At 43.9% G+C, this 102329-nt stretch overlaps 4 protein-coding genes across 19 annotated transcripts in view; 3 read left to right on the top strand and 1 right to left on the bottom strand.

The window, feature by feature from the left end:
• The first annotated feature begins 3234 nt into the window (after positions 1 to 3234).
• On the top strand, positions 3235 to 43470 carry TMEM150C (transmembrane protein 150C). Of its 12 annotated transcripts, none has more exons than XM_065596040.1 (10): positions 3235 to 3371; positions 4674 to 4772; positions 21519 to 21600; positions 23300 to 23353; positions 23475 to 23507; positions 23633 to 23700; positions 31547 to 31674; positions 38649 to 38907; positions 39907 to 40008; positions 40839 to 43470. In XM_065596040.1, the coding sequence occupies exons 3-10, from the start codon at positions 21521 to 21523 to the stop codon at positions 40856 to 40858; spliced, it is 744 nt and encodes a 247-aa protein (XP_065452112.1). In that variant the 5' UTR covers positions 3235 to 3371; positions 4674 to 4772; positions 21519 to 21520; the 3' UTR covers positions 40859 to 43470. The 12 variants fall into 12 exon arrangements, with proteins under 12 accessions (XP_065452112.1, XP_065452111.1, XP_005292135.1 ...); XM_065596039.1 differs by having other exon boundaries at positions 21516 to 21600; XM_005292078.4 differs by lacking the exon at positions 39907 to 40008 and having other exon boundaries at positions 38649 to 38826; positions 40976 to 43470.
• ENOPH1 (enolase-phosphatase 1) lies at positions 43460 to 67371 on the bottom strand. Its single transcript, XM_005292085.5, has 6 exons — positions 67140 to 67371; positions 56930 to 57031; positions 54770 to 54972; positions 49815 to 49947; positions 48989 to 49112; positions 43460 to 46684 (listed from the first exon to the last, which is right to left on the bottom strand). The coding sequence occupies exons 1-6, from the start codon at positions 67221 to 67223 to the stop codon at positions 46545 to 46547; spliced, it is 786 nt and encodes a 261-aa protein (XP_005292142.1). The 5' UTR covers positions 67224 to 67371; the 3' UTR covers positions 43460 to 46544.
• Positions 67372 to 68607: 1236 nt separating this feature from the next.
• On the top strand, positions 68608 to 74186 carry HNRNPDL (heterogeneous nuclear ribonucleoprotein D like). 2 transcript variants are annotated; one of them, XR_255648.4, is made up of 9 exons: positions 68608 to 69188; positions 70028 to 70196; positions 70280 to 70441; positions 70894 to 71025; positions 71177 to 71294; positions 72227 to 72394; positions 72641 to 72741; positions 73124 to 73228; positions 73918 to 74186. XR_255648.4 is itself a non-coding variant. In XM_005292086.4 (8 exons), the coding sequence occupies exons 1-7, from the start codon at positions 69100 to 69102 to the stop codon at positions 72709 to 72711; spliced, it is 909 nt and encodes a 302-aa protein (XP_005292143.1). In that variant the 5' UTR covers positions 68982 to 69099; the 3' UTR covers positions 72712 to 72741; positions 73918 to 74186. The 2 variants fall into 2 exon arrangements, 1 of the variants encoding a protein (XP_005292143.1); XM_005292086.4 differs by lacking the exon at positions 73124 to 73228 and having other exon boundaries at positions 68982 to 69188.
• A 4761-nt stretch (positions 74187 to 78947) lies between these two features.
• HNRNPD (heterogeneous nuclear ribonucleoprotein D) overlaps positions 78948 to 102329 on the top strand; it is a 26025-nt gene continuing 2643 nt past the window's right edge. For 2 of the 4 annotated variants that reach the window (XR_010601225.1, XM_005292087.5), the window contains exons 1-7: positions 78948 to 79306; positions 81924 to 81980; positions 93687 to 93855; positions 95758 to 95919; positions 96969 to 97100; positions 98326 to 98425; positions 98520 to 98666. Coding sequence is in view for 2 of the 4 variants with exons in the window: in XM_005292087.5 (XP_005292144.3) it covers positions 79089 to 79306; positions 81924 to 81980; positions 93687 to 93855; positions 95758 to 95919; positions 96969 to 97100; positions 98326 to 98425; positions 98520 to 98666 (985 nt within the window). In the remaining 2 variants the exon portion in view is untranslated. The remainder of the gene's footprint in view (positions 79307 to 81923; positions 81981 to 93686; positions 93856 to 95757; positions 95920 to 96968; positions 97101 to 98325; positions 98426 to 98519; positions 98667 to 102329) is intronic. The other 2 variants (XR_010601226.1, XM_065596042.1) reach the window with 1 other exon arrangement.

The following is a 102329-nucleotide window of genomic DNA, read 5'->3' as shown; positions in this document are numbered from 1 at the left end:
ATTGCGGCCATGTGCCAATGTCATCTATATCCCCTGCTAGTACAGTTTCAACTGTTGTAATTTCTTGTTTTGTGTCTGCATCCGTTTCAAATGATCCATGTTTTGTTGAGTTTCTTGAACTTCATCTGCATAAATTTTTTTCTTTGGCAGTTACTTCATGATCTTGAGCAACTTTGTTGTTTTCATGACATACAAACTTAAGTACAGAACCCTTCTGTGCTTATATAGCTAATTCTATTTCATCTTTTCATTTTCTTTTTTGTGACCCAGAAAGTTGTTTTCGATTCGACATAACTCATAAGGGTGATTTTTTTTTAAAGAAATAACTGTATAAATTATTGTCAGGTTATCAGAAATATTATTTAAAATAACTAACATAGGATAGCCGTGAGTCTGTCACCTTTGAGCTAGTGTAGACACCCCTCACAAGGCACTCCATCCTGACTGAGACACAAGAGAGCTGGAAACCCATATCATTTTTACAAAGTCACTTTTTAGTTTTAAATGTGTAGTGGGCGTCAGTCTTAATGTTAGTTACAATTCTTTATCAACCTTATACTGTAAATAGATCAATGGCATTATCCAGTTTAATAAGTTCGGTTGCCAAGCAGCGGGAAAATAGGACCCTAGTTTTATTCCTAGGTAAAGCACAAAGTGACCATAAAGAAGCAAGCACAGAATCATATAATCTAGATTAAGGTAGGACAGAAATGTTACAGAAGTCTTATCCACTAAAATTAGTGCAGCATGGGCAGAGACAAGCTAATTTCTTTTTCCAACCTAATGTGTCCTTGTTACAGAAGGGTCCTCTCCAGGTTTTGTCACTCATCCTTTCTGATAAACAAGGTCAATTATGACGCTGAACTTCCATCACCAGTTCATTTTACATAGACAACTGAGTAATCAGCGGATAACTTTTGATCACTTGCAATCTTGACTGCATAAGAACTGATTAATCTGCTTGCCTTACAATAATTTTTGCAGATGGCATTCTTCTTGTAATGCCAGGTTTGGCTAGCCATTACAATGACTGTCCAATGGTGAAGAAAGACTTCCTAGAAGTAGGGTTGGGGTTTTTTCCTTCTACTCTAGAGCTGTACATGAACCATCCATGAAATCCCACAAAGTCTCCAAAACTTCAACATCAGCATCCTTTTTCACAGACTTTTTTTCCTTCTGCACCAATATCTACTCTGCTCCTTGAAAACCCAGCTTATTAAACTGGATAATGCCATTGATCTATTTACAGCGGGGGCTCTCAACCTTTCCAGACTACTGTACCCCTCTCAGGAGTCTGATTTGTCTTGTATACCCCCAAGTTATCTGAGGGGGGATATTGAGGGGATATTGAGGGATGGGGGAGGGGAAAGCGGGGGCTCCACTGAAGGTAGCAGAGGATACTGAGCCGCCCAGCCTGCCTCATGGCAGCGGAGAGCCATAGTTCCCCGCAGAGACCCCCGTACACTCTCCCTCATGCAGAATGCGCTGTGCTGGCACGTTCGACTCTGTGAATATGGCCCCTGCCCAAGGAGACTGCAGCACATGCTGGGTGTGCGGGAGCCAGCCCGCTCTTACCTCCTGCCCCAGTGGTGCCCCACATTTTCAGGTGCCCTATGCAGACCGTCGTGTATGCTGCATATGCCTACGGACAGCCCTGCATCTCAGGAACCTCCTGCTGACACAACTGGCAGCTGGGTACGTAAAGCTTCATAGTCCATTAGTGAGAGGACCGGTTGCTTCTGCTAGAAGCTCAAGGTGGGGCTGCTTAAAAGAAGCTGCCGGAAACATCCTATTGGCTGCAAGCTGTCTGTGTTTCTGTTTGAACCCGGGTGAATATATTTTAGGTTGGGATTAAACTGTGCAGGTTTTCCCCAAGTTTAAGTAGTTGCCATGCTGGCCTGCCCCAGGAGCACAATATCTGGTGAACAAATGTGGTGGAACCCACACAGAGACTAATCAACACTGCCCAAAGGGCTTTCCTCTTCCAGGGGTATGCCTACATCACAAATTAAGGTGAAATTGTTGTGCAGGTATGGCTACACACGCTAACTTTAATCTAGCGAATGTGGGCAACGGTAGCAGTGAAGGTGTGATGTCCTGGACCCTGGCGCTGACTAGACGCCTGAGCAAATACCCCAGGGTTCCTCACAGAGCTGTACCGAGTTGGCTAGCTCACACTGATGCCTGTGTTGCTATGTCTTCACTGCTACTGTTACCTGTGCTAGCCAGATTAAAGCTAGCACAGGTATGCCTACCGGTGCTAGGATTACACCTTAATTTGTAGTGTAGGACCTTTCCATTCCAAAATGCTCTACACGAGTGAAATCCAGCCTACTCTCAGGGGGAAGGGGGCAACCAATTGTAGCAGTAACGATGTAGTGCATGTGATATCTTTCTCTAGACCTAGTGTATTTCCCGTCTAAACGATTATCTTTAGGTTAAAGGAATACAAAGAGCAATAACAAAGTCTCCTCCATGAGAGCGAAGAACATTCTTCCTCCTCTGGAACAGCTGACCTGAATGTAAAAGGGCAGTTAAACACCAGGGACTTGTAGAATTTTAAAAGCACCGCTCACACAGAAAACAGAACCATAAATTACACAACGGCGGCGAGGGAAATTTTATCTCAAGATAACGTGGGCAATTCCCTACGCATACAAAAGTACCGACTGCTTTTTTTTTTTTAATTAGCTGAAGAAAACAAGGCCCTTCTCTCAACTTCCTGTCCTTTCTCTTTGTCTGGCTGTGTGTAAGATACTAACTTTTACATTTCTCATTTGATCCAGTCCAACATTTCAGGGCCTGTTTCTGGAAGGAAGGGCCCAGCCCATGCTGCGCTGTGGCTGTTCTGCACCCACCAGGCAGCCCATAAAGGGCTGTCACAAGCCACTGCAGCCCTAGGTCCGAGGGCTCAGGAGTGGGCCGAGGGCAGGACAGAGAGGGAGCTGGGTGGATGCCCTGGTGTCCTTCCTGGCAGTACAGTGGAATGAGCTGGGTGTTGACCTGCTCTTTCTGCCATCTCTGCCCCAGGCAAACAAGCCTCATGGCAATCAGGGAAGTCAATGAGTGTGGTTAGCAGCCCCGTGGCACTAACTGCTCTCGAGAAAGAACCGCGCAGGCAAAGCCTGCTGCTGCTTGCAAAGGCACCCCGGGACGGCAGCGGGCGGGGGGCCGGCCGGGGTGAAGGCTCCCCCAGCCTGGCCGGGGGCGGGCTCCAGCTCGGCTGGGGGGGGGCTCCCTTTGTCTGGGGGCGGCCGAGGCAAACCCCGCCCCTTCCTGACAGAAACCCGCCCCCTGCTGCCCAGCCTCGCCCGCCGCTGCCACAGCCGCCTCCTGCAGGTGCTGGCGCCCGCGCCCGGAGCTGGCAGCAGGTAGGTGAGTGGCTGCTCCCCGGGCTCTGCAGCGCGGCTGTGCCCGGGAGGGGAGCCCGGCGGCCGGGCTGGTGCCACGGGCGGGCGGCCTCTTTGGGGGCTTAGAAGATGCTGCTCCCCTTCCCCCCCCCCCGCCCTGCCCTTCCTGCTGCTATTGTCTCGTGCACGCTGCACAGAGGCGGCACAGCCGCTGCCCCTCTGCCAGCCCCCGCTGGGATCTCGGTGTGTCCCCCCCCCCTCCCCTGTTACTGCCTCTGTGCTCCTCGTGTGCAGCCCAGCGCGCCCTCCTGCCCGCTGCCGCAGCGCCTGGCCAGCCATCAGCCATGTTCCCTCCTCTGATCCCTCTTCCCCCTCGCCGCCGCGGGTTTGGGGGCTGCCTGTGGCGGGGCGGGTCTCATGGCTGTGGGGAGAAGGAGATGGGTGTCTAGGGTGGGAACAGGGACATCTCCTTTCCCCCCTGCTTCTGGCAGAGCAGCTGCCAAAGCAAACACTGCAACGCTCCAAGCGACTAGGATTTCAGCCAGGGGCTTTCTCCTCCCATCCTTTAGCCCGTGGGTTTTACATTTAAAAAGGTGGGTTGTGTAAAATTGTTACTGACCAGGACATTGGCCAATGCCTGGAGAATGTGTCTTGTTCTGTTCCCACACTGTTACAGTGATAGGTCTTGGGGGATCAGTTGTAATAGCCCACCCTCATCCCTTGCATCCCCATCTCTTTAAAAGGTTAAATGGGAAATAGGCACTCTGGTGTGGCAATATCGACTCATCAAAGAGTCTTCCTTGCCCACCGGCTGGTTAAGCCTAGGGATCTTCATGAAACTGGGAGGGGAAACCATGGGGATGTAGATTTCCAGGGGAAACCATGGGGATGTAGATTTCCAGTGGACATTTGGTTGATTTTTATCACAGTAACATCTGAAGACTCTTAGTTTCATTGTGCTGTGCAAACACATACACAGCCCAAAAGCTTACAATGAAAACAAGGACAAGATGCAAGAGGAGAGGTGGCAGGGTGATTTGGCACACAAGTCTGCATGTGTTAGTAGCAGAACATACAGTTTGGAGGCTTCAGTGTCCAATTTTAGTTAAATTAGTGGAGAAGAGAGAGAGAGATGAGTCATCAAAGCCCCGATCCTGCAAGTTGTTCCATGTGAGACTCATGCAAAATCTTACTGAGGTTTTGTATGGGTGCTGAAACCTGCCTGTGGGGAACAGATTCCAGGATCAGAGTCTAGGAAACCACCTGCTTATGCCATTATCTTACCATATCTCATCTTGCATTAATTTGCTGTGATGTGCTTAGGTGTTGCAACTGATATATGGTCCTCTATCAAGGAGGCTGAGAGCAAGAGGTGATCCTACATACAGCACCATATATGCTGCAATATTTGTACACATCAAGGTGAGTTGACATTGCATTTCTTGGCCCTCTCTACATTAAGACAGATGCTAATTTGATTAATCCTGTTCTATCGTGCTGTTGGAGCTACCTGAAGATGTATGGCATTCAGTATAAAAAGTGGACCCAGAGTTTTCCCCAGGGATCTAGACGTTTATCTCCATATAATGAGAGATATACTCTCTATATTCTCTATTCTCTATAAAAAAGTGGAAGTGCAATTTCCAGGCCCCCACACTCGCTCCCCCTGTGGAAGCCTCTTTGCTAGGCTTTATTTGAAAGGAGTGGGAAGGGGAAAGATTTGGTGGGGCAGGGCTAGGAGCTCAGAAGTAGCTGTGCTTGGAGGTAATGTATTCAGTGAACTGCCTCCCGCTTTTCCCCCAAGATCTGGATGTGAATAAGTATCTAGATACATTGATGATTTTATCACTTCCTTCCAGATTTGGGGTGGAATGTCCTTTTCCCACAGGGATGTGGGGTTTGGATGCTTGACACTCACCCTTTCCCCTTGCAAACTATTATTTGTTTTTCTCTACCCCCATACTTTTGAGGGGACGGCTTTCAGAGAATTCCATGAGGTGAACCACATCGAGCAATCCCATTATCCCTTGAACCCACTCCTTTTGGTTTCTCAGGGCAGGGTGGGATCTGGCCTTGAAACTATAGAAAAGAGCCAGACTGATAAATTTACCTCAGTAGAGGTCACTGATGTGGATGACCTTATCATCCAAAGGTATGACATAACCTTTAGCTCTTGCTCATAGCCCAGAGTTTACATCTCATCATACATTCGGAATACTCAAGTTATCAGTGTTAAACAGTTCCTTCTGTTTGGTTTTGATTTTGATTAACAAAAGGTTCTATTGCAAGAGATTTGAAAGCATATCTAACTAGCATTTGTGCTATCATATTGTTACAACATTATAGGTATATAGGAAATTTTTAATAACTGCTTGTTTTTGGAGAAAATGTATATAAGAAGCTTAAAATGCATATTTATGAGAATGCCTATAACAATGTATTTAATGGGACGGTAGCAACTTATTTTTATACTGGTGTAACAGATTAGATAATGAGGCCTTATATTTTGTGAACAAATATTAGTTATGTTCTTGTTAACCTCTAGATTATTAGAAGCGAAAGAATTTTTGGAAGCTCGTTGTTTATATTCTGTGTTTATTTTTAGTGTTGCTCAGTTGGGACAGTGAAAATCAATGAAGTCAATTTCACTTTAAGGTCCTCTAGTGCTGCAGTTTTTGTTTCAGACACTGCATGGGAATGTGTACTTGTGGAAACACAACTGTTTTCAGTTGACTTGTTTTCCCCCCTTGGAAGAAACATATGTTATGACATAATCCCTTTCGGCATTAGGTTTCATAAGCAGCTTGACTTTTGTAGCAGTTAAAGTTTGGCCCAGATGTAAGTGAGCAGTGACTCCTTAAGGCCCAACTTCTGTAATCAGATTTGAACCAGGAGCCACCGCTAGGGGCCAGAGCTACTAATGGAACTAAAGCTGCCAACTCCTAGCAGAAGAGAAAAGACTGGAGAAAAAGGAACTGATGCAGTTAGATAGTAAGTCCAGGGGAGCAGGGGGAGAAGAAGATGAGGTGACTGAAAAGCATGGCTAGCAGGTGAGAAGGAAGGACAGGTTTATGGCTAAGGCTTGGATTGGGACTCGATGTGGGTTCAATTCCTCGCTCTGCCACAGCCTTCCTGAGTGAAGCTTGGGCAAATCACTTAATCTCTGTGCCTCAGTTCTATAAAATGGGGGTGATAATATTGCTTCTATTTAGACTGGAAATTTGCCGGTCGGGGCGGGGGGGCACATCTTGGATGCTACAAATGCTAATTAGAAGAGGACAACCTAGTAGCAGGGAAGAATGTGCAGCGGGAGAGTAGAAGGGAGAGAACAAGTGGAAGATGGAGAGAGAAGAACAGAATGAAATGAAGAGCAGAAGATTGCAATATAATTACCCCCCTCCCACTTATTTACAGTATTAAACACAGACAGAAGGCACTGAGGCCCCTACTATATCACCTTCCCATTGCTGTGGCTGCCACAGGGCTGATACAACTGCGGATGTGAGGGGAGTTGTCCATGATGAGACTCCCTCTCTATTAAGGAGCAGATCACCCTGGAAATGATTGGAGAGTCCTCGCAGACCCATTCCACTGACAGGCTGATCCAGTGTGTAAGCTGTGTTGTCTGCAGGCGTGGAGTTGTTTGGGAAGCAGGAATGCTTGTAAATGATGGTCGTCTCCTGGGCAGCACTGTTCCCTGTTCTGGGGACAGCATTACACCAGAGATAAGGCTGTAACACCTCCTCAATGCAACTATGATTGGAGAAATAGAGACAGACCTACTCCTTGGCCGGTACTGCTCTGAAATAATCAGATGGTCTGGCCTGTAGCAGGAGAGGTACTGTGAAAGGAGCAGAAGCATGGGAGACTCCTGCCCTTGCCACAACGATGGTGGAGAGGGGGTGTTGCTCCTGTCTCAGATTTCCTGAGCTGGTGATGGACCATTCTTGGAGGGAAGGGAATGTCTCCTCCCGGAAGGGAGCTGTCCACTGGATCTTCACTGTGGCTACATGGCCTTTTTAATGGGCTAGTTCTGTGAGGTGCTGAGTCCTTTTCAAGTCCTCTCTATGTTTATGGGAACTGAGAGGGCTTGCTTAAATCTACCTTAATGGAGACACATTTAGAGCCACGGGACTAAGTGTCATTTTACAGGGGGTTAAAAGCTATCAATTTGGCACTGGCTATTTAGCGACTTCTACTATATTCTATAAAAAAGTATGAAAGAAGACCTAAAGATGAAGTGCAGTGTGTACTGGTTTTATCTTACAGTAGTCCAAAGCTTTTAGGTACATTCCCCCTTTTTTCTGTGGCTTCTTCTGTATGTTGGGAGAATGGGAGATTCCACCGAACAGATCCAGATCACTACCGTACTAATTATTTTCTCTGCACCACATGGGTTAATTCTGATCAGCGTATCTGGGCAAGTTTCAGGGGCCTGATTCTCCTGTTGTGTTACACCTGAGTAACTCCTGATTTAGCATGAGTGAGGGGAGGACAGGCCCATTGGTTTTTGTAACACAAACGATGGGTGAGTTTAGAAGAGGAAACAATATTACTGAGTCAATGAGAAAATTTTGACCAAGCTTCTGGGAGATTCCAGATCCGGTGGCTCGCTGTGGGCCAATCTGTAGTGGAAACCATCATCTCTTTAATATGTTTTAAGGGAACAAATGCTCTAAGCTCTCTGGAAGTAGCTGAATGGGAAGGGTTACAGCAGGCCTTTGTTAATGAAAGGAGAGAGACAGTGTTCCATTCTCACAGCTGTTCTTGACACTTCGCCATTGATCTCAAGTGTGCTCTCATACAAGGCTGCTGATGCTGCATATAGTTGTCACACCTTCCATCTGAAGATCGGAAAGCACTATATAGACATTAATAAATTTAGCCTTACAGTACCCCTGTGAGGCTGATAAATACATCTAATCCCCATTAATAAGGCTAATACTATTGTGATGAGCACCACAGAAATGCTTACAAATAATGATTATTTAATGACAAAGAGGAGTTAAGTGACTGGCGTACGGTCACCCAGGAAGCCTGAGCGGAGCTAGGAACACTGGTCTTTTGACTCCTTTTCTCTTATCTTTATTCCCAGAAGTGTGTAAATGGTTAATTCTCACGGTATTTGCACTCCCTCATGTAAACATGCCATTCAGAATATATATGGCATATTGATATACTGAGGGTGAGGAAATGTAGGGCTTGATTTTTGGGTTGCATATGTCCAGTGAGCTCTGCAGATGCACTCCTGCATGTAATCCTGGGGTAAGTAAATTATGCCATCCTAATTTGCTAGTAGTTCTGCACTAGATGGTTATGGGTACAGATGGCTCCTCCATTACCCAAAGAAGCTCCCAAGAGGGATGGGCCTTTGTCAAGGCTGTATCCCCACTTTGAACTTTAGGGTACAATGTGGGGGCCTGCATGAAGACTTCTAAGCTTAACTACCAGCTTAGCTCTGGTCCGCTGCCACCATCTCAAAGCTAATTCCCTTCCCTGGGAAGCCTTGAGAAACCTTTCACCAATTCCCTGGTGAATACAGATCCAACCCCCTTGGATCTAAAACAAGGAGAAATTAACCATTCCCCTCCTTCCTCCCACCAACTCCTGGTGAATACAGATCCAACCCCCTTGGATCTAAAAACATGGAAAAATCAATCAGGTTCTTAAAAAGAAGGCTTTTAATTAAAGAAAAAGGTAAAAATCATCTCTGTAAAATCAGTATGGAAAATAACTTTACAGGATAATCAAGCTTAAAGAGCTCAGAGAACTCCCCTCTTGTCTTAGGTTCAAAGTACAGCAAACAAAGATAAACACTCTAGTAAAAGGTACATTTACAAGTTGAGAAAACAAAGTAAAACTAAGACGCCTTGCCTGGCTATTTACTTACAAGTTTGAAATAGGAGAGACTTGTTTAGAAAGATGTGGAGAACCTGGATTGATGTCTGGTCCCTCTCAGTCCCAAGAGTGAACGAACTCCCAAACAAAGAGCACAAACAAAAGCCTCCCCTTCCCTGCCCCCCCCCCCCAAGATTTGAAAGTATCTTGTCCCCTTATTGGTCCTTTGGGTCAGATGCCAGCCAGGTTACCTGAGCTTCTTAACCCTTTACAGGGAAAAGGATTTTGGAGTCTCTGGCCAGGAGGGATTTTATAGTACTGTACACAGGACAGCTGTTACACCCTTCCCATTCCCTCGGATTCATTCCCTAGTCTGCAGCAGTTGGATTGTGGTAATCCTTGAACTGGTCTCATCACTGCTGCTCTAGGAATTTGGAGAGTAGCACAGGGGTGAAGAAGATCTCAGTTGGCTGCACGTGGAAGGAAGCACAAGCCATTCCTGAGGAAAATGCTGAATAAATCTGCAGAGGAAAATTGTCCCTCTAAAAAAGCACTGCTTCTCATGCCACAGTGCCCCTAAATTTGCACTAGCCTGCAAAATGACATTTCCCCACTCCTGACTATGTGGTGTTTCTGCTTCTGCACACAGAGCCAGCCAGTTTAACTTCAATCTGCTTTGGAGATGAAGCAAATTACCTCCAAAGTGTAGAACGGGGGCAGTCGAGTAGTTGTGCGGTTTGATGCTCACCTTTATACAGGGGCAGAGGCAGTGGAGAATGGAGCCGACAGGATGTGCTTCCAACTAATGGACAAAGAAGGGCTGAAGCTAGAAATGGATGAGCTGGTGAACACAGGAGAACGTCATTATAGCATCTGCACAAAGGGTGTCTGCATCCATATGATGTTATAGTCCTGTTTAGGAGAAAAAAATCAGGAAATGATTATGCTTGAATCCTGTACTGTGTTGTGACATGATAACTGCTCCTCTGCATCGAATCCAACAGCATTCATGTGCCATATGATAGCTGATAGGAAAACAAGGTAACAAAGCAGTGAGCACACACACACACACACACCCAACTATATACTCCATGTAACATAAATATTTGGTTTAGGATACAGGTAAAAAATGTGTGCACACTAGGGTAATCTTTCTCACGAATCAAAGTCCATGCTTCCGGCCCAGTATCACTAGTTAAGGTCACGATACAGAGAAAAGGAAGTAGAGCTGGTCAGAAAAGGGTTTTTTCCCTGGCGGCAAATATCACTGAAAACAAACCAAAACCAATTTTTTTCTAAGTTTTTCCATGGAAAATTTCAATTATTTTTGGCTGATTACCAAAATATTTGTCTCTGGAAATGTTGCCGTGGTCCTTCAAGAGAGTTGTAGTTTGGGTGCTTTGTGCTCCCGTTCTCCTCTGTAGGCCGGGATTCTGGATCCAAAAAGAATTATATAGGTTCATGGAGGGTAGATCCATCAATGACTAGTAGCCAGGATGGTGAAGGATGCAACCCCATGCCTCTGATTGCCAGAATTTGGGACTGGATGATAGGGGATGGATCACTGAAAAATTGCCGTGTTCTGTTCATTCCTTCTGAAGCTTCCTTTGGCCCTGCGTGTTGCTGGAAGACAAGATACTGGGTAAGATGGACCATTGGTCTGAGCTACAGTGGTCATTCTTATGTGGAACTACATCTTCCATCATACACCATAGTCTACCCTCTTGGAGAGGGAGAGAGGAGGAGTGTATCATGGGAGCCCCTGGCCATGGTGTATGAAAGGTGATGAAGCCTGGCCCCTAGAGGGGAATGGGGAATTGAACTACAACTCCTCTGAGGCACTGCGGCAGTGTTTCTAAATAAAAATATCTTAGGTTTTGGCTACAATGTTTTGGGCATGTTTTTGATGAAAAATCAAAAAATTCCCTGGAAAGCAGACACTTATTTGGGGAAATTTTTGTTCTGCGAAAACCCAATTTTCCATTGAAAAACCAGTTTTGATAGAAATTTTTCTACTTGCCCTGCAAAGGAGGATTGGGGAGATAAAAGTAGTGTTTTGAAAGCAGTTAAGTGTTACATACTGGATCTACACTGTTGAAAAGAAAAATCCTGAACTGAAAAGAGCCAAATATTGTAGCTGGATTTTTTTTTTTAAAGGGTTGGTTACATTTATGACAAATAACACACACTGTAAAGTAAGATCAGGACAATGACCTTTCATCCTCTTTGCCTGACAAAAAATGTCTGAAGCTGAGGAGGAACTCAGTGCAGAGAACGGCAAACCTGCCACCTTAGTTGCGAAGCTGTCCCAATGGCACACAGCGCCTGACCCAAAGCCCAATGAACTCAGTGAAAGTCTTTGTTTTTCTCAATGGGCTTTAGGTGGGAGCCTTAGACATGCTTTCAGTGATTTCAGAACTTCCCTATGCCAGCACAGGCAGCATGGAGCTTTGCCCCTCAGTGGATGGTAAAAGCCAGGGAGGATGCAATACCTTGTCAGCTCTTGACAGAACTCCCCCTGATTTCACCCTTGAGGTCCAGGGACAGGATGTTATTAATGGCAGGCCTCAAGCGGTGCCGTTCCCCACCACTGCAGGTCCCAGGGTGAGCTTATGCCTTGTCACCTGCAGGGCGTGATGAAAGACTCTTCTCATTGTGTGCTTGTTCCCTCAGTAATGGAGGCTGCCCTCGAAGGCAAGCACCAGGGATGATGACCTTAGGAAAGTGGCACAAAGCTAGGAAGAGTTGGAACTGCAGTCCTTTCTTTGGAAGGATATGAGCTCTGAATTTTGCATCTGGCACCTAGCTAATAAAGTAATAAGTGAATTAGAAATGCACAAAGCTATGAAATTCAGATCTGAATCCTGACTTTGAACCCCGCTGAAGTTTGGGATGGTCACACCTGGGATTTTTATTTGAGCCCAGCTGTAGCTAATAATCTAACAGCTGCTTTGGCATTTACTTCATTTCACCCTGTTTGCCCGAGCCCCTTCTTGACCAGAGGTTCCAGCTGATGGAGATGAAGGAGGAAGAGGAGGAGGATTATTAAACTGGGAAGATTAAAAAGAGAAGCTGAATTTCCCGTACGGTCTTGTGGAGAGGGCACTAGATTAGGAGTCACAAGACCTGAGTTCTGTTTCTCGTTTTCCCACTGCTCTGCTGTGTGACCTTGGGTAGTTCACATCTTTTATCTGTGCCAGTCTCCCCTCTCACCCTTTGTCTGTCTTTGTTAGTTTGGAGTGGCCGAGGGAAAATAGGGAAAAAATGTCTCCAGAGGAGAGGAGGCACAAAAATGTAAATTGCCATGTAAATTATACAAATGTTTTATAATGACTGAGGCAGTGATTGACTGAGTACGTTGGCGGTGCTGACAGAAACCCGCTAGAAGATGGTGGCATGCGGGCATCTCATCAAAAGAAGAGATGGAAATAAGCAGTCTGAATGTAATACATTTTAAACACTTTCCCCCTCTCCTTCCTGAATATCAGTCAAAGTATCTTTCTGGGTGTCACGGTGATGTGGGTGAAGGAAACTTTTTTCCTTCCCACCTCCACTGTTTCATCTTTCCGATGCAAACTAACCCTGTGTGTGCGAGAGAGAGACAGACAGACAGTGTATGGTGCTGGTGGACAGCTCCAGAGGGCACAGTCCTCTGTCTAGGCACAGAATGGGAGCAACACAGACAGAAGCAGTACAGGCTTCTACACACTGCCCTGCAGTTGTGCCTCAAAGCCTGAGTCAGAGGGAGTGTCTCTATGGTTAGGATAGGGGGCTGTCTCCATCCGTAGTCAACCTTTAACTTTTCTGATGGGATGCCAGTTACGGTCACTCCTGGGGGAATTCTATGCCACTGCGCATGTGCAGAATTTATCCCTCCCTGCCCCCCGATTTCTTTGCTTCCCTGTAGAAAAATGACTTTCTGATGGGGAAGCAAAGGGAAGCCACAAGAGCGGTCATGTGACCCTCCCCAGCAGTTTTGGGTGCCCAAGGCAGCCAGCGCAGAGGTAAATCACTGTGGAGCATGGGGTGGGACTGGGGAAGACCCAGCTGTTGGCTCCTACCCTGGGCCGAGCTCAGCTGCTAGTCCCGGTTGGGCTGGGGAGGACGGGACTTCCTCTTCCCCTGCACGGCATCTGGGGCTGTATCAGACCCACCCCCAGATTTCTCCCCTGGTTGTAGGAAGCTCTGAAAATTCCCCCTTCCCCCTCCCCGCAACACACTTCCTGCACCATCGCTTTTCAGCTGCAGGAGGAGGGATCACTGTACAGGGAGCTGCTCCCCCATCCACCCAACCCTCGTGCATCCAGATCTCATACCCAGACCCTCACGCCGAGCCTCACCACCCCCCTCCCGCACCCAGAGCCCCTCAGACGAGCCCCACTGCCCTGGCACCTAGACCATCCCAATGAGCCACTTGGATCCCACCCTACTGAGCCCCAACCAGCTGCACTTGGATCCCCACCCCACTGAGCCCCACTCCTCCAGCATCGGGAACCCCCCACTGAGCCCCAACCACCTTCATCTGGACCCCCCTGCAGAGTCCCATTACCGTTGCACCCAGAACCCCCCCAACAAGCCCCTGTGCATCAAGATCCCCACGCACACACCCAGATCCCCTACTGAGTCACCTGCACCCAGATTGTCCAACACAGAACCCTCTCAGCCCACACCTGGATCCCCCCCCCCACTAAGTTCTTCCACACTTGGATCCTGCCTGGCTGAGCCTGCCTGCCCACACCTGGTGCATCTGGCATGGAGGGGCAGGGCCCTGGGGTGTTTGTGGGGCCGGACCGTCCTTGCGCTGTGTCAGGGTTGGGTGCAGCATCACTGCTGAATCCATGTCCTGGGGGAGGGGTGGGAGAGGAGAAGCTGCACAGTGATCTCCCCCCTCTATGCAGCCAGTGGCCTGTGCTCCCCAGTGCCATGCTGGAGCCTCCACATTTATTTGACAAATAAAATTTGCAGAATTTTAAAATATTGTGCACAGAATTTTTAATTTTTTGGTGCAGAATCCCCTCAGGAGTATATGGTGCTGGTGTCTGTTTTGGTATGGATACCTGTTTGCTGGAACTAGACTAAGACCGTTGAGATTTCACAGACCAGCCATCTGAGGGCAACAACCTTTGGGCACTTCTGCTGTAGCAACCTGGCGATAAAGGCTCTGCTGTTTGTTGTAATTTATTAATTATACAGGCTCCTAGATGTGCCTTGAAAAGTTTGTAGTCTAAGGGTCCGATCCTGCAAAAACGTGATACTGGGTGTAGTACTTAATAGAGTGAACAATTCTATTGAAGACAAGGCGGCTACTTCTGGCAATAAGTGGTACATTTAGTAGTGTTTGTAGGATCAAGCTGTAAGACAAGGCAGGAATAACAATATTTTAAGTGCATATAGAATTGGAGTCAAGGAATCAGATAGCTTAAGGCCAAGCAGAACTACCAGATCATGTAGTCTGACCTCCGGTATAACACGGGCCCCAAGCCCACCCGGCACCGCACACTAAACCCAACAACTGAAAAAATGCCCAAACTGTGTAGCCCTCAAAGAACATATGTTGGCTGCACGTTCATATTGTATCTGTGCTTCCCCTTTTGTCAGTTCCTGAGCCTCCCGTTATTCTTTGGCCTGATTTTCACAGGCGATGACTGACCTCCATTTCCATTGATATAAGTGGGAACTGCTTGTGCTCAGCTCCTCTGAAATTCAGGCCACTCCTAGAACCTCTCACACCTGTTTTACCAATTCAGATATATATTTACCCATTACCAGTCCCCTGAGCCACTCATTCCCCCCAAACTAGGTGTTTAGTATCAAAGGTAAGCACTAGAAATTCAGCAGCCGGGAGCAAATCATGCTTCCCAAGCAGCCTTGGGTCCCTCCACAAACAGGAACTGAGTGTTGTGCTGCCACTAATATTTTATTGGACCAAGGGCCAGATTTTCAAAAGCTCAGCACCCAGTTGTTCCCAGTGAGATGCTTGTGGCCAGGCTGTGTCGTTTTGTGTTAAAAATAAATCCAGCCCTTGACATACTGAGCTCTTTGAAAACCTGGCTTCAGGTGACTGTTCTGTCTAAGTAGTGCTGGTTTTCGTCAATACGAGTCTAATGGATGTTGTTAGAGGAATCCTGACATTGTTTACTCTCTTGATCTTTTCAGAAACTGAAAAATTATTTTATTTCTCAAAATCTGGCTTCCCCGTGGGATCCTCCCTTTCGATCTGATCTCTTTAGTTATGATGTCAAATGTCATTTTCTACTAACAACCAGTCAGAGCTGAACTCTGTACGGCATAGGGCAGGGGTCAGCAACCTTTCAGAAGTGGTGTGCTGAGTCTTCATTTATTCACTCTAATTTAAGGTTTTGCGTGCCAGTAATACATTTCAATGTTTTTAGAAGGTCTCTCTCTATAAGTCTATAACAGGGATTGGCAACCTTTGGCACACGGCTCAACAGGGTAAGCACCTTGGCAGGCTGGGCCGGTTTGTTTACTTGCCGCGTCTGCAGGTTCGGCCGATTGCGGCTCCCATTGGCCGCGGATTGCCGCTCTGGGCCAATGGGGGCTGAGGGAAGCGGCGCGGGCCGAGGGATGTGCTGGCCGCCACTTCCTGCAGGCCCCATGGCCTGGAGCAGCGAACTGCAGCCAGTGGGAGCTGCGATCGGCCAAACCTGCGGATGCAGCAGGTAAACAAACCAGCCTGGCCCGCTAGGGTGCTTACCCTGGCAAGCCGCGTGCCAAAGGTTGCTGATCCCTGGTCTATAATATATAACTAAACTATTGTTAAAAGAACAGGAGTACTTGTGGCACCTTGGAGACTAACAAATTTATTAGAGCATAAGCTTTCGTGGGCTACAGCCCACTTCTTCGGATGCATATAGAGTGGAACATATATTGAGGAGATATACATACACACATACAGAGAGCATGAACAGGTAGGAGTTGTCTTACCAACTCTGAGAGGCCAATTAAGTAAGAGAAAAAAACTTTTGAAGTGATAATCAAGATAGCCCAGTACAGACAGTTTGATAAGAAGTGTGAGAATATGTAAAGTAAATAAGATTTTTAAAATGTTTAAGAAGCTTCATTTAATATTAAATAAAAATGCAGAGCCCCCCGGACGGGTGGCCAGGACCCAGGCAGTGTGGGTGCCACTGAAAATCTGCTCACATGCCGCCTTTGGCACTCGTGCCCTAGGTTGCCTACCCCTGGCATAGGGAATGTTAAATTGAGCACTGTTTACTGAGGGCCTCTTCCAATGAAGACAAGGGAGGTTTTTCCACTGACTTTAGTGGACATTGGACCAGGCCTTTATTTGTCCCCAAAAAGGAAAAGATCCGCAGCAGGAGGCCATGTTCACCTTTTCAAATGTTCCTTCCAACTGCAGTGATGCAGAACTTCCTCGGGGAACATCATCTTTCTTCACTTCCCTGTGGTGTCTAGTGGGTGGAACAGGGGCTGAAGAACTTCAGCTCGTGACATGCTGCCTGACTTTGGGGAAATCACACGAACTTTTCTTTCCTTAGTTTCCTCATCTGTAGAATGTCTGAAGTCAAAATAGCTTGTAAAGTTCCGTTGTGTGAAAAGAACTGTAGAAATGCCAGAGGCTAAAAAAAGGTATTAATAATCAACAGTATTTTTATTATTAATTTATTGTATCAGTGGGGCCTCGCTCCTTTGCAGTATTGTTTCAGGGAGGAAAACACATGAGAAAACGCTGACGTCCTCTGTCATATAAGGGTTATATTCTCCTGGCTTAGTTACAAGGAACATTTGGAACAAACAGAGTAAAGAAATGTAAGCAGTAGTTACAGGAGACTTGGCAGTGATGGGTGTGTGGATAGGACATGGCATGTATCCACCTGCTTTCTAACCGCGAGGAAGGAATGAGGAAATCCATTGCCATGGTCTCGCAGCATTGAGCCAACCTTTGGTACACATTGATACATCAAACGCTGGCATGGACGGAGCTTTGTTGTAGGTGAGCCAGCAGCACAGTGGGACTGACTCTTGTCACTACGAGTGAGTGTGTCTAGATACTGGAGTGACAACTTCCACTAATGCTCCTGGATGTCGCCTTTTTCTTGTGGGCTGCAGAGGGGAAAAATGAGAGAACTGCGTCCCAGACAGATCTGCAGCTTGCTTCAGCAGAGGCTGTGAGCTAGAACTGCACTACAGAATTCTTCATGTGGTGTTTGTGGAAATGGAGCAATAAAAATTACAGATGGAAAAGTTCTATGTCTAGTCCATCCTCATGTACGTTTCCCAACTATACATTTACTAATGCTTTGTCCAGATAGTTTTGTGTTTCCTGAGACTGGGGTTTCCGTTGCTTCCTTAGGGACTCTCCTCAACTCCCTAGTAGATCTCTCTAGCAGCGAGATTTTTGTGATAAGTCACGCAGAAGTTTCCTTTTCTTAACTGTGTCAGATTACTTCCAGTTCCAAAGTAGTCCTAAATACTCTCTCTACTTGGTGTGCAAGGGGCTTGGGTATGCTATGAAACTGATTGCTTTTAAATACTGATGTTTAATGTCCTTGGCAGGGCCGGCTCCAGGCACCAGCCCACCAAGCTTGTGCTTGGGGCGGCACCTGGAGTGGGGCGGCGCGGCGCTCCAGCCCCCGGGGAGAGCGGGGCCACGGCCGGGCTCGCCGCCCTCCCCCCTGGCGCCCTCCCCCCGGCCGCCGGGGGGAGAGCGGCGAGCCCTGGCTGGGGCTCGCCGCCCTCTCGCCGCCCTGCCCCCTGCGCTCTGGCCGCTGAGGGGAGAGCGGGGCCCCGGCCGGGGCTCGCCGCCCTCCTCCCAGGGCTCCGGCCACCCTCCCCCCGGCCGCCGGGGGGAGAGCGGAGCCCCCACCGGGGCTCGCCGCCCTCCCCCCGGGACTCCGGCCGCTCTCCCCTTCCCCCCCCGCAGGGGGGGGCGGAGGCTGGTGGCTTTTTTGCCTGGGGCGGCAAAAAAGCCAGAGCCGGCCCTGGTCCTTGGGGACTAACCATGTTGTAACATGGTTCAGTGCTGCCTGTGTGGACGGCTATAACGCTGGGTGGTCACAATATGTGAAAGAGCATCTAGCCCTGGGCTAAAGCCTGGGTTGTTTGTGTTTTTAACTTTGTTGTTACAGGGCAGTTTGGTGTCATCCATGCAGACAGCACCAAACCCTGTTATAACATGTTGATCCCCCAACTATGCATAAACATGGTTAGTTTCATGGTACAGATGGGCCCAATGAATCTACAGGTGTTCTCATTTTGTTTTCTACCTTTGTGGGTCCTCTATGTCCTAGTCATGCCTGATACTGGCTGCTATCCACCTCCAGCCTTGAAGAGTGATGATGCAATCCCTATCCTTTTGCCCGTGGAGGAGTGTAATATTTTGTCCAGTCATCTGTCCACACTGCTCCTTAACCAGCTGGGGCTGGGGCGAAGTGGGGTAGAGTTATGTGAAATATTCACCCTGTTCCTCAGAGGTTGATTGATCCCCGCTTCTGCTGGGTTGGGGAGTGAAAGATGGGATACCGGATACCCATAGGGCAGAGCAGAGTATTGGGGGCTGAGCTTCAGCAGAGAGTGCGAAGCTGCCACACATCTTACAGTGCAGTGCCGCCCTTCCCATGGACTCTCCCTGTCTCTGCCTCACACACAACAGAACAGGAGCCAGCTGCGGAGAGCGGATAGAGAATGGAGCCAGGCTAGATCACAGCAGCAGCATCAATGCTGTCTTTACTTCGTTACTGCCTGTCATCAGCTATGGGCAGGACTGTGACACGGGGGTCACGGGATGCAAGCAGTCCCCTTACTGCCTTTGTAGGCTACCTGCATTGCAGGTCACAGTGCAACAGGGAGAGCAGCCTCCCACATGACACAGCTGAGGAGGAAGTAACTTGCTAGGGTTATGGGGTTATTTCCTCCCTGGAGCAAAGGGAACCCAGGAAGGAATCATGGTAATGTCTCCTGAGGCTAGTTCTGGAGCAGCGTGGCTACACATTGCCCCTTAGTCAAAGCAGACCGTAATATTACAATCTAGCCCTAACTGAGGGGGTTGCATACTTCATAGCTTAGGTAGGCTGAGATTATGGCATGCACCAGGGACTCTTTGCCTTCCACCCATCCCCCTCACAAGCAGCCTGTGTGCCACCTTCCCATCCTCTTCTGTTGAGAGCCTCCCTGCCAAGGGTTCTGTATGCCCCCAATTCCCGGGTCCTCTAGTCTCCCCCACATGGCAGGGGCTCTGTGTGCCCCCTTTCTTACCTTCCCTGCATCAGCATCTTTGACCCCCATTCCAGGGTCCCCCATTCTCTCTGCCATGCCCAGGGCTGTGTGTACACCCGCATTCCCTCCAAGCCTTCTTCCCCTCCCCACTGTTAGTCTGGGAGATAAGTCATTCAGGATGTCAACATAGTAAACTCTATTGGGAGGATAAGTAGAGATGAGCTGGGGTATTGTTATGCTGGAAGGCATTAATAGGTGCCATCAGCTAGTTGTCAGTTGTCTATCGATCAAACCTCTCTTGAAGCTGTGCCTCTGCTAATCGGATAGCAGGGGCTCCATGTGTCCCCCATTTTCCCCCTTTTGGTTTTCTGCTTTCCCCCCAAATCAAGATGGTTCTGGCCATTGATGCCTATGACATTCTCTGAGATTTTGGAATTGATTGGATTTGATGTTCAAAAGTTATCACATGACAGACAAAGAAATGCCATCAAGCTGATGGCAAACTCAGCCAATAAATCAGTGATCCTAAAACCTGCCTCAGATCATCACTGAGATACGGGGTGATCCTCAGTCTTCCAAAGAAATATCAATTCAACAACTGGTAGTGAGTGAGTGGTGGGAAGACAGGAGGGAGTGAAAGAGGTGCTGGTATCCTACTGAAAGGAAAGTTGATGTTTTAGCCTTATTTTTTCCAATTTGCATCTCTTAGTCTTTATTCAAGCTTGAAGGAAATGTGCATGTAATAGACAACTACACACACACACACAGAATGAGTATGTACATATTTCAAGAGCCTTGTGACATATATTAGCATTTCTAAATGACATACATTGGAGCAATAGCAAGCCCCCATTCCTGTCCTGTTATTTCAAGTCTTCATCTTGCATGTTTTCCTCCGGAGAGTGTTTCCCTGTGGAATTGAGCTGTTCTGCCCGTTTTAATTTATCAAGAATCTGCGCACTCACACATAGCTTCTTTAAATCTAAATGTCAAGAATTCAGTTTCTTAACAATTCCTAGTCTCAACGACATTCAGGATGGCAGCACTTGAACGCAGAACCTTTGAATTCAGCCGAGTGCTCAGATTAGTTGGTTGCTGCGCACAGTGTGTGAGCTGAGGATGAGAACTAGGGAGCGGGGGAGAAAGAGCACTCACTCACCAGGAATTATTTGGGGGAAGTTCTCTGACTTGGCAATCTTTATTTGAGCTGTGGGCATCACTAAGGCTTAGTCTACACTACCCCCCTAATTCGAACTAAGGTACGCAACTTCAGCTACGTGAATAATGTAGCTGAAGTCGAAGTACCTTAGTTTGAACTTACCTTGGTCCACACTCGGCAGGCAGGCTCCCCCGTCGACTCCGCGGTACTCCTCTCGCCGAGCTGGAGTACCGCAGTCGACGGCGAGCACTTCCGGGTTCGACTTATCGCGTCCAGACTAGACGCGATAAGTCGAACCCAGAAGTTCGATTGCCAGCCGCCGAACTAGCGGGTAAGTGTAGCCAAGGCCTAAGAAAGCACATGTGGGTTTTAGTAACAAGCATGTTTTGATGGGAAGCTAGGTTGCCATTTTTAAGGGAGAGTGTGGCCTGCTGGTTAGAGCAGAGAACTGGGAGCTAGTGCTGTTGGGCTCTATCCCAGCAGTGTATTCTTGGGCTGATCACTCAGGGAGAGGCTTTAAAAAATGCCTGCTACTAAATTCCTATTTGAAAATCTCCCTCCGATGTGATTTTTCTGTGCCTCAGTTTCTCCTTTTTGCAAAATGAAAATAATACCTACCCTATGGGGGTCTGGGGAAATGTAACTAATATTTTAACAAGGATTATAGACTGCTTTTCATTCCTGGGCTGACGGTCATCAGGGCCAGAGTCTGTGACCCTTCCATGCATTGAATAGTCCCTTACTGCACAAGTGCTCTCCCTGAATTGTAGGGGGGTTTCTCTTGGAGTACCAGGATCACTCTGCATGAGCCAGGAGCAATAGTGATCATTCTGCATTACCAGGTTCTCAGTTTCACATACCCTAGTCAGACTTGTTTTACGTGTTTGAGGGGGGGAAGGATGCGATGTCTCCAGTAGCTCTTACCTCTGTTGTCTTTGTTTTGCATTACACTTTATTGTCTTTGTTTCTAGCAGGCATGGATGGGAAGAAATGCAGCGTGTGGATGTTTTTACCTCTTGTGTTCACCCTGTTCACTTCAGCGGGGCTATGGATTGTGTAAGTGATCTTCTGCTTGGGTTTTGGGGTATGTGTGGGGGGGGGACTGAGGTAAATCAGGCATTCCCAAATGTTGCAATAGAACGGACCACATCTGAATAGAGAGAGTTGCTCACTGACCTCTCAGCGCCCACTGAGGCAACTCCAGCAACCGCTTTCATCGGGCTGGATTGGCAGCTGGTGATCTGCCTTCAGCAAGCGACAGGATGGAGCTGCCTTGCCCAGGAGCAGAGCAGTGACCAACCCATGACTAGCAGACACGTTTTGGTCCCTGCTTCCCTCTTGCTCCTTTTCCTGGCACGACTTCTTTCTTCCTCTGTGTTGGTAAGTTGCCACCCGCCCCATACCCTGGCCCATCCACTCCTCACTCATTGTGTGGGACTGGGAGCAGCAGCCCAGAGCGGCTTCTCTCCCCTCACGCAGTGTGGCCTGCAATGCAGGGGATGTACCCAGAGAAGTAAAGGGGCATTTTATGGCTCCAAACTCACCTGTACAGATTCGTGGGCCATCTCACACATAATAATAAAATAATATTAAGAGAGTCATTATGTACCTTAACTTCTTTTAAAAAATGTGATTTAGCAGCTGGAAATGAGGAGAAGCGACCAGCTCTCCACAGACCTGCAGGAATTCACTGTTGGCCACGGTTCGGGAACCATGCGTTAATCATATCCTGACTGACGAGTATGTACGTTGTGGTCGCAGTTGTAACAGTAACCGCTGGATCCTGACCTCTATCACGTGACAGGGAATTAACCTTTTTAATCCTGCCCCATGTCAGATGACTGGAGTCAGAAAATAAGGGCTCGTCTCTTATCAGCTCTTCCACATCTCGCACTTGTATTACTGCAGCATGTGGAAAACATCTGAGGTAGAATTCTCTCTCCATTAAAGTCAGTGACAACTCCCATTAACTTCAGTGGGGCCAGGATTTCACCCTGGATGTAAAAAAAGAGAGAAGAGCTACTTTGAAAGGTGGAAAGTGGCTTATACAGGATACAGTATATTGAGGGGATATCATTCAGTGGGGCAGGTGGTCATTATGAGAACTCTTGCCTTAAGGTGATCTTTAAATTACAAGCCATCAACACTATAGAAATAAAATAAGGCTAAATGGCAATTATCCTATAATTAGATGGACGGGAACCTTAGTTATCCAGTCACAGTACCCACAGTGGTACTGCCTGTTTGCATTTCAATTACATTATATGATCTATGGGACCAAAAGGTACAAAACCTATCCCCAAAGGTGTCCTCTAGACTGCTTTCATGCTTCCTCCCATTAATGGCTCTCTGCTGCGGAAGCAGAAGACAAAGACTGAACAGCATATTTTCTTGCTTGAGCATTGATATCAGTAGTGTCAGCTGGCAGCAAACAGTGTTGTAGTCTGTGGTAGAAAAGAATTGCTTTCAGGAAAACAAGGGGCTTTGATTATCATTACTAATCAAGGCCCAAATCCATAGAAGACTTCAGCACATGCTTAACGCTAAGTAAGTGTGACTGATTTCAATGCGATTTTAGCACATACTTAAAATGAAGCCCATGTTTGAATGCTTTCTTGAATATGAATGGATATTAGACACTTGTGCTTTCCTGAATTGGGTCCCAAATGAATTTCTAAATTAAAAAACATGGTTGTCTTGGTCTTATATTGGCATTGTTTGTGTTTTCTAAACTGCTTCTTTCCTCTTTTGACAGATATTTTATAGCTGTGGAAGATAACAAAATTATTCCATTAAACGTGCCAGATCGGTAAGAGGTGGTGGTGGTGGTTGTTGTTTTGTTTTTAAATCAGTAACTTCTAACAAATATTATTAGAGACACAAAACAGCAAAATCTTTAATTCTGGCTCCTGTGTTTTTATGTCATTTAGGAAACCTGGTTCCAAAAGTCCCCCTTACATAAGGTAACTGGATCTCCTCCCCCCCCTCCCATTCCCCACGTATCATTCTGATCGATGGGTGTTATTTCTTTCTTTCTCTCTTTAGCTGTCTTAGTAGAGTTACAATGATACACTTTATATTTTTGAAGTATTGCAGGTGATGCACCCCCTGCAAGCTGTGTATTTAGCCAAGTCATGAACATGGCAGCATTTCTAGGTAGGAACCGCATGGGGAATTTTTTTTTTTTTTTTTTGGTCTCTCTTAATTCACTTTAACAAGTCATTGGAACATGAGTAAAATCCAGTAGATGTTGCTGTTAAAGCTGATTATTTGAAACCTTTTAAAGAGGTGCTGCTAGTATGAAGCTAGTATTATTTTGTAACTATTTGTAAAAAGACAGAACAAAGCTGGATATGTTTGATCTTCATACTTTCCATTTTATTCTCTTCTTTTATCATCACACCTTAGCCTTAAGTCTGTATGACTGTGTTTTCGATGCATGGAATAATATTTTTTGTTTATTGCTACTATAAAATCCTGCATGGAAACATTGTGTAATCGGTCATTGCATTTGACAAAATGTTATTTCTGAGGGTTTTTTTTAAAAAATTCCATTAGTAAAAATATGGAAGTTCACAGCTTGCTTCTGACAGGGTGAAGCTTCTAACCAACGTAGTTGGGAGGAATACTTGATGGTTATAATGCTTGAAAAAATGTTTCATTGTTTTTGTCAATAAAACTTTTTGTTATGCCTGAGATACCGTAAGTATTTTCTCCTGAAGCTACGTCGACAAATGAATCAAAATGATAATACTGAGTTAGTGCTCCACTGTTGTTACTGAGTCTGTCTTTGCCAACGTGGCTGTGTATATTATGGAAGCACCACTCAGAGTTCCGTAGTCGAGCTGAGCTGAGTTTTGCACTTAAAGCAGGGAACCATTTGTTAAATATAAAAAGTACAACAAATCTTCCCCCAAACCCAGGAAAATCAGAGTTCAGGTGACACTTAAAAGATGTTAAGGATGGAAAGGTATAGTTAGGGCATCAAACAGCCTTAACTCTGCCCTGGAGTGACATTGTAAAAGTGGTGATAGGTGGAATCTAATGACTTTAAAAATAAGTTTAACCACAAACACTATAATGCCTTAATCATCATCATATGGTTATTTCATTGTATCATTCCAAGGCAGAGTTAAGGCTTGGGGGTAAATTGCAACACCCAGCTCTACCACGAGCCTGCTGTGTGTCCTTGGGCAAGTCACTTCACCTCCCTGTGCCACAGTAATGATACTCACCTCCTTTATTAAGAGAAATACTGATGAAAAGCGCTATATAACAGCTAAGTAGTATTATTACTAATGTACTGTACCCTGCATTACTAATACGTGTATTAAGATGGAGTGAAAGTTGAAAGTAGTAGGGGAATATCAACATCTATACACACTGATATTTATGGATATATATTGGACCAGAACCTCAGCTAGTATAAATCAGTCTGCCTCCACTGACTTGATGGAACTGCACTAGTTTACACTATCTGTGGTCCTTGGTCATAACCTGTGTACGTGCCTGACACACACAGAGAAAGCTAAATACAATTCTATACATGCAATTGCAGTCTCTGCCCTCAAAGCCAAATATAACAATATGTATGTAGGAAACTTCTTGTCAGATTCCAGTGTGTTTGACATGAGTAAATACACATCTCCCTGTTGAGGTACTGAAATTTAAAGCCCCACTCCTACAATCAGATCTGTAGACTTTGCACCCACACAAAACCCCATTAAAGTCCACGGGTTTCTGTGTGGGTGCAGGAGTCTGCCTGCGTGCAGCCGATTTCATGATTTGATCTTATGTGTATGAGAATGAGTGAAAGTTATTTATGCAGTTGTAATGAAAGATCGAACGAACAAGGTGTTGAGGCTAAAACCTGCTACATGTCGTCAGCATTTTCTCTTTGAACCTCACCCAGTATTGCAATGAAAACTATAGCTATGCAACCCCAAGGCTGGAAACCACCAACAACAAATGTATTATGATGTCTATGGGCATTACCCTATCGGGATAAAGCAGAGCTCGTTTGAGCAGGCTGAATGTCTGTTACATTGGATGCTTATGAGGGCTACTTCCAGCTTGTACCATTATTGACCTTAACCACACTGAAACTGAAAGTTCATTCTTTGAAAAGGCTGTTTTTTCAGTTAAAAATGTTGACCAGCTCTGTTACTGGTCACTTCAGAGATGGATGCAAGGATAAAAAGCTACACAACATTAGCAGCAGACTATTCCCCCTGAAACATATTGCCTTTGTCAGGCTGTGTCAGATGTCCACTTCAGCCACTGTTCAGGTGCTCAGATTACCTAGCCTTCAGCCTTGTTCCCTTCAACACCCCTCCACCCCCCATCCATGCAGTAATATCCCCCATAAAATATACTGCCTATCATGTCCTATTGCACCATTATTGCCAGAATTTTAGGGTAGGAGGGCCCTTCGTTCATTCTTGAGGGGAAATTAATGTAATGTTCAATTTTTTTTTAATCTGCCTGAGTAAAACATGGAGGATCTTGGGATACTCATTTCAATACATTCATGGAGTCCAGTCCCGGGAATTTTGCCGTTGACTTCAAATCCAGCACTATCTATAGTAATGTCATTACAGACTGACAGAATCGGCTGGAATATGTACATATAGGGCTTAGATTTTCTAAAGTGACTAGTGATTGTGGGCAACTTTTTGGGTGTTCTATTTGAGACATCTCAAAGGGGCCTGATTTTCAGCGGCTGAGTGCTCAACACTTTGATCCACAAAATGAGTTATATTTTCCAGCCTTCTTATAGCCCTATCTGAGCATTCCACGAGACAGCTATGCATGTTTGGTTCTAGAGGTGGGCAGGAAATGGTTTTCTCATGCTGTAAGCACTTCTGAGATATTGGGGGTGGGGGGGTGGGGGGAAATCTGCCCTGAATTGGGATGAAAAATCAAAATCTTGGTTTGGGTCAATTGAAACCATTTTGTTTCCATAATTTCATTGCGATTTCAACTATTTTTTAATTTTTACTACAAATATAATTATCTTACATTTCAAAGTGAAAAGTCAAAACAAAACTGGAATTTCTCATTTAAAATTTTGCAAACAAAATATTTCAAAAATTTGAAAACTTTTTTCAGTTTTGTTTTTCGTTGAAAAATCATCAAAACCAAGCCTTTCCTGCAAACTGTTTTGGTTTGGATGAATCAGCATTTTCTATTGAAAAAAGATTAAGAAGAAAATTCCTGACCAGCTCTACTTAGTTTTGAAGCTTATAGTTAATTACCAAAATAGTTTCCCTCTTTCAGATCACATCTAGCTCTTAATGCTAATCCTTTATCATCTATATCTCCCCTCCCCACTCTCTCCCATGATTCTAAGAAATAATTAATGAGATTGGGATTTACTAGTTTTAGCTCAGAGACACTACAAGGTTCAGTGCTGCTTTATGATCTTTCATCTGGGGTAGTACCATCTGGTACATGCAAAAATAATTAACATCAGTGCTCAGCAAAGGATACCATCAATGTGCATCTCTCCATTTTGATATGGAGAAGGAACATTTTTTGTTGTTGAGAACATTGCTGTTTTTCTCTTGGTCCCTTGCTGCCTTATTTTTGAATACTCTTAATCACTGATAAAAACATCAATTGCCGACATTTTCAAAAGTGACTAGTGATTTTGGGATTACTCACATTTTTGGGTATCTAGTTTGAGACGTGTTTTCAGAAAGTTCTGAGGGCCCATCTTTGAAAATCTGGCACCTTTAAGATGTCTCAACTGTCATCCAAAAACTGAGATACCCAAAATCACTAGTCACTTTTGAAAATGTCGGCCCAGTAGATCTTGTTAGTTTGTACCACGTAGTTGGATAGTGCCCTGTCATAACTATAAAGGGAAGGGTAACAGCTGTCCTGTGTACAGTACTATAAAATCCCTCCTGGCCAGAGACTCCAAAATCCTTTTCCCTGTAAAGGGTTAAGAAGCTCAGGTAACCTGGCTGGCATCTGACCCAAAGGACCAATAAGGGGACAAGATACTTTCAAATCTTGGTAGTGGGAAGGCTTTTGTTTGTGCTCTTTGTTTTGGGAAATTGTTCGCTCTTGGGACTGAGGGGGACCAGACATCAATCCAGGTTCTCCAAATCTTTCTGAACAAGTCTCTCATATTTCATACTTGTAAGTAAACAGCCAGGCAAGGCGTGTTAGTTTATCTTTGTTTTCTCAACTTGTAAATGTACCTTTTACTAGAGTGTTTATCTCTGTTTGCTGTACTTTGAACCTAAGGCTAGAGGGGGGTCCTCTGAGCTCTTTAAGTTTGATTACCCTGTAAAGTTATTTTTCCATCCTGATTTTACAGAGAGGATTTTTACCTTTTTCTTTAATTAAAAGCCTTCTTTTTAAGAACCTGATTGATTTTTCCTTGTTTTTAGATCCAAGGGGGTTGGATCTTGATCCACCAGGAGTTGGTGGGAGAAAGAAGGGGGGATGGTTAATTTCTCCTTGTTTTAAGATCCAAGGGGTTTGGATCTGTATTCACCAGGGAATTGGTGAAAGTCTCTCACGGCTACCCAGGGAAGGGAATTAGCTTTGGGATGGTGGCAGCAAACCAGACCTAAGCTGGTAGTTAAGCTTAGAAGTCTTCATGCAGGCCCCCACATTTGTACCCTAAAGTTCAAAGTGGGGAAGCAGCCTTGACATGCCCAATTTGTCTTCCATTGAAATCAGTGGCAAAATCCTAAGAACAGGATCAATGTGTGTATTGAAATTAACATTTTAAGATTCTTTATCTCTTAAACAGATTGATTCAAAACATAATTGAACATTTACATTCACATCACTTGTGAATGAGCTAGGATTCTCCCTCTCCCATATACTCTGACAATAATGAAGCACCAGCACGGAAAGGCAGTTCATTTCACCATATTACTGCCTTGGGGTGCATTGTGAAGATGAAGATTGTGTAATTTAAGCACCTATATAATGGCTGATGTAGTCCTCCAAAATAGACTGTCACGTTATGTTGGAGTTACAAAACAGAAAGTGTAAATAATTAAGATGAAAAAGTCATGCCTATGCGTTGACTGGAGGGCTGCTGATGTTGGCATTTTGTCCAGGGTGAAACTCATTAGAGCCCACTTTAAAGAAAACATTTTCTCTGCATCAAGTCAAACAGATATAATGGAACCCTTTTAGGATAATACCTGGTAAATGTAATGCTTGGGCAACATGCTGAACTGAAATCCATGGAAACTTTCATTTTATGCCTGATCCTGATCCCACTGAAGTCCATAACAAAACTCTTACTGATTTCAATGGCTTAGGACCAAATCCTGTATGCACGGACCAGGTCCAGTATGAACATCAGCAATGCCATCATCCCAACACTGCCCTACTCCTATGTCTCAGGCATGATCTGTAGGGGTGAGAGTGGAGCTTGTGCTGAACAGAAGTGAACAAATCATTCATTTTTCGGTTCAGCGGCTGAACTGAAAAATTGGTTCATTTTGAACCTTAACTTAATGTTTTTAGTTTTTCTCATCAAAATGAAAAAAATAAAAAAATTTTTTAGGGTCAATGAAATCAACATTTTTCTAAAAATTTTCCTCTCTCCCCCCGCCCCCCCAAAAACAAAACAAAACCAAATTCTTCATTTAAAAAAAAAATGTAGCTGGAACTATTTGCCAGTTTGGACTGAATTCATTAATAGATTCAGTAGCCCAGTTCTCATTCTGGATGTCTGCTTGATTCTTGGTCTCTCTACAGAGGCTGCTAGCAAAATTCCACCTGTAAAATGGACAGTGCTCCAGGAGAGCTGGACTGAGATCAGCAGTTCATTTTTACATGACTGTCCACCAAGTGGTTATTATTTTGTGTCCCTACTGATGTGGTTTAGTTTTCAACCTGTGACCTAGAGGTGCAGGACTCTATCTCCTGTCATCTGTCTTATATCAAAAAATCTGACCTATTATTTAAAAAAAAAAATACTAATGCTGAATGAATATATTTTAATGTACCGAACTAAATCAATGGAACCTACTTAGGAGAGAAATTCACCTTAGCACAGAGAGCATGAACAAGGTCTTATGCACCACATAAAACCTTAAAATAGGGCTTAAGAGGGACTATAAGGCAGATCCTGGGCCCTTTGTGCTGAGGTGAATTTCATTCTTGATGGATATCTGTTAAAACAGAAGATCTAGTCAAACCATGCAGTCGTACAACAGTGATAGGCAACCTATGGCACGAGTTGATTTTCAGTGGCACTCGCACTGCCTGGGTCCTGGCCACCGGTCCGGGAGGCTCTGATTTTAATTTAATTTTAAATGAAGCTTCTTAAACATTTTAAAAATCTTATTTACTTTACATACAACAATAGTTTAGTTATATATTATAGACCAGGGATTGGCAACCTTTGGCACGCAGCTCACCAGGGTAAGCACCCTGGCGGGCCAGGCCGGTTTGTTTGCCTGCCGCATCCGCAGGTTCGGCCGATCGCGGCTCCCACTGGCCGCGGTTCGCCGCTCCAGGCCAATGGGGGCTGTGGGAAGTGGCGGCCAGCACATCCCTCGGCCCGTGCCGCTTCCCGCAGCCCCCATTGGCCCAGAGTGGCGATCCGCGGCCAGTGGGAGCTGCGATCGGCCGAACCTGCGGACGCGGCAGGTACACAAACTGGCCTAGCCCGCCAAGATGCTTACTCTGGCGAGGCGGGTGCCAAAGGTTGCCGATCCCTGTTATAGACTTAGAGAGAGAGACCTTCTAAAAAAACATTAAAATGTATTACTGGCACGTGAAACCTTAAATTAGAGTGAATAAATGAAGACTCGGCACACCGCTTCTGAAAGGTTGCCGACCCCTGTTGTACAACAAGGTTGTATGTGCAGGAGGCTGAAGAACATTAAAGTGGATTTTCAAAAGAAACATAAGGGAAATGTTGTGTCCCACTCCCATTGGATTTCATTTGAATTTAGGCACCTCAGTCCCTTAGACTCCCATAATTCCTATTTGGGTTTGTCTAGATGTGTTAATTCTTCTTCCCCATGCCTTGCTGCCAGTCACCATTCCTAGTCCAGGAAGGAGATTCTGTGACTTCTTAAAGCTATCATGTCTCCTTTAGCTCCTTTCCCATTAGGAAACTGACTTCTCGCTTACAAGTGGCAGTTCCCTGCCTCGGTCTGCCTGGTGCTGATCTGGTTAGGAGTGTGCTGAGAATGACATTGATGATCTTGAGTCCTGTACGAAATGCAGCATTAGCTACCTAAAATGCCTTGTGCTATGGGCAAGGAGCATGGAAGACTTAGTCCATTTCCCAGCGGACAGGTTCCCACCTACTTGTCCTTGTTTTTCCCCTTGCTAGCAGTCTTAGTAGACAATTCTGCAAAGTGACCTGTACTCTCACCTCTAGAGGCTGATCCTTCTAGATCAGAATTGTGATAAGTTGGTAGGGCAGTGAGAAGAAGCTTTCTGTGCTGTCCCTGTTGTGTGCCCCACATTTGCAAGGACGCTTTTCAAATGTTCGTTTTATAAAACAATGTGAAGGGAGAGGGCCTGATCCAAGCTTCCGATCAGGTCCCTGCCGTGTGGTTCTGGAGGAGGTTGTATCATCAAATCGAACTCATCACAAATGTAGCTAATGGAATAAAAATTCACGCAAATCCTATTATCACCAGTGGTGTACATAATGTCCAAACTGTGTCAAATGCTTTACAGACCAATAATAAAGACACAGTCCTTGTCCAGTACAGTTTCTGTCTAGGTTTTAGACAAGATGCAATAAGTGACAGCAATAAATAATGGGGCATGGAGGGAAAAGAAGGAATTACCTAAGTTACTTACTGTGCTATTGCATCTTCTGCAATTAAATGCAAGGTGGAATGTTCAAAAGCACTTAGCACTGGCCTACCTCTGCTCCCATGGCATCTCATGCGAGTTTTACCAGGAGCAGGGTTAAGTGCTTTTAGAAATCCCACCCACTAGATTTGTGCTGTGTGGGTTTTTAACTGTGCGTCTGGCATTTTGTTTCCTTTTTCAGCACTTGTCGTTGCCGTTCTCCGCTTTATACAGCTGAAGCCAAAGGTGCTAAACCCCTGGCTGAATGTCATCGGACTGATTGCATTATGCTTGACCTCGTTTGGAATGACCTTACTTGGCAACTTTCAGGTACCCCACTCCCACTTCCCCCTCCCTCTAGCTTATTGGTAACTAACATGTCATTCTTTTCTGGATTTCCATGGGCATGTCATGAGAGTTGCATCCATTATCTATCAGCCCTACCTGCTGTGAGAAACAGATCTCTCTGCTCCTGGAGCTGCCCATGGCAGGAGTACAGCTGTTAGCATGGCTGTCCACGCTTTCGGCCTCCTCATACCCTCCTGCCCACTACCTGGGCCTGCTACTGCCTCTTAAATTGCTTCCCTGGTGGCAAAGGGAAGGTGGCAACTGCCATTAGTAGCACTGATGATTGATTATTCCTAATAACATTTAAAATTTGAATCTGTGACACCTGGTGTTCCATCTCCTGGCACCCAACAGCAGCTGGGAGCACGCCTTACCCCTGGGCAGGCACTGGGCTTGACAGACAAGTGCCTAGACGTGGGGACTACACTGGAGGGTGGCCAGCCCTGGGAGCTTGCACACACTTCTATGTTAACAGCAGGCAGGGCTGCCAACACAGGGCCTTGTCAACTGTCTGAAATGGGCCATCTTGATTATCACTACAAAAGTTTTTTTTCTCCTGCTGATAATAGCTCATCTTAATTAATTAGCCTCTTAGAGTTGGTGTGGCAACTTCCACCTTTTCATGTTCTCTGTATGAATATATATCTCCTCACTATATGTTCCATTCTATGCATCTGATGAAGTGGGCTGTAGCCCACGAAAGCTTATGCTCAAATAAATGTGTTAGTCTCTAAGGTGCCACAAGTACTCCTGTTCTTTTTGCGGATACAAACTAACACCGCTGCTACTCTGAAACCTATGATTAGAATGTATGTCGGTGTTTTACCTCCTGCCTATCCTTAGACTGGCCACAAGAGGGACTTTATATATAAACACTGAAGAGATTTCCTGCAGTGAGTCATTGCCCGGACTGTAGTTCTTTCAATTCTGAGTCTGTTCTGCCTGTGTTATTGTTACAAACAGGCTGTCAGCTGTCATTTTGAGACACCACAAGCTTGCTCTAGAGTGGGAATGTGTCCACTGTACTCATATGTCTGCTTGTCTCTTAAGTAAACATGAAATCTTAGGGGGAAGTTTTCAAAAGTATTTAAAGTCAATGGAGGTTGTGTTCCTAAATCCTCTTTGAAAATCTCCCCCTATGGGATTGCTAGCAATGTAGCTCTGACTGGTAACTGTTGCTCAAGTATGAGAAATGCTGGGCCAAATTCTCTGCAGGCACAGCTCTATAGAAGTCAGTGGTATCATGACAGCAGAGAATTTGGCCCATTAGTTTTATTGAAGTGGAAGAATATGTCGGTTTTCTTAAAAAAAAAAAAATTGAAACAAGCTCAGTGTGTGACCAGTTGGCAGTAATCATGTGTTGGCTTGTAACATGTTCCAGTCTGACTTTTTATTAAGGATGAGCCAATCAGATACTTTAGGCCAGATTCTCAGCTGGTGTTCACCAGTTCGATGTAGCTTCATTGACATCACCGCCCAATTCTCCTGTGTCTAGCAGCTTGCGGCCTTGGTTTTGCCTGTGAACCCCCAAGTTGTAAGAGGTAGCCCGATGCTTGTCCAGCTGTGTGAAGGGGAAGCTGCGAGAGGTGGGCTGGCTTTAGGAAACCAAATCTCAAAGGTCTCCTTCCTTCTTTCCAGTATTTTCCTCTCTAGCGAAGGCTGGTTCTTTAGAGCTGTTACAGTAAATCACTGTAGGCTATATATTCTGGTTTAATAAAGCCACACCTTGCTGGTTAACAGCGCCCTTCTTTGGTCTTGTGCCAAACCACTACCAAGGCGTGTCAATGTTACACCATAGTACATGCCCTTGCTTCCTTATTGCTTAGTGGGAACACCACAACATGGTTTGCATTAGTGTGACGTTGTGCAGACTATATGGTTTTATAAAAATATAAGTGAATATAATGTAATTGGGATATGCTTCATGCAAAAGGTCTCTTGTAAGGTATCATTACAAAGCTCATAATTTACTGAGCGTGATCATCCTATTTGTAGAAATGTACCACTCTTGTATCTAAAACTAGAAATATAAAACATAACTCTGAGGGCCTATTGTAATTATGTAAAGTGTGGGCCATTAAGGATGGTTTGGAATCTTAATGACTCCCATTGTCTGCAGATGGCTGTATTTACCTGTGAGTCTTCCTGTATATGTGTGTGCTGGCAAGTGAGTAATGAAGTCTTGCAGTGACATGTGATCATGTCACCTGAACTGGAATCCATCTTTAACCTGGTGCTTTTCCAGTGAGGGGGGGGGGGGTGGAAACCCAGAGGGACAAAGGGTTCCCGCCTTATGCAAAAGATATATAGAGGGGTGGAAGAGAACACAAAGGAGCAGAGATAGTTTTTGCACATCGGGTGGCAGCTCCCAAGGGGGTTTCTGTGATCCAACCCGTCACAGTGGCGTAGTCAGCAGGATCTGTGCACAGCTGATTGCTTTGAGATACTGGTAGTGATTTTAAGTGAGTTTTAAGTGTGGTGGCTGGAGAACAGACAAAGTGGTTACTGGTTTGTTATTTTCTGTTTGCTTATTTCGGGAAAGGGAAGTAAGGACAGAAAAGGAAGCAAAATAAGTAAGAATGAAGATCAAAAGAAGCTAAAACTACACAAGTTGCAGATTGCCCAGAAAGACTGAACAGTGGACACTGGGAATGTCTCTGTTAACTAAGAAGCCCCTGAGCTGAGTGCATCTCAGTTTCAGTGAACTGCAGATGGGTGTGGCCCAACCTCTGTCTGTGCTGAAGCTGACTGGAGTGTCTAACCTAGCAAGACAGGAGGGGACGGATGCCTGTTCTGGCAGGAGGGGGTTCTCTGTGGTATCCCAGCTTGTTGAGTGATGGTCTCGAGGGAAGACAAATGGAAATTGATGTACAATTTGCCCGGGAAAAGGCTGCCCACCAACCTGGACTTAAGAAACAAAGCAATTAAGATCCAGAAGCATGACCTGGCTGTAATGGAGTGGAAGAGGTGCACAGAGACATGTATCCTGGAGCTGGAAGTTGGGGTCCTGGTGACTGCTGCGGTGGGAACAAACCCCAAGGACTCTAGCTGGAAGCAAACCCAACCTGAGTGAAAGAGGGGGGATTTTGCTGGCCAGCGAAAGGTCTCTCATAGCTTGGAGCTGTGAGCCTACAGCTGGATCAGGGTCTCTTTCCCTTTTGGGGGACACAGGAGTGTCTGCCCCATAAGGGAGCCCAAAAACGAATTTTAGGTATACTGCCTCCGCCATGGTCAATGTCCAAGTCTCTGGCAGTAAGTTCAGGAGGAGGGTGTGACGTTGTGCAGTCTATATGGTTTTATAAAAATATAAGTGAATATAATGTAACTGGGATATGCTTCATTCAAAAGGTCTCTTGTAAGGTATCATTACAAAGCTCATAATCCACTGAGTGTGATCATCCTGTTTGTAGAAATGCACCACTCTTGTATCTAAAACTAGAAATATAAAACATAACTCTGAGGGCCTATTGTAATTATGTAAAGTGTGGGCCATTAAGGATGGTTTGGAATCTTAATGACTCTCATTGTCTGCAGATGGCTGTATTTACCTGTGAGTCTTCCTGTATATGTGTGTGCTGGCAAGTGAGTAATGAAGTCTTGCAGTGACATGTGATCATGTCACCTGAACTGGAATCCATCTTTAACCTGGTGCTTTTCCAGTGAGGGCGGGTGGAAACCCAGAGGGACAAAGGGTTCCCGCCTTATGCAAAAGATATATAGAGGGGTGGAAGAGAACACAAAGGAGCAGAGGTAGTTTTTGCACATCGGGTGGCAGCTCCCAAGAGGGTTTCCGTCACAGTTAGTGTCTCTGGACAAGATCTGTTCTCTGGGGGATGTTGAGAGAGAGCTTAACGCACTAAAAGCTACCACAGCAAAGGTAACGTGGTCCCTTGTTGGCTCACACCATCTATCTGTTTTCTATTTCCACCCATTACCATAGTATCTGTATGCCTTCCACATGATAGCAGTAGCCAGATCCTTAGTGGACTGCATAGAATCTCTGGCTCTTCTCCCTTTTGGGGGGTAAACACTTTTCTGGGGGTAGGCTTTTTATTATTTTAGATTTTATTAATTCCCCTCCTCCTTTTGTTTGTTTGTTTGTTTGTTTGTTTTGGTTGCTTAGTGTGTGTTGAGTAAAAGAGGGGTCAGTGTTAAGATTGTCATTATTATGGTGGAAAGGATTTCTCAAAGAGGAAGGTTTCACAGCTTTTCCTAGAGGTGGTCAGAATCAGGAATTGCCTGGCCGTCTCTGGAGGATTGTTCCATAGCCAGATCCATTTGACGGAGAGTGACTTGTCTCTCCCATGCTTCATCCTGGGCTTTATGATCTGGGTTGTCCCAGAGAAGCTCAGAGATGACGGTGGTTCACAGATGGAAATTCGGTCTCTAATGTAACTCTGGGGCTTGATCCATTAATTGCTTTGGAAATTAGGACCAAAGCCTTAAGCTGGCATGGGAAGCTGACTGGAGCCAGTGGAGGGACTTGAGCAGAGGGCTGATGTGCTCACAGTGGCTTGAGCCATGGAGAAGTTGGGCAGTTACATCCTGAACCAGCTGGAGCCTGGGCATTGTCTTCCCATCCAGCTCCAGGTCCAGTGAGTTACAGTGATCCAGGCTGGAGAGAACAAATGCATGGATCCCTGTGGCCAGGTCTCTGTCTGGCAGGAAGGGATGAGGTTTCCTTGCAAGCTGGAGGTGAAAACAGGCATTTCTAGAAACTGAGGCTACCTGGTAATCCAGGCTTATGGAGGAGTCAAACAGGACAATGGGGACTGTGTACCTTCAGTGGAAGGTGGAGACAATGTCTAGGCCAGCTCTTCTAAGCATTTCCCCTTTCAAACCGCTATCACTTCAGCTTGAGACAGGCGGTCTTCATCCAAGAGCTAATTTCTTGTTGATTTTTCTGACATTTTAGTAATGGCGGGGTTGTGTCAGCTGAGAATGAATATAGATATAGATAGAGGGAGGGAGGGGAGGAGGCTGTGCAGCCATGCAAAGGGACGTGTGTACTATGGAAATGGTCCCACATAATGTAGAAGGCAGTGCTGAGGGCAGGTAAGAGAGGTCTGAGGCCAGGCCATGGATTCACCATTGCACATGGATCTTGTACCACGTGCAACCAGTGCAGAGGGGCTGTTGCTGCTATTCCAGGTCATAGGCTGGTGTAACGACTCTCAGACTTTGAGGCCAGAAGGGACCATCATGATCATGTAGTCAGGCCTCCTGCACATCGCAGGCCACAGAACCTCACCCTCCCACGCCTGTAGTAGACCCCTAGCCTCTGGTTGAGTTACTGAAGTCCTCACATCATGATTTAAAGACTTCAAGTTACAGAGAATCCACCATTTATCATAGTTTAAACCTGCAAGTGACCCGTGCCCCACGCTGCAGAGGAAGGTGAAATCCTTCCATGGTCTCTGCCAATCTGACCTAGAGGGAAATTACTTCGCGATCCCAAATATGGCGATCAGTTAGACCCTGAGCACATGGGCAAGACCCACCAGCCAGACACCTGGGAAAGAATTCTCTGTAGTAACTCAAAGCCCTCCGCATCGCGTGTCCCATCTCCGGCCATTGGAAATATTTGTTACTAGCAGTTGCCATTGTAGGCAGTCTCATCATACCATCCCCTCTATACACTTAGCAAGCTCAGTCTTGAAACCAGTTAGGTTATTTTGCCCCTCGTCTTCCCTTGGAAGGCCATTCCAAAACTTCATTCCTTCATCTAATTTCAAGTCTAAACTCGTTGCTGGCTGAGTGGCAGCCCCACTCCCTGCCCCTGGGCTAGGGGTGGATGGATGGCTTTCAGCTCCCTGCACTCCACCTACATAGAGCCCTGTAATACTCAGGCGTTTTGTGAGTGGAGTGAATTTCACTAGCTGTGTCAAGGTCAAGCTGGAAAACTGAAAGACAAGACCAAGTGAATCTATTATTTATACCTGCTTCCAAAGTGTGCAAGGTGCTTAAACAAAGGGTCTGCCCCTGCCTTTTTGAACAAAAGCCACAATGCTGTATGTATCATTTGCCCTCAGAGTCTGAATCAGACAGGGCCATGGTCCCAAATCACTCCCGGTGAGCCTCCATTGACTTCACTGACAAAGGGTGCATTTGACTTGCTCTGATCATGGTGAAGTAGCAGCAGACACTCCCAACAAGGTTGCTTTTTTCTAGGTAAATTCTTATTTATAGATAAAATCTGAGATTTTCAAAGCTTCCCAGACAAATTGGACACACCTCTCCTTTTGATTGGAATGGGAATTGTGTGTCCAAATCCCTTAGGTGGCTTTGAGAATCTCACCCAAAAAGCTTCCCTTTGTCAGAGTCCAAGCCAGGCTTGTGATGCCCTTGTCTTGCTTGTTACTTCCCAGGTGACGGCCTCCCCTAAATTAAGTCACTGTGACTGGATAGCTAGTATGTAACTACAGTCCCAGTCCTGCAAGCTCAGACCAAGAGGATGCCTGTGTCCTAATGGAACTCCTTTGAAGTCAGTGGGGCTCCACCTGCACGGAGCTCATTCATTGCAGGACTATGAGCGTCAGTGTTCATGTCCACTGACCAAGGCCCAAAGAATTGTCCCAGCATGCACTGGCCACGGTGGAGAACCAGCAAAGGATTTTCTGCAGGAAAAATCCCTTGATGGTTTTTTCCGGCGGCCTTGCCAGAGAGCTGGCGGGGATGTTTGCAGGACATCACTTGGTCCACTGCTCTTTGGTCTGGGAGGAAATTCTGCTTGCAGCAGCAGCTAGGTTATAAACAGCTGGACCTCCCATATGCCTATGTTGTTTTATGTTGCAACTGGGGTAGGAAAGCAGCATTGGCTGTGTATTTTGCAACAGATGATTCTTCTTTAATATTACACCCCTTCTTCCCGAAAGTAGGATCACACTGAGGAATTGTATAGATGTTTTTTTCTTTGGGATGTATCAAAGCAATCACAAGTTCCTTTTTCTTTGTAGCTCTCCAGCGATGAAGAAATCCATAATGTCGGCACCTCCCTGACGTTCGGTTTTGGGACCCTGGCCTGCTGGATTCAGGCTGCCTTGACACTCAAAATAAACCTAAAGAATGAAGGAAGAAAAGCTGGGATTCCAAGAGTCGTCTTGTCAGCCACTATAACCCTGTGTGTGGTCCTTTGTATCCTTTTGCCTTGCTTGCTGGACCTGCAGGCACCTAGAATAACACGCCTGCTTATCATGGAAGGAGGGGATTTAAAAAGTAATGTACGGTATAAAACTGCTTTCCCCCTTTATAGCACTGTCTGTTCTAGGAGCTCAAAACATTTATGGCCACTAATTAATTTAGCCTCACGTTTACCCCCTGAGGTAGGTTAATATTGTTATCCCTGTTTTGCAGGCGAGGGTGGGATAGCTCAGTGGTTTGAGCATTGGCTTGCTAAACCCAGGGTTGTGAATTCAATCCTCAAGGGGGCCATTTAGGGAACTAGGGTAAAAAATCTGTATGGGGCTTGGTCCTGTTTTGAGCAGGGGGTTGGACTAGGTGACCTCCTGAGGTCCCTCCCAACCCTGCTATTCTATGACACGGAGAGATGGTAACCTGTCCTAGGTCATTTGTACAGGAGCACTATGTGGCAGGAGCAGATTCTAATGGCCTGTTTTGTGATAAATCCAATCCTGAGCATGAAGCTATGTGGGAGGCTGTTCGTTTTTTTAGCTATAAATGTGTGTGATCCTTTCTTCTCAGGGTGCAGGTTAAACAACAATCTTCTAGAAAAGGTAGGCGGATAAGTGGGTCCTGTAACAGAGTCAAAGGTCACATCTACACTGCGTTGAGGGACCCGGTTACAGCGTGGAGGTCCCCCAGTTTAGCCAGGTCTCGGACTGCAGGAAGGAGCTGAATCTTGTTTTAACCATGTTCCAGCCCTGTGAAGTCCAAGTGTTTTAACCATGTTAGGGAAGTTTGTGTTGGAATTGGGTCCCCAGCATGGTAGTTTTAATACCGTAGATAAGACAAAAGAGTAACAGTGGAGTGTGAGGTCAGTGTTTGTTAAATGCCAGCAGCGTGCTCGGCATAGGGTGACCAGACGATATTTAGGCGTTTGTCCCGCGTCCCGACCGATCTTTGGTCGGGACGCAATTTGTCCCAATATTTCGCTCTGCCGGCAGCACTGTTTTTTGTTTGTTTTTGCTCCGCCGGTGGACTCTCCCCTTCCCCCCCACCCATGTGTCTCGATATTTTCTTCCTCTCATCCTCTAGCTCGGCACAGCATGAGATCCAGACAAAGATGCAGTCCCTGTCCCACGGAGTTGAGTCCAAGTAGGCAGACAACGCAAAAAGCCTTAGGAGACTCGGAGGAAGGTTTGATCTCAGACTATGTTGTTTCTTCTTCAGTATAATGGGCAAGTGATGGTCTTTTTACTGGTGTAGGTCAGTGTTTCCAGGCTTCCCCAAAATGGTTGGTTTTGCAGAGGATCTGGAAAGGGTGGTAGGAGAAATAAGTGGGTTTAGTCTTAGCCCAGAATGGGACTGATCCTGTTCTTGTTGAGAGGCAGCATGGTCTGTGGCTAGGGTACTCAACTGGGACCCAAAAGTGGGTTCTGTTCCCAGCTCTGCCACTGAGTGGCTGTTTGGCCTTGAGCAAGTGATTTTACCTCTCTGCAGGGCCGACGAGGGGGGGGGAAGCTGGTACAAATTACCAGGCGGTCCGGAAGGGGGCCCAGGGCCCGACTATGTTGCATATATTTTTGTCTTTCTCGGTAGTATCATTATTTGTCTATTGTTTTCCGAGTATTTCCGACTCTATACGAACATTCGCTTCTGCGCTTTGACAGTATGACACTGCAGTCTCATGATGGGGTGGGGGGGCGAATTTTTTTTTCACCGGGGCCTGAACCCGCTCTCGGCGGCCCTGCCTCTCTGTGCCCTTTTCATCATTGGGATGATACTTCCCCTTCTTTGTCAAATGCTTTGAGATGTACAGGTGAACAGTACAGTGCAAGAGCTAAGCCCAGTTTTAGTGGAAATAGAAGCATGTTCATTATCCACATGAAAGTGTTGCCACATGTAACAGGCTTGCAAATGTCCCTGGTTCGTCCAGTTTCCTGCTGAACTAGATAGTTGACATTCACCCTGTCCCTGATTCTCTATTAAATACCTTTTTTAATTGCACATTGGTTGCCACTATCCAGTGGATTATATTTCAGTGTAAAAGGAAGGCAAGATTTTATCACCTCGCGCATTTGAAAAACAACCCAGAGCTGCTCTACCTGCTCTCATCCAGGACTAAGGCTGCTCCGACATGTTCTCCTTGACAGCTCTTCTCCAGACTTCATCCTGATGGCACAGGGGATCCATATGCATGCAGCCAGGATCCAGTGGGGCTTGGTGATGTGCTTCCTCTGCTACTTCGGCACCTTTGCCGTGGAGTTCAGACACTACAGATTTGAGATCATTTGCTCCGAGTACCAGGAAAACTTTCTGAGCTTTTCCGAAAGCCCGTCTGAAGCCTCCGAGTATCAAACAGATCAGGTGTAGCCCTGCCCTCGTTACATGGCAGGTGGGCTGGTGTGGTCACGAGATTTAACCCATGACCTCATTACATTTTTTTTGACAAGTTCATTTTCCATGTACAGTCACAGACGTATTGCCAAAGGGCTCTGAGGGCAGGTGTTTAAGAGCAGAGCAAAAACCAAGGACCTATCTGATCAAATCTGAAAACACCAATGTGTGTGTAAAGAAAGGCTGACTGCTAAGTTTGTACTAGAGAGGTCTCTCTCCTCAGCCCCTGTCCCATTCATCTTAGAAATATCCTAATCCTCACAAGGCCACTGTCAGGTAGGTTGTATTATCCCCATTATACAGCTGGGGAGACGACTTCTCCAGGGTGACAGGTCAGTCAGGGTTAGTACTCAGGCTCCTACTCCTGCAATCAGACCACTAGACTGCACTTGTCTCAGGTTTCAATTGGTTTTTATTGCCTTGTTGTTGGACCGGGGTAACTTGATTGTGAAGTGAGGAAGAATTACCAGCTGGTTTCATGGCAGCTGGACTTGGAATCAGTTAGTGGAAGAAGAGAGCACAAACATACTGGCCCTTCCTTACGGATAGGCACTTCTTCCCGTTTGGAAAGCAGGTGAAGGTGAGGCCTGGTTTGGGAAAAACTAGACAACTGAAAAGGCGGTGAAACAGACAGTGGTGGTCAGCAGATGCCCACCTTGTTGTGGTACTGAGGCCGCCCACCTGCACCAAAGCGAAAATAGAAAACGCATCCCAACGCAGCGTGGGTGGGGCTGGGCTACATCTCAGTGTGGTATGGTCTGAGCAGCTGTGACCACGGGAACAAACAGCACTGGGTTAAAATGTGAACGTTTCTTCTGCCCAACGGGGACCAAGAGGGTGTTTTTTTTATTTGTAGTGCTTCCATAAAATACTGTGTATAATATTTAGAAAGCTGCTTTTCTCACCGTTTCTCACTGACAAGGGGAACCTTGTCTCAACTTAGTCTGAGTGAAGACTCCGCTCATGTCTGATCGGAACATCATAAACTCAGGCAGATTTTACTGGCTGTAGGTTTATTTTACTGCTTATGCACTAACGGTGAAATTCACCCTCTGCAGAGGCCTTTGCCTCAGCTTACCTACCTATGTGCCCAATTCAGCAACGGACTCCGATTGGTTGGATCCCTGCAGAGCCCCGTTGAAGCCAATGGCAGCTGGAATCCACCTGTGCAGTCTTTGTTGAAGGATCAGGGTCATAGGGCTTAAGTGTGACTTAAATGGCGGACTGGCCTAGCTCTGGCCCTCTGCATGGGGCTGAATTCACCTTAAAAGTTCAGGATAGTAAAGAAATAGCTACAGGTAGAGATGGCTAGACAAAAACCCCAGCAGAACTCGGAGGAGCTTTCATTCCATTCCTAAAGGGGATGGAGCTAAACTACCGCTGATCTTGATTCAATGGCCAAAACTAGGAGACTTTTCATAATGTAAAATAAATACAGCTCAAATTATAGAGCAGGTTGAAAAAGCAGCATTTCCAAATCAAAACTGTTTGGCTTTGGGGAGTTTAGTTTTTTGAGGAAAAGTCTAGATTTTCTGCAGAAAGGACACGGTTGGCGAACAATTTCATTTTGACAAAAACCCAATTTTCCACTGAAATACAGTTTTGATGGAAAATTTTCAACCAGCCCTATGAAATTGATTACTTTGGGGCAGATTCTACACTTGATTACCCTGGTGTAACTCCAGAGTAACTCCACTGAATGGAGAGTTTACATCTGGCTGCAGAATTTGGGCCTTTAGTAATTATCTAAGAATAAGAAAAAGTTAGCAGGACACTTTCAGGGAAGGGAACGGGTGGGTGTGTTAGTCATTAAAATGAAATGGTGGTGGGTTTACCACCTGTTAGGGGGAAGACTCAAAGTAACAAAGCCAATCCACGTATCTTTTCCTTTTCTTCACTGCCAGGGGAAGGGGAGACTGGTAGGAACGCACATAAATGGAGAATCTCACACACATGTGCATATTGAGCAGAGAGTAGTAAGTTTTTGTTTAAAAAGTGTTTACTGTAAATAGTCCACTGAGACATTTTTTTAAAATCAAATAATGCTTTTGTTTTATCATTTTATATTTTGAAATTTTATCAAGAAAAAAATGAAGTTTGTGAATTTTTTCCACTGACAATATGCAATCCAAGCTGAATTTCAGGCTTTTGGTGATGTACTGTACATTTCTTAAAGTATTTCTAATAGCACATTTCAGTACAGCTGAACAATAACTAATATACACTGAAACATGACCACTAAATAAACTTCTTTTATGGAAAGAGTGAGTTTTATTCCCTCCCCCCATATACAGTTTCATTATGACAAATGGAACAAGGTGTGAGCGGATAGTCACTTTGCATCGTGATACAACGGTACACATCAACTTTACCTAAATCCAATGCCCAGTCAGTCATGCAGATATGGCTACAGCAGTAACCATTGTGAATCTGGTACATTTCTGCAGTGTGCTCAGATCACTTTAACTAAGCAGTGGGCCACAGCTGTGTTCAGATTAGCTGGGTCTCCCTCTCCGGACTGAGCAGCTACTTCCCTAAGGACCTGCCATCCCAGTTTAAAAGGGATGTGCTGTCAAGATGCATTTTATTTTTTGCAAAGACCATCTCTGTGTTACTAGCAACACGGACCTGCCACAGCATTTTACAAATGTTATTTGGGCATTTATAATGTTGATTGAATCTTGGCATTCTAGTTAAGGCCCAGTCCTGCTACTGGATCTATTTGTATAGGCTGGTGCAGAGCCTGTGGAAATCCTCTTACCTGGACATAATGGGCCCTACTTGCCCTACTGAGTGCAGGCTCGGGGCCCACGTTTGGGCAGTGGAACAGATGAGCCTGTTTTACTTTCTAGTTCTCAGGCACAGTATTGCCAAACCCACATATTCAAAAATCATGATTATTTTTAAATCTCATTTTTTAAATCTGGGGTTGGATTAGAAGGAGCATTGTAATCTGCACACAAACTCTTCCTAGAGTTACACATGGGAAATACTGGCATGAAAGCTGGGGAAATGCACCTTCTCATCCCAACATGCAACCCTAGGATCTTCATTTTCCCTCCTTCACCTACCTTCTCCTGGCTTCAGTGGCTGTAGTAACAGTCCGAGCAGGGGGATATGTTCACACTTCCCACCTCTGATCGTAACCTGACCCTACAAAGCTTCCCCTTGATCTCTTTGCTGATGAACGGATCTCACGGGGAAGGAAAGCTGTGTTCTACATGCACATGAATGCTTATAAGATGCCAGGAACTGACCCTTGTCTGGTACATTCTGGGGAAAGAGCAAGTCCACTCCACCTCCAGGTACCTAACCTATTCTTTCCAGGAGCTGCTTTGGCTCAGTGGGGCCCCCTGAGAGGCAGTAGAGAGTGTGTTGCTGCTTTCTGTACTTCTCTGGAATGGCAGGTCCTTAGGGCAGAACATGGCACCTTTTCCCTTCCCTGCAGGGGGCACGTCCTGGTAGAATCAAATGCCCCCACCACTGGGAAGTATCTAAACCTCCATTGCCATGGCTGATGGTATTAGAATTGTCACTTTCTCCCCTGCAGGGGGCAGCCCACACACAGGCTAGGTGGAGACCTGTTCTTTGATCCCAGACAGGCAGAAAGGATGCTGGCCAATGTGGAATGTGTGCGTTATACAGATTCGCTATGCAAAAATTCCTTCGTGCCTGTTCCGCTCATGAATTTGGATGCACGGGCTGGTAGGATGACACGGGCAGAAGTAAGGATTTCTGGCTCCTCTAAGCCTGCGTTTCTGTAGTTTTCTCATACAGTGTTTAAGTAGATAAAGTTGTAAAACTTGACATGTTTCAGATCATTAGCTAAAAAAAACTTAAGCAGTCCAGTTGTGCCGGTAAAATATGCACAGTGAGGGACAAAGACAAGCACATGCCCAAATATGCAGTAGCATCCATCGCTACCGTTTCTGCACAAGCAAGAGAGGCTGGGGTTTGGGTACATTTTACTGGGAATGCTTGATGTTCCTTGAGTTAAAGGATCCCCTGTAGGCCATTCTCCACTGCCTCGCACTTTAAGCTATTTTACACCCATTCTTCACAGCTGTAGACACTACCATTCTGATTGGATAGTGCTTTATACCCACAGGTGCAAGGGACTTATAACAAGTGAAAGGTAGTGATGAATTAGACCCTTAGGCACTGTGCGCCACCTGTGGTGATTGCTGTTAACAAGTAGCCTACTTGCTGCTCCTGCTCTATCCCATACAGAACTCCTACTGAAAGCAAAGGAAGGTTTTGAGTGTAACACACTAATTCCTCTCCAAGAGAAGGCTCACGTGGCCTGCAAGAAACAATGGGGAAGGGTGTAGCAGCAGTGAAGGAAAGAGCTAGAAGGTTACAGGTAAGAAAACCCTTCTACCAATGCTGGAGGCTGGCCACTGGTGGGATAATGCAAATGCCAGAATTTTAAGCAGAAAACAATTATACTATGTGGTAAATAACAGTACAAAGTGGCATAGGTTAAGTAGTGCTGTTACATGGTTTGTATTTTTGTAATCATTCATTGATATCAAATGCAGCAGGTAGTGCCAAAGCCATGAACTGTCTTTTATAATGTCTAGTTAATAGCTGAGCTGAGTTACAAGTTGATGAAACCTTTTCTTGGCTGCTTAAGGAAAATTTCAGGGATTATTGCTAAGAGTGCTACATTTCTGAAATAAATAGAAATCTGGCTTTAGCATGCAGCAGGTCCTGGAGCGCATAGCCCAATATCACAAGTAGGTTTACATTTAACTTAGCCTCCTCTGTGGCAGATCTAAGCTGCAGCATCCAAACTTCATGGTCCACATTTGACAATCATCTTTGGCTATCCCGAACATACTTATCCTAACCTCTTAAGAAATTAATTTTGCTTAATTTAACTTCCAGCATGAGAGCTACAGATCTTATTGGAAGGGGGGAAGTTCATATTTCCTTATAAGATTCAAGTCTGTGGGAGTGTGAGAAATTCTTTGTTCACAGAATATTTTGTTTTTAAGTGACAAATGTTGTCACATGGATTTTCATAACTAGATTACCTGGTGGTTGGTTGGCAGAACAGTCACCCTGTAGTAATAAATTCCCTGACAGGAAAGCTAATTGAACACAGGCTTCATGGATACTGCTTCTCGCACCACTCACAACTCCAACAGACTTTGACAGGCCTCAATTTCACTGCATTAAAGATCCCCTCCAAAATACTTAAATCAATTTCTGCAGCCGGTCATGGATCCTGTCATAGCTTTTAAAATTCTTATTACCAGTATAATTAAAGATTACACAAGGACAATTCCAGCGGGTGTAGTTTGGTCTATTGTGCAGGTGCACAAGTTCTCCTAAGTGGAGGAAGGCAGGAACAGTTCATTGAAAGACGTGATCAGACTGTAATACGACTTCTCATCGTCTGTTAGCCCTGCATTGCCTGGCCTCACGACCACAGCCACGTGCATGTCTGCTTCTTCTGCAGCATTTGCCTCTGTGGAAAGACCAGAGTTTAGGAAACAAGAAGGCTAACACAGTTAGTTTGGTGTTTCACGTTGGTGGGCAAGTCAACATGTGCCTCCTCCAACCTCTCTGCCTCCCCAGTTTTGGGAGGCATCTTAGAATGCATGAGGGGACTGGAGGTTGAGAATCAAACTGGGTCTCCATACAGCAATGCAATTTTATTTAAGTGTAGCACTAGCAGGGACCTCAAAGTCAAAATCTAACCCCCTCGGCTGAGGCAGGACCAAGTAAACCTAGACCCTCTCTGATAGGTTTGTTCTACCTGTTCCTAAAAACCTCCAATGGTGGGGCTTCCACAACCTCCCTTGGAAGCCTATCCCAGAGCTTAACTATCCTGCTAGTTAGAAAGTTTTCCTAATATCTCCCCTAAACCTCCCTTGCTGCAGATTAATCCCATTACTTTTTGTCCTACCTTTGCTGGACAAGGAGAACAATTGATCATAGTCCTCTTTGTAACAGTCCTTAACACATTCGAAGACTTATCAGGTCCCCCCTCAGTCTACTTTTCTCAAGACTAAATTGTGCCCAGTTTTCTTAACCTTTCCTCATAAGTCAGGTTTTCTAAATCTTTTATCATTTTTGTTGCTCTTTTCCGACTCTCTCCAATTTGTCCACTTCTCTCCTAAAGTGTGGCACCCAGACTTGGAAACATTACTCCATCTGAGCCTCCCCAGTGCTGAGTAAAGTGAGACAAATACCTCCCATGTCTGTCTTGAGGTAACCAGGATTTTCTCTTTTTAATAATTCTCTGTTGCCTTACTGTGAAAAGAGCAGAACACTAGGCTACTGTAGGAGGCCAGGGAACATTGTCATCAATATATTTGAATGCAGTGGTGTTCTCACATGGGGGGAAGTTTCTAAAGAAAAATGGGCTGAGAACACAGGCCAGTTTGGCCTCAGTCATAGCAGCAGGAAAGTAAATTCCTGGAGAGCATCCTAATCCCAGACTCCTCCATAATATTCTCGCCTGTGACAGTCTGGTAGAAAAATGAGGTGCGGGTTCAGTTTATTGACTCGAACCTGAATGCCTGGGAAATGGGGAGAGCAAAATCTGACAATTTAGTGTTAGGATTAAGTTTCCCTTTAGGATTTCTGTCTTGTACTTCACTGCTTGTGTTCCAGTATCAAGTTTCCATTTCTTTATTAAGGATTGTGGATATACTGACAAATATACTCCATTTGTTCCATAATGAATACACTGCTTAGAGGCCTAATCTGGGGCTACCTTTGAAGCATACTAAGGGGTATGTTCTGAACCAAGTTACTTGGGGGGTTATGCTGGTATAACATTAGAAACTATGCTATATTTATGTAAGGAAAAAGGTGACCAAAAAAAGCTCTCTGGACCTGACTTTCTACTGCAGGGATCGGCAACCTTTGGCACGCAGCCCATCAGGGAAATCCACTGGCGGGCCGGGATGGTTTGTTTACCTGCAGCATCAGCAGGTTCGTTGGATCGCAGCTCCCACTGGCCGCGGATCGCCGTTCCAGGCCAATGGGGGCCGCAGGAAGCGGTGTGGGATGTGCTGGCCAGTGGGAGCTGCGATCGGCCGAACCTGCGGACGCTGCAGGTAAACAAACAGTCCCGGTTCACCAGCCGCTTTCCCTGATGGGCTGCGTGCCAAAGGTTGCAGATCCCTATTCTACTGCCTCACGATGGGTGAGGTCACACCCACTTTGCACAGCTGTTAATGATTGCCTATGGTGTAGAGCAGAGAATCAGGTCCTCTGAAGAGGGCGCTTGTAACAGCAGCATAAAATACAGTAACCCTTATTCGTAGTTTTAGGCTGAGCTGGTGCACCTGTAGACACTCGTCAGTTGCACACAGACACAGATTTACTACTTTGCAGCCAGTTTTAGTGGCCTGTGCTAGGCTCCTGGTGATAGACCAGGTTTGTCTACCTGAACACCTAGGTTGTGGCAAGCTGGGGTGTAAACCTACTCCCTAGTAAGTGTCCACGTGGACCCTGCTGCTGCGCACCAAAAGTTTCCTAGCCTGCTTTGATCTACTCCCTTTGTACCCCAGCTTGCCACAAACCAAACATTCATGTAGCCCAGCCCCAGGTTAAATGCTTGCCCTATTTCCCTTGGCTTGACACCGTCTACACACCAAGTGAGGCTACCTGATGGGATGAAAGTTTAAGAAAGGAGCCGTGCAATGGACGTGCAGACATTCCAACCCTGGCGGTGGCAAGTGCTTAACGCTGTACAGCTAGAGAGCACATTCCACCTCTGCTGCAACGTGGGGAAAAGCAGGAAAGCCAGACCTCCTACCTCGAGTGACATCCGTCAGGAAGAGAACGTTGTTAGTTGAACACCCGATGCTTGAGGCAATCCTCCTGTAACTCTCACTCTCTACTTTGTGACCTATTTTGGTATCGAAGTGGCCATCGAAGAGCTGGAAGAGGGAAGAGAGCATGGCTTTTGGAGGAGGATACTAATTCTAGAACCCAGAGAATGAACTACAGAACCCTAATCAGTATCCCCTCTTCCTACCAATGCAGTGAGGGGAATTTAACAAACAAGGCTCTGATCACGGGCCAGCCAGAGAATCCACACCATTTTCAATGATACAACAAACAGAAAGAGCTTCCAGAGTAGGGGGCCCCCTTAGTTGCATAGTTTTCTCAGCGCCTTTCCTTAAAAATAGCTTTAAAAAATCATTTACAAGCTGTGGAGATAGGCTTTGCACAGTGCCTAAGGGTTGGCTTGCAGGGAGTGTATCCAGGCTCTTCTGGAGAGATGGCTTAATTAGGGGGGATTCTCTTTCTTTTTAAGAGGGGGGGCAGGGGAAAGCGAAATCTTTCTGTTGTGTTGACACTGTCACACTGGAAAGGCTCTTGCCGATATCAGTGCACAATATCAACTGAAAAAGCAAACACGAGAATGCAGCAGACATTGTAGCAGACATGAAAACTGCAGCTCAAGCCACTTTCTCTTTGCCCATCATACACTTCTAATTTTTACAGCATCAAAGAATATTAATGGCTAGCACATCGCCAGCACGAACCAGTGTATCCTCACCCCAGCTCCGGGAAGGTAGCTACCATCCCCGTTTTGCAGATGGAGAAGCTGTAAAGAAGGCTATAATCTTATCTACCTCTAGAATATCACCTTCTGTCGAGTATCCAAACAGAAGCTTCTGGGCCTCCACGCTCCCTGAAGAATAGATATACACTTTCATTCCTGCTTCCCTCCACTTCCTAATGGCTGGAACCACGTCCTGGAAGAATCTGCAGTGAAGGATAATTGAGGTATTAACAACTTGCAGACAAGCTGTGTGAGACAAACCTAGTACTGCCAGTTTCTATTACCGGATGGATTTTTTTTTGGTGGTGGTGGTTTTAAAAGCTGCTCAGCGCTTCTCCACTGGGGAAGTTATTTCCGTAACAAATAATATACTCTTAACTCTGACTGACTGAGCAATCTATTCTGATTACTGAACAGCAAGTAGCTACAAACATCTGTTTCAGACACTTGGCTGAGGTTTCTCCAGCTCATTACATGTTAAAGGAAAGAGATGTTCTGCACCCACCAGCCTGACGTTTGGAGGGATTAAGGAAGTTAACAGACCTCTCACAGTCTGAAGCCTGATTGTCCCATAAAATAGTTTTTCATTCCCATTCTAGAAGTAATTAGTAGGAGCAACCCCCTCTCATTCCCACCCATTAAAGAGCAGCTTAGTTTCCTGGTTCTGAACACTTTCAGCAGGCAAGGTTGGGGGGCAAAAGTGGAAATGAAATGAGAATGCAGCCCCCTAGGATCTGTTGATGCAGCTCCTATGAAATGTTCAGGGTTAAAGAACAAATCAGGGGGAAAAATGCAGATCGGACCTACTCCATTTATAGGGACTTGTTCTTTAGTTTTACAGTAATAATCATGGATCAATTTCATCCCTGGCTTAACTCCACTGAAAACCAAAGTTATATCAGGGATGAAATGACAGAAGATCTATTGATAGTTAAGCACCAAACCCCCTTCCCCCCCCCCCCCCCCCCAAAACTCCAGCTTTGCGGACGGTTGAAAAATGCCACAATGGTGTTTCCATCATCACAGCCACACCAACTGACGGCAACAGGAGAGTGGAGCCCATCTGACTAACCAGTAGGTGACACGGTACCCCCGTATCACACCTTTGTAACGGTGTTTATTCGACATCCGCTCTTATCCAAAGAGCAACACACAGCCGAGCTCCAAGCTTCGTTTTACAATCCGTTCCCTAGTCTGATGATCGGTAGGTGCTTTGTATCAGTTTGGTAAAAGAAAACAGAGAAATCAGTGCAGGTTTTGTTAAAGGGGGTAACTTAACAGTTAGTTTTCAGCCTTGTGTGATTGGATTTTTAGGTTGTTAACGGAATAATGAGTTTTAAGATTGACAGAAAAAAATCACTAATGATGCAGCTAGGACTTTGACAATAGCTTCTTTCTCCACTGCCTTACACCATTATAATTTATAGCAAGGTACAGGTTTGGGCCCCGTTGTGCTGGGTGCTGTACAAACACAGAACAAAAAGATGGACCCTGCCCCAGAAAACTTGCAATCAGAGTATAAGACAAGAGATGGAGACAACAAACTGACTCGGGGAGCAAAAGGTAACAGACTCTACTGGTCAGCATAAGCAGGGGTCTCGGCCCAGCAGCTGCCCAATAACTGCAGAGTTTTTCTTTGTAGGCATGGCAGCAGAAGAGAGTTTGAAGGAGGGTAATGAGGTGGCTTTGCAGATGTGGATGAGAGCTCGTTCTGTGTGGAAGGTGGCCAGTGAGAAAGCACGAAGTGCTTGTTGGAAAAACAAAGTGGATGAAGATGACTGGTGTTACTGGCAGAGTGGGGTCAACACCTTGATAGCGTATAGGAGATGATAGAGGGCAGGGATGGGCCAGGAAGGCCCTTAAAAATGAAGACAGGTTGTGTGTGTGTGTGTGTGTGTGTGTTTTGATGGGGTGAAGGAGACGAACCAGGGGAGGGACACACAGAGCAGTATGCTTTAGTGGAAGCAATGAGCGAGGAAAGTGATCTGTACAGCTGCATTTGGAGTGGGTTTATACTTGTGCAGTGGGGCTGTAAAGATGCCTCCGAGTCAGAATGGCAGCACTTGACAGTCACACAGTACAGGTGCAAACAACTGCCCAGCATGCGAGACAGGGCAATATCAGGCCCAGGAATGGGAGCTGGGCATCTGAAGAAATGGGGGATTTTGAGCTGACGGAAAGGAATACGCTTTCCTTCTGAACATTTGTTTACAGTACATTAACAATACTGTAACTCTCTCTTCCTCCCCTGTTCTTTGCTACCGTATGCTCAATACGCCACGTGACTTGAGGGGTTATACAAAACCTTTGCTGGTTATTTAGAAGACATTTCAGTACAACAACTTCAACTTTGGTACCAGTTAACCAAAAAAATTCAAACCGAGCAGATCTCTGATAGGAACTTGCCCCCTCTTATGCTTTTGTTTGCCAAGCTTAATTCCTGTGTCTCGGACTGTGATGTGCCAAGTCTGGTTAGAGGAAGAGGGGAAATTCCAGGGAACTGACCCAAGGCCCTACTTGCCAAGAAGAGACAAATTTTAAGATTCAGACAATAAGTCCTCTTCTTTCATATGGCCACTTGAAAAGCACCATTAAAGGTCCATGTCCAAGTTTGTCATCCACTCTATTAGCTTCCGGTGCCATGGAATGAATCAAGCTGTCCCTGTAGAAAAGGCTCTTAGAGGGCAGCGACTCACTAGATGTTTCATAGAATATCAGGGTTGGAAGGGACCTTAGGAGGTCATCTAGTCCAACCCCCTGCTCAAAGCAGGACTAATCTCCAGACAGATTTTTGTCCCAGATCCCTAAATGGCCCCCTCAATGGAACTCACAAACCTGGGTTTAGCAGGCCAATGCTCAAACCACTGAGCTATCCCTCCCCCTATGGTTTGGGTGTTTTCTCCACAATGGTGTATCAGGCTGTCCATTTTCCATTTGTGAAGAGGGTAATTGCATTGCCCGTGCGAGGGTTTGATGTGGTTCGCTGTGACCCGCATGGTGAACCCAGGTGATTGGTCTGTAGGATCTGTGATCAGGGTTTGTTTCTCTACCCACGCTGTTTTCCCACAGTCTCCGTCGCTTGTCGTTGGGCGACGGTCTCGAGGTTTTGAGAGCTCTGGCTGCTAAGCAGAAGGGATTCCTGGACTTCAGGCAGCATCTTGATCTTCACAGATGGGCAAGTCTGAGTTCATTATCGCACGATCCTATTCTTCTATTATTGCTGCTTTTCCTTGGAGGGGTGGTGGTAAGTGAGGTGCAAGGACTGGAGCCAGACTGTGGGTGTTTACTTCAGCGCTCCTGTGACAATTCTCGTAAGCATTCAATTGCACATTGACAAGTTTTGTATGTGTGCTACCTGCCCATACTGGCACTTCACTTCAGCTGCTAACGCAATGGGGGACAAGGTGGCTGTGTGCAAGGGGTGAGTGTCTGCTCCACAATGGCTCCTTTGTGGATTGTTGTTCCTAGCCTTTATCTTGGCAGACAATCAAAAGCCAGGTTTCAGCATGATCCTGAACGAAAGTGTTCATTAGCTGACTGTACCAAAACGAAGTCTGGTATGCTGTAGAATGCATAAACAGCTGAATGGGGTTTTTCCTTTGTTAACCATCCCAACACTTGCACTGTCTCTTCCTGCTTCCCATTCTCCTTTTTACTACAATACTTTTCCTTTGTCTTCTAGATTTCTACCTTTCCCCTGAGCTCTCTATTTCCCTTCTCTCTTCTCTGTGCAAGGAACACCCAAAACACCTGGAGACTGGTCATTCTCACTCCGCAGAACGTCACAAGTATTTTAAAAAAGAACAGGAGGACTTGTGGCACCTTAGAGACTAACAAATTTATTAGAGCATAAGCTTTCGTGGACTACAGCCCACTTCTTCGGAAGTTAGTCTCTACACTTTGTTAGTCTCTAAGGTGCCACAAGTCCTCCTGTTCTTCTTTTTGCGGATACAGACTAACACGGCTGCTACTCTGAAACAAGTATTTTAGCAACCTGTTTGCTGGGAAAAAACAGGTATCAGTGGAGATGGAGAGCTCGACTTGCCATTCCACTCTCAGCAACTGTGAGATGCCTAGATGAATATCCAAGAGAGCGAGAGGAATGAAAGTACCTGTCCCAAAGACCGATGGGAGTTAATCTCACTTTTTGTGCTTTCCCCCAACTCCTCCCCAGTTTCTTGTTTAGGTTTGTCTATCCACCTTCTCTATCCACCTTGTCCCAAAATGAATTGTAACTGTTGGATAAATGGTTTGAAATAAGGAGGGCTGTTCTCTAAACTGTGAGAATTACAAACTTGTGCTTTCAATTTCCCTTGCTAAATGAATGAGTCAGTTTTACCAGCTGAATAATAGGAGATATATATTGCAAACATAACAAGACAGCCCTCTTAATCACATGAGCAGAACTGTTTGCTCCAGTTTCCTCACGATGTGTAGTCTCACAAGTTTCTATTGCTCAGGTTCTGTATTTCCCATAGAGTCTGTGAGTTAGTGTTTGCCATCTTGCCTTGCTATCAGTTTACTGGTGACAATAACAGCAAAGAGCTCAAATGTGCAAGCATGTACCTGCTGAACATAGTGATCATTTTATACGGGGGGGGAGGAACACACTCCCTGGCCCCTCAAGTTTTCCCATTACTCATTGGGATGACTACTGTAAACTAAGCTGAATCCCAGGGTCTTACAATTTCCCGAAGTCATTTTACAATATTGCTCCCTAGATCCACGAGTAAAATCAACCACAAATCATGGTTAAGTTTTGCACTGTGCATTCGAGGTGAAAGGTGAGACTTGCTGAATTTGGTTCCATGATAGTGCTTAGGCTCAAGTCCCCATAGTAATCCATGCTTACTGTTCAGCTAAGAAGTAATCGGATTACATTTTTATACAGCACTACACTGCTCCGACCAGTCACCTTCCAGCCCTTATGTAACTACTTGGCTCCAAGGTACGTCCAAGAAACTTAGCTCAACAAAATATAAAAGATCTACTTCAAGGAAACTTTCAGGACCAGGAGTTACTTACTCTCCCTTCATGCGTCCAGTTGCATAGGCTGCCCTCCACATGTGACCCTGCAGCTGTTTCAATGCTGTGGTCTTCCTGTCCAGGGACATCTGCCAGTGCACATTGTCTACTACAGCTTGGATGACCTGTTCCACTTCATCTTCTCCATTTCCAGTTTCTAAAGGAATAGGCACAACGCCATCCAAGTTGGAATCCTCTTCAGCCTTGAAATTATGAACAAAAAAGGTGACCCAAGATTGCTAAATAGGGCCCTGATTCAGGAAAGCAGTTGAACATAAGTCAGTCCCTATTCAGGACAGCACTTGAACACGTCCTTAATTTTACACACGTGAAGTCAACTGGGCTTACACAGGTGCTTAATAGCTTTCCTGAATAGGGAATTTTACCGGAATTGGGGTCTAGAAGCATGCACTTTAATTGTAAATTGCACTAGCCTAATTTGAACACTGGTTACCCTACTACGTAAGGTTGGACATAAGTTAAGTTCAAACACTTAAATTTAATCTTACATTCTTCATTTTTTAAAATGTGAAATAAAGGCCCCAAGTATTTATAACTGACCCAAAACCATTCTGGACGTTAGTTAAACATCTTGGTCTTGCATTTAAATATGGAGCCTTTTTCCATCTATAAGATACTGTCCCAGCTGGACAAATTTCAATGTACACCAACAAAGAGCTAGAATAAAATGGTTTCACCTAAATCCTACATTAACCTGCTATGGAAAGTCAGATTTCCTGAATCTATTAAAAACATGGGTTCTCAAAAAAAGAACAATACTTACCATTTGAACAGCACATTAAATGCTTTCAACACTTCTTTAATCCTAAATATAAATTAGTATTACCACAATGATTTGTGGGAAATGTATAGTCCTCTCCAAGATTAATTTAATAAAAAAGGAATGCATAAAATGTGGCATAAAGACTGTGTATATTTAAACAGAAGTTTCATAGATAAAGCCTCAAACTAGATTTTAAAATAGTTACAGGGTAGTGGGGAATACATTCAGATTCTACATTTAACCACTACCATTTAAAAAAAAAAAAAAAACTAAAAAGTTATTATGTTGGCCCTGGACAAACAGATGTTAATATCATTCTATCTATGTGCTCCCTGTATCCTATTTGAGAAAGAAGTCTTGTCTAGTAGTCAAAGCACAGGACCCAGGAACTTCTGGGGTCAGATCTCAGCTCTGTTACTGATTTCCTCTGTGAGCTTAGATATAGAGGTAGGTTTTCTGACTCTATCATCATAACCAGCTACGAATAGAAGGTCGCAGGATCGAGCCCTAAATGCTGAGCACTCTGGTCGCCATTCAGCAAAACACTTAAACGCATGCTTAACTTTTAGCACACGAGAAGTCCCATCATGGGACTACTCCTATACTTAAATTTTACTGGATCAGAGCCAGTGAGCCCAGCACCCTTCAGAATAAGTCCTTAAATTTATCTGCTTAGATCAGGTGCTAAATATACAGCCAGATCTCCACAAAGAGCTTTCAGAAAGAACGTTCTCAGCGAGAACAGATTCACAGCACCCAGCCTCCGATTAGAATTGTGCTGGCCTTCCTGTTCTGCTCCAGTACAGCTTAATTTCAGAGGTGAAGACTGCATCTCCACCAGTGAACTGTTGTGACAGAGATCAGCTAACAGCCCTTGAATTTAAACATCTGGGAGCCTGAGGCAGGTGGTTCTACCTAGGTAGGTTTTTATACTGTACCCATCACAGTACTATGAGAGTACTATCCCTGACTCTCAGTGGATGACTCTAGGCTCTGGACCTTACTCCTGTGTTGGCCCAACAGAGCCAGTGTGGCATTTTAAGGAATGGGGATGGAAAACGTGTGTTTAGTTTGTGTTCACATTACTGTACCCTGGAAGTGGGGATTTGAATCTATTTATGGCTGGCATCGGTCAACAGATGTGTCCTTCAGGTAAATACATCCATGGAATGTCTGAGGGACAGACACACTCTGTAAGTTCAAAAACAAATAAGCTCAGAAAGAAGGAAAGTGCTCCTCAAAGTCAAGTGATAACTCTTCCTCCTACTTCACAAATATATGATGCGATTAGTAAAAACAGCCACAGCTCTGAGTGACCTGAAGTCCTTGACAAGCAGTAAACCCTTGCAAGACATAACATGGTTCCAATCACTCACCTGTTTCCTCAAAAGGCTGATGTCCTGCTGGCACTCCTCCTCTTCCCAGTGCGCACGTAGGTACTCTTTAACATTATCTTTGATGTACGGAAATAGTGTGTCCTGGTAACAAAAACACACAGGACTCATTTAAACTTGTGCTCTTACAGTCACGTAAGTTTCCCTTACAGGGATACTGCACATCTGATTTAAAAAATTCGTCACTTTGTGTACCGTAGGCATTAGTGACCAGTTAAAACTCTCTGAAATGGATAGAAATGCTCAGTAACTATTGTTAACGATGACTAAAACAAACCCCAACCCGAATGGCACAGAGGAACCCAACAGAACCACAAAGTGCTGTGTGGCTCAAGGTGATCCGAGTAAGTGCTTACAAGTAGATGGGTTACTGAAAACCAAGTGAAAGCATTATGTACATGGATAGTCTTGTATTAGTAACAATGAAAAGACTTCAAAAAGAGAAGTTGGTCCAATTTCTGATAGAGCTGCTTTCCAACAATATGTCCTAAAATTAAAAAAGTGTAAAAACAATGTTTTTTCTGATCTCTTGCTGATGTTTAGAAGGATCTTTTCACCATGGGATAGCTGATAGTACAAGGGAATAGAGAATTAAGCTGTTCTGTCAATGCACAAAGGAAGTGAACTGAAAAGATGCATAACTTTTTTTTCCTCGCTGATCTTTTTCTCTTGTAGTGATCTCAGGTGTTACATGTAACACTAGTACTAATGGGCACAAACCTTTCTGGCAGAATTTTTTTTTTTCCTTTCAAATTGATGGTGCCCCCTTGAGCAAGCTCGTGAATATAGATTTACCAAACAGGTGCTTATGTAGCCGCAATCACTTAATATTGCAGAGGGACCAGTTAAAGTACAGCTACGCTAATAATGGCCAAGCTATTCTGAAAATGAAAAGATGTGTCATATTTGACATCTTAGTGCATGTCCAAAGAAGTTCTTTCAAATAACACGACAGGACTTTCAACTCCTAAGCACAGGAGTTCAAGGCTGACTGCTCATACGCTCAGAACTAACAAGTTATAAGAATTTATTTTTCTATTTTAAAGGGGGCCCTTGTTCTTAGGTCATTCTAGAAATGAAATTTGACTTGTGATTTGAGCTAGAGAATTATACGTATTTTTAAACTGGTCTTTTAAGAAAGTCTTACATCACCATATATTTAGGCTTTCAATTGAGCTCTACTGGACAGTATTTCGAATTCTAAGTGAAATAAAGCAAGCTTAAAAAAAAATGACAGGAGAACTGTAACCATGATATGGGATCTTAAGGGTGAACAGAAACACAAGTGAGCCTTCTCATCACTAATCATGTGTATTACAGTAGCACCAACAGACCCCAGTCAGGACTATGGGGATGAGGAGAGAATGTCCTTGGATGGAGCTGGGAAGTTTATCCCTGTTTAAGTTATTTCACTTTCCTATTACAAACATTAATTTTTAAAGAAAAGACCTTGCTAACTGCCACCATTCTTCTTTCTGTGTCATGCTACCAATTACACATCAAATAAACCATTAAGACTATTATTTGTATTGTCGTAGCGTAAGATCTAGAGGTTTCATTCCCATTGTACTAGGCACTGCACAACCATACAACAAAAACAGTGCCCGCCCTGTCAGATTATAATCTAAACACACAATCTCTAACAGCTGGACAATTACTGTACTTTGTTCTGGTGAAAGTGACATCTCAGTTATGTGATGTTTGTGTCAAACAAAAAACCTGCGGCTCTGAGACACCCGGGTACCATGATGGATTAAAGAATTTTGGGACCCTGTGCAGTGCACTATAGCATTTGGGTCCCTTCCTCCCCCTCCCCCGCACTTTCTCTGCTCCCGGTGGAGGGGTGGTTGCATCCCTGGGTTTGGAGTGTGAGCCCGCTCTCCACTCACCCTGCGGCGGCTCCTGTCCTGTGGAGCTGGCCCAGCTCTCTACTCCAGCCTTTTGGCTCTCACCACAGCCCACAGGGGGACCCTCCACCCTTCCCAGGCGGGTTTGGGTGTGTGTATGGCTTCCTCCCCCCACACCCAGTAGTCAAGGGCCCTGTATAAGTGCACTGATTGGGTTACAACCAAGGCACAATGTGTGTTTCCATATAGTCTGCCAAGACCTTATAGCATCTCCAGAGAAGCAGCACGGTCCTGACAAACCAGGACCTCTGGCCAATTTGCATAGGTATGGGAGGAGAGAAACATACTGAACATCGCACAGTTAGTGCTTCAACCTTATTCCTGGGTTAATGTCCATTTAATGAACAGAAGAGCCAAATACAATAGAAAAGCACACTAGCTGAATAAACTGCTGATACGATGATCAGCAGTGAAGTTGTTAAAGGTGACATGCAGAAAAATAAATTTAAAGTAAGGTTTTGCCCCTTTTTCCTTCCTCATGACGAGCACCTGAAAGTGGGTTTTTCTGCTTGTTTTTACCTTGGAAAAGTCAGGAATGTCAAGTCTAGTCTGGTCTGCCCTGATTTTGCTAGAAGACCTCAGGGTGAAGACTGAGGAGAGATAAGTTGGCCAGGGATGTTTGTTGTGAATGGGGAGGGTGTTGTATCTTTAAAGTAACTCTCTCTCTAAAGTGCTTTGTAGTCATTGGAATTATAACGGCACTGAAGAGTTTTAAACGGCGTGACTAAAGAACAACTTCCCATCTCCATTGCTCTGCTTTCAGGCTCAAGTTATGTCCGTAATTCTCCAATCACTATTGAGAGTCTTTTGTGGTTGTACAGAAATACTATTCAAAAAAAATTTTTTTTTAACTAAATATTTCAGGTCTTTATGTATCAAAGCAGAAGAAGAGGGCCCAAACCCATTATTTTTCCTCCTGTTCATGTCCCCTTCAATGTTGTTCAAACAATTATCACTAGTCGTCAGTGTTGACTTAATTTCTTGGTGCAACTGTTTCAGTCAGACAGTATCTAGACCCATGGTTCTCAACCAGGGCTCATGTACCCTTGGAGGTACTCTGAGGTCTTCCAGGGAGTACATAAACTCATCTAGATATTTGCCTAGTTTTACAACGGGCTACATAAAAAGCAATAGCAAAGTCAGTACAAATTAAAATTGCATACAGACAATGTCATGTTTATCCTGCTCTGTATACTATACACTGAAGTGTAAGTACAATATTTTTTATATTCCAATTGATTTTATTTTATAATTACATGGTAAAATAGAGAAAGTAAGCAATTTTTCAGCAATAGCGTGCTGTGACACATCTGTATTTTTATGTTGATTTTGTAAGTTATTAAGTGAGCTGAAACTTGGGGTACACAAGACAAATCGGACTCTTGAAAGGGGTACAATAGTTTGGAAAGGTTGATAACCACTGATCTAGACTACATTGGATCGGATTAAACTCTGAAGATTCTCTTTACAGCCAGGTGAGTAAGAAGCTTTTCAAGTTTTAATTAAGAACAAAACAAAAAAACTATCAATTAAAAAAATGCTTGTCTGAATTGTTTTATCTACTATTGTTATAAGATTACTACAACTAAAAAGAGTAAAGAAGATAACTTTAGTTTGATTACTCTGTGCCCTTGAAAGTACTTTGTTAATTACAAAACTTTTGTCTAGTCAATTTCCCCTGTTGTGTGTTTTTTTTTTCTTCCATGCAGTAAGGGGGAGAGAAATACTATAAACTACAAAAATTTGCAAGGGAATCTGGTGAGGAGTAATATCTGAAGCTACTTATCTCATTTTTTAGAAAGTGACTAGATTTCAAATTGATGTCCACTTAAATTCAACAGGGAAAACAGGATAAAAAGTATCCATTGTGACAGATGTGTCAAAAATGCAGCTGGCTTGATGTATTTATGCATCCCCCATGGCAACATTTGTATGATGCAAAATCTCAATTGTCATTTAAAAAAAAAGTGTCTAGCCCTTGTGATTGCAAAGAGAGGTTTTCAAATATAAACAGAAATTGACCATTGCAGTTTTGTCTTCCTGATTCTGCAGCCTGCCTGAAACAATGATAGATATGATCTCCCACACCCCATTCATCTAACTGGGGTGCTACCTTAAGCCCAGTGACATGTGAATGCTAGCATTGATTGATTCATTGCTGATCATTCTAGGGGATGGGAGGATGCTCAAGGGGTTGGGAACTAGGGTTAGTTGTTGCAGCGAAGGGAATATAAAGAGAGAGTGAGAGAACAGACTTGGAGGGTAGAGAAAAAGAACTCGAAACTAGCAGTGATCCTAAAATTGAGACTATCTTCCTATTGAATGGCGGATATTGAATGGCACAACAAAAGTAGAAACAAAACACTAAAATTAGAGGCTTAGTTATTATATAAAGAGCAAATTCTACCCTTGATCTTTATGCAAACCTCCCATAACATCAATGAAAGTTCTGCTGTGGGTGGAGGATAGTGCAGAACCCCAAATTCATACCATGCCCCATGAACCAGAATTTAAAATTTGAAGTCAGCCCTATGCAGAGGATGAGTCTGACAACCCTGCCCTAGGATATGCAAAAATCCTAAATCCCTAAAGCATGCTGAAATGCTCAGCTCCTTACTAATGGGATTCGAATATGGGAGATTATTAGAAAACTCTTTGTAGATTAATAGAGTTCGGTGAATTAAGTGATGGAAGCGGAACCAGATTTAATTATATCATCTGCTGAAATTACAGCACAACAGGAATCTGAATATTCTCTAAGAAGATTGCAAATAAACGATTGGGAAGTCTATGATGGGACATATCTAAGGAGTAAGCCATTTATCCTCTATAATAAAATCCTCTTTGGAGAATCCAATTGAGACCAGGAAAAAAATCTTCTTGCAGCTGTTTATAGTGGCCAGCTATGAATTAATCAGTGAAGTGGAAGGGAATGGAACTGAGTGAGTAGTGGCAACCATTCTTAAAGTTGCAAAAAGATGCAGCTTAGAAGCTTCTTTGAGGAAAATGAGCAGTGTGTGCCATATTGCAATAATTAACATAATAAAGCTATTAAAGGAAGCTTTATTAGAGCCAAAGTGTACTTCATGTGGCAGATTTATTTGATTTTAAAAATACAAGCAGTAGCCAAGAAAATAAACCATTTAAAAGTAGTACTGGCAAATTTGATAAGCTAAGACCAAAGATACGATACATGCATTTGGAAAATTGGAGAACTAGAAGAATGAGTGGCAGGATGAGGAAGAAATGGGTTTACGCTTCTTGAGAGTGATCCCACTATATCATTTCTTGAATCTAGAAGGCAGCAACTTTGTTGGGGGCAATTCTCGTTTCATTCAATGAAAATTACCTTTCAGGAAGCAATTTCTGTAAAAGATTCCACTATTCTATTCTTCAGGAAATCAGTATAATTACCTTCACCCTGCGGGTGCAACAGATCGCCGCTGGGTTTGTAACCCGTTAGTAACCTGGTTAACTGTAGATACAGATTGTGTCCACGCTTCATGTAGTACGTACTATAGCCTTGTCTACACTCGAAAGGGTTTGCCAGTATAACTATACAGCAAACCTTCCTAATAGAGATGCAGCGTATACTTGCAAAAGAGAACTACGTCTGTATCTACACGACAGCCTTGCTCCCGCAGATGTAAGTGCCCTACTACACTAACATCATAACTCCACCTCCACAAGAGGCGTAGGGTTTAAGTCGGTGTAGTTGGGGCGACAGTGTCTGTGTAGAGCACAGCAGTTGAGTGGACTCTGGGCACAGATCTCCTCATTGGAGGTGAGAAGCCCTGGTGAGGATGCACACCACTGACAGAAGGAGGGTAGTGCGGACATCTGTAATTACTGAGGGGGCTGTAAGTGGACCTAACATAATGACTTAAGTCTATAGTGTAGACATGCCCCGAGTCTACACTGGAGCTTTTGCTGGCAGTTATGTCAGTTAAGTGTGATTTATTTATTTATTTATCCCCCCCCCCTCCCAAACAGACATAGCTGCGCAGGCAAAACTCTGAAGTGTAGACCAGGCTCAAGTAACAAGGGCAGCTAACCATATTTTACCCTTGTCAATGGCTTAAGCTGGAATGAACTGTCTTCCTGTAACCAGTTATAATAATTTTGCTTAGCTAGCAGGTAACCCTAACTGTATCCGTATAAAATGTTTGTCTGGCCCGCTTTCTCCCTAGCTCTCCGTGCAGTAGGACTCCCAGAGTGCATTGATCAATGTGAGGATGGTGCTGCTCTGTGTGCATATCTTTTGGGCACTTGCTGAGGTATTCTGGGATAGTGCTCTGATTTTTCCGAAAATGCACTGATTCAAACACAATTAGGTGTGGACCAGGGGTGCTGAAACACTTTTTATAGTGGTGGTGCTGAGGGCCATTGAGCCAAACTGTGAACCCTGTATATAATGGAATCCACTTCAAGCCAGGGGCTGCTTCCGCACCCCCAGTTCCAGCACCTATGGTGTGGATACACTGAAATGGTTGTGTTAAGAAAAAAGCTGTTGTGTGATCACAACTCAACAGCATTTGTGGTTTGTAACCAGGTCAGATGAGTGTCAAATCAGTTACAAAACAAACATGGCTGTATTTGTAGTGTCAGTGGGTCCTAAAGTAATGCCTCTTGTTCAGCGTTTGTGAGACATACGACACCGAGGGGCAAATTTTTGTACTCCTTCCCAAGCAAAACTGCCACTGAGCTCAATAGTAATTCCCATCATAAGGGCTCAGGCCTACATTGCTGAAGAATTGTAAGTGCCCATGCAGACTACAGCTGTATTTCTATAACCAATTTGTGACACTTATCTGACCTGTCTATAAAAACCAAGTGGAAGCCAGAGAGCACGACCCATTGTTGACCAAATGTGCATCTCCACACCCACTACATGGCCCAACTATGTTTGCATTGGTGCATTCTTGGAAAATTTGGGCAGCTATCCCATTTGCAGGGAATGATATTTCCACAGGATGTTCACGAAGACTCTGCATTGCGTGATGTGTTGCTGGAGGAGGAAGGCCCAGAGAGCTGGAGGACGAAGGCCCAAACAAACAAGTTACATACGCCAGGTTAGGAGCTGCTGACTGGTGAGAGGAGCTGAAAAGAGTAAAGTCTGGGTAACTTCTGTGCAGCTCAAATTGTAACAAAATACAGCCAATCTTGGCAGGAAATAGTTAGGTGCAATATGGGACCTACTGAAGAGATACTAAAAAATAACAGAAATAAAGTGAAAGACAGAATAAAATAAGTTGTTTAAAATATTTGGAAACTTTCCAGCATGTTGAGTTTTCATTGAAAACCATAGAAAAACTGGTCCCACTGTATATTAAGGTTCGATTCATAAATGGTTAATTAATGAGCCAGTAGAGGTCACAGGCGTGTCAGGAGACTTGAGTTGCGTATATTATTGATGGTAACTAACACATCACCAAAATACATTCTAGATGGTTATAACTTAAGCAACCTACTCACCTGTTACTCTTATAATTTCTAACAATTGATTAACATGTTAAGAAGTGACTAAGATATTTTAATAGTTAAACTATTTATATTGGAGTGTGACCGTAAATCTGTTAGGTGAAGGTAGATAACCAAAACAGTATCCCAAATCTTTGAATCTGCAATTATTTTCCACAGGCCCTATTCATGAGTGGTCTTAAAATAACAAAGTTTGAACAAAAGAAAGAGGGCTTTTTTCAATTATTGTGTGGACGCTTGTCTGGTAAAAAGTGAAGAGAGACCACTAACTCAGTTCATATAAGTCAGTTTAAAAGTAATTTTCAGGTTCCTGCTAGCCTGGATGGGATTTAAAACTGGCAAACTAAACATGGGAGATCTCATATTCTATTAGGGAGAGGGATAGCTCAGTGGTTTGAGCATGAGCCTGCTAAACTCAGGATTGTGAGTTCAATCCCTGAGGGAACCAATGAGGAAACTGGGGTTTAAAAAAAACAAAAACAACCTCCTGGGGGATTGGTCCTGCTTTGAGCAGGGGGTTGGACTAGATGATCTCCTGAGATCTCTTCCAACCTTGATATTCTATTATTATTATTTGGTTTTAGGGCCTAATCAACATTTACCAAATTTTTTAAAGCTGAGCCCCCTTAGGGAAAAGAAATAATTTGGGCCCTTCATTTGTTTGTTAAATGCCTATGCATCTTAATTTATATATCATCAGCTCCCTATACCACCGCATAATTATATTGTTGGCATTTGAATTGGCACTTACTGAAATGAATAGGCAGTTCACACCTCAGCTACTGGCTCTCTACAAATTCACATGGACATCATATTCGGAGAGCATCTGAGGGTGTTTTTTTGTTTGTTTGGTTTTTTTTATTAATGAAAGCTGAAACGTGAGAACTACTTGAAGGTCCATCCACTCCCCTGTGGTTAGTCTTTTGCACCTTCTTGTAAGGAAAGGCATGGCCCACTGGTCTATGCAATTCAAACCCTCTCCTACACCACCACTCACAGAGAGAAACAAACCAACCGTCAACATGCTCAGAAATACATTTTTAAATGTTTCTCTTGGAATACTCTTGCCCTGAGGAAGAGAAAACATAATGTGGTTAAAATAGCTTTTGAAAACGATACCAGCAAAACCATCCTTGTGCAGATGCAGTTATGACAGCCAAAAAGGCCTTTTGCTAGTGTATCTGCATCTCCAGTTCAGGAGGGTTTACTTTTGACAGCATACATGTGCTGTAAGGAACACTTACACCCATTACCACAACCAGCGTAACTACAACAGCAAAATTTATAAGTATAGACAAGGCCTAATAAAGACTAAGCTGCTACCTACAGTCCACACAAGCAAGATTTAGAAAGTTAGTTTCTTTTTAAAGACCCAAGGTTTTGACCTGGTATATCAGCGATCTACCAAAATCATAATTACAGAGAAGAAAAATGTTGTATATGGTAAAAACAAAGATACCAACATATAAACCTATATTATCTTAGAAGAGTGACCTACATGAAAGCCAGTGGGTGAAAGGTGGTGATGGGGTAATCAGTCAGAAGACTGGTGAAACTTGATTTTGTTTTCTTTAAAAAATGAGTATTTTATGTTATGATTGATAATAAAGGGCCAGCTTCACAAACACCAGAGACAAGCACTCCTGGGACAAAAAAAGAAACCACTCAATATTTTGATTGACTGAAACCTGCATACAGGTATATTAAAACCCCTTCTAATAAGCAAGGGCTGCCCTTCTTTTGCTGAATAAGAAGGTGGATTTTTAACTTGTCTGAAGTTGTTTTGCATTTACAATGGTGTACATTTTATTTATCTGTTTTGGAACAGTAATGAAAAACTAAACTGTTGCCTTTATGTCATTCATAAGGTCCTGATTTGCTGGCAAGTTAAGCTCTAGAAATCAGAATTCTGATCACCTGTGTTGTCAATGCATGCCAGCAGCAGTCAAAATAACAAGGAAAAAAATCTGGGCTTGTATATTCAGTAGGGTTGTTTCATTTTTAATTAATTTCTTTTGCAGACATCTATGTTCTGAGCACTAGCCTAATAGAGTTTGACAGAGCAGCATGCATAATAACCTTTTAACTAGAACTGTGATCCAAACTGACAAGGTTCTTAAAGTGACCTATGGTTAATGCTACATCCAAAATTTTATATTAAAAACTCAATCAAATAAACTAAAGTACATGTCCACCAGCTCTGTAGGAATTCCATACTAGTCACCCCCCAACCACTAACCTATTTTCAATTCACTATTCTTGTTCTGTGCGCTAAGCCACAGTAGAGCTTAGCAAACAAGACTGGGCCTGAGGCATATACAAATGACCTGGTTTCTTGAATACTTGATGTGGCAGGCTAGCACTCTAGTAAAAGTAATCTACTCACATTTGACAAATTGCATTTATGTAGCAGGGTGCAGAACCGTGGCTGGATGGTAAAAGTCTATTAAGATGTTATTCCTAAAACGTAGGTGTTCTGTGAGAAGCAAGGGCTGGACTAGATTTAGCAGTCTCTCTAAATGTGTCTAGATTTACATTTAATGGGGGTAGATGTGGCAGTGATACAGAATTGTTTCAGTGCAACGTTTAGTGGAGTTGCAAAACAAATGAACAGTTTAGACAGACCCCGCACATGCTACAGTGCCGCGAGCCAGCCTCCCCCACGCAGCAGACCCCACCTCTCTGAGTCCAGCAGCCAGCACGGCCCTGTAGAAACCCGCCCGGCCGCAGGGCTATTCTGCCCGCTGAGTGCAGCCCAGGCTCCTCACCAAGGTGCCTGCCCTCCCCGTGCAGCGAGCGCTCACCTTGACATAGGTAATAGGCGTGGTGGTGCCTTCGATATCCAGCAGGATCACAGCGACTTCTGCAGGCACCGCGAACACCACCATTGCCACCCGCGGGCCAGGTCCCTGGCAGCGCCGCGCGCCCCCGGCCGGACACCCTGCGGCACGGCTCTGCAGGCGGGGAGGGGAGAGAGCGCGCGCCGCGAGCGGAACCTGCGCGCAGCCCGGGCAGCGGAGGAGGGAAGCGCACCACGTGGGTGGAAGGGGGCGCTGCTGCGCCAATCCAGGGGCTGACTGCCGTCTGATTGGCAGGTGAGAAAAGAAGGGCGGGGCTTGGCCGTCATAATGCGCCTGCAGGGCGGCGGCGGCGAAGAGAGGAGGGGGGGGCGGCATGTGTGTCGGGTGCAGTGCAGGAAGCTGCCTAACGCATGTCCTAGGCATGATCTGTAGCGTGCAGTAAAAAAGGAGGCGGGAGAGGCTAACAGCTTCGAGAAAGGGACAGTATGTGGGGTGCATGGCACATAGGGTGCAAATAAATTGCATGGCACAAGCCATAGGGTGCATGGTGCCGAGCACGAGGTGAGTTGCATAAAATGCTTGATACCCTGGGGGAAAGGTAGTATATAGGGCTCTAGGCTGCCTCATGCAATCATATAAAGCCGTGCCTCTCCTCCATACTTATCCTCCCGCTGTACGACCAGTAAGCATCATGAAAAGGCGCCTATCCCGTCAACCTAAGAGCCGGCTCTTGTTCAAAGTGTGGCTTTGCAACTGCAGACGGCACTTCACGCAAATGCGGGGGCTAAACTTGGTCCTGAATTTTTCCTGCCCTATGTCAAGTATCGGGGGGTAGGCGTGTTAGTTTGTATCTACAAAAAACAACAAGGAGTCTGGTGGCACCTGAAAGACTAACAGATTTATTTGAGCATAAGCTTTCGTGGGTAAAAACCTCACTTCTTCGGATGCATGGTTTTACCAGACTCCTTGTTGTTCCTGCCCTATGGAGATCCCTCTAGTGGATTTCATTTCTCTTAGGCAGAAGTGGTATGGTTGCTGCATTAAATGGATTTCTAGGTTGTATGTTCCCAGTGCACAGCTGTGTCGAAATGCAGCGAGGGTTGCATAATGAGAGAGGTTTGTATTTCCACCCCCTTATCAGAAAGTAGGAGCTGAAAGGCAGGGAAGCAGCTGGCTGCGGCTATGGCTTCCTGACTTACTTTGCAGAAGCAGCTGCTTCCCTCTCCAACTGACCGATACCGCAATAATGAAGACGGGATGGGAGAGGTTGCCTAGATTGCTTGGCTGCTTAAACTGCCGGGATAGCCGCCTGGGGGGCATTTGCTGCCTGTCTTCATCGATCACCTCCCCCTCTCTGTATACAGGGGAGAAGGAATATCGAATCTATGGGGAAGGGGTCCCACTGCTCTCTCTTTGGGGGAGGGGGGCTTTGGGGCTCTTTGAAGCACACACAGGAATCTCGTTAGGCACTAGCAGCCCCCTGCAGCAGTCGCAGCAGCTGGCGAAGGGAGTGTAGGGATTAGCGTGGCCGGGAGATCGCTGGCAGGCAAGGCACAGACAGGCACTGCAGCCTGCTAGGGAGATGAGTGTAATGCCGAGGGGATTCCAGGGGAGAGGAGGGTGGGGTGCTCATATGCCCTGCCTGGCGGGGAGGCCGGGATGACTGGTGTCACCCATTCCCCTCCTGGGTCACCTAAGCCCACGTGCAGCCGCCATTGCCTACGCTGTTCCCATGCTTTGCTCAATCAGACGGGGCAATGCGCGGCCCCCCCGCAACCCCGCCGCCTGGGCCTCCGGGAGTCGCTGCCGCGCCTGCGCTGCCGGGCTGCGCTGATTGGCTGCCGGAAAGGGTATATAAAGGCGGCGCAGGCGGTGCCCGGATCTCTTCCGCCGCCATTTTATTGCTCCGCTTTCTGGTCGCAGCTTTCTATCGAGTCTCCAGCTCTCGTAGCCTGCTCCCGCTATGGAGGACATGACCGAGTACAGCGGCGGCCTGGAGGAGTTCGCCGAGGGCTCCAAGATCAACGCCAGCAAGAACCAGCAGGACGATGGGTAAGGGCCGGACGGTGGGGGGGAGGGCGCCTCCTCCTGCAGCCCCTGCCCGGGGGGCGCTCGCGCTCCTCCCGCCCCCTCCCTGCGGGCGGGGGGGGGGTCCCACTTGTGCACGTTTCGCGTTCTCTTTGTGTCTCCCCGTCGAGCTGCTTTCCGAAGGGCGGGGTGCTGTCAATCACCGGGTCATGACGTAATCGGGAGCCAATCGGAGGCGGGGCAGAGCGCGAAGGGGCTGCCCGGGGCGGGCTGGGGCCAAGCTGTGCGCGCGGCGATGCCACGCTGCTCCCGCGTCCCGTTCCTGACTCGCGCGGGCGGGCGGGCCTCTGGACGCGGCTCGCTGGCTGACAGTGTCTGCGGGCGGTAGCTTGTCGGGCGTCCTGGGGAGTTCAGGGCCGGGAGGAGCTGAGCCACTACCTCCGAGTGCGTTAGCAATGGGCCGAGTCGGGTAGGCTGCAGCCCAGAACCTCATGCCTGGGTGGTATTAGAGCAAAGGTACTCGGGTCACTCGAGCCAGCTCCCATCCTGCAAACACTTATGGGTACGATTCATTTCACTACCGTGTACTTGATTCATGGGATTAAAGTTAAGCGCACGCATAAGTGTTTTGCAGGGTCGGGGTCTGAGAACTTTATAACATGCATATAGTTTGGTATAATTATGTAAAGGTCAGCTTTGGGGCCCTGGCAATCAGTTTAGTGAACCGAGAATGGTGCCTTTTCAATTCATGATGCTGATCTTGCTGGAAAAATTACCACTTGAGTATTCTAGTTTCTTTGACGCTTGAAGTGATTAGCAAAATATTCTGCTCTTAATTAACTCTATGCTTTTTTCTATTGTAGTAAAATGTTTATAGGAGGCCTCAGCTGGGACACAAGCAAGAAAGACTTGACAGAATATTTATCTCGGTTTGGAGAGGTGGTGGACTGCACAATCAAAACAGATCCAGTGACTGGGCGGTCCAGGGGATTTGGCTTTGTGCTCTTCAAAGATGCTGCCAGTGTTGACAAGGTATGTAGGATCTGTGTAGTTGGCTCTTGTATGCGTTTGTTTTTTCATGGCTTTCTGAAACTCGTGTCCTGTGCATTTTCTAGGTATTGGAACTGAAGGAACACAAACTGGATGGCAAGTTAATCGATCCTAAAAGGGCAAAAGCACTGAAGGGAAAAGAACCACCCAAAAAAGTGTTTGTTGGTGGACTGAGTCCAGATACATCTGAAGAACAAATTAAAGAATATTTTGGTGCTTTTGGAGAGGTATGGTATAACTGCATTTGTAACACTTTCACATCTGTATTGGACATTAAAGTTCAGTCTTGGTGTAGCAGGGTATTAACGAAAGGGCAGTCTCTGATTTGAGATGTGAAAAGATGGTGGTTGTGAGAAGGCTGCTTCCTTGCTAATTGCAAGTTGTAATGCTGCTTTGTTGGGACAAGATGCAGAAATTGTACTGCAGTAGAATAAATAGTTAGGATTAACTTGGGATCCTGGTGGGCCATCTTAACCTAACAGTTGTACTAGAACTGTTTCCTATTAACATATAAATAGCTCTAATATTTTGATAGTTTATAAATGGAGGTGGGATGGCTTATTTTTAAGAGACCATTATGTTTCTACTGTTGGCATTAACTTTTGACCATTGACTTCCACTGCAGTGTTTATGTGGGATGTGTAATGTAGATATGGTTTATGTTTAACTTTGTTTACAGATTGAAAATATTGAACTTCCCATGGACACAAAGACAAATGAAAGGAGGGGTTTTTGTTTCATCACATATACAGATGAAGAGCCAGTAAAAAAATTATTAGAAAGCAGATACCATCAGATCGGTTCTGGCAAGGTATGTATGGATGTTTTGGTTTCTCTTTAGAATGTTCTAATGTTGATGGTTCTTATAGATTTTTAAATGGGTTCCTGAGAGTAAGAGTGTTGGTTTTGATGGTGCCTGTCAGTCCTTGCATACAGTTAAAACAATGTCTTCCTTTTTACAGTGTGAGATCAAAGTAGCACAGCCCAAAGAAGTGTATAGGCAGCAGCAGCAGCAACAACAGAAAGGTGGAAGAGGTGCTTCTTCTGGTGGTCGAGGTGGTGGCAGGGGGCGTGGCAGGGGTGAGTGTTTTGTATTACTTTTAAAACAACTTGTATGTGTATGGATATGAGTATTTATTTCTAATTTCTAGTTTCTATGTTTTGGAGCTTTTTTTTTTAAACAAACATGAACATGGCCAACCAATGAGCGGAAAATAAGCTGGATTGGTCTATAATGACTTAACCAAAACGCATTTTAAAATTGTAATCTTGACAAGTGCACTGATTTAGTGAACCTTTTACTTGTGTATAAAAATGCCAACAGATTGCACATTCCTCGGTTTAGAAGCTATTCCTTAAAAGGCATAATTCAGGTGTCTGAGACTTATTTGAAAGTTGAATGTATTCATTCTGTTGAAACAGGGGAAGGGAGCAATGTTGTCTTTTTGACAGTCTTAAATATTTGCCAAATAGAGGGAAGCCAGATATAATGCAGGATTGAAGCTAAGTAATCCTATGTAAGGAAAGGAAAGCAGTTTTGCCAACATCACAAATACATTGAATGTTGTTTACTTCTTTGCAACGATAAGTACTGAGATATAGTCCCTATTAATGGAACAGAACAAAACTTAGTCCTTCATATTGTAATTAAATGTTAAGATAATGTAGGATACGAAGATTCATATTAAAAGAGCTCTAAAGGAAGTGGGAGTTTCTTTAGACAAAAGGCAAGTTGTGCTTGCCCTTTGTATGGTTCACATGCACTTTATTAATAGGACTGTCTCCTGTTTCATTTTTTATGTAACATGTTAGAGTAAATTAAGAAAAGAGACCCCAAGATTTGCATCTCATGTGATGTTTTGAAATTAGATGTCTTGGTGTTGTGTACTTGCAGAGTGATGGGACTCTTTCCTGTAGCCATTACAGATCAGTGTGTGTGTGTGTGTATATATGTGTATATATATAATTTTTTTTTAAGAGGGATGGAACTTAATTGCTATGCTTTATTTCAGGTCAGGGACAAAACTGGAACCAAGGATTTAATAACTATTATGATCAAGGATATGGAAATTACAACAGCACTTACAGTGATCCAAGCTACAGTAGTTATGGTGGATATGATTATTCTGGTTACAATTATCCAAGCTATGGATATGGACAGGGATATGCAGACTACAGTGGTAAGAATGTTTGACTTAACGCCACATAAGTATTGATCTAGAACACTAAAAGTAATATCTGACTTTAATATTCTAGTGTATAGTAAATTTCATTGTTGCATCCCACAAGCAAGTGTGGATAAACAAACATTAAAGTATTGCATAAAGCTGTAAACTACTATGCAGGGTACTGCGGGGGTGGCTCATGAGAGGCTTGTGTCCTAATCAAAATGTACGGTGAAAACTAATTTTCCATTCTCTCAACAGGTCAACAAAGCACATATGGAAAAGCATCCCGAGGTGGCGGCAATCACCAAAACAACTACCAGCCATATTAAAGCAGTACATAGTACTTGGGGGGGCAGCAGGTGTGTATATGAGTGCAAGGACCACTTTCAGTATGTCTAATCTAATTTAAAGATCAATAGACAAATTAAAACGAGTAAAAACATTTTTCTTGTGTAGTCTGACTTTTTTAACTGAACTTTGTTAACTTAAAATATTTTTTTTAAAACATGCTTTGCCTAAAGTGTCTATAGATCTTTAACTTTGTAAAATGTGATTTCATCTTCTTTAGTACTTCAGAAAAACTTAAGAGTTTTTCTGTTTGCGTTGTGTACCAGGTGGTCTAGAGGAATAATTAAACTTATTAGAAGTATTAACAGGTAAAGTACTGAAATGGGTACAACTTAAGGAAAACAAGAATGTTGTCTTCTAACTCTGACATTATACCTTGTTTGTACCCGCCAGCGGGAACTTCATTGCAGGCCGTGTGTCACCCTGACCACGTCTATCTCTGGGGGTCGCACGTTGCAGGCAGAGCGCAAGGCATACACCAGAAAACGCTGTCCTGTGGTATGGTCTCTTCCAACTTCATGTACCAGCGTAAAGATTAAAGTGGAAAACTTCAGACTTTGGCTTCTTTTTAATCTTTTTGAAGATTAAGTGTCTTAACTTAAATGGTTTTTTACAGGAGTTAAAGTACATAAATGCCTTTACAGCTTAATCATTTTGGTCTTCTGTTTAGTGTTGTATTTCAATTGTGGAGCCTCATTTTAAGTGTGCATTCGTTAAGATTTAATGCTTGCTTTTTCTTTTTATAGCTAATAGTGAAATCTGCAAACCAAAACGAACTTTTAAATCTGGAAAAAATTAAAGATCATATGCACACAAACCACATCAGGCTAATCATGTTTTTGGCAATATTCATTCAAGAATTAAGTTGCAGACAAATTGTTTTCATACTTAATAGCATTTCTAGTGGAAACTTTTTCCACAGCCCAGTTTGTGACACACAAATTGCAACTTCTTGCCTAATTTGGAGAATCGTTGTTCTGAAACAGCTTCCTGAATGGGCTGAACTGCTATATTTGGGGAGACAAGATTTTTAGTTACTCAAAATAATAATTTGTTAAATATGCATATGATCTTTAACAGTGAAGAAAGGAATAAATAGAGGACTTAAAGCAGTTCATGAAAATGGACCTTTTAACGATTCTTATAAAAGTTGCACAGATCTGATTGTTATTTTGTCTTGTTTTTAGGTGGAGATATCACAACGAAGTCATCTTGCAGAACATCAGGATTGAATGGAGGGTGGTCTTCATGACATGAGATGACTTTTACAAAAGACTTTTTAGAGTATGACACAACAGTGTCCAACTGTATATAGCGGCTGATTAGTTTTCTTTATGGTTTTTACTTTGTCCTTTTTGCCATCTGTGTTATGACACAATGTGGATTTGTGTTTATACAAATTTTATTTGTATAATTTCATGTTAAGTGATTCTTGAATAAATGCTTACTTATGTGAGTCTGTCTTCCTGTGTCTGCTGCTTAATTTTTAATTGAGTAATAACAAGGACAGCAATCTTTCCAATTGGGAGGAAAGATGGCCAGTATTGGAATAGGGCCTTGAATGCCCTGTGGTCACTAACTTCCTAGATATGCCCTGAGCTTGAGGTTATTCTTTGAAGCGTTATCACCTGACTTAAAATCTGCTGTTAAATGATTGGCTCCTAGTTGCAGTAAGAGAAATACAAAGATTACCTTAGATGTATTAGAAATCATCCTTTGCTACCTCTTCCTGCCATGCACCCAGAAGCATTTTTTTTTTTTTTTGGCAAGTATCTTGTGTTAGCATTTCATATATTTCTTGCTGTTGTATTTTATTGCTTAGTTTGTGCCTGTTGGGGGCATGGTGCAGTTATGTATTACTTTGAGCTGGTGGGGTTTACTATGTGTATAGAGAGCCTGAGGATTTTATATTAAATTTAGTTTGAAACTAGTGAATTGTGACACCACAAAGCAAAAAGTCAAAATCCCTTTAATGTATGTAGCAGTTAACAAATACTTCTAAAAATTCACCTTACCATAGTGCCTGAAACAGTTTTTGGAGAAATGTTGGTTTAAAAATCAAACTGCTTCATTTTCAGTTGTGGTTTGTGTTCCCAAAACATATAATGCATTAAATCTATGTATTGATGGTTCATGATAACTTTGGTTAAATTTAAAATAGTTACTGAATGGGAATTCCAAGCAGTCAACTCTTCCTTGGTCTTCAGTGAGTTTTACCTCTAGTTTGGAATTTTACCCATTGCTAAAGATGACTTTTAGTAATGGGTTCCTCTAAACCTGAATGGTTTAATGGCTAGCATATAAACTGCAGCCCCAGTATGGAAAGCATCAGTTCAAGGGGATCTGCTCCAACAACCATTGTTTAGTAACAGGTCAACTTATTAGTGTAGAACAGGCTTGAGTCCATGTTCTGAATGCTTGAGCAGTCACCTTAGCCTCCAGTGTCGCTCAGCTTTGCAGCTCTCCATTGTTGGTTCTTTCACCATGGCCATGCACACATGCATTCATATGTCAATCATGGATCTAAAATAAAACCTTGTTTAGAAGACAGCTGAGAGCACTTCATCCATAGCAGTATAAACCTTTCCACTTCTGTACCGTTTTTCTATCCCTATGTCCTTGTGTGCATCTTTTATTTGCCATGTATTTGCTCGTTGCACTTGTCCATCTTATCTGCCTCTCTCCTGTGGATATACCATGCTAAAATGAGTCACTTAGATATTCTCCTTCGGTTGGTCAAGCACTGTCGCAGCTCCAGCAGAGCTGGCAGTTGGAGGAATGGTAGTAAAGACGCCTGTAGGTGATATACACTACATCATTTAATGCTGCACATGGTGATAAAGTAATTGCAGCTGGTGCCACTAAGAGAATTGCTCCTGGTGTGCTGGTAAACCAGTAGTGTGAGAATCTAGTCTCCTTATAGATAAGGACTAGCTGAACCACACCTTGATGGAGCTGGCAATTGAATTAATGCCTGGTTGCTGGTAGCGGTAGCTGTTTACTCCCTATTGTACCTCTCAGTGGATTTTTGAAGTGTACATATTTTTCAAAACTACAGTACTGTTACTTTGTCATTGTACAGTCCAAATGGCCTATAACCTAAATGCTTTCTTTAACTTGCTCTATTATCCAAGAAATTCAATTGTGTGTAGTTAACTGGCTATACCTTTCTTGTATGACCTTTGGGAAGTTACTCATCCTCTTTGCCTCAGTTTACTCTCTAAATGAGAATTTTTTTGCCTATCTAATGGATTTTAAAAGGTTTTTTTGTTTTATAAAGGGCTATTAACACCTTGGTTAAAAAGTGCTATAGAATGTACTTAGCATTTCATATTTGTCTGAAGTATTGATAGAGCCAAGTATTTTCTCTCTAGGGGATTGATCCAGTAAACTTGTACTCGGACTAGTAGTCTGCTTGAAGTCAGTGCTCCGGTATATGGATTACTTAAGAGCCAGATCTTGGAAACCTGTGTGTTTGTCTTAATTCTTGCTAATGTCAATGGGACTAGTACAGCTAAAATCCATAGCTTATTACAAGGTTTACAGTCTACTTAATTGGCAGCTCCTGTTGATCTATTTGGGTCAGATGTTTTGCTCTTGTAAAGAAGAAGCTAGCCATTATGAAAAGGGGGGCCTATTTTTCCCTCCATTATTTTTAAGCATTGATTATATGTTCATACATAATCCAAATAAAAGGATTGTCTCTGGCCCAGGGTTACTTACAAGTTAACTTCCAACAATGTTAATGGACATTTTGGGGGTGGGAAACAAAACAATTGGAAAAATCAGCCAGCCTCTCTGTCAGAAGAACGTTAACTCAATCATCATGTGCTCACTTTGAAAAAGTATAAACTTCATCAGCCAGGTAGTCTTCTGTTCAGCTCTCTCTTTTTGTAAGGTTCCACTGTAGCTTTTCTTTAGCATACTGTAGTGTGATGTGGTCTCCCCCCCCCCCCCCCCCCCATTAATCTATTTTATTTGAAGTATTTTGTTAACTTTTTGTTCTGGTTTTATGCCTTTTTTTTTCCTTTACAGTTTGCAGTTGCTTGCCCTTCAAATTGGCTCTTTCACTTAATAGTTTAAGGTTTCTTTGGTTGTATCTATCTAGATTTTTCTGCATTTTTACATTGTACTAAATGTAGGTTTTGACTTATCCACTCAGATGTGGTGTTTGTGCTCCAGCACATGGAAGGCCACACAAATATAGTTAAATGACATTGAATCACTTGAACTATGTTGATGGCTAAAGTTTTTGACAAATGCTGAAAAATCAAGGCAACTAACTAATCCTAGATATTTTTTAGGATTGCAGTCAGCCTCTCTGCTAATGTATAGTTGGTTAAACAGCTAAGACTTTCTATTCTCAACTATTTACACTTTAACTGAAGGGAAATAGCAGACATTAATGGAACCAAATTTGATTTTAAAATGTCCATCTAACCTTCTGTAAAGATTTTTCTTGGATCAAAATTTTTCTAGGCTCTTCTCTAATTATGTGCAGTATTAAATCATTTTCATATACAAAAATTAACCTGTTTAGATGGAGGAGGGAGGGAAATGACAATGTCAGGTATAAAAAAATTACTCAATGAACTTTTAAAAGGAATATGACTATTCGTAAAGACTACCCACAGTAGGTAACCTCTTAGCTCAGTTTTTTCAGTGACTACTGAAGCATTAGAGGAGACCTAAAGTGAGGGTAAACAAGGACTGTTACCCTTGAGGTCTAGACTTCAGAAAAGATAATCCACACCTGCTGGGGTGGAGTTATTTGCAATACCTACCTGGTTTCTTACAGATGCTATACCTAGTAGCAACAGTCCACATTCAATTGAACATAGCATTTCATCCTCTCTCTCCATGGCAAGTAATAGGAAATTTATCATGAGAGCTAAGCTCTTGGTTTGTGGACCCAAGATTTCATCCAGTCTTTAACACTTAACCCTAGATGACATTTCTTAGTACAAAGAGAGTATGGTCCTCCAAACCTAAGGACCTCTTATAGCCCAACATCTACCCTTTTTGGAGTGATGCTTTCCCCAATCCATGAAATATAGATAACAGATTTTTTTTTTTTAACAAGGGGGTTTTAACAATGAATTGATTTTGGACACTTTCTCAAGGAAAGATTAACAACTTTGAAATGTTTTTAAAAAGTCAGTGGAGAATGGGGGAAGCAAGTTCTAAGCCATGAGTGGTATCTTTCAGCTATGAGAAGAACTTTATGAAACTGAAGGTAACAGTTTTTCAAAACCTACTTACCCTTTTTCCTACCAGCTTTTCTAAAGACCACTTTCTCCTTCCAGGACTAACATTCCCTTTTGGAGGGGGGGAGGATTTTTTCTTCCTCTCTAGGGCAAGGTAGCAATCCTTTTACCTCTTCCCCCTTAACCATAGGAGGAGGACGGGCAGGACAGGTGAGTACATTGTTTTCCTTTCAAAACAAAGGTGCCTAGGCCTGCTATTCTTCACTTCCTGTCCTAAGGAGTTGGGGCATAATCCATCTCCAAGGCTGAGCGGCGGTGGGGGAGGGGGCTTTGCCTGCCTCTGTGGACTGAGATGACCCATTCCTTGTGTATGTAAGGGACACTAGGGCTATGCTAATACAACAGCTGGGGCCCAGGTAGGGGGACTAGCTGTCCCGGTTTTATAGGGACAGTCCTGATGTTGTTGATATTATTTTTCTTATATAGGTTCCTCTTACTCCCCCCCCCCCCCCTTGCTGTCTGGTCAGCCTAGGGCTGCCCAGGCCTGGTGGGGGTCTGCTGGACTCCGCCCAGTGTTTAGGTAGGGCGGCCCTGCACTGGGCGCGGCCCTACCAGGTAGCTCAGGGACGGGGAGTAAAGTTTCCCCCGGCACCTCTGCTCACTGCCGCCCTAGCTGCCTTAGCCCGGGCAGCTGCTACCCTGCAGATCCGTTGTCACCGGTCGCCGGGGCTCGCTGGAGTCTCTGCCTCACGGGACCCCATCCCCAGTGCGCCTTAGCGCCAGTCGGTACTAGAGGGCGGCGGTGTAGAGTAGCTTTTTGACTATTTTCTTTCTGTCGTCTCTATGGCTCTTGAGCCGCTCTACCCACTCACTTCCTCTCTCTCGGTGGTTCAGAGACGGACACAGTGCATACACAATGGGAGGAAGGCGGGCTGGAGAAGGGACCGGCGTCACGTGATCTTCCTGCGTTCTTTCCGCCCGCCATTTTACGTTGGGGTTCGCGGCGGCGCCATTAAAGCGGGAGAAGGAGGCACAGCAGCTAGGTCCGCCGCCTGGAGTACGAGCCCTCGCGGTCTTAGCCGGCAGGCGGAAGCGGGCATCCGCGCGCGCCGGTCTCGTGCTCGCCGCGGCTCGTAGGGCGCGGCAGCGTCATGTCGGAGCAGCAGTTCGGGGGGGACTCGGCGGCTGGAGCCGGAGCCGGAGGCGGCTCGGCGGAGCAGGCGGAGCAGCAGGAGGGGATGGCTGGGGCGGGCGGCGCGGAAGGGGGAGGCGGCGGCGGCGGAGGAGGAGGAGGAGGTGGTGGCGGCGGCGGCGCCGCCGAGTCGGAGGGAGCCAAGATAGACGCGAGCAAGAACGAGGAGGATGAAGGGTGAGTAACGGCCGCTCTGGGCGGGGAGGCGGCTCCCGGCCTGTTCCCCCCCCCCCATTCCCCCGGCCGCGCGGTGGGGTTTCCCGCTGTTTACATCTCGGCGGCCTGAGGCCCGCAGTGACAGCCGCGGCGGCGGCCGCCGCCAACCCTGAGCCCGGGGGCAGTTTGCGCGGGAGCCCGGGATCCCTGCGTGCCTGTGGCGGGGCTGCCTGTCCCCGCCCCCGCCCGCAGCTCGGCGGCAGTAAAGCGCCTCGGGCCGCGTCGGGAGATGCCGCGCGATTGTCACCGCCCCTGCTCGACCGGTTCCCTCGCAGAGCGGTGTAGGGAGACAGCGGCTTGGTGTGTCTGCAAGTGGGAGACGATGCTGGCCCTGTGGAGGCTGGCTGGGACGCTGTGGGCCGCCCTAGGAAAGTTCAATAACTGCGCTACCGACTAGCTAAACCGCTCCCAGTTCCCGCTCAGTCAGGTGTTGCCCTTAGGCAAGTGCTCCCCATAACTTCTCTTCCATGGGTTGGAGGATCGAGCCCCTCATCCTCAATCCCATAGGTACAGCAGGCTTTTTCCGTCCTGCAACAGCTAAAGGCACCTAGACACACTTCTGTCTGAGGACTTTTTACTCTGGCAGATCACGCCTAAGATTGCTATAACTGAACAGCTATCAAGCATACTTTTGGTTTTCAGTTTACTTTGTGCATTGACTGCATCAGTTACCGGCTAGTTCTGCTGTGAGCAGGGTTAGATAATGCAGTGCCACTGTACCTGAGTCTTGTTGCAATTGTGGATGACACCGTGATAAGACTAACTAATCTCAGGTTGACAGTGTTTAAGTGACTGCTCAGGGTCCCACACTTAGTTACTGGCAGAATGGAATCCAGGAGTTCCTACTTAATGTGCTCTCTCAGCTATTGTTGTGAACTGTTGGTATTCCTCTAACCCAGTGGTTCTCAAACTTTTGTACTGGTGACCCCTTTCACATAGCAAACCTCTGAGTGTGACCTCCCCCCTCCCCCCCCAAAAACCTTTTTTTTAATATTTAACACTATTATAAATGCTGGAGGCAAAGCGGGGTTTAGGGTGGAGGCTGACAGCTCACGACCTCCCATGTAATAATCTCGTGACCCCCTGAGGGGTCCTGACCCCCAGTTTGAGAACCCCTGCTCTAACCCATCTTCCCTGCACCTTCATGTTAGTTTGTACTCTGCCAGGTAAACTACGCCGAGCCATCAACAGCTCCCAATCTCCTTTTTCTGAAAACCCCTTCCCCGATCTCACCCATCTCAAAATGTGGTATTTTCACACTTATTTATTGCTGCCTTTAGCTTTAAAGGAGGTAATTATAGTATCTAGTGTGAAGTATACATTGAATCCCTATTTTAGGGTTTTATGCTCGGCTCATCATTGTAGTGCCTTCTACGAAAAGTTAATAACAACAGCAAAGTCTTTAGTGGACTTCATGGATTCTGACTCTTCTCAGGATAAAAACTCTGCCTGGAGTATTTTTGTTTGTTTTTAGGCTTTTATTCTCATTTTTTAGGAAACAGAAATGGCATCTTAACTTAGCCAATCTGTTGTCTGTCGTTCAGTCACATCTGCTTTTCATTGCTGCCTGAAATAAGCATTCACTGCTTTTTTCACTTGTAAGCCATACAGAGGCAACCCAGCAAAAGTTAGATGGATTATATTTCTCCTTGTGTCTCGACAGGAGTATTTGCTAAATTCTAATTGCACCATCTTTATTGTTGGTGATGGTACATAAGCCAAAAAGAACTTCGTTTTTATTTTGTGGTTTTTTTAATTGATTTTACGAGGCTTGTAGTATGGAACCTTACCAATGCCATTAGCGACTTTTCAGAATAGAATTGCACTCCAAAACTTGTACTGTTCAGAACACTTAAGAGTGTTCAAAACAATAGTTACATCTAGATTTAGGGTCTGTGTGGATTGAGTGGTTGAGATTTGGTTGTGGTTAGGTAACACTTCTTAAGTAACCATAACTTTTCCTAATCAAGACAAATCTTTAAATCCATATTTAGGCTTGTAAATCAGTGGCCTATATTTCAGACCTGGGAGCCCGTTGCTGCTCTTGTTGAAGAGCATCTACTCAGTACCTCTGGAAAGTCAGGCCACTTCTGTTTAGGTACCTAACTGTAGACATTGATGTTGGAAAAATTTAGCCAATAATTCTAGTTGGTGAACAAAAAATTAGTCTTTGGGAAGGTGATATAAACATCAAGAAACTAAACCATAACAGAAGTGCAAGATTTTTAGTTGTATTACCAAGTGTGATACTATGGCATGCGCATAATTTATTACTGAGATGCAGTCTTGAGCTGTGAACATCCATCTATAGCCTATTGATATGGTACTGTGCTAATTGCTGTTTTAGCTTGTTTTTCCCTGTAATGTTTTTGGCCCCTTTGCTGGTATCATTTTAATGGCTGCTGTGGGCTCTTGCTCATCTTCAAGTTGTTTAGACACTTAAACATCTGTGCTTGATAGCTAGCTACAGTGATTACTCTAAAGTTTATAAAAAGTATAAATAAGTTAAAATTGTAATCCTAACAAATGCTGAAAATTGAATTTTGATCAGTTACTGTATTGGTTGGTTGTTCTCTAGCAATTCAAACTCCTCCCCATGGCTTTCTGAAGCGGCAGCGCCACAGCGGGAAGAATGGTAAAACTTTACATTTATTTCTAAATGCTCAAGGGCTCTGATAGCAATAAATTGAAAAGCATTGTGGGGGGCACCTGTCTGGCTTGTGCCACTAACTGGCAACTATTAATCCCCAGGACAAATTCCCGGTGGTTATTGCTTAAATATATAATAGGATATATGACCTGCGAAACTACAAAATTTTGTATGTGCAGGGTCTAATGTATAGGCTTAAAAATTGTTACTTAAATGGCTTGTGTTCTATGATTATGTAACTGCCATTTAGTCAAAAAGATGCATTGTATTAGTGTTCTTTTATATTAATGGAGAAATATCTAAATATTGACTGAGTGTTGTTAAATGGATATAATGTCCTTCTGATTTTCATCCTAATGCATTTACCTTTCTTTCATTTCCAAGTAAAATGAAGTGAGGTTTATTGAAAGTAAATCTTTTGTTTTAAATAGTACAAAGTGTTGGATTATAAGAGCCATCCTCGTGGAAGAGGCAAAAATCTTACTGAATTTGCTGTAACCAAAGGTTGTCTTATATTGCTTATGTGAAAAAATTCTTAGTGAAGTCAGCCCTTAATCTTCTGAAGACAACTGCTAATGCTTGGTGTGAGATGAGAAATTTTACCAATTTTTAACTAACATTACATTTTAAAGCTTGCCTTGAATTAGTAATATTTAGCATAATATAAGGTTTGCTAAGTGTCTCATTACAGTTTACCTTTAACTAGTAATTGAAATTAAATGCATCCAAAGTACCTTCAAAGTAAACAGTTTGATAAGTATACCTTCCAGAAATGTTAAATATGCTGATCTTTTTAGATTAGGCACTGAGTACTCGCCCTTCTATTACAGTTGCCAGTATTCTTTCTGTTTCTGTACACAACACAATAGACCAGGATTCATTGAAGTGTAGTCCTAAATATGTTTGTGATCTCCAGTTCAGTTAGACTCTGCAGCAACATACTTTTCTCTTAAGTACCACCAAACCCTAGTTCAGAGGGGCTTCAATTAACTCAGTTTTCTAATTTGGAATGGCTCCCTCCCCTCCTGGGGGTGACATACCAGTCAAATGGTAGAGTAGAAGACAGGCCCATTGGATGAAGATAACTTCCCTATGGCAGATCTGTCTCCCGCCCTCTGCAAACATGCTTGGAAGCCTCCTGATTTCCCTCCCTGCTTCCACAATGGCTTGACAGAGAGCAGGGAGAGAAATCAGAAACAATATTTTTTTCCCCTTTAAAAAAACAAAACAAAACTCCAAACACTTTGTTTGGCATTGGCAAAGTAAATATTTACATTCCTGTTTTCCTTTTGACTTAGTTTTGATTTTTATAACTTAAAACAACTGTTATTTCTGCCATGTCCTTGCTGTTTAATGCACGCTCAGTTGAGGGTTGGGATTAGGTTGTGGATGATGTTTTGTGGAGAGTTGTGATTTTCAGCCTAGACTTTAAGAGTAACTTTTCTGAATGGTGTCAGAACATACCAGGTAATGCTTGCACTGTAACATTGCATTAATTCCCTCAGCTAACGAGCTTCAGGATGTTGTTGATCTAGTCTCCCAGAACTTGAACTGTGGACTTGAAAAAATCCACATGTCATTGTCTAGTAGGAAATTTCCTGACAGGCCTATCAGAGGAGGACCCAAGTACCAACAGTTTCTGCAGAATTTAAGCTTTCCTCTAAGCCAGTTCTACACATGGAAGGCTTTGTTGGTAAAATTATTCCAGTCCTCCACTTCCCCTGAGCAAAATTAGTTATAGGTCCAAAAGTGCAGTTTTGCCAGTATAGTTGTGTGTCACTCTCAAATCAAATCTCTCACCACCATAGCTGTTCTGGCAAAAGTTTATAGTATAGATCTGGCTTTAGTTTTAAGCTTTTGCAATTGTGAAAGTAACCTTCCAAATGTCATCTGGTTGTAAACTGATGAAGTATTGTTTTACCAAGTCTGTAGGTACTATTAAAGGGAGCCTGTAAACTTCAAATTTTGAAATTCACTACATTCCCAAAATTTCACTTCCAGATAGAATTTCCTTTAAAGAGCAAGTAAAAATAAAACTTCAGAAGGGCTCTTCTGCTCCCCCATTTACACAGCTGCCTTTTTTTTCAGCAGGAAGCACACAGAGGAGAAATAGTCCATAAACTAGTATTGTCAGATGCACCAAGTTGTTTAATCAAAAAAGTGTGTTCTCTAACTTTTTTACGTAAATTAGACATTCCAAATAACTAGTAGGTTTAAAGACTTCCTGAGATTATTTTTTCCCAGGTTGACTGCTCCTTTAACAAGAGTCATCAGTTCTGCTGATACTCAAAACCTTGTATGCAGCACGGAAACGCTCAAGTAGCATGTCATCTTCGCATTACTGCTTGGGCAAGATCAGGGCAACAGCAGAAGCAAGCATTGTGGATATATTCATATGGGAGAATGATCCAAGGGGAAAAGCTGGGGTTGGTGAAGTTAGAGTAGCAGAGACCGAACCTGCCAGGTACCACAGAGACACCTGTTGTTGAGGTGGGAGTAGAGACCAAAAACTGATTTCCCTTCCAGCATCTTTAAATGTATAAGTCTCCACTAGTCAGAAGTGATTAATCTTTAAAAAAGAAAAACCCGCCTTCCAAGAAGAGGTCAGGAACAGACCCTGGCAAAAATATAGCGTGCACATCAGATTTCAATGGCTGCTATGTATGTTGACATATTTTGATTAAGGCTTGCTTACACTTTGTCATGTGGTGTAATCATGTAAACTTATTATCTTCTTACCTATTTGCCTGTATATGTTAGAAATCTTGGTTTGTAAACTTAGCGCCTCAATGACTATGCTTTTCTTACTCAAACTCCAAAACTCTAGGGTATGTTCTGAATTATTTGGCTACTGATTGACAGTCATAAACTCAGCCTTTAAAGGTAGACCCGTCACCTTCTTAGCTCTGTCTCGTCTTCCCCCCACCCCTTTTTTCAGTTATTTGCTCCATATTTTCTGCCTTTTTTTCCACTTCTGTACAGCTTTGAGTCTCTAATCCTTATATGTTTTCTGGGATGTTTCCGGGATCTCTTCTCTGTAAAGGTTTCATGACATTATAACCCTTCTTCTGAGAGCTGGAGAGACATGGCTTCCTCTCTGCCCTGTAAATGCTGCTTCTGCAATCTGAAAGTTTATGGGATGCATTTACATTCCACAGTGATTGGCTGCAGTGGTTTGCACCCAAGTGAATTGGCTGGCCAAAAATCCTTGTTGTTATGTCTTTCTCATTTCAAGCTCATGAAGTCTAAATTCAGAGTATAGTCTTGATTTGTAGTCAAGGTCTCTGAGTATGCCTCATGTTATCCACTTAACCACTACTGTGAGGGTACATTCCTTGGGAATTAGTGACTATGTAGGAAGAGAGTATCAGCGGGGTAGCTGTGTTAGTCTGGATCTGTAAAAAGCAACAGAGAGTCCTGTGGCATCTTTAAGACTAACAGATGTATTGGAGCATAAGCTTTCGTGGGTGAATACCCACTTCATCAGACGCATGTCTGTGGGTATTCACCCACGAAAGCTTATGCTCCAATACATCTGTTAGTCTTAAAGGTGCCACAGGACTTTCTGTTGCTTTATGTAGGAAGAGGTGATGTTTCTACAGAGGATTGGTAACACCAAACCACAAGCTGATTACTAGGGCCCTACCAAATTCTCGACCATGAAAAACTCGTCACGGCCCATGAAATCTGCTCTTTTGTGTGCTTTTCCCTATACTATACAGATTTCATGGGGGAGACCAGCATTTCTCATATTGGGGGGTCCTCACCCAAAAGGGAGTTGCAGCGGAGTTGCAAGGTTACTTTATGGGGGTCGTGGTATTGCTACCCATACTTCTGCGCTGCCTTCAGAGCTGGGTGGCTGGAGAGCAGCGGCTGTTGGCCAGCTGCCCAGTTCTGAAGGCAGCGCCCTGCCAGCAGCAACCCAGAACTAAGTGTGGCAATACCATGCCACCCTTACTTCTGCACTGCTGCCTTCCGAACTGGGCGGCCTGATAGTGGCGGCTGCTGACTGAGGACCCAGTTCTGCAGGCAGCAGTGCTGAAGTAAAGGTGGCAATGCCATACTTCTGTGCTGCTGCTGGTGGTGGCACTGCCTTCAGAGCTGGGCACCTGGCCAGCAGCCACCGCTCTCCATCACAATAACATTGTGACCCCCCCCTCCCCCCAACTCCTTTTTGGCTCAGGACTCCTCCAATTACAACACTGATATTTCAGATTTAAATAGCTGAAATCATGAAATTTATTATTTTTAAAATCTTATGAACATGAAATTGACCAAAATGGACTGTGCATTTGGTAGGGCCATACTGATTACATAGGAAATGCTCTGCACCGAGGAAACTATTGATACTGTCATTCTTCCTAAAGGTATTTTGAAGGGGGGTTTTTTTTGGGGGGGGGGGGGGAGGGGGGGGTTGATTCTTCCTTGTTCATTGGTCACATGTTGTCAGTTGGCTTTATTCAGCACATCCAGAGAATTTGTGTTGTGTACATTAGTGAGTTGGTTTGATACTGACTGAATTTTTCTCTAGACAGTGCCCTTCTGAAGAGATTTCACTTTTCCAGAGGCCATATTGCTAACATTGTTCATTATTAAGGCTACATTTATATTACGGTGGTCATAGAAGTCAGGGAAGCCGTGATTTCCAGAAACCTCCATGACATTCTCTGCTTCAGCCTCAGGGGTTATTGGACTCTGGAGCTGACAGCCAGCGGGGCCATGGCAGGGTTCCAGCAACAGGTGACAGCAGTGACAGGCAGTAGGGGGCCCCCTGCAGTGTTCTAGTGACAGGTGACAGACTCCTGAGGAAGCCCTCCTCAGGGTTCCAGCAACAGGCAACAGCCTCGTGCACGCGCCAGGTGGGATGCGTCGGGTGAGTTGCTGGGGGTGTTCTGTTTTCTCTTTGGGGAAATATGGTCACCCTGCAGCTTCCAGCTTCCATGGGTGGAGGGGGGCCCCCTCTGCAGCTTCCAGCGGCCATGGCCAGAGGGGGAACCCCACAGCTCCCAGCCACCATGGTGGTGGGGGAAACCGTGAAGCCACAGCAGCAAAAGTTAGACAGGTCACAGCTTCCGTGGATTTTTGTTTGTTGTCCATGACATGTCTGTGGCTTTTACTAAAAATAACCATGACAAAATCTTAACCTTATTTATTGTACCTATAAAATATATTCCTGCAGGCTCTTTCATTGACAGTGAAGGCTTTTCTGCCTTATTAGTCTTATGAAATTGTTCCATTCTTACATTACTGCATCACAGGCCACTATGTACATTACTGGCTACCTATATATACCCACCGTACATCAGGGTGGTTATATACAGAAGTCCATTCCATAGCTAGCATAAGGTCTTTTAAACTCTGTGGTGCTGTCTAATTCCACTCAACTTTAACATTTGGGTTTATTAAGGCTTCATTTCGCCCGGAGATACTAAACACCTTTAACTCCCATTGACTTCAGTTGGTAGTGTGGGTACTCAGCATGGGTGTTAAAAAAACAAAACAAAAAACAAACAAACAAAAAAACTGTTTATATTCTCTGACACTTCAACATGCAAGTTGCCACTTCTAAAACCCAATGTTGTGTAACTGGGATAATTTTTACAAATACAAAATTTCCTGGACTTTGGCTGGTGGGAATAATGTACTATCTTTTTTTAGATAAATCCTGTGAACTGTTCCAGTTGTATTCCTACGAGATACCACCTGTGAATCACCACAGTTAAGATCAGTTCAGAGGCTCAAGCTGGTTGTGGTGGTACTCATCTCCCAGTTTGGCTGATAGAGAGAGCCTGGTTTTTGAGGCACATTGTAAAGTCTCTCTGTTTCCTCATACTTTTGAAGAGAAGGGACTTGATGGGGCACTTGGGTCTGGGCATGAGTGTTATGACACAACACAGACATCCAGCACTACCACTAAATTCTTATTTTAAAAATAAAATTAATAATCTTTACAAATAAAAACAAAACAAACAACCCAAAACTTAACACAAGCAGATTTTACACCAAGGGACAGGAGCCATAGCCCCCAAGAAGTCCACTAGGGGATTTATTGTTGCTGTTGATTTTAAGTGGAAGATTCTTAGATACTACAATGATGCGCAGCAGTATCAAATCCTACAATAGATGGCTATTAGCACTTGAGTTGGAAGTTGGTTGATTTTGCTGGGTAGATTGACATGAGCTCTTGCCTACCCAGATAACATTAGTGACTGGGCTGGGTAGTACCAACAGCATCAAGCTCATGTCATTAGTGAATTTTTCTCAAGGCTTCCCATATTTAACCTATTTTAAATGGAGCATTTCATACAGTGTATTTCTATATCAATAATTCAATAACTTTATTACAAAATTAACTTATCTCCCCCCATCCTGCTATTTTAAAATTAATTTAAAATGCTATAGCATAATTATCCATTTCAACACTTGAAAATCATTTTAATAACCAACTTAAACTTTCTGAGTCCTTAAGATGGATCGCAAGTGAAATTCACTTTTAAATGTGAACATAGTTAAAATCTTTTAAATTCAAACATCTAACTTTAAATTAATTTTAAAATAGCACGATGAGGGGAGATAAGTGTAGTGTTCATCTAATATCCTATGTAGCCAAAGGGAATCCTCACAGTGGCAAAAATAAGGTAGATCTGGGTATTTTCACTGCTCATCAAACATATTTAAACACTGAGAGAAATACAAAAGCCCAGATTCCAGGTAATCCAAAAATAAAACACTCCTTTGAAAGTGGGAAATTAAAACCCAAGTTGCTACTATTTCATAAAAGAGTAAATACCATGTTAACTTCAGCCTTCAATATACATACACCTCTACCCCGATATAACACTGTCCTCGGGAGCCAAAAAATCTTACTGCGTTATATCGAACTTGCTTTGATCCGCTGGAGTGCGCAGCCTCCTCTCTCTCTCTCTCTCCTCCTCCCCCACTTCCTTCCCCCCCCCCCCTCCCGGAGCGCTGCCGTACCGCTTTAGATCCGAATTTGTATTATATCGGATCGCGTTATATCAGGGTAGAGGTGTACAGTGCATTTTGTCAAATAGACAATCTTTTCTTACAACTTTTTAATGTTTAAAGTAGAGCTGTCAATTAATTGCAGTTAACTCACATGATTAATTTTAAAAAATTGCGATTAAAAAAATAAATTGCGATTAATTGCACTTGTAACAATAGAATACCAATTGAAATTTATTAAATATTTTTGGATGTTTTTCTACATTTTCAATATTGATTTCAATTATAACACATAATACAAAGTGCACAATGCTCACTTTACGTTACTATTTTTGATTACAAATATCTGTACTGTAACAATGATAAGAGATATTATTTTTTATTTCGCCTTACACGATAAAGAGATTGCACTTCAGTACTTGTATAAGTGTAACTTATAAATGCAGATTTTTTTTGGTTACATAACTGCACTCAATAACAAAACCGTGTAAAATTTTAGAGCCTACAAGTCCACTCACTCCTACTTCTTATTCTGTCAATTGCTAAGACAAACAAGTTTGTTTACATTCACAGGAGATACTGCTGCCTGCTTCTTATTTACAATATCAGCTGAAAGTGAGAACAGGTGTTCGCATGGCACTTTTGTAGCCAGTGTTGCAAGGTATTTACATGCCAGATATGCTAAATATTTGTATGCCCCTTCACGCTTCGGCCACCATTCCAGAGGACGTGCTTCCATGCTGATACTCATTTAAAAAAAAAAAGTGTCAATTAAATTTGTAACTGTACTTCTTGGGGGGGAGAACTGTATGTCTCCTGCTCTGTTTTACCCACATTTTGCATATATTTCATGTTATAGCAGTCTCAGATGATGACCCAGCACATGTTCGTTTTAAGAACACTTTCACAGCAGGTTTGACAAAATGCAAAGAAGGTACCGATGTGAGATTTCTAAAAATAGCTACAGCACTTGATCCAAGGTTTAAGAATCTGAAGTGCCGTCCAAAATCTGAGAGGGATGAGGTGTGGAGCATGCTTTTAGAAGTCTTAAAAAAGCAACACTCTGATGCGGAAACTACAGAACCCAAACCACCAAAAAAGAGAATCAACCTTCTGCTGGTGGCATCTGACTCAGATGATGAAAATGAACATGCATCAATCCGCACTGCTTTGGATCATTATCAAGTAGAACCCATCATCAGCATGGAATCATGTCCTCTGGAATGGTGGTTGAAGCATGAAGGGACATGCGAATCTTTAGCGCATCTGGCACATAAATATCTTGCAACACCAGCTACAACAGTTCCCTGCGAACGCGTATTCTCACTTTCAGATGACATAGTAAACAAGAAGCGGGCAGCATTATCTCCTGCAAATTGTAACCAGCCTTGTTTCTCTGAGTGATTGGCTGACCAAGAGGTAGGACTGAGTGGACTTGTAGGCTCTAAAGTTTTACATTTGTTTTATTTTTGAATGGAGTTTTTTGAACATCATTCTACATTTATAAGTTTAACTTTCATGATAAAGAGATTACACTACAGTACTTGTATGAGGTGAATTGAAAAATACAATGTTTTTTTACAGTGCAAATATTTGTAATAAAAAAAAATATAAAGTGAGCACGGTACACTTTGTATTCTGTGTTGTAATTGAAATTAATATATTTGAAAATGTAGTAAACATCCACAAATATTTAAAATAAATGGTATTATATTGTTTAACCGCATGATTAATGACAATTAATTTGTTTAACCGCTTGACAACCCTAGTTTAAAGATATTACAGTATGTTAGAGTACTTCAACATCTTTAAGAGCCAAAAAGGCTAGCCGTGCTAATGGCCTATCTTAATCTAAACAGTATTGCTATGCTTATTTTATGGAAGTAGACAAAAAATGCTTGATTTGTACTGTAAGTTTCACAGTTATTTAGCCTTTTCATGGGTATAATGATATGAGGGAAGGTTTTGGTAAGTTTGCATTGCTATTTTTTGCTCATTTATCGAGTCCTGTACACATGTCGTCTTTTTCTTTCCTTCACGCAGCAAAAAGTTCCCCAAATAATTTGCTGGGAAGTCTTATTTCCCCACATGCCATAGATATGGAACACTAAGCCTTTTCTTTTGTTATAAAAACCTTGAAAACTTGAAGAAATTATCCCATAAATGTATCCTCCTAAATCAGTGCTACTCAGACTGAGGCTTGCGAGCTGCAAGTGGCTCTTTAATGTGTCTCCTGAGGCTCTTTGAAGCACATGCTATTAAAACACTGTGTGATTTGATTATTAACCAATAAGGATGCTTTTACTATGTTATTAACCAGTTATAGTTGATAAAATAAGTATACTTGGTCAGTCATTTTGAAGTGAGAATAATGTATATAAAAATGGAAAATAGAGAGTTCACACTACTGGGGCTGTTTTAGGTAATGTTGGTTGCTAATTGACTCCTGAACCACTTAAGTCTGAATATCGGTGTTTTAAAGCATCTCTGGAGCGTAGAGCACTTCTGAGTGTCTGTCACCACTAATGTGGTGGTGCAACACTCAGTTGCCCAACTAATCCCTTCATATTGTCTTGAAAGCACTAATCCTGAGAAGGGCTTCTAGTACTCTGCGGTAGAGAGCAAAGGCTATTGGAACAATATGTGAACGGATGGAGAGGAGTGGGTCTGCTGGGGATTAATTCAGAATGGGTTTTTTTGGTGGGGGGATATGTTGTAGTCACTGGTGTTACGCATGTAACATCTGCAGGCTGAAGCCTCTCTGTGTCCACTGCAGTTGCATAAGGATTAGATAAATCTGTCAAAAGTCTATGCATTCTTAAGGCCATGACTAACATAGCAAGACCTTAGATTGAGTAGCCTTGATGGTCCGATCTGTATGTGCAGCTTTGATTTAAAGAGGTCGTCCGGCATATAGTGATGTGACATAATTCATGCTATAGATGTGCTGGTATATATTTTGTAAAGTGACTTTCTCCACATGTGTAACACAAAGTTTGGATTTATATTGTGTGCAGAGGAACATTCTAGGGCAGGGGTGGGCAAACTTTTTGGTCCGAGGGCCACATCTGGGTGGGGAAATTGCATGCAGGGCCATGAGTGTAGGGCTGGGGCAGAGGGTTGGGGTATGGTATGGGAGGGGGTGCAGTGTGCTGGAAGGGGCTCAGGGCAGGGGGTTGGGGCTCAGGAGGGGGTAAGGAGTGCAGGAGGGGGCTCAGGGCAGGGAGTTGGGGCGCAGGAGGGATGTGGGGTGCACAAGGGGGCTCAGGGCAGGGGGTTGGGGTGTGGGGTACAGGAGGGGTTCAGAGGGCTCTGTGCGCTACCCTCCTCTGCGGGTACCTCCGCTGAAGCTCCCATTGGCTACAGTTCCCTGTTCCCAGCCAGTGGGAGCTGCGTGGGGGGCGCACGGAGCCCTCGGCCCCTCCTCCCCCAGGGGCCTCAGGGACGTGGTGCCAGCTGCTTCCAGCAGCAGCATGGGGCCGGCAGTCCAAAGCCCTGTTGGGCCGGATCCGGCCCACGGCCCGTAGTTTGCCCGCCCCGTTCTAGGGATTACTAGAATGAATACCAACTTGTGGAAGTAAGTTTTAGTTGAGGCAATGAAGAGTACTAGGTCTTGTAGGAAATGTCTTTGCAGATCTGGCTGGATCTTGTTTTCTCTTGTGATTTTTGGAGCCAAAATAAAGCAAAATTACTTGAAAATGATTCTTCACTTGAAGGGGTACAAATAACATTTGTATAATAGCTTTAGGAAAGATTCCATTCACAATTTCACTTGGTTAATTTAAGTTGACACAAATAATAAAATGCTCCCTTTTTGAGGAGGTAAGATGTTTGGCCTTTTCACCCCTTATTTCCCAACTCTTTGCATTGGGAGAGTGACTTGATTCCAAACTATCTAGTGTACCACCATATTTACAATTAAAATGAAAATCAAACTTAGATGAGCCTACCCACATTAAGTTGCATGGCCAGTGTGATTGGGAAAACAATGGATTTACAACTTGTTTGGGCACTCATTTTGGAAAAAACACATTACCTCATCAGTATTTAATTTTATAAATTTAGTATTGGTCTTGGTCTGAGCACATAACTTTACAGTCATGTTCCAATACTGCTTACTTCCCTTCTGTGTGAGTAGAGTAATTTGTCCCCAACCCGGTAGTTTATGTCTAGGAACTTAAGTAGTGGCAAACCAAACATATTTGTGCCTGTCCAGCCCAGACTGGCATATACGGCTCAGTGGGTAATCTGCACTTATTTTGTGCATTTATTTTGAAAAGTAACTATGGAATAATGACAACTTAATCAACATTTGATCCCCTGTGAGGCTGAGTGCAATTGAAAACAGAATGTGGCTCGAAGGATCTTTGGTGGTGGTGATGTGAAGTAGGAAGAATCATCATTGTCTTCTCAGCCCCCACATTGAGTTTGTAGGGCTGGCAGCTTAATAAGTCTTATTTGTAAACTAAATAAATGACTGACACAAATATGGAACTCAGAATGTCACTTTTACATAGATTTTTCAGGGCATATTTGCACTTGTGACAAATTTGACCAGGACCACTTTCTGAAATGTAGAGGGATGATCAGATATATAAAGGGGTATTGCTAATAGTATCCTACCAAAGTTCCCTAATTGGAAAAATGAGCTCTTATGGGGAAAAAAAATCCTGTATGTCAAATTTTAGAACAGATATTAACAAATTAATAATCTTGTCTTTACAGGAAAATGTTCATTGGAGGCCTTAGCTGGGACACTACAAAGAAAGATCTGAAGGACTACTTCTCCAAATTTGGTGAAGTCGTAGACTGCACTCTGAAGTTAGATCCTATCACAGGGCGATCAAGGGGTTTTGGCTTTGTACTTTTTAAAGAGTCTGAGAGTGTAGATAAGGTAGTGTTATTCTCTAATCTAATTAATTCATTTAATCTTTAAATGAACAGTAAAGAAACTCAGTAATAAGGTTCGTGTGTGCATCTTGTCTACGTGATCTATTAAAAAGATACAGCTTTGAGAAGCAATATTTTTCCAGAGGCTGCTTTTTGAAATGCTTTTACTTTAACCATGACCTGTCCAACTCATTGGCAATGAACAACATTTCTTGAAGCATGGTCTCATGTCCTTCACTGCAAGGAAATCTCTCTCAGCATGTCAGGCCTTGGTCCTTGTGTACACTACAGTGGTAGCTTGATGTAATCTCCTTTACATTGACCTAGCTATGGAAGTGTCTTCACTTACATTTGGTGCCCACCAACGTAAGTGCCTCTCTACGCCGTTTTAGTAACACCACCTCCCCAAGCAGTGTAGAGTCACAGTCGATGTAATTAAGTTTGATGCAGTGTCAGTGTAGACACTGCATTGCTTACCTCAACTGTTACTGGCTTTCAGGAGCCATCCCACAATGCCCTACACTGACAATAGAATTGTTACAACGCTCCTGGAGAGGGGACACACTGCTGACACACGGAGCTAAGTGTGTGCACGCATAAGCGATTTAATAACTGCAGTCGCTGTATGCCAGTGTAAGTTAGGTGGACATAATTTTGAAGTGTAGACAATACCTCAGACACTACAGTATTAAATGCTATTGAAAAAAACAGATATCCATAAGGCCCTTCATTTCTGGTTTTTACTAAAAAATTCCTGGGTTTTACAAAAGCTATTTGGTTTATACACCTCTACCCTGATATAACGCTGTCCTCGGGAGCCAAAAAATCTTACCGCGTTATAGGTGAAACCGCGTTATATTGAACTTGCTTTGATCCGACGGAGTGCATAGCCCCGCCCTCCCGGAGCGCTGCTTTACCGCGTTATATCTGAATTCGTGTTATATCGGGGTAGAGGTGTACCAATTTTCACCTGAATATTGGATCATTCAAGTACCTGAAAATACGACTGTTAAGAAAATCCAATACGTTGTTAGGTAGATGTGTTTGTTAATAATAAATTAAAAAGACAAGGTTAGTGAGGTAACATCTTTTATTTGGCCAGCTTCTGTTGCTGTAAGACAAGCTTTTGAGCTTCTCTGTGTATTAGCACTTCTCTCTTAACATCCTGGGACTAACATGGCTACAACTACACCGCAAATGATAATAAATTAGTCTAAGTCTAAATGTGGGGTTCTGTTAAAGCAATGTAATTTAATGTTGTGGAAAATATATGCACATGCATATGTGCTATTAATGCACTGTTCCTGAAATAAACCACAGTATTAAACTGTTTTTGCACTCTTTCAATACTCTTACTTTTCTCTGTTTGTTGCCTACCTGGTCCCACGATGTTTACCCTCAAATTTACCCAAAAAATGGAAGTCCACTTTTTGCACCAGTTTTCACCCATTTTTAATTTTTTGTAATAAAACTGATCAAGTTTTGGGAAATTTATAACAATATAAAAAACAAAGGACCTTGGATATCCAGTACTGTGGAACCGTATGCTCGGCAAGAATATTGGAGCTTACCTGGTCTAAACAGATGGTAGTTCGCAAACTGTAAAGCGGTTTGATCTTTTTCAAACTTTCTTTTAGGGTGCCTTCTTTGAATACTGTGTCCTTGACTTTCTTTTATGGCACTCGGCTCCAAAGTGATAAGTGCTTAGATTTAGAGTTTGTGGAGGAAACACATAGTGTATATTGGCCAATATTGCAGATCTGTTACTTGATTGTGCACTTGTAAAAGTGCTCAGTTTATGCCCATCTTTAGTTAATGCTGTGTCTTTAGCATCTTTACCAAAAACTGCAGTAAAGTATTTAGTTAGTTTGAAAAGTCAAAATGTTGTTAACTTCAAATTTTATAGGTCATGGACCAAAAAGAACATAAACTGAATGGAAAAGTGATTGATCCGAAAAGAGCTAAAGCCATGAAAACAAAAGAACCTGTTAAAAAGATTTTTGTTGGTGGACTATCTCCAGATACGCCTGAGGAGAAAATAAGGGAGTATTTTGGAGGTTTTGGTGAGGTATGTGACAAAAGCTGTTTAATCCACTTCTGTTTTGAGTAGCTTCTGACATTGAAACATTCTAACTTTGACAGTGGTGGTACTGCTTTAAAGCATGGTTTTAAAATGTTGAGGCTTCACATCATTTGCCTGGCCAGTGTATACTCTAGACCTAACTACAGAGTGTTTGAAATTTTTTAGACTAAGTGGAAATCTAATCTTGGTTTCTAAAGCATTTCAGATTTGCCTTGAAAATGCTCTTCACCCAGTGGGCTAAGACCTTTTTTTTTTTTTTGAAAGGGGAGTAAAATACTTGTGCTTTATTTTCTAACTTTATCTTCAGGGTAAATGTAGGCAAAAGTATCTTTTGTGTTGGTGAATCTCCATAAATTCTATAAAGATGGCTTAAATGGCTGCCTATTCCCCACTGACCTGGCAAATCCTGCTAACATGAATCTTTCAGCCCACGTCAACACAACGGTCAATAAACCTGGTCACCAACTGGTTGTGCTCTACCCTGATTACAAATGTAGTTCCACTTCGTAATGTACTGTGGACCTTAACTGGTCTGTGTTAAATTGAAACCTACTTTGTAACTTGGGTAAGGAGATATGTTGGACATTTCCTTACTTACATTGGTATATTTGCAGTCAAGTTCTTAAACTCAGGATCTAAAATTGTTCTTGTAACATGGTTTTAGTGCCAGGATTGGTAATATAGGTGCCATGAAACTGGAACTACATTTCCTGGAAATTAGGAATACTTGACTGAAAAATACTGTGAAGCAAATCATGCTGATGTAATTATTGAATACTCTTTAAACATGTAACTTAAATTTGAATGTGAACATGAAATATATAGGTATATATTACTTACAGTTTCCATGTATGGTGAGAGCAAAATGCCTGTGCATGGAAACTTGCTACCTGCACATATCGGTTAAATAAGTTCAGTTAAATAATATGAGCTATGCAGATGTAACTTTGTGATTATCTGATTTTAAACATAGTAAAGTACGGAGGGTTGTTTGGTAAGAATGACATTGAAATATGCTAATTTGTTTTCACCAGGTGGAATCTATAGAGCTTCCCATGGACAACAAAACCAACAAAAGGCGTGGATTCTGCTTTATTACTTTCAAGGATGAGGAACCAGTGAAGAAAATAATGGAAAAAAAATACCACAACGTCGGTCTTAGTAAAGTATGTTAAAGTCTTACTAGAGGAATTTTAAATTGCTTGTTGTAACAGAGCAAATAATTTCCTGTGTATGGAATACATTAAGAGCTGCCTCCATTTTATTTGTGATAGTATCCTGGACATGTATGGTCTGGACATGTATGGTCTAGCTATAACAAAGTATTTTAGCTCATCAACGTTTTACTATATAAGCACCAAGTGTGCCTAGATTTTTTGATGCATGTTGGGAACCATTGTTCATGTCTTCCTCTGGAACAGAGACTCTGGACCCTATGCCACTCTTGCTTCCAACAAGTTTGTGGCCTTAGACACTTTATCATCCTTTTCATTCAGGGATATGGCAACAGCACACTCATTTATCCCCAAAGCCCTGAATTCCCACTGGTAGGGCTCAGTGCACAAACCTTCTCTCCTCTCTCCCTCCACCCCCCCGCCCCGTGAGACTTACATTTCATCCCCTTCAGGGCCCACTACAGCCTCCTTTAAGAACCTTGGAATCTCTCCCTTCCACAGCCTTCTTTGCCCTCTTCTACCACATATATGTTATCTATAATTTTGGAATGGATTGTTTCTTTGAATCAATATCATTCTTGCATCCTGGTTTAACTCTTCAACCACTTGGAAATGCTTTCTTGTTAGTAAACTACTTAAGTGGAATATAAACCAGTGAAAATTGTCTTAAACTGGTACTAAAGCAAAATGGAAACGTGCTTATTAGCATATCCTGGACTGTATAGTTCAGAAATTGCATCACTTGTGTAAGTATGGCCAATAGCAAAAATAATGTAAAAATGAAAGCTTAAGTTTTACATGACTGTTTATATACTGACAGCTGAGTTGAGCTTTCAAAACGTAATTGAGTAAAACTATTGATGCTTTCATAATTCAAATCTGGTCCAAACTTTTCTAAGGCTATACAATTTGTAAACCAGATGGAAAAACTGAAGTATAGAAATAAAATTTAATCTAAACAATTCCTTTAAGAATTAGTGTCTATACCAGAAGTGATTAAACAGTTTGTCACTGAATGTTCACACGCTATGAACTAGAGTAGGTAACTGTTTAGGTTGACGTTATTTGTTGTTTTTCATAAATCTCCAGTGTGACTATTTTTTTATTCTACGTTCATCTCTTAACTAAAGTACTAACTTACAATCAGTTGGCTATAAATTACTTTAAAGACTGCTTTTTTTCCAATTAGGTTTGATTTTAACTTTTGGTCTTCTAGTGTGAAATAAAAGTAGCCATGTCAAAGGAACAGTATCAGCAGCAACAGCAATGGGGAAGTAGAGGAGGATTTGTTGGGAGAGCCCGTGGAAGAGGTGGTGGTAAGTTTGTGCTTAACTTTTTTTAGTAATTTTAGAAAGGTGTCTATATTCTTTCAGTATTCTAATTTTTTGGCAATTTACTACTGTGCTTCAGGCCCCAGTCAAAACTGGAACCAGGGATATAGCAACTACTGGAATCAGGGATATGGCAACTATGGCTACAACAGCCCAGGGTACGGTGGCTATGGAGGATATGACTACACTGGTTACAACAACTACTATGGATATGGTGACTATAGCAGTAAGTACTGAGCTTTCTATATAAAGTGTTATCTGACTTCTGTTTTAAACTTGTACAGTGAGAAGGGATGTCAGATGACTTGAAGTACCCTACATGGGTATTTTAAATCTTGTTTAGTGTTTAATCTCTTGGAAGCCGGAATCGAAAATGTATCCATACCTGTGCCCACTCCCCTGATCTCATAGAAACCTGTTTTTTGGCTTGATCTTGAGTTACTGACCTTTAGTACTCATGGCAGCAGTCGACCATATGTGTTGCTGGTACGCACGTGGGATATGCAGGCTTTTTCAGTGACTATCCCTTCATTTTGACGACTTCTGTACATTTCCCCCTTCTGTTATATGCCACCTCTGGTGTTGAACTGTGAAACGCCTTGAAAAGCTGTGCCCATTGGAAGATTCACAAGAGAGCTCGCCCTATTTTATAGGGAGTGCAACCTCCCAATTGCCTCCGATTATCTGTCCCCACAGAGAGCAAATGGAACTTGCTTTTGTGTCCTCACACTAAATCTTCACTTAGCCTACCCTCAATCTTTCTTTACTAGCTTTTAGTGTGGTATAGGTTAGTTCAGTGTAGATGACCCTTTTCTTAGCCTCTATTGTGACTGTGTTGGGCCCTAATCCCCGCAGGGGCTTTAAGATTTGTACCCACTTTTGGTACCTCCTGTGCCTGGGTGAAACCCATTTGGTAAAGCCAGAGTATGGTCTGTTGCACATTCACTTCATGCACCAGATGTGGGAGACGTGCGGTTCCAAGCTCATCTGGCTTCTCACTGCCTACAGCCTGATATCTTGATGGGCCCATGAAGGCTACCAAGACCAGCCTCTGTGCTGAGATCCTCTGACATTGGAGCCAAGATGTTGGACCCAAGATGCACTGTGCCACTCCAGCCTTAATGCCAGTTCTACCATAGATTCAAGGTTATAATTTCCTCTGTGCTCTACTGGGAGCAAATCCCTCATTTGGCATTGAATACATCCAAAGTGGCACTGAAGACAAGATCAGTGCCTTCTACCAAGACCTCAATAGCCTTGTCACTAATTTAGGAGGTGCCAACCTCAGTACCTGTTCCATGCTTGGCACCATTGCCAAGTTAGTTTCTCTTTTTTTGTACTCTGACTCATGAGTCGCTTGAAGATTGTTGAGCACCACTGTCACCTCTTCTGCACACTCCTCTGGAGCTGGACGCTCCAGCATCAATTAACTTGGACTCCTTGCAGTTTAAGTCCCCATAACTGCTTCCATCTTTGTTGGAATGGGGTCCACTTGTTGACACTACTAGCCACCCTAATGCTTGCTTTCCCGCAAAAGAACAAGTGGATACAAACTGGCCATCAATAAGTTTAGGCTTGTAATTAGACAAAGGTTTCTAACCATCAGAAGAGTGAAGTTGAGTTTTTTAGCCTGCTTTTTTGACATCCATTGTCCTTGTCCTGCTGTGCTCACTTCTTCCATTTCTTAGAATCGTGAAATCTGTCATTTCATCACTTTCACCCAAGTTGCCTTCCACCTTCAGATTTGCAACCAATTCCTCCTTGTAGGTCACAATCCAAGTCTAAAATGGCTGTTTCCCCGGTTACTGCCTCTACTTTCTGAAACAAAAAGTTTTCCCCAATAGATTGCAAAAACTTACTGGAAATTTTGTGGTTTGCGGTATTATTTTTTCAATAAATGTCTGGGTAGTTAGTCCTCCATTACTAGCAGGTGTGTTGTTTTGGATATTTCTGTTCTTGAAATGCCTAATCCACCTCCCCTTCCTAATTTGATCCCTATTTCCTTTCCCCACCCCCTTTATTTTTACCCAGAGACTTCCAACTGGTCTGCCTCTAACCTCCTGCACCTCACAACGAGTGTATATGTTCTGATATATAATGCAATACCTCCTCCCTTTTCCCCTGCTTGTTCTTCTTGAATAGCAGTATTCCAGTCATGAGATTTATCCCCCAGGCCTCTGATGCCAGTTGAGTAATTTTGCGTATGTACTAATACCTGTACTTGCATTTGTGTATAGATATCTATTACAGTGAGCAGATTCTGATTTCCCTCTTGTTGTTCCTATGACCCTATTGTAATTTTCTGTGTCTTCTCCCCATCATCTAACCCCCTGTCAAGGTTGCCTTTCTTAACCTTACCTGTGGGCTCTTGTCATCTGCCTCATTTGTATTAAGGACAAACCCTACAGTCTCCAGGTTCCTTAAGGGCATTCACCCCTTCTTCCCTCCCCTCATTAGGGAGTCTCTGCCCTCATGGAACTTAAATCTTTTCCTAATGAAGTTAATGGGCCTTCCTTATGGGACTTCTGCTCAGTGGCTCTCAAACTTTCATACTGGTGACCCCTTTCACATAGCAAGACTCAGAGTGCGACCCAACCTCCCCCCTCCTATAAATTTAAAAAAAAATTCATTATAAATGCTGGAGGCAATGTGGTGTTTGGGGTAGAGGCTGACAGCTCGCGACCCCCCCATGTAATAACCTCATGACCCCCTGAGGGGTCCTGACCCCCAGTTTGAGAATCCCCTGCTCAAGCCTCTCTCAAGCATCTATCCGTCTAAACTACTTTCTTGATAGCAAATATGTCTGCTTAGTGTTTTGGTGGCTGCTCCACCTTGTACTGTGGTCAGCTAGGCCCCATCCCAGCTTCATGCCTTGGGTCTCTGATTTCCATCTCTCTCAATGCATATCCCTCCTGGCAGTCTTGTTGAGAGGGGATTTTGGGACGGTGGGCAGGGGACAGGAGTGTGGATGGTGGTCGGGGGGGGGAAACAGGGATGAATGGGGGCAGGAGTTCCAGGGGGGCAGTCAGGAAGGAGGGGGGGGTTGGATGGGGCGGCAAGGGGGCAGGCAGGGGCAGGGGTTCCATGGGCAGTCGGGACAGGGAGAAGGGGTGGTTGGATGGGGCAGAGGTCCCTAGGGGGGCCATCAGAAATGAGAGGAGGGGTTGGATGGGGTGGTGGGGGTCCGTGGGCAGTCGGGACAGGGAGCGGGGGTGTGTGGATGGGGCAGGGGTCCTGGGGGGGCCCATGACCCCCTCCCCTAACCGGCCCACCATACAATTTACGAAACCCGATGCGGCCCTCAGGCCAAAAAGTTTGCCCGCCCCTGACCTAGGGGTGAACAAGAAGCTGGATATGAGTCAACAGTGTGCTCTTGTTGCCAAGAAGGCTAACGGCATTTTGGGCTGTACAAGTAGGTGCATTGCTAGCCAATCGAGGGACGTGATCATTCCCTTCTATTCGGCATTGGTGAGGCCTCATCAGGAGTACTGTGTCCAGTTTTGGGCCCCACACTACAAGAAGGATGTGGAAAAATTGGAAAGAGTCCAGCGGAGGGCAACAAAAATGATTAGGGTGCTGGAGATCATGACTTATGAGGCGAGGCTGAGGGAACTGGAATTATTTAGTCTGCAGAAGAGAAGAATGAGGGGGGATTTCATAGCTGCTTTCAACTACCTGAAAGGGGGTTCCAACGAGGATGGATCTAGACTGTTCTCAGTGGTACCAGATGATAGAACAAGGAATAATGGTCTCAAGTTGCAGTGGGGGAGGTTTAGGTTGGATATTAGGAAAAACTTTTTCACTAGGAGGGTGGTGAAGCACTGGGATGGGTTACCTAGGGAGGTGATGGAATCTCCTTCCCTAGAGGTTTTTAAGGTCAGGCTTGACA

The sequence above is a fragment of the Chrysemys picta genome, chromosome 5, assembly GCF_011386835.1.
Source record: "Chrysemys picta bellii isolate R12L10 chromosome 5, ASM1138683v2, whole genome shotgun sequence".
NCBI lineage: Eukaryota > Metazoa > Chordata > Testudines > Emydidae > Chrysemys > Chrysemys picta.
The sequence above is the reverse complement of the archived record's forward strand: the minus strand, read 5'-3'. Positions and strand labels throughout refer to the sequence as shown.

Bases quoted from the DNA above. Each gene is read 5' to 3' on its own strand.
- TMEM150C (XM_005292078.4), top strand. From the start codon at position 21,521: ATGGATGGGAAGAAATGCAGCGTGTGGATGTTTTTACCTCTTGTGTTC. The intron at 23,354-23,474 runs GTAAGAGGTGGT...TATGTCATTTAG, and splicing joins CCATTAAACGTGCCAGATCG to GAAACCTGGTTCCAAAAGTC. The intron at 23,701-31,546 runs GTAGGAACCGCA...TTCCTTTTTCAG, and splicing joins GAACATGGCAGCATTTCTAG to CACTTGTCGTTGCCGTTCTC.
- ENOPH1 (XM_005292085.5), bottom strand. From the start codon at position 67,223: ATGGTGGTGTTCGCGGTGCCTGCAGAAGTCGCTGTGATCCTGCTGGAT. The intron at 54,973-56,929 runs GTGAGTGATTGG...CATAATTTCAAG, and splicing joins TCAGCCTTTTGAGGAAACAG to GCTGAAGAGGATTCCAACTT. The intron at 49,113-49,814 runs GTAGATAAGATT...TCCCTCTTCCAG, and splicing joins CAGAAGGTGATATTCTAGAG to CTCTTCGATGGCCACTTCGA.
- HNRNPDL (XM_005292086.4), top strand. From the start codon at position 69,100: ATGGAGGACATGACCGAGTACAGCGGCGGCCTGGAGGAGTTCGCCGAG. The intron at 69,189-70,027 runs GTAAGGGCCGGA...TTTCTATTGTAG, and splicing joins AAGAACCAGCAGGACGATGG to TAAAATGTTTATAGGAGGCC. The intron at 72,395-72,640 runs GTAAGAATGTTT...TTCTCTCAACAG, and splicing joins GGGATATGCAGACTACAGTG to GTCAACAAAGCACATATGGA.